This window comes from Eucalyptus grandis, chromosome 11, assembly GCF_016545825.1.
Source record: "Eucalyptus grandis isolate ANBG69807.140 chromosome 11, ASM1654582v1, whole genome shotgun sequence".
Taxonomy (NCBI): Eukaryota; Viridiplantae; Streptophyta; class Magnoliopsida; order Myrtales; family Myrtaceae; genus Eucalyptus; species Eucalyptus grandis.
The window spans coordinates 41,114,796-41,235,276 of NC_052622.1; the positions used below are offsets into that span (position 1 = coordinate 41,114,796).

Here is a 120,481-nt window from a genome sequence, read left to right on the forward strand (position 1 = left end):
TCAATGGTATATGAATAATAACTCATTAATTCCTTTACCAAAAAATAAAATAATAACTCATTAATTTTTATTTTTTTGGGCGGCGGCGCGGGGGGGAGAGGTGGGGGTTACCAGAAGTCGGTCAACTCAACACAGCAATTATAGAAACAAAAGTGGCAACTCTAACCTTTCTTTTTCTCCTCCTCCTGCTCACCACTATAAAATGCGGCTCACTTCATTGCACTACTCCTCACGAGTCCATCGACACCCTCTCCAACTCTCCCTCTCCCTCTCCCTCTCTTTCTCAATGACAATCCAGAACACACTCTAGAAGAGTTTAGAAGATCACGGACAAGAAATCGCCGGCCGGAAAGATCATAACACAGCGCCGAAAAGAGAGAGCGAGAGAGAGAGAATGACGGTGAACATAACCTCCATCCAGACCTCCTCGAACGGGGCGTGGCAAGGCGACAACCCCCTCGACTTCGCCTTCCCTCTCCTCATCATCCAAACGACGCTCATCCTCGCCGTCTCTCGCTTCCTCGCCTTCTTGCTCAAGCCCCTTCGCCAGCCCAAGGTCATCGCCGAGATAGTCGTAAGTAAATTTTTAAGTGATTCTGTTCTCTCTGCGCGTGTTGACTTTTAAGTGATTCTGTTCTCTCTGCGCGTGTTGACTTGGTTCGTGGTAAGAGAAGTTTATGATCATATGGGTTCTTCCTTTCGAATGAATCTTTGAAGGGCGGGATTCTGTTGGGCCCTTCGGCGTTGGGCCGGAACGCGGCCTACCTGCACCGGATTTTCCCATCCTGGAGCACGCCTATCCTGGAGTCCGTCGCCAGCATCGGCCTCCTCTTCTTCCTCTTCCTCGTCGGCCTGGAGCTTGACCTTGGCTCTGTCCGGCGGAGCGGGCGCCGCGCCCTTGGCATCGCCCTCGCCGGCATATCGCTCCCCTTCTTGTGTGGTATCGGGGTCGCCTTCGTCCTTCGCAAAACCGTGGATGGTGCCGACAAGGTCGGCTACGGCCAGTTCCTGGTCTTCATGGGGGTGGCGCTCTCTATCACCGCCTTCCCTGTCCTGGCCCGTATCCTGGCAGAGCTCAAGCTGCTGACCACCCAGGTCGGCCAGACGGCAATGGCGGCCGCCGCCTTCAACGACGTGGCTGCGTGGATCCTGCTCGCCCTGGCCGTCGCACTGGCTGGGAACGGGGCTGAGGGTGGGCCCCACAAGAGCCCGCTCATTTCGCTGTGGGTGCTCCTCTCGGGGTTCGCCTTCGTGGTCTTCATGATGGTCGCCGTCCGGCCGGCCATGAGGTGGGTGGCACGGCGGTGCTCGTCGGAGCACGATGTGGTGGACGAGGCCTACATCGTGCTGACGCTGGCAGGGGTGCTGGTGTCAGGGTTCATGACGGACCTGATCGGGATACACTCCATCTTCGGGGCGTTCGTGTTCGGGCTGACCATCCCGAAGGGCGGGGAGTTCGCCGAGAGGCTGATCGAGCGGATCGAGGACTTCGTGACGGGGCTGCTCCTCCCGCTCTACTTCGCGTCGAGCGGGCTCAAGACGGACGTGACCAAGATACAAGGGGCGAAGGCATGGGGGCTGCTGACGCTGGTGATCACGACTGCGTGCGCGGGGAAGATCTTTGGTACGTTCGTGGCGGCGTTGATGTTCGCGATACCGGCCCGGGAGGCCATCACGCTGGGCGTGCTGATGAACACCAAGGGGCTCGTGGAGCTCATCGTGCTCAACATCGGCAAAGAGAAGCAGGTAAAACCTAATACTATTTATTTACATATATATTTCGTGAATATCAATGACATTTTAAAAGACCAAACTTCAATAATTCGGGCATCCACGACCTACATTATTTATTTGTGACGATCAGTCAAGGCCCTCTAATCGTAAGTGGACCGACGCTTCCGCGAAATAGACTTCCCTCCTCTCCTGTCGCTGAAAAGTAATAGATGACTTACAGAAGATCGTGGGCGGCAAGACTTATAGAACACATCGTCGTCCTCGTCTCTGCTTTCTTTCGAAAGGCAAATCCGTTTTACTCACCAAAATAGAAATTAGGTAAATTGGTACCAGTTTTAGATTTATGCAAGTTATGTTTGCATTAGGGGAGGAAAAAAGGAAAATTAGGGTTCCAGTTTTCGCGATCGTGAATTTTACCTTTTTCTATGTTGGTCTTCTAGATTATTTTCTAAGTGCCGAGAAATTTACTCCACCGTACCAATAATTCGTACTTTTTTATATGTTGGTCTTCGAGATTATTTCTGAAGTAACAAGAAATATACTCCTCTCGCACTTTGGACTAATTATTAGCGCAGTGGCCTTTTGACTTTTCATCGTTGCATCTGGATACCAAGTATTATTTATTTAATGCTAAGTACTAAATCCGAAAGATGCCAGGATCGAGAATCTTGGGATTTTAGGTTTGACATCGTGGTCACGATTTCATAGGTTAAGGGAGAGAGTGAAAAAAGAGAGAAGAAAAGAACAATTTTGCTAGAAAGGTCTCTTAAAATATAGGTCACGGGTCAAGGGGGCTTTGGTTAAGGGGCAAATTCGTATAATAATAGGCGTTAGAAATTTCTACGGTTCTGGTCCTTCTAAAATTCAGACGCTAAGCTAGTCACGTATGTGGTTTGACTTACATAAGCACCCGCGTCATCGTCTGAACATTTTTATTTGCGGGTCGCCATCAAATCGGTCATTAGAGGCGTAATCACAAATCTCTCTCCAAAAGTCAAAAAGCTCCACGTTTCCCATTTAGTTCCGACCCTCGACGATGTTGGCAACTTGCCATTTGGGTAAAATTGGACCGTAAACGTTAGTGACGAGCCGACTTAGGTCCTATTTTGAATAGGAGTCAAATATAATTCGAAGACTTATGTTGATTTATGCCGTGGCATCTTTTGATTTTGAAGATGATAAACATTCACACTAGTAATTTCATGATTAAGAGATTGTTCTTTTCCCTTTTTGGTGAAGAATATAGAGTTGCGAAATACATTCTATGACAAGTGAACCATATTTCGTTTTGAATTTATGACCAAGATTGTTGTGTTGCGATCTACAGGTTCTTAATGATGAGATGTTTGCAATTCTAGTGCTGATGGCGCTCTTCACCACTTTCATCACCACACCCACTGTCATGGCCATCTACAAGCCAGCCCGCGCCAACGGTGCTCCGACGCACCGCAAGCTGCGCGATTTGTCGAACAACGACGACTCGTCCAAGAACGAGCTCCGGATCCTCGCGTGCCTGCACGGCCCTGGGAACGTGCCCTCCCTCATCAGCCTCATCGAGTCCATCCGAAGCACCAAGAACTCCATGCTCAAGCTCTTCGTCATGCACCTGGTCGAGCTCACCGAGCGGTCGTCTTCCATCGTCATGGTCCAGCGGGCCCGGAAGAACGGCTTCCCTTTCTTCAACCTGCCGCGCCGCGGGGAGGGGCACGACCGGGTCGCGGGGGCGTTCCAGGCGTACAGCCAACTGGGCCGGGTCACGGTCCGGCCCACCACGGCGATCTCGGCCCTGTCCTCGATGCACGAGGACATCTGCCACGTGGCCGAAGAGAAGAGGGTGGCGATGATCGCCCTGCCGTTCCACAGGTCCTGGAGGGGCGAGGGGGACGAGGCCGTGGAGGACAACGTGGGCCACGGGTGGAGAGGGGTCAACCAGAGGGTGCTGAAGCACGCCCCGTGCTCGGTGGCCGTGCTCGTGGACCGTGGGTTCTGGGGTGGGTCCGAGACCCCGGGGCCCGACATGTCGACCGTCCAACGGGTCTGCGTCCTGTTTTTCAGCGGGCCGGACGATCGAGAGGCGCTGGAGTTGGGCGGGCGCATGGCGGAGCACCCCGTGGTCAAGGTGACCGTGATGAGGTTCGTGGAGAGACCGGACGCCGGCGGGAACGAAATTACGCTGCGGCCGTCCTTAAGCAAATCCAGAGAGAAGAGCTATAGCTTCTCGATTGCGCAGATGAATCGAGAAAAGGAAAAGGTACCTTTAATCCAAACACACGAGCAGATAATTTCAGCGTACTTAATTTTCCTAGTATTGACTGCCGTTTCTTCGTGTTAATGATCCAGGAACTGGACGACCGTGTGGTCGAGGAATTCCAAGCGCGGTGGGATGGCACGGCGGGCTACACCGAGACGGTCGTGGGCAACGTGGTGGAGCAAGTCCTAGCGATCGGCCGGAGCAAGGATTTCGACCTGATGGTCGTGGGCAAGGGGCGGTTCCCCTCGCCCATGTTGGCGGACCTGGCGGACCGGCCGGCCGAGCACCCCGAGCTGGGGCCCGTCGGGGACGTGCTGGCGTCGTCGAGCCACGGGGTCGCGTGCTCGGTTCTCGTGATCCAGCAGCACGATTTGGGCCACGGGGAGGAGACGCCCGTGTCCAAGGTGGAGAGCAGCAGCGGGCCCAACAAGTCGAAAGAGATCGATGACATCGTATGAAACGAGGGACGAAAGTCGTCGTGGGGGTGCCGCCCGTGTATCTCGTCGAATAAGACATTTGTTCAGAGGAGAGATCGTTTGGCTTTTTTGTACAGCAATTTGGGTGTGTTGGAATGGTTGAAAGTGGGAGTAGTGGGAGTGAAATGATAACACCTCTGCCTCATATATGTGGTCTAAGGCTACGAAGTCACTTTACTAATTTTGAGGTACTAAGAATTTATGTTCCTCATAAAATTTTCGGTTCTAAACTTGTCAATCATTTTTGAGAAGCAATTATACAAGGACTTATAATTTATCTACATGAGCCCCCAAATGGTACCGCTATCCTCGTTTTATCCTTCAATTTAGCATTATATCCAATTTTGCCATGAGCTGTCCCATATAGTATTTAAACTTGGCAAGAGCCTGACTAATCCCACGAGGACTCTTAGCACACAAAGCTTTTTCCCAAAAATCGGTTGGATATATTATTAATATAATCCAAAATAATATGTTAACATACAAGCCCAATAGGTGAAAGTATGACTATTTGAGTCTATATAGACTGAAGCCCAATAACATGCTTATAAAAACTCTAAGGTTTCCCTACGCTAGAAGTAACACTGTTGAGCGTTCCAAACTTGATGTCTCTTGATGTATTACTTCAAGTAACCGCTTCTTCTCTCTCAAACCTATAACCTCTAACAATCTTGAAGTATTAAGTTCGTGCGTTGGATTTGAGCGAGTAAGGTGTCTTCTTGAAGATTTTGTCAAAACGAACTCACAGGTGTAATTTACTTTTGATTTCGACGGTGATATTGGTCGGGATCTAAGTTTGAAGATTCGGGTGACCAAAAATTTTTATTCAAAAATCCAAAAATTATAACCAATTTTAGAGGGTGAAACCACTTGGACTTTGTTCTACTCATCGATACAAACATTTTGAGTGGTCACTCGCGTCAATTGGAGGTCGGACGGAGAAGTTACGACATCCGGAAGTTTCCATATGAATTTCTAGCGAATTTCGAGAACAAAGTTTCAATGAATTTCAACGGCGGAAATTTCCAGCGAGTTTCAATGACAAGGCAGTCCATCTTAAGGTTTTTGGGTGCTCCAGATCTGTTTTTGGGGTTTGTTTTAGCAAATTCCATCTCTACAGAGTGGTTTGATCAAGGTTAGGGGAGTTATTTAACTTTGTTGCTATGAGAACTTCAAGATGCACTCTTTCTAACACTTTGCTTTGATTAAAATGGCAAAGCGTAGTTCCTATAATATTATAAAGTTGCAATCTTTTGATGTTACTATGTTCAATTTGGCATTAAAGAACATGACATATTCTATATTGTATTGAATGATTTTACATCTACCACTGAAGATGTGGATAAATATCAATAGAACAAAGATGATGATTTTTGTAGAGATTACTTGTTGAACTCTCTAAATCATAATCTGGCTATGATATAAGACAGCGAAAGAGATATGGGATCACTTGAATGCTCAGTTCTAAAAACAATATGGGCTATCTAAAACTTTCCTAGTGGAGAAATTCTTTAACTTTAAATTCACTATGAATTTAAGCATCACCTCTCAGTTAGTTGAATTTGAGAACATGAGAAACAAGCTGAAAGATGATAATTTTGATATGTCCGATAATCTCTTTGTCAGTCTTGTGTTAAGCAAACTACCAACTGAATAGAGTTCTTTCCAGATTGAAATGCACAGACTAAAGGTACAGATGGGACTAGATGTATTAAAGAGGTATATTCACATTGAGGATCAAAATATTACTAAGAAGAGTTTGGAACAAGTGGGACAACAAAAGTCAATTGTCACCTTAGTTTCACACTCCAATAAACCTCAAAAAAGTCCAAGTCACCAAAAGGCGAATCATCTTTACAATTAGAGGCCAAAAAGACTATCTTCAAAAAGAAGAAGAATGGCAAGCGCCACAACTGTGAAAAGTGGAGTCACTGGGCAGCAGAGTGTAAGTTACCAAGGAAGCCAAATAATGACACACCATATAATGAGGCCAATATGCTAATTATATGCTAATTAGAGAATTTGAGCCTCGAGCCTTCATTGGAATGATGAAGAATGGAAAGGCCAGCGTCTCTTCTGAATGGTGGTTGGACAGTGGCGCTACTTGTCATGCTATAAATGACAAGAACTTACTCACTGAGGTCACAGAAGTGAAAAATACTGTGGAAAATTGCAATGGTGGTGAGGCAAATGTGACTCATGCTGGAACTGCAAATTTGGTGCTTTCTTCAAGTAAATTACTAACTCTGAAACATGTTAAAGTAGTACCTTTACATAAGAAGAATTTGATATTTATGAGTTTACTTGACAAAGCTGGTATGTCCTTTTCAACTATAAATGGTAAAGTAACTTTATCTGTTAACTCATATTATTTTGGTTGTGCATTCATGGTTAATGGTGAGTTATCTCATTCCAAACTTGATGAATATGACTTTAACCTAATTCAAATGTTCTATCAGGGAAAATTGTGTCATTCCAAACTTGATGATACAATTCAACTAGGTTGGACTATCATTTTTGGTTAAATTATCTCATTCCAAACTTGATGCTAAATTATTTAACTTTAAGGAATCAGTAACTATGACATTCCAAATTGAAACATAGAAACAATTGTTTACATAAAAAGCTTGCTAGTCTTGTTCTTAATTGAAACTTGATATTACATGACTAGGTTATTATAGGTGACTTGACTATTGGTCATGTTCTTTGAAACTAGACAATAGTTATTCTCCTACAAATAAACTTAAGTTGATAGCTCTTTGTAAATCACATTGTTTAGGTCTTGTTCATAATTTATGAAACTAGCTTGATGCTTATGAATATGATATTATGATGCTTTATGACATCAATATATGTTCTTATTTGCCTGATGGAATGTTGCTAAGTTTTATTCAAATGATTGAGCTCGTGATAATATGAAATTCATATTTGACATTCTACAGGGGATGACAGAGATGGAGAAGAGCTTAATGAGTGGGATCTTGACTAGGATGACCTACTTGATGAATGAATATATATCATTTAAAGTGTGTAGGGACTTGACAATTTACCCGTTATTGCTTATTTTGATGAAGTCCATTTACTTGAGACTTACATTTTGCAATTTCTATTTTGTGAACATTATTATACTTGTTTCTTATATTTGTAAGGCCTTGGACTATTTTATCTGGCCTACTTATACTTGACTATTATGCATATATTGGTTGTGAACTGAGTCTAAGATTTATTTTGGGATTTGGATTTTGTTAATCTCAGAACAGATTCATGATAAGAATGATGAGAAATGATGATTTAGTTTTATACTTTATTGCTGAAATACTCTTTGACCGATCCGAGTTAATTGTCTTGGACTGAATGTGGATGATTCATGTTTGTCTGAACATTACACCAACCACCTTATTGGATTGTGATGTATGGTGAACGTAGGAAGAGATTGTTGGATATATTATTAATATAGTCCAAAATAATATATTCACATATAAGCCCAATAGGTGAAAACATGGTTATTTGGGTCTATATGGGCCGGAGCCCAATAACATGCATATAAAAACTCTAGGGTTTCCCTACGTTGGAGGTAACACGTTCCAAACTTTAACTTCTCTTGGTGTAATACTTCAAACAACCGCTTCTTCTCTCTCAAACCTATAACCTCCAACAAAATCAACATTTCTTTGGCCGAAACAATACTATTTTTAGCTCACTTATTCAAGAATTAAAACGTCATTACATAGCATCCAAGTAAAGCTCGGCCAATTCAATTGTTTTGAGCAGGATCTTAATGGGTCCACAAACTAGGATCTGTCACATCAACCACATGTAGAATAGTTTACGAAAAAATCTGATGAAATGCTGATGAAGGATAAATTTGAGATGATGGTACCATTTTGGGTTTCTGTGATTTGAAAAATAGTTTGAAATAAAATTGTCCAATTGATACATAACCTTTATTATAACTTTCACTAGACTTGGCAATAATTCTTCATTTTGACTATGAATATCTAACTCAAATAACTTCTATTTATTGGATTAAATCAATCTTTCTATATATTCGTATAAATCTTTGAAAAAAGTATAAATGTGGTGATGGTAATCCTCCACAAAGATCTTATTTATATTCCACTATTACTATTAGACTGATTCTAGCAATCTAATTTGTTAGAAAAAAAAATTGTATTCATTGTTTAAAAGTATGCAAGAGAATTATAAAACAAATCGAAGTAGAGTATATGCCAGAATACTATAAAATAAAGCCAAATTGATTAAAATAAGGAAGATCATTGTCAGTGATGAGCACCGGTTAGCAATTGGCACCAGTTGGCAATTGGTAGTGCGTGCCTAGATTTGCCTTTCTCTACACCATCATATATAGATACAACCAAAATAGATTAAATAAACACAAATTTTACTTTTGAAAGAGCAAATATTTGTAGTTCAGCAAGATGCTATAACTCTTGCGATTATCATTGAAATTAGAGGCGAAACACTTGTACACGGACATAGCATGGGGTTATTGAATCCCCAAAACATTACTAAACTCCTAGATCCTAATTGGGAGAGAAGAATTAGATCAGGGAGTTTAAACTTTCATATTTAGAATTAGACCAAGAGAAGAGAGCTCCTAAATCTAGATTGGGAAAGAAGGAAAAAACAAAGAGAAAAACAAGAAAACTCAAATAAAATCAAATCAGATGAAGGAAAGGGTGAAATTAGTTCAAACCTTCCCCATTAGTGAAGGTTGAAGAAGACGATGAAGAGAGGAGAGAGGGAGAGAAAAAGCTTGCGGGCCTGTTTTTGCCTTTTCTTTTCTGGCGATATCGATACTGACACCTTTCTTTTTCTTGTTAACTTTTCATTGGTCAAACAATACTCCTTGTGGAGATTATGCAGAGAAGGCTCATAGCCATATCATAGATTCGTTTAGTAATAACAAATTTCTAGTAGGTGCTTAAAAGCATTGACTTAGACAAACACTTATAGAGCATCGGATCACTTGATAGATAATTTCGCAGATGAATCTCTATATCTCTATTTAGAGTTGACCCAACTTTACCGAATATATGAAAATATGTTTCCGTTACTTTTCGCTTGAATCATCCTTATCACATTTTACAATTGATCAAAATTATACGATATCCATTCTTGTTAGCCAAGACTTGTGGAATATCTTAAAAGAATATATGATTTGTACAATCCCAAAGGAGGGTAGCTTTATTGGCCGAAAGCTAAAATTGAATGCCATTGTGCAAAAAGAATGTGTGATTTATATATGCTGTAAGAATATATGATTCATATAAGTTTGAAAGACTCGGACTGACTGGAGCTCCTTGGCAGACTTAAACATGGACTCTTGACTCCAATGTGGATGATGGTGTGTTGATTTTCATTTCAATTATGACCTAAGTCAGCAACCAAGTTATAATCACACGCAAATGTGGGTTTCCATGCAGTACGGGCCAGACTTCAATTGGGTCGGACTTTTGAGCAACAAGCTTAAGTTTGAGATGTAATTTCATAATAAGAACCTCGTGCCAACAAAAAAATCGATCTACGGTATATTATCACGTCAAGAAGGAGATGAAATCAAATAAAGCGCATTTTCAGCATATATATATACAAGAGTTACCTGGTTTTGGTAACCAAGCAGCTAAATATATTTCATGTTAACAAGCACATCGGCCTCAACCAAATACCAAAGTTCAAATCAAATTTGGTACAAGCAGCACGCTGGTCAAATAATGGGATTTACATACTTTTCTTCGCCTATTTGTTCAAACTTTTGACTCGGACCTCTTAACATTAATACAGAAAGGAAGACTGATCCTCGAGATTTGGTCCTTTGCGTGTCACTCTAAGGCTCGGTCTACACACGCAGAGCTGCGAACTCAGTTCCAAAAGTCAACGCTCAGTCAATCGGAAGGAGACAAGCCGGGTTGAATGCATGAGAGCCCACGGTGAATTATAATTGTACGATAATAGACGAGGGACAAAATATCTATTCAAAATAGAATGCAGCTTAGGGTGCGTTTGGCTGCACCCTATTTATGTTCCCAGGAACAGAAATTTCTGTTTTTGTTCTTTTGTTCCCGGAACAAAAAGAAACAAAACAAGAATTGTGTTTCTTGTTTAAGAACAAAATCTAGAAACACTTCTCTTTTTTATTTTTTTTTTTCTTCTTCTTTTTCTTTCTTTTTTTTTGGCCGGTCGCCGGCCTTGGCCATGGCCGGCGACCGCCGGCGACCGGCCGACGAGGGCCGGCGGCCTCGCCCAGCCACGGCGAGGCTCGCCGGCCCCGGCAAGGCCGAGCTGCCGTCGGCGGGCGAGGCTCGGCCTCGCCTTGGCGAGCGAGCTCGAGCTCGCCCGATCCGGCGAGGCCGAGCTCGCCCGGCGGCCGGCGAGGCTCGGCCTTGCCCGACCAACGCCAGGTCGGCGTCGCCGGCGGTGGCCGGCGAGGCCGAGCCTCGCCCGGCGGCCGGCGAGGCTAGGCCTTGCCCGGCCACCGCCCAGTCGGTGTAGCTGGGCGGTGGCCCGGCGAGGCCGAGCCTCACCGGCCGCCGGGCGAGCTCGGCCTTGCCGGATCTAGGCGAGCTCGAGCTCGCCCGGCCAAGGCGAGGCCAAGCCTCGCCCAGCCACGGCCAGGCTCGGCCTCGCCGGGGCCCCGCGAGGCTCGGCCTTGCCCGGCCACCGCCAGGTCGGCGTAGCTGGCCGGCCGGCCGGGCGAGCTCGGCCTTGCCGGATCTGGCGAGCTCGAGCTCGCCCAACCAAGGCGGGCGAGCCTCGCCCGGCCACGGCCGGCTCGGCCTCGTCGTGGCCGGGCGAGGCCGCCGGCCATGGCCGAGGCCGCCGACCGGCCAAAGAAGAAAAAAAAAAAAAAAAGGAAAATAAATAAGAAAAATAAGAAAGAAAATAGAAAAATAAAATACAAATATTAAAATATTAAAAGAAATAAAAAATTATACAAATTTACCAAACGTGTTTCTATTCTTTTTATATTTCTGGAACAGTTTTACCAAACGCATTTTTTTGTTCAAAAATTGTTCCTGGAACAAAAACACTTTTTTTTTTCTATTTCGTTCCCAAACAATTTTTAAACGAAACATTACCAAACGCACCCTTAGGTGACCGTTCTCCGTCCAAGGACCAACCATTTTGGATGGATCTTTTACCCTATTTTTATTTTTTTTATTTTTATGTTTTCTTAATACAAACTTAAATTAAGAGATAAAATCGTAACAGACCCCACACAATTAATTTTCATGAATATGATGAAAGAAAAAATAAATTAGATACCGAAATATAAATATTTACAAGTAAAAAAATATTATCACCTAATAAAAGGAATCGTTAATATTATTATATAGATCTATTAAATTTAAGAGATGAAAAAACATTTGAAATATCGGCTTTGTAACTAATAACAAAATCATTGCGCGATGACTTGGCTTTTCAATCTTTTTGCCAAAATTAAATTGCTCTAGAAGGACTCTCCGATCAGCTAAAATTAAGATGAGTGATATTAATTACGCATAAAACAAATGAAGTAAAGAAAAGAACACAATAAGAATAATGAATTAGTAAAGAAGAAAATTTACCCCATCGATCCAAATCTCGTAGATGAAGATGTATTGGGACCTAAAACATTATAAAATCAATCCTAGGATCACATAAGTCAAAACTAAGCCAAAAAATGATTTTTGATCGATTTTTATACAAATTTTACCTAATATAGCTTCATCATTTGGTTTATTGAGAAGATTCACGTGACCACGAAATATTTAACCCTATATCAATTTATATAGATAAAAAGTCAATTTATAGTAAGGTATATTATTTCAAAATAAAATAATAACACGTACCGATAACAATTCAAAACCCCTGATTCTTTCTTGATTGCATATCGAATTCGAGAGTAGTTACCGTGACTCATCTTATTCGAATTATCAATTGTGTGAAAATTAATGAAATTTCTTGTACCTTCATCCTGGCAAATTGTATATGCTAATTCAACTGGTTGATGTTATAGCATAAATTTTCAAATAATTCCACATAATTGTTTAAGAAGATGTTAAAAAAAATGAAAAATAGTGTAAAAGATGGAAACCGGTTTCCATTGAAAATGTGTGGTCCTCCGCTACCTATCACTCCGTCATTTGGCGGAGGACGGTCAGCTAAGGTTTTTCCTTCAAAATAAGCTAATTTCCAAGTCTTCAAATTCGAATTTCATGGGGTTGGGCTACTTTTAATGTAAGTAGCTTTATTTTTGCTAATATGTTTTTTTTTTATGACCGATGGATCGCCGAAGATCACCCTTCGAGGATCACACGACCCTCCGGTGCTCGATAGTATCGGTGGGGCCTCGCCGCAAGTTGCTATTTAGACGTAAACTTTCGGGGCTAGCCCAGTTTACCACAACCCCCACTTAAGTCGCGAGCATCCGGAGATTCGAACTCGTTCCCTCTTATTTTTGCTAATATTAAACCCTCTTATTTTGCAAAAATAAAAAAATGAAAAATAAAAAACTAAACTCACCTCCTTTGATAGTGAAATATGGGTATGTTTATTAAAAGTCCTAAAATTTATCATAAAAATGTAATCGAATCCAAAACTTTGTAAAAAAAGTGCAATTAAGACAATTGAGTTGATGAATTTTTTTTTTTTTGTTAGGTAAAGGTAAGAGATATAATAACTATTGCAAAACGCTATACAACTGTACAGTAAGGGGAGCCCCAGCACCAGCTTGCACTCAGAGAGAAAATTGTAATGAGTGGAGGGGTGGCAGGGGGGAAAGAAAAAAGAAGTTGTGACGAGGATACAGGTCACCACAAGCAATGGAAGGGCAACAAGGAGGCCAGCAAACAAGAAAAGAAAACGAGAAGAGCACACAAACAACTGTGGGCCGCACAAGGAAAGAACTACAAAAAGTGGGTCAACACAAAGGACCCAGGAGCCTCAGCTAAGCGGAGCGTCGGGAAGGAGGATGCCAAGGCACCCCTTTAGCCACAAGGGGAGGCACAAAGAAAGCCTTGAGAAGTCTAGCAGCAATAAAACAAAATCGACAAAGAAACCTTAATTAAATAAGGAAGGGTGAAGGCCCCAGCTCAATTGAAGTCTCCTATTACAGGGAATATCCGGGACCTTGGAGAAAGTAGAAGCCTTGTCTTTAATGGCTTTATGAAGGTGCTCTTTTAACGCCGGAAAAGATAACCTTTGATTGCGAAATAGAATGTTATTCCTCTCTTTCCAAATGAGATAACGTAAGGCACCAAAGGCAAAGCGAGCCAGGGAATGGTGGAAAGCAGCATCTCAAAGGTGATCAATAACCCATTGGAGATTTTCCTTTGAAGATTGATTACGCCAAAGTAAGTTACAATTGGCCGCCCAAAAAAAGGCAAGGATGCAAAATGTTGGTGTAGCTTTTTTTAATTTTCTCTCCTACGCAACGATGACGTGGATAAAACATGAAACATAGTATTAAGCGACGTAGTTTTTGTCAAAATTTGATTTTTAATACAATTTGTATTTCAATTAAATTAAGAAAATAAGCTAAAATTAAAAAAATAAGGAACTTAGAACCAGGTGGCAAGGGTTTAACCCTTGTATTATAGAGAAACAATAACAAAAGCCATGTTAGCATTTTCCGTCAACCAAGTTGGATGGAATTAAATTAGGGATTCAATTTCACTTTCATAATAAATTTTAAGACTTCTAGTAAATATCAAATGAGTTGAATTTAGATTTTTGTGGAAGAAGAAGGGTTAATATTAGCAAAAATAGACCTACTTACATGTAAACTTATATTTTGGAAAAGTACCCTAATCCCATGAAATCCGGATTTGAAGATTTTAAAATTAGTTTGTTTTGAATAGCGATTTTGGGCGCGTTTGGTTGTGTTTCTGTTTAAAAATTGTTCCAGGGAACAGAAATAGAAAAAAGTGTTTCTGTTCCGGGAAACAATTTTTGAACAAAACAACGCGTTTGGTAAACTTGTTCCGGAAATAAAAAATAAACAGAAACATGTTTGGTAAATTTGGATAATTTTTTTATTTCTTTTATTTTTTCTATTTTTTCTTTTTTTCCTTTTTTTTTTTTTTTTTTCTTTTTCATTTTTTTCTTCTTTTGGCCGGTCGCCGGCCAAGGCCTTGGCGGGGCCGGCGACGGCCGAGCGAGCGCGCGGCCTCGCCGGGCCACCGCCCGAGCGACGCCGACTCGCCCAGATCCGGCGAGGCCGAGGCTCGCCGGCCGCCGGGCGAGCTCGGCCTCGCCGGATCTAGGCGAGATCGAGCTCGCCCGGGCCGGCGCGAGGTCGGCCTCGCCTTGATCCCGGCGAGGCCCGAGCTCGCCCGGCGGCGACGGCGCGGCCTCGCCGGGCCACCGCCCGGGCGAGGCCGAGGCTCGCCGACCGCCGGGCGAGGTCGGCCTCGCCGGATCTGGGCGAGATCGAGGTCGCCCGGCCGGCGCGAGGTCGGCCTCGCCATGGCTGGGCGAGCTCGAGCTCGCCCGGATCCGGCGAGGCCGCCGTCCCTCGTCGGCCGGTCGCCGGCCATGGCCGAGGCCGGCGATCGGCCAAAAGAAAAAAGAACAAGAAAATAAGAGAAAAAGAAAAAAAAAAATAAGTGTTTCTCAAAAGTGTTTCAGAAACAAGAAACACAAAATTTGTGTTTCTTGTTTCTGTTTCTTTTTTGTTCCTGGGAACAAAAGAACAAAAAAGGAACAGAAACGCGTCCAAACGCGTTTCTGTTCCTTTTTTGTTCCCAGGAACAAAAAAACAGAAAAAGTGTTTAAAAACAAAAAAAAGAAACACAAACAAACGCGGCCTTTGTACCTCATTATTATCGTACAATTATAATTCACCACGGGCTCTTTATGCCTATGTGTAGTAGGTGAAGGAGCGGCCGTCAATGAGACAGGTGGCGGCGGGGCAGCAAGGATCACGGCCAGCGGAGGCTTGGCCGTGACTTGCTCTCCCTCCCTCTCTCTCTATTCTGTAATGCGTCTCTCTAGTGTGCTCTAATATTAATAATGCCGACTTCTTGATTTTGAAGACCTAGCATGTATTTATGGTGAAAACCCTAGGTCTAATTTAATTACACAGGCTTAATTTTGGCCTTATTAAGGGGTTAATGGGCTTTATTTCTTTAAACCTAAAGCCCTTCACTAATTCTAACTCTCATGGGCTTAATCCAACTCAATTAAAGCTCAAGCTCCATTTAGCTTGTGTAAGTTCTGGTCAGTGTCCATCCATGGGCTTGGCCGAATATTTCTCCCCTTGTAGCCTCAGTCTAGATAATTCCATTAAGTTCAAAGCCTTTTATTTAAGTCCATCCATGGCTGGTCTAAAATGTAGTTTTATGAGTTTTCCTATAGAATGCTACTAAACTATACGCAATTTAAATGATTCATTTTGTTATGGGGCTGGAGTGGATTCTTAATTTTTAAGCAAGGTGACGCCAAAATTTTGGTGTTGACAATCTATCGTAAAAAAGAAAAAGAAAAACCTAAACTTTACCCATAGCAGCACTCATAATCCTAGTTTTTTTGCATGTCATTGCAATCCCAAACTTGTACCAGTGTAATAAAAGTTTGGGGCATTAGTGTTACAATGGACAAAATTCAAAAGATATATTGGGCAGAGTCTCTTAAAGTAAAGTGTGTATTTATGAAAATTCTCTCATACTTCTCTAAACACCTCTTCTTCTCAAGTCTGGTAAGATCCTCTGAAAAGTGCAACTTAGCTAGTTAGAAAAGTTATCATCTTAACATTCTTGAGCGTTTATATGCTCCAAACTAAAATTCTGGATAGTTTGCAGCTAAAAGGCAGTTGTTGAAGGACTTGAACATGAAATTCGTCTACTGTGGGATAGTATATCTATTGCAACTAACCTAGTTTTTCTTGATACTAAGCATAAAAAAAAGTTTGGAGTTGAAGTCAAGGCGATCATAGTTTCAGGTTCTTGGTGAAAAAAAAGGTTGAGGATACTAGTGTTACCATAATTTAGAGTTTTTGGTAATAAGGAAAAAGGAAAGGATGAACCATCAAGTGTTAAGACTAGGTGGTGGTTGGGTTCTTATTTCGAAACCAGGAGGTTAGGGTTTGGACCCCTCACCTGCCAGATTTGAAAGGGGGTGGTGATTCTGCTTCAATCCTTAGGGGTGAGCATCGGTCCAGAGTTGACCCTGGACTAACCCTAGACCGGCCCAACCCTGTCGGTCATGGTCCGGTTCCTAGGGAGACTAGGTTGGTTCTTGGTCCTGGAATTCCTCGACCAGCACTATGCGGGTCGGTCCTCGATCCTGAGAGTTCCGAGTTGGTCCAACCCGGACCAACCCTGATTATATATATATATATATAATTTTTTTATATAAATAAAACCTTAAAATAAACGGCATCAATAACATTAAACGGCTCTTTAGTGAGGAGTTCAAATAATTTTACATTATTCTTTAATAACTTAGGTTTTTAATGTTTTTTACGACGTTAATAGTCATAATTTATGAAAGAGGAAAATATTTTTGTGAAAAGTTCTCATGGTGTTCAAAAATACACCTTATGACATCCTCATTTAGTATTCGTTCTCTTCTGTCTTATTTTTCCTCTTAATTTTCAATTTTCCAAAATCGAAAGAAACAATTTCTCCGCTCGCCACTCGACACTTGCCTCGCTCGCTTTGGGTCACTCGTGTCGTTTGTCGCTCGATGCTCGCTTGGCTTGTTGCTCCCCGCTCGACATTTGATGTTCATTCTGTTCGACGCTCACCCCATTTGACTTTCATTGCTTGCCTTTCTTAACTGACCTCGCTCATCATCAAACCTATTGGACCGGTACGATTCTCGATTGCCCTTTCAAAGAATACAAAAAATGAAATAAAAAATCATTGGTTGGTCCTGGGTTGACCTTGAAACCGGACTGAACCTATTGGGTCAGTCCGGTCCTCAATCGCTTTTTTAAAGAGTACAAAAAATGAAATAAAAAAATTATCAATTGGTCCCGGGTTGACCTTGGAATCGGATTAAACCCATTGGGTCGGTCCGGTCCTCAATCTCAAGCTCAATAAGATCAGTCATCGGTCCCAAAAATTGAGAAACAGCACTATGCGGGTTGGTTCTAGGATTATGAGTGGACGGGTCTAACCCAAACCATACTCACCCCTATCAATCCTTAGTTTCGGACGTCGAGTTCGAATCCTCTCAATCGCTTGCTCTGCTCGGACTTACTCTAATGGCGCAGATCTCCATTATGGTCATAGAAGAAAACAAGAGGGTCGCACTTTCACATGGCGGATTAAAATATACCACGTCGGTTGTTGCATGGAATCTTACGAACTCGCAATTTCTTAATCCCGTCAATGGAATTTCCAGGGACACGTGTCGGGGGCCATGGCCACTCGCTGGAATTGGTTCCCTGGCAAGTGATGAGGCCGATGCGATTCCAGCTTTTGAGCACATAATTCTCATTTGGAGATGATGTTTCTTCCAACTCTCTCTTTTCCTATGATGGTATCGCATCTCCGATTCGCCATGCCCAGCGATAAGGTTGGAATTTTATATATCGCCGAATCGTTTGTGCTCTGCCCACAATCATGTCCTCCAATCGGCAAGCTCGATCTTGCCAGCCACCAACCCCCCTAAAAGAAAGAAGAAAATAGTGTATGCCCAATGCAGTTTGTGTCCAGACAACATTGACCCGGTCGAGTTTCAGCTCTTTGTCCTTAGTAATATGTCGATTGGCAATCCCATCCTGATCAAAAAACTTTAACTAATAGATAGAAAAAATTGCACATTTAACGGGAACTTATAACAATGTTATCGAGTGACTTGAGAAATGCCCTCTCACATGCAAGCCGAACCAAAAACGGAAGAACGAAGCTAGCACCGAAGCCCACAATCTAGTGGTGCAGGGAGGGCGAGCGAAATTTTCGATTGTATTTGGCTTACAAGTTTGGCTTAGGTACTTGCATTAATGCGACATATAGGTGAGGATAGCACATAACAAATCAACATAGTTCAATAGAAAAGAAAGATCTAAAGTAGAATTGACCTTGAATTTTCTCGATTCACTTTTATATGCTAGGCATTAATAATATATTTTTCCAATACAGAACATGATGGAACGTGCCCGGGTACAGCCTTTTATACGTTAGGCATTAATAATATATTGTTCTAATACAAAACATGATGGAACGTAACCGGGTACAGCCTTCACCCTGTGCACGTTAACATCAAAGCATTTATAGTGGAACGCAAAGTTATCCACCAAAAACTATTTTACGTTATGGAGAATATGATATCATATTATATGAACCTTGGCGCACTTGGAGTAAGCTACCGTTTATTCACAATTGGAAGTTCCACGACATCGACCTTAAATAGCCCAAAGCATCCTCAGATTTTGTGAAAGCTCAATTATCGTAACCATCATCGAGCTCCATCTCAAAGAAGTTTGCTCATCAACCATGTCCACTTCGTCGCACAACGCGACGATGGCGAGGGTATCGTCGGACGGAGCGTGGCAAGGAGACAACCCGCTGAACCACGCCTTCCCTTTGCTCGTCGTCCAAACCATTTTGGTCCTCTTCCTCAGCCGATTCCTCGCCTTCCTCCTCAAACCACTTCGCCAACCCAAAGTCATTGCTGAGATTTTGGTACATGGTCGCCGATTGATTGGTCTTTTCGGTTGGGATATATAAGTAACTCAACTGAAACCATATTTATAGAAAGGCAATACATAAATTGAGAACAAATGTCATAAAGGTTACGCAACATGCATGACATGCTTTTGGTTCGATTTCTTGTTTCAGGGTGGAATTTTGCTCGGGCCATCGGCGTTAGGGCGCGTCGACAGTTTCCTGAACCTAATTTTCCCTTCATGGAGCATTCCGGTACTCGAGTCCGTGGCGAGCATCGGCCTACTCTTCTATTTGTTCCTAGTAGGCCTCGAGCTCGACTTGGGCTCAATCCGGAGGAGCGGCAAGAAGGCTTTTGGCATCGCGTTCGCCGGCATATCGCTCCCTTTCCTCTTCGGAATGGGGGCCACCTTCATCCTCCGCAAGCTCGTCCACGGGGAAGAGAAGGTCGGTTACAGCCAGTTCCTTATGTTCATGGGAGTCGCCCTATCCATCACCGCGTTCCCCGTCCTAGCCCGCATCCTTGCGGAGCTCAAGCTTCTCACCACCCGAGTGGGCGAGACCGCGATGGCCGCCGCCGCTTTCAATGACGTGGCTGCTTGGATCATGCTGGCCTTGGCAGTGGCGCTGGCCGGGGGTGGAAGCGGCGGTCCGAAAAGCCCGTTGATTTCCTTGTGGATCCTCTTTTCAGGTATGGCCTTTGTCGGCTTCATGTTTGTGGTCATCCGGCCCATGATGAACTGGATGGCACGACAATGCTCACCGGAGTACGATTTCGTGGACGAGGCTTATATCTGCGTAACCCTAGCCGGGGTAATGCTGTCCGGGTTCATGACTGATCTTATAGGGATCCATGCCATCTTCGGAGCCTTCGTGTTCGGCTTGACAATCCCGAAAGGAGGCGTGTTCGCGACTAGATTGATCAAGAGGATCGAGGACTTCGTGTCGGGTTTGCTCCTCCCGCTCTACTTCGCATCAAGCGGGTTGAAGACCGACATCGCTAAGATCCAGGGGGCAGAGGCGTGGGGGTTGTCGGTGCTGGTAATATCCATGGCATGCACCGGGAAAATTCTAGGGACATTTGTGGTGGCAATGGTGTTTATGATTCCCATTAGGGAATCACTTGCGCTTGGTGTGTTGATGAACACAAGGGGGTTGGTAGAGCTCATTGTTCTCAACATTGGCAAAGAAAAGAAGGTAAGTGTTTCCTTCGTCCTACATATTAAGACGAGATCAGAATGGATGTTTAAGTTTGGTTAATTCATCCATGAATGGCAAAGCTTACTTTTTAAGCTTTCTGATATATATACACCTAAATTTTTATTGCTCGAGTCCACCGTTTGTGCCTTTATCTAGCAAAGTTTGGTGTATAGAAGTTGGTTTACAAATCTATATGGTTCTCATAAATGCTTGACATGGTTTACTTGTTTTAACGTTCACTTACCCTATACCTCGTTATCTTGTAAATCGATTTTGATGGAATTTCCTAGTTTTAGTATAGCTCACAGTAGTCAAGCTATGATTACTCTCTCACCTTTTAAAGGGTTTTGATCCATCTTCCCCTTGACTTATCAAAAGACTTTCTACGGTGTACTTTACTCTTTGATTTTTAAACCTCCTTTTTCCACCCTTAGCAAGATCAAACTTAACGAAATATTAGCTCTAAAGGATAAAGCTAGAAGTATAAGACTTCATCAGAACACGTAGTGCATAAGAACTTCTCTTTCGATGGTAAGAAGGCCCAGCGAAAGTGAATTCCGGACCCATGAATATATGAAAACAAACCGTTCCACAAGTTAATGTATAGAAAGAGTCCTTTGTGATTGTAACTAGGGTTCCTAAGTTGCCGGTCAGTGACCCCTATTTAGACAGTCAGCATTACATCATATGTTGTTTTTCCCAACAAAAGAAGAAAGATGAGAAACTTCATGCTGAAGTTAGCGTATAAATTATGCAACTAAAATTCACATCTTGGGTATGCTCATGAGGTGAGATCGAATCATACGCATGTCAATTTTCTGCTAAATAAAGTATGTGATGATCCTCAAGTTCTGGTTGTCTTAGTCTTTTTGACAGTATATTCAGTCTGTAGGACAGTATACTTATCATTCAGATGGTGGTCCACAAGACTACCAAACTTCTTGCTAACTCTTCAGTAAACAAGAAGGTACTAGTCAATTAGCCGCCGCAAACCGTCCCACTGCCGTCACTTGACATACGGCGTGCAACGGCAGTGAAGATGTATCAATTCCATAGACATGGTTGTCAACCTTGGTAGTCTTTTCCAACTTTAATGAGCATAAAAACGATGGCCACTTCGACCTGTGAGCTTCACAGAAGTCATGATTATGTTGGCCATGGCGCCTAATGGGTAACACCCACTTAATAGATATTTTCTCAATGACAAGCACGTGACGCCTATCCATAAACGATGTCAATAGATGTCCTGATCGTGGGGAGGAATAGGAGGACTCTTCGAACAACATGCTTATTGTAAGTGCAGAGGATAAATTGAAATGTCATTAGGGTCTGGTTCAGCTTTTGTTGGAGTGGTCTAGATCAATTGATTTGCCAATGACGGTGTCAAAACCAAGCTTCAATATGCCCTTGAAAGAGAATAGACATGGGAGAGGTTGCATCATCGTGGTGGCTGCGTGCCTTTTTGACTTTCATCTCCACAAAACCAGCACTTGCTCAGTGAATCAGACTAAATTAGACAATTAGGGTCATGATTCCTTTTTTCTGATAGTGGGAGATCAACCATGGCATTATAAATTCGTTATGCGCTCTCTTTCATCTTTTCACCCTAGCCTAGATCCCTAGTTTCGAATATAACATCTATTTGTCTTCTTCGGTGTTGTTCTGAACTTGTGTGGACCCACGCAAGCAATATATGATGATATGTCAATTCAGTTTTTTTGCTTTTTATTATGCTTCTATATTGCGGTATGTTCGAGATGTTTTCCGCTTTTTGAGGGATTGGGGAGATTGAGTTTTGTTTATGATTGAAACAAATCCGTGGTGATCGCTTTTGGAATAAAAGGAGATTGCATGTATTCCACCCTTTTAAAGGAGCACTATATCAAAAGAAGGGTTCCTTTTGCGGGAGAAGAATGTTTACCAAATTCTCTCTTTCTTTCATTGTCATGGCAGATGGAAAACGAATTAGGAAAGATCGTTTGCAGAAACTTCAGAGATATTTCTAACAAATAAGAAAATATCCCTTCTTGAACAAGCCATTCAAAGAGGGGCATGAGATGACATCTAATTATATGTAATCTGCTTTCCTTAGGACTAGACTAGGCTAAACCTTGTCTTTTTCATTGACATTGAACTACTTACTTCGACAGTTGTGATTTCGCTTTCATGTCTTGGATTGAGCTTTCACTCCGGCCTTTCCCCATGGACTATTCTTTCTATACTGCTTGCTTTTCTCGGGATGTCAAAAATTGTAAACTGAAAATAAGCTTGGGTGTTTCATTGTCTTGTGTTAATTGCGAAACAAAGAGATTCGTAGTGTCAAAAGAATTGCTTTTTTGTGATATGATGGGATACGAACATAGTTTCAAATTTTTTTTTTTTCAGTTCTTCCACTTATCAAACTCACTATTAATTTTCACAAAAATTGAAATGCTTTTTGAAATCAAACGATCTATAAATGTGCGATAGTTGACCTTTCTCACCCTTTTTACTGACTGAAAAAATGATTCATAAAGGTTTGCACCCCTGAAATGAGCAAATTCATGGGGGTTAACAGGAATGCAAATCATTTAGAAGACAATGGAATAGGTATGCTCGAACAGAAATGGATGTTAAATGCGTAAGTAATGATGAGGATTAAGTTAATTTACGACTAAAATACCCTTTAGTGTTGAACTAAGTAATTTTCCCAAAAAGGAAAACCAATGTCAGTACACTAATTGCTTTATTGAGTCAAACTATTAATTAAATATTTTTAGGTGTATGAAGAGACTATTTTGTTTTCTTTCTTGTCAACAACAGGTCCTGAACGACGAGGTGTTCGCGATTTTAGTCGTCATGGCGATATTCACCACCTTCATGACGACTCCTACAGTCCTGGCCATCTACAAACCGAGGAATATCATCCCTCCTCTGGTCGTTCGCAGATTGAGAAGACAACCGCATCTTCCGGGAGACGAGCTCCGAGTGCTCGCTTGCATACATGGGCCGGGAAATATACCGTCACTCATGAAACTCATGGACTTCACAAGGACCAGCCTAAGCCCCCCTCTCCGGCTCCACGTGGTGCGACTCGTCGAGCTTACCAACCGCCCATCGTCCATCATCATGGTCAGGCGAGCTCGGAAGAACGGGCTTCCGCTCATCAGCCGCTTTTGTCACGGCGCCATGCATGACCAAGTGGCGGTGGCTCTCCGGGCATACAGCCAAGCGAACCACCTGACTATCCACCACTCGACGGCCATCTCGGTCTTGTCCACCATGCACGAGGACATCAACCACGTGGCGCAAGAGAAGAGGGCGGAAATGATCATCTTGCCATTTCACAAGCAATGGCGAGGAGAGAACGAGGAGGAAATGGAGAGCGTGAGCTACGAATGGAGGGAAGTCAACAGGAAAGTGCTTGAAAGCGCGCCGTGCACCGTGGCGGTACTCCTAGACCGCGGGCTTGTCGACGAGTTCAAGCAATGCGAAGAGCAGGAAGTCATTGTGGAAAGACGGATTTGTGTCGTTTTCTTCGGTGGAGCTGACGACCGCGAGGCTTTGTCGCTGGTGCGAAGGATGGCAAACAATTCAATGGTCAAGGTTAGCATTATAAGGTTCATTGATGAAGCCGCGAAGGATCTTATGAGCATCACTGGCTCTTCCTCCTAATTCTGTTCAAGGAGAGACGATGCATACCTGCGGGGCCAGGTGATGAAGAGAAAGAAAAGGTAAGCTCTCTTGAGGCTTTCTTAAGAACAATTTCAAAACTGCAAGTTGATGAAAGAAGAGTAAAAATCGTACGTGAGTTAATCTTGAACAGGAAATGGACGAGACGATGGTGGATGAATTTAGGACTTATCATGGCACGACAAACTACTCGGTGAAGGCCACAAACAACAACCTCGTGGAAACACTGATGGCAATAGGCCGAAGCAGGGAATATGACTTGGTTGTGGTAGGGAAGGGTAAGTTCCCAGCGTGGATGGAGGCGAAGCTGGCCAACAATGAGATCGAGCATGACGAACTGGGGCTCGTAGGAAGCATTATGGCTCAATCGGACCAAGGTCTCGTATCCTCAGTGCTTGTGGTGCAGCAGCAGGGTGTGGTCCACAGCAATGAGGTTCCCGGAAAAAGTTGCAAGATCAACAACGGCGAAAACGAAAACGAAAACGAAAACGAAGAATCATGTGCTTGAGCGTCCCGGCGAGGTGGGAGAAGAACCTATGTAGCCTTTTCTGTGTAGTCACTGTAGAGAGGTTGGTCACTGACTTGTAGTGCGACAATGTCTATGAAATAAGCACTGTGTGTGTAATGTAATGTTACATAGTAAATTGCATAAGAACCGAACCTTTGCACTCTAAAAATTGCCTTTCGCCCAGCTACTAGTAGTTCGGAGGAAGATAAAATCAAGATATCCAAGTGATATCAATCCAAAACGAAAAATCCCCGAATGCTGAAAAAAAAGAGCCAACGAAAAAGAAAAATAAGGGAACAGACTCTACCGTTCTCTTTCCCTTCAAAGTTTCAACTCATATAATAAGCATGCAACTCATGTTGGAAATCACATCTTTATAAAGACGACCTCTAAGACAAATGCTAGAACATCGACAGTCTATTTCCTAGGACAATGAAACTGTGTAAATGCGATGCATGTTCAACCACTTCGCATAATCGTCGAAATGGAGGATTTGACCAGATGAACTTCAGGTACGTTAAACCCTCCCCAAAGTATCTTCATCTTTGACAAAATTGGACTGGCATCAAATTAATAAATACAAATCAAAAAACAAATAACACGGAACGCATAATCACAAAAGGCAATATATAATATATCCGACTGAAGTCAACATGACCATTGAATTGCTTTAACAAAAATTCCAGTTACAAATAATGATGTTGTACTCACAAAAATCAGTCTTCTCTCAATATTTTGATGGCAGTTATTACATACATAAACTACTTTGGAACATGCCAAAGCTGTCCAACAAATCTCACAAGAAAACATTGACGCAAAACCTAAAACAAAGTTTAGAAACCATTATCGGCAGCTGTTTGATACCTTCTATTGAATAAATCTCCATCTTACTCGCCATTGGATGAGTAGCTACAATCTTGTCAAGAAGTCACAAATAAAATAGAGTCAGTAGAAAATATAATATGCTCTACCTTCCCACATAAGAATTATCTGATCGAAAGCTGTTCTTGTTAAATAATTCATGATTAGAACAAGTCAGACAGAGTAGAGAGGTCAATGTTGAGAACTCAACACTACTGACACCTCCATCAGTCAATGTGCAGTTCAAATTTGGCATACAACGAGTGGGGGAAAAAATTAAATAAGAAGCTTCTTCAAGATGTGAAAACCTGTTTCTCATTAAAAAAAAAAATACAAATAAAAAGAACAAGGCATTGAGTCCTTAGCATTAAGATGCACATCGGCTCTTTCACAATAATTCACACCACAGAAACCTACATTTGAAGGCATGTTAGAGAAGTTGCCATATACCTTAAAGGAAGCCTCCTTCTGTCCATGTGGCATCTGATTTCCCATTGTGACCAGCAGTTCCCTTATTTGGGGCACTCTGATACCAGTTATCATATCCATCCTCCTTTGCATCATCCCATCCAGCCCAACCATCATTGTTACCAGATGTGCCTCCCTTTGTTGTTTCTTCCTTCTTATTATCTTTGTGGTCCCAATCATCCCAAGAGGTCGAACTAAAGGTTTGGACATTTCCACTTGAAGAAGACTGCCCTCCAGACGAAGCATTCCATCCTTTATTCTCTTGCTTAAACTCCTGATAATATCCATTTCTCTCATTGTCGTTCCGTTGCCAATTTTCATTGTTCCAGCTCACGCCATCTTTAGTATACTCCTCAACCTTTTGGGAAGCTATCGCCATTACTCCTTTCATAATGCCCCATGTCCTCTGTCCAATCTCTGTTGTTTTATTAGTCACAACATTGACGGTTTCATTCACCTTGTGATCATAGCCTCCTTCCTTCACCTGGAAAATGATTTATCTCAATATGACCACCCAAAAGAAGGAGATTCATTTAACCCATCAAGGAAAAACCAAACAAAAATGCTCACATATCCTTATCATAAAAAATGCTGATCATAGTCGAGACCAGAGTATCAAACTAAAAGCATGCACTTTACGAGTCAATAGTAGTTGAATAAGAGGGCTTTAACTGAGTAACAGCATCAACTTCTAATTCTCAAAGACACCCGAGTTCAGCAGTAAAGAATCAACCTGATCCCAGCATTCAATGATGAGATCTGAAGGAGAATGAAATTGAACCAGAAAGCATTTCATATCAACAGAATCAAAAGGACCAATCAAATCTTCCAAAAAGTCATCCAGATAATTGCCCCAATTTAACAGCCACAAAGATCATAGATTTTACTCTAACAGAAGAACAGCCTGCAGACATGCGGCTTTCATATATGAAAGAATCTGAAAAAGATACTACCATCATCATCCACATTGTTAAAAGGCCAGCAGATGGTTGACAGTTCATGAATGATATTTTGGCAACAACACGCCATTATGCAAAAAGGTTAGTTAAATGTCTTATGTTGTCCTCAGAACATAAGAATTTAGTTATAGGGCAAAAAGAGAATACAGGGAACCTTTCAAGCAAAATCATAAGAAAAGCAAAATGCCTAAACTTTGTGAAATCTGTGACAAGTTCTTTAAAATCGCTGAGAGCTACAGGCTGGACCAAAACTAACAAAATGTGGAGAAAAAGGAGAAGCTAGCCATTACATATTTAAAGTACATAAGAGAAACCAATGCTTACAAAGACCACTTCCCCCATATTCGATGCAGTCACACAATTAAACAAGTTGACAATTGTCCAAATATTGATGCTTTTACCAAGCTTTGATTATGATGGACAGTTATATCAATTCACGACTCTATCAAGAGTGCTAACTGGGAGAGATTCTACCTATTAAAATTTGAGTACTGCTAAAAATTTATAAATTTTCATAATTTATTATAAGTAGGATATCATACTTCTCATACTAAGATTCCTATTTCGATTATGTTTCTTGTCTAGAGGTTTCCTACCTCAGTTTGGAGTGAGATTTGATTATCTATAAATACATGCTCTCCTATGGATAGAAACCATCAACTGAATGAAATTTATTGAGATCTCATAGTGATCTGTCTTCAAACTATCATTCTAATTGCAATTCTTTGCTTTCAGATTCTCGCAATTCTTTGCTTTCAGATTCGGTAACACAATTATTTTTTTTTAGTGTGGTGCTCAAGGACTCATGAAATGTGCTGGCTATGATGCCTGAAGGACTTCGTTTGTCTTGATTTATCATTCATAGTGATCTGTCTTCAAACTATCATTCTAATTGGGACACCAATTTGGGACTCATCATCCTTGTACAACTAAAAAGACACAGGTTTTCTCTATTATTTGTCCAAAGAGAAAAGATAACGTTAATGAATTTTGCAATTGACAAGCACATTTATTTGCTGCCTCAAATTATTTGTTTATATTTCCCTTCCAATTCCCTTCTTTCTTTCTTTTTTTGGGTAGTAGGGGAAAATTGTCCTTTACATTTAGGGCATTTTTGTTTGTATTCTTTTTTTGTTCCCCGGAACACAATTTCTGTTCTTTTGTTCCGGGGAACAAAAAGAGAATAGAAACACATTTGTTTACGCTTTTGTTCCCGGGAACAAAAAATTTATTTTTTCGTTCCCGGGAACAAATTTGGAACAAAAACAAGAAAAACTTATTTCTTGTTCCAGGGAACACTTTTTGAAGAAACAAAAAAACAAAAACACAAAACTTATTTCTTTTTTTCTCCTTTTTCTTCTTCTTTTTTCTTTTTCTTTTTTCTTTGGCCGGTCGCCGACCTTAACCATGGCCGTCGACCGGCTGTCGAGGGCCGGCAACCTCGCCGGAGCGTCACCGGCCCCCGGCGAGGCCGAGCTTGCCCAGCCACCAGCAAGGCCGAGCCTCGCCAGGCCACCACCAAGTCGGCGTCGCCCAGCCACCAGCGAGGCCAAGCCTCGCGCGGCCGTCGCCCAACCGGTCGCCGGCCACCACCAAAGAGAACAAGAAAAAAGGAAAAATAAAAAAATGAAAAAAATAAAAGAAACAAGAAAATTATACAAGTTCACTAAACGTGTTTCTGTCCTTTTTCTATTCCAGGAACAGAAATTTTGAGCAATTACCAAACATGTTCTTCTGTTCAAAAATTGTTCTTTAGAACAGAACTATTTCTATTCCAAGGAACAAGTTTTGAATAGAAACGTTACCAAACGCACCCTTACACACCCACATTTGCCCCCAAATCCTTATTATGTTTTTTGGCTGGGATTCAATTACTCCTTATGCATTGACTAACAAAGAAGGATTTCAAGAGTGAGTGACTACATTCACATGGAAATACAGCAACAGTAAGGATTTCAAGGCAAACTAGGACAGGTTGTGAAAGAATAGGGAATAAAGTGATACCAAATTAACTACAAAGAGCAAAGTGACACAGGAAAATAAAAAGGGCATTTTGCGAGCATCACTTGCTTCAAAAGTGACTACGTTCCCACTAAAAATACAATGACTTCAAGGATTTTAAAAGCTTATGGTGGAAATGAAACAGAATAGGACTTTGAGGCAAAGTCACACAGAAAAGACAAACTACAAATTAATTACTAAAAGAGGGTAGTAAAGCAATTCCTGGCCAATCTGAAGTCAGAATACTAATGAAAACATAAGTGCTCTACCCACTAATTAGTAACTATTTGACGAAGATTAAACCGAGTCCTAGAGGGTGGTATCATCTAACATATGGTCATCGATCTACAGAACTGGTGGAGACAACTCTCAAAACATTCAAATTACTTTTAACCTTTTTGCAAAGAAACCCCGCATATGCTCTATAACATTGCTTGACTGGAAAGAGCAAGAATACTTATCCAGCATTGGCCCCAAGTAAAGAATTATCTCTCCAGCAAAATAAAACAAGTGCCGTATCCACAAACACAAGTGCAAATGCAGTAATGTAGTAGTAGTCGTCGACATTGTCCCTCACTCCAAAGAAAAAGAAAAAAAAAAAAAACTTTAGTGGGTCTTCACCAGTAACCTTACCCGCCTAATGATGCCATTATCAACTGTCAGTTTTCTGCTGTAAGTTAGCTCCGAAATATCAAGAATTAAGTTGTCCAATTATGTTGCATTGTTCAGAATCATACCAACAAGAGTCACCAAAATTTCTGCCCAAAGGTCAACTCAAAATAATCTTCTGAAACACCTTTTCAAACAAATGCAAATTCAAGATATACCAGATGGGTACGAGACTATATATGACTAGTAATTTTCATGACCCACATGCTTTAACTTTGCTCACAACTTCTGTGCCGAGCAAGCTTACTTTGTAGCATTATCATCCAAAACCTCTAAAAGGTCAATATGCTACAATCACTATCCATACAAAAAATTGCCATCCCAATTACACCCTTTGATCCACGGATTTATCTAACCAGTGCCATTAGCATGCAAAAGAAAGATTCAAGCATACAGCAAGAAAAGTATTCCTCAGTTAGTCTTTTCTAAACAAAATCGACCATGACAATAGAGAATGTTAAGCATGAGAAAGCAATCAAGAACAAAAAATCTGCAGCCAATCTTCTCCATCCTAAATCAATACTGCTGAACTTGTTGCTGGCCTAGTTCGAGTGAATTACATTCTGACATACGTCAAAGAGGCAAATTCTTGTCCAAATGATTATAAGCCAAACCAATAGAATTCCAAATTCTGTATACCTTAGCAGTGATCTCCTTCGTTCCTGCTTGGACCACACTTGCAGCTGACTGAGCTGCTGATGCAGCGACAAAAGACAACCTACCCAATCCCTGCAAAATACGAAATCCTCGATTCACTAATTATACATTCTACACTGCATCAATCAATCGAATCGCCAACAATTTCCGTACAAAAACAAACCTGGGATACAGCAGAGAGCACGTCCCCTTGGGGATTATTGTTGTTACTCATCCTGGGAGGCGCAGGGCTCGATCCGAACCCAACATATTTTCCGCCTTGCGAGGGTGGGAGACCCTCGGGCCGCGAATCGTTCTCTGCAATCTTCTGAGCAAAGAAGGTCTCCTTATTAGCCGCGGATGCCTCCAACTGCGACCGAGTGTAGATGTCCTGTGTAGACTTAGATCTCACCGGAGCGCCGCTTCTCCCTCCGCCGCCAGCACCGCCTCTAAAATCGCTGGCCGATTGATTCCGCCTAATATCGCTCGAAGATCTAAAGCCGTCGTCATTGTCCCAGCTATCCCAACCACCGTCCGCCCGCCGCCGCCGCCGCCCCCGCCCGTCTTCTGAGCCAAGGGAGGCCTGCTCCTGCCGCCGCCGCCGCCGCCGCCGACGCTCTCCTTCACGACGGGGGGATCCCGCCAGGGGCGGCCCTCGGCGAGCGCCTGAATCCGGTCGCGGTACACGCCGGCGGCCTTGGTGTTGTACTTGGCGACGATGTCGGTCTCCTTGGGGATGCCGTACTGGGCGAGGAAGGCGTTGAGCCGCTCGTTGCCGCCGACCTCCATCTTCTTGATCTGGATCTCGGACCAGGAGTCCATGGTGACGGATCGGACGAAGGAGATGTGGACGCCGAGGCCGCGGTGCTTCCCGGAGCACTCGAGGCACATGAAGACGCCGTACGACACCGACGCCCACTGCGGGTTCTTCTGCGCGCAGTCGACGCACGTCTTGTTCGCCGGCTGCGACTGCAGGTCGCGGAGGCGCCTCGATGCCGCCATTCCCCTCCCCTCCCCTCCCGGTCGGTGCGGTGCGGTGCGGATCGGATCGGATTCGAGGAGGAGGGGAAGAGGGATAAAGATCGGAGCTTTTTTTTTCCGTTATCGTCGCGACTGGATTCGAGCCGATCGATTCCCTTCCCTCTTATTTTCTCGGAGGAGAGAAATCGCGGAGATCACCGACACCGTGAAATCGCGTCATGCGATGGAATTGGTGCGCGCGTGTCGGCTCGCTCGCTTGTCCGCGAGGAGGCAGGAGCAGGACGGGAGGAGGGGTAAAGGAAACAGCACCGATGTCGCGCTAATCATGAATGGTGAGAGCGAAGAATTGCCGAGTAGAATTATTATATTGGGTTGAAGAAGAGGATTTTTGCTGTTTTCTACGCCAATTTTCGCTTCATCTTTTTGTTTTCAACCTGAGGTCCTTACTTAGAGTTCCCTTCCCTTCCCTTCCCTAATTTGTCCGGTCAGATTCTCTGTGTCCGACGTGGCATTCGCTGAGGTGGCCGCGACATGCTTCCCCGTGGCACGCGTTGCTGATGTGGCGCCACGACTGGGAGAGGCTTCATAAGCTAATCCCGACCCGAGAAAACCCGAGAAAACCCTCGGGCAACTAAAAGATGTTCTCTAGACTTGAGATATCGGTGCCGATGTGTCCAGTTAGAAAGTTGGCCATAGGATACGAGGGCAACAAGTGCTATTTTAACCCCTTTACTCTTTATGGCTATTCAAGGTTCTCAATCCTTCACCTATCCTTGTGCTCCCCCAATCCTACTTTAACACCTGGCCGCTCCTTTTTCATATGTTATTTCGAGCCTTTGGTGGATAGCATTTCTTTCAAACTCGAAAGAAAACTAAAGTTAACGTAAAGATAAGACAGGATGTATCCAACTATTAAAAAGAAAGATTTCGCTTCAATGTCAAAACGCATAAACTTAACTCGGTCAGAGGACATAAAGATATTCGGAGGACTGAGTACGTACACTAAATTAAATCTTGACCATGAGATCTAATGAGAAGACTTATAAAGAACCCTCTATTTTCAATGGTTTGGATTCAATTTAGTACACATACTAAATTCATTTATTAGTCTCATTCTATTCTTCCACATCAACCCATGCACCACCGCCACCAGGTCACAACCAGTATGCCATTAAAGCAACAGTATGCTTATGAAGTAGCCATGTCGAGATCTGTGCTCTGTCGTGAAATGATCTGTCCGTTCAAATCCAGACAGTGTGACAGCTAAAATGACATGAATATGACCCCACGCGACTGCCTCGTAGAACTCCACTTGGAAAAGGACTGTGTTCTGTTTACGTACCATCTGAAACTCTACTTGTGTCCTCTTCCGTCCTTTAAGAGCATATATGTCTATAAGGAAATTCAAATGGTAATTTCTCATTCACAGACATGGTAAATACACTTCAAAGTCAGTTCACTTTCGCGAACTTTGCACTCGGACAGGTTCCAAGAGCCCAGAGAATACAACTTTCCCATATAATGCGAATATTGGAAGCGTGAAACATGAGGATTCAAAGCTTTCAAAATCTGAAACGGGAGAATGCTTTTTCTACATTAAGAGAGAGGTACATAAACCCAGAAAATGAGAGAGAGACTCCGGCGAGCATTATCCATAACATAGCCTGCAACGAGATGTAGGGGCTCAAGAAGAAGATTACTGCAATCGATGCACTCTGCCAGACTTTTAGCTGTGCAAATGCTCCTTCCTGTCCCCAGAAGCAGTCAACATGGACAAAAAATCATACTTGGATGACGATTCAAGTGAAATCAGGAGGAAACAACTCAGATACACCTAACCTACATATTACGTACATGTAATGCAAGCACTCTGATTCCTGAAAAGTTAGGCAAGCGACAACACGAAGTAATGCACATTCACAAAAAAGCTCTCGATAATAATATCAGATGGTAGATGAAATTTTGTAGATCACAATTCAGGAGTTCAATTTAAGTGCGTGACGAGCCTAGTTTGACTCTTTATGAGGAATCATTGAAGTTTTGAAATTCATTGGCAGAATCCTTCATCATACTTTATGCTTATGCATGCAATACCAGAAAGAGTCATGTCTTAACTTTTTTCTTACCGTATCACTCTTGAAGAGCAATCCAAGAAGAGCATTCAGTTGAGTATTAAGAACACCATCACCAATTCCCAAAATTGCAGCCAGTACAAGAGGGCATATAATCTGAAACACTCCGCTAAAGCTGCATTGCAACATCATAACGGTGGAAATAGATGCTTCAGATCACAGTGTTGATTAGAATTTGCTACATAACTCAATCTGAGTAAAGAGAGAACCTGCTTTTCACCAACATCCAGACAAATGCAGAAGCCTGAAGAAGAGCGCCACCAGAAACTATCCAAGTGATTGATGTAAGACCAGAGGTGAGACGACCAGCAGTCAGGGAGCACTGAGAAAGATACACATTAAATGAAATGGTTATAATATTGCAGTCTATCCAAGAACCTACAGTTCTGCAATGGATATATAAGCTAAAATACCCAGAAACCAAGTGGAAAAAGTTATTTACTCAGGCAGGCTAGTTGCCATTTTTCCAGTATTAGGTCCTAATGGTAGCTTGTTCGTAAAGATAGCTCTCCAAGTAGACCTCGAGTACAAGAATAACTCATGGACTAACAATTTGCAGGATTTAGGCAGCGATGCAAAAATAAGGAATATAACACTCAATAGTCCATGATGCTCAAGTCAAAACCAAAAAGGGTAAATGACAAATGATCCCTAAAGTTTGGCCCAATGTAAAATGTGGCCCTTGAACTTTAGCATATTGTACAATATTGTCTTTGAACTTTAATTTGTTCAATATCATCTCTCAACTTTTGGTATATGTTCAATTTAGTTTCTAGATTGTATGAAAATATTCAATATTATCCCTAAACTTGAATTAATTGAAAGATAACATTGAACATTTTCATATAGTTCAAGAACTAAATTGAACATACGCCAAAAGTTCAAGAACTATATTGAACAAATTAAAAGTTTAAGGACGAAAGTGCACACTGAGTTAAAATTCAAGAACTACATTGAATAATGGGCCAAACTTCAGAGACCATTTGTGTCATCATCCCAATCAAAAAGGAGCCAATAATACTTTTGCAAAATTAGTTTGTTCACAAAGTAGAAAAAGACATAAAAGTAATAAAATTATCAAGGGCTAAGAAGAACGTGAAGATCCAAATCCTGCAAGTATTTTAATACTTACTATAGCATCAAACACCCCATAGACGACCATAGAACCAGCTACACCAGACTCCCCAAGAGCTGGCTTGACAATGTCCTTCGTGAATTCAGCCCTAAGATATCAAGATGTTTTATTAACTGGCGCTTAGGAAAACCACAAAGTAACAAAAATAAAGGTTTGAAGGCAAGTAAGTCGTTCAATTTAAATTAAACATTAAAGACTTTGAATCACCGCATCAAGCAATCTTACACTCTGCATATAGTGACATGCAGATAAGCTGATTGTATTGTTACAGAACCTTCCCATTTTAAGATTGAGATCATATTGTGCACAACCATGGTTCAACTAATCACCAGCATATTGCACTAATCATCTAAAGCATCTTCAGATAATTTTTTCATAGAAACTGATCGGAAGACACAGAGAATAAAAAAAGCATTACTAAGACAGAATTAACAGGCATCTATTATTTGACTTTTGATTAAAAAGTTTATTCATTCAGTCATTCTTCTTTAAGTATATTCTGTTGTAATTTTAAGCATTGGCAATTTTTTTTCATGCTGCTTACCATGAACTCAAGTCAATGGCAACACTACTAAATGCGAATCAACTATTGTAGAAAACCAACAAAAAAGTTAACAAATTCACAGAAAGTACTCATTCTCCATTAGGGTGACAGTGCTTTATGGGATGGACTACTTGATGTTCAAGTACCAAGAAGTATGCATACAACTGTAGCCCCACGTAATAATTCTTAAATAAACTTCCTTTATGGCTTTAATTAAAGGATGAAAGACTTGTGAGTTTGAGGCTCCTTGGATCAAAGGATGACTTAATCAAGATTTCAAGCAATTACATGCATCAAAATAAAAAATTAATGACTGGCATATGCACGAGAACATAAAAAATAATAATTAAAAAAAAAAAAAACACACTACAGAGTAATGTAGTACGTACCAAACAAATGCTTGCTGCAACCCTGAATATGCAATCAGCGGGATTACCAGCAGCATCCGTACATCAAACAAAGGATTAATCACAGACTTTGATAGAGACACCAGAGAAGAACGGAAACTAGCAGGGTATTCTGGGGAAGCTCTTTCTTCTCTACTGTCTCTTTTTCTCAAGAAACACATAAGTATGGTGCCAAAGGTCGTACAGCAAAGAAACACAATGAACAGTAATGTCGTTCCGCTTGAAGTCCCATCCTACATTTAAGGGAAACAATATCCACAATGAAGGATAAGCGTCAAGGGAAGATAAGAACAAATGCAGAAACACTTGTTATAATCATCTTTCCATGCGTAAAAAAGGATCTCACCAAAAGGCAGTACTGGTTGCCTTTTATAAACAGATAAAATAAGAAAAATTCAGGTGGTATGATTATGTATGCTAATTAGCAAGCAAAAGAATTGAAAAATAAAGGAATGAGTAAGGGGATGCTCCATACAGATTCCTCTCTAGAAACAGCTAGTGACATTAGAAACTTAACAGAAGGATAGAAAAAAGAAAAAAATGAGTAAGGGGATGATGCCACATACCGTTTCCTCACTCAAAAGAGCTAGCGATACTAGATTCCCAACAACCTGCAAAGACATGGTCAAAAAGATCAGGACAACATGCTGGATGGTTAAGATAAAAAGTCCATCTTAAAAAACTCAATTAGCAAATTTGACCTGGTGACTGGCAAACGTTCCCCAAAATTCTCCATTAAAGGCACCGATAACTGTTCCTTCATGTAAGCTTAAATCTTTTGCATGAGTACGCGCAGTCGAGGTGAGATATGTACCCTAACAGAAAAAAAATTAGGTAAGGGAAAAAAACGATGACAAGATAAGAGCAGTGGACCTAAAATAAAGACAGACTGAGTTTACACACAAATCAAAAGGAAGCAAATATTCACCTGCCCAACCCATATTATTGACGCACCAAACCCAAGATATAAAGAAGCCGGAACCATTGTGAACCTGCATCAGGAACAGCTAAAAGATGAAGAGTGTGCAGTCCACCACAAAGTTTATGAGTAAATGAACAGAAACGTAAACAATCAATTTCTTTTTCAGCCCAAAACTGGACTGCCTAATTTGATATTCACTATCTCTATCTGGCACTAAAAGTGGCTTTATGATGGCCAAAAGACCGATAGCACTACTGACTACCCCTCTCATCTACAGATCCATGATATTTCGGCATTTGCAGTAAATTAGATGATGAGCTATGCCTAAGAGCTGACTAACTAGATTTCTGAATTTAGAACATAGCGATCTGCCTACAACAACATTTCATTTAAAACACTTAGAGGCTCTTATGCTTACTAGGAGCAACCTTATATACCCCATCATGGGGGAATAAAAGGCATGACCCATGAGTACAATAAATTCACGGAGTCTTTGAAACACCGGGACCGGAAAATTATAAGCAATCGGACTAAGTACTATAGACAACCTACAGAGGCAGAAGGGCATACCAGGATGGTTTCAAATTCGCTGCTATGAACAGCCAGTAACCAGAAGTCCCCAGAAGAATAGCATTTTTGGGACCCAGTGCCCGAACCACCAGAGAAGCAACCAAGGAGAAAAATGTGAAGGACACGTACAGTATGCCGAGCGAGATCGTGCCCAAATTATCCGTCTGCAACAAAATCAAGAAACTCATCAAACCAAAACGCAACGTCAAACGAAGTAAGAAACGAGAAAAAAAAAAAAAAAAAAGGAACAATTCCTAAAAGCAAGCTCAGACGCAGAAGTCCAGATTCTGCTACTAGGTTTTCACTTGTCGACCGTCGATTTCTCTCAATTCTTTCCCGGGGAAGTAAAAAATGCGAACTTGGAGCCCGCGATTCAACGGAAACGTCGCCGAAACCGGAACTCACAGTGTTCACGGTGCTCTCGAGATTCTGAGCAGCCCCGTAGGCCGAGAAGATGAGCAGAAACCCGCAGCTCAGTATATGGACGTCCCGGACATGGCTCCCCCGAGGCGACGGAGCCGCCGCCGCCGCCGCCGGCGAGGCCTCGGCGGAGGCGGCGACGACCAACGGAGCTTCCTCATCGCGGAGAGAATCTGCGGAATCCATCACTTCCCCTGGGGCCTCCAGCTTTCACAGTGGCGGGGCGACCCGCTATATAGCAGAGCAGGCGCCCGGTAGCGTCCGCGTCGCGGGTGGGGTCGAGACGGCACGAAGCGTGCCGGCGAGGATCATGATGAGCTACGTGACGACGTGGAGGGAATCATGGACGTCAGCGTGCGGATTCGGCGAGCGACAGAAGGAGCCGAGGGATCGAAGGAGGAAGGGCTCGAGATTGAATTAAGAATCCGGGGGGATCGGACAAGCAGAAGAGTCCGGAGAAGAAAAGGACGAGGGAGACGGCGAAATGAATGTTTTTGGCGCATCCGGACATGACTTCCCCGTTGCGTGGGACGCCCAACCGCCGGTCGCCGTCGGCGGCAGGCCCAGATATCATTTTCTTTCTTCTTTAATCATTTAATTATTTGTTCAAATTTATTTTTATTTTATTTTCAATTTGGTATTTTGTACTTTTTATTTGTTTAAGTCGGGATGATCTGGTCATTTTGATCTATATGAATATCGAGGTAAGTAGTGAAGCAGACGATTTTGGAAGCAACCGTCGGGAGCTTGTAAGCAAGCGAATTCGATGCGTCTGTCAAGCAGTGGAGCTTGAAAAGTTTGGCGCTCATGGATAATGATACCTGTGAAAAAGTGGAGGAATATAATAGTTATTTAGTAGTGGAGTGAAATTTAGATGCAGTTACAAGATCATAACCGTTGAAAAAAAGAAGGTAATGAAGCCGTAGCAAGGTCGATATCCTTGGGAATAATTGTTTGTAGATAAGTAATGCTATATCATGGATAATTTCCTCAATAACTGTTATTAATTATCGACAGCAGGTATAAATACTTAAATTGTAATTTATAGAAAGAATTGCCGATCAATAAAAAAAAAATCGATTATACAATTTATCTTTCTATTTTATAACTTTTATGTCGTTATTTACAGTTACTTCCGGTCTCGATAGCTTCGATTCTCTCATCATTTACGTTCTCTATCTAAGAATTAGCAAGAGAACCCTTCATATCCTTTGTTGATGAAGAATTAGCAAGAGAACCCTTCATATCCTTTGTTGATGTACTCCTCGATCCATATTTCAAAATGCATTTTATTGACACTCTTCAAAAAAAAAAAAAAAAAGAAAGAGATGGTGGGAAAAGCGAGGCAACGCCACTCCTTAATTATCATTAAGAGTGTTTATTATTGAAAATAATTCATAATGGAGAAAATTGCTTTTCTTAAAAAATGATTTTCCCTTTTCAGGTTATAAAACTTATTTTCTAACTTTAAAAATGCATATTTTTCCTAGATGACCGTCACCTTGCTATGCTCATCATCTGCCTAAAAGCCATGCATCCACGTCCACTTGCCAAGGCCCAACCCGTTCGCCGCCACTAATGCGTGCATCGCCGGCTGCCACGCCTTTTGCTGCCGCCTGCCGGCACTCCTCCCTCGTCTCTCAGTCTACTATCCTGAGCATCCTCTATTCCGACTCCAGTTAAGCTATAACAGTACCGTTACACTAAATTTGAAATGGTACTCACATTTTACATTATGCTGGTCCGACTCATTTGGGCAACCGGAGTACAAAATTTCCAAAATTAATTGAAAAAAAAAATGGCTCTAAACACCTATAGGGAACAAAGTTAATGTAAAATTATGCCTTTCATATTTATTTTAAGTTTCATATTTTTTTGCCAAATTTATTATTAAAATTCCACACATAATTCCCAAAAGGAAAATGGAAATTTTGATTAAATTCAAGATCTAAAAGTTATATGATTGTATTGCTAGCTATGTGATAGACTAAAGCGAGACAAAATATATGGCGATGGTTCACTTCACAATGGCAAATGAAAAATCATAATTAATCCAAGGAACGAGATAAAAAAAAATTTGTAGACTTTAATTTTAAGGTAAAATATGAGAAAATTCATAGGAACTTAGTAAAAGCTAATAATAATTCAAGTAAATTTGCATAATATGATGAGTTGGATTTGTCTTTGATTCCATGTCATGTCATTAATACAATATTTCTCATGTTTGAGTTGTTGCTTTTATAGACTAATTAGTCTCACCAAAACTTCAAATTAGTAATACATATTTTAAAACTGCACAGATGTGATCATGACTAGAGCAAATAATATTGTGCTAGCAATAGGTTTGAATGATGATATTTGAATAGTGTGCTATGGTAGTAATGTATACAATTATTGTGTCTTTTATACATTATAATGATTTAGTAACAATGAGATAAAACTTAGGAACTCTAAACTGAGAATTATTAAGCAAGATAACATTTCTTTTAACTTGTAGGAGGATTGCATTTTTTATATTATTTTAGAAATAAAAAGAAAAGAAAACCCTTTGCCACCTTAGGCTGAGCCATATTTGATGCCGACAACCGTCCGCCAAGGCCAGCCAACCTCGGGCCACCTCGGCGGCTTTCGGTGAGGGTCGAGCAACCTAAGTGGCGTGCGACCTAGGCGATTGCCACCGGCTCTTTGTTAGCCACTCACCAACCCTTCGCCGGCTAGATTTGGCCTTGCCCACCCCTCGCCAACCGTCGTTGGCCAAATCTGGCCTCATCGACTACCCTTGCGTGAAATAGTTACAAAGAGGGGCAAAATCTAAAAACTAAAGAATTGGTGAAGTTGGTTTTGGAAGGAAAAAAACATTTTAATCCTAATTTCAGCATTATGCAAATACTATTTTGGAAAGTCAGGTTAGAGTAGCATTGGACTTTTAGCATTCCAAAACCAGCATTTGGCCGAAAGCTCCTTCAAAATACTTGCCAAACACCCCGACATTTTCATAGGGGGGCTTGAAGGTTGAAATCCCTTTGAAAAGCTAAACCAAAGGCACCCAAAAACTAGAAAATGAGAGACAAGATTCCAATGAGCATTATTTACAGCATAGCCTCCAACGAGATGCAAGGACTTAAGAAGAAGATTACTGCAAACAATGCACTCTGCCAAACTTCTAGCTGCGCAAATGCTCCTTCCTGTCCCCAGAAGCAGTCACATTGGACAAACAATCATGCTTGGATGATGATCCATGAAAAATCAGGAAGAAACAACTCAGATAGACCTAAACTCCATATTAAATAAACGTAATGCAAGCACCCTGCTTCCTGATAAGCTAAACAAGCGACGATACTACATAATGCACGTTCATGGAAAAGCTCGAGATGATAATCCCAGACGGCAGATGAAATTTAGTAGATCACAACTCGGAAATTTAATTGATATGTATAACGAGCCTAATTCGACTCTTTACAAGGGTCGCTTTAAGTATTGAAATTCACTGGCAGAATCCTCCATTGTATTTTATGTTTATGCATGGAACACTTAAAAAAGTTGAGAAAAAAGTCATGCCTCAACTTTTTTCTTACCGTATCTCTCTTGAAGAGCAATCCAAGAAGAGCATTCAGTTGTGTATTAAAATGCTAGGAAAAAATCAACTGATCAATTAGTTTCAATAATGCAGAGCAAAATCAGAGAAAGATGTAAAATCATACCTGGAGTGAAATGTGGATTGGCAATCTAAAGTTCAGAGTAACCAAGTTCATGAAGCAAAAAATCATAGCCAGGCAAAGAAAAAGTTACTAAGATACATATGAGCACAGTAACTCAGATCTTCATCGAGTATGCAGCAGTTGTGTTTTCAAGGACCGGGTAGAAGGAGAGTTAGCAACTTAAAATTCAGCTCTTCTGGACTTAATCTTCTTGCCATGAAGCAAAACTACATGTACTCAGAGAGAACCATTTTCCAAGACTTCGCAAGAGACCATGGTCCTACTTGGTTATCGACCTTGCAAATTAATGACAATTTTCCAATCCGATGTACAAGAAGAAGATGTGAAATATCTAAGATGACCTACACAGAGGGTGCTTATCTAATGGCTCCCTTAACCCTCAAATTTAGCTCCAGCAGTAGGATTTTCTAAACTAATACGACAAAGCCAAAAGTCCTACAAGACGGCAAACTAGGTATCAATCTGGTCTTCGCTCTTGCTCCTTCAAAATTGAGGAAGAATGTTGAGGCTTCTATCAGCGAAAAGCTCCTACAAGTTCACCCTATAAAATCAAAGACTGCACTTGCTAATCTCTTCTCCGCAGAAGCAGGGATTAGCCTGATGTATTCTGCATTATCTCCAACCTTACACCTTACTTATCTTATGAATGTAATTACAATCACAGAGGTCCCTCATTGCTTGTCAATTGCATTTCAGCTTCCGCACCACAACACTGCAAGAGACACATTTGCAATAGCTACTTTTATTGAGCCTTGTTAACGGTTGCCACATATGCTAATCCGGTGTTACTCTCCTTCTAATGTCAATTAAGCAATTGTAGAAAGCCAATTCCTATCTTACAAATGAAGTCTCCTAATTTCTGCTCTTAGATTGTGCTTGCCAACGATCTCTTTGTGATCTCTCATGGTCCAATATATTTGCAATGGTGGCCAAGGCATCCTGAAATTTACGGATTTTGAGGAAGCCCCTAATCATGGAAACTTCACCTTCCGAGAACTTAGCTGCAGCCATGACCAACTCAACAAGCTTAATTAATGTGTCTTCCATGGACAAAGCACAAAGACCTTCAGCCAACTGATAAAATGACGAGAATTCTGGGATATACCCATTTTCTGTCATCTCAAACACAAAATCAACTGCTTCTCCAATTCGTCCTCCCCCGTTGCAAAGTCCCCGAAAAACAATCTTGTAGGTGATCGCATCTGGAGGATCACCCTTTTCCATCATTTCTCGGAAAAGCCTCATGGCTTCTGTAGTCCTCCTCCGTTTGAACAGAGCTTGGATAACAGGGTTGTACGACTGAGGAGTCAGTTTCATTCCCTTCATCTGGACAGTTCTAAGGAGCTTTCTTGCAACCTCAACTCTACCAGCTTTACACAGTCCCCCATGAGGGTTCCATACGTGACAATGTCTGGTTCACAGCCATTGGAAGTCATCGTCTGCACAATATCTGCTGCCTTCTTTATGTCACCTTGTTTGCAGAAATATGTGAGCAGAGAATTATATGTAAATTTATCTGGCTTCAAGCCTTCCATTATCATCTGGTCCATAAGCTCAGCAGCCTCTTCAACCCTTCTGTTCTTACATAGGCCATCAATGAGGGTATTGTATGTAACTGAGTTTCGAGAAATGCCTTGAAGCTCCATCTGGTCGAAAATCTCTTCTGCTTCCTTGATTTTCTTGTTCTTGCAGAACCCATCCATTAAGGTATTATATATCACCACATTTCGAGCACAACCATTCAATTCCATCTCCTTCATGAGACCCAATGCTTCCTCAAGTTTCCCTCTAGAACAGAAGCTGTCAATCAACATATTATAAGTAAATTCATCAGGTTGGCAACCTTTGCTCTTCATCTCCTCAAACAGTTCCATTGCAGTACGGTGGTTTCTGGTCATGCAGAGACCTTGTATCAGAGAATTGAATGTGCAGACATCAGGTAGAATCCCCTTGCTCGTAAGGACACGAGCCAGTCCCGTAGCTTCCTCAACCTGGTTCTCCTTACATAGTGTGCTTATCAGTGTATTGTAAGTGACAGTGTTAGGAGAGCAATCTCTGGACACCATCTGTTCAAGAAGTTCCACTGCTTCATCAACTTCACCTATTCTACATAGCCCAGAAATAAGGGAATTATAGGTGAAAACATCTGGGTCGAAACCCTCCTGAAGCATCAAATCCATGATCTCTAGAGCATGCTTCACATGTCCGCCCTTACACAGACCATTCACTAACGTATTGAATGTGAACTGATCTGGATAGAACCCCTCACTCGACATCTGCTGAATAAAATCAAGCGCCTCTACAATCCTTCCCTCTCTACACAACCCATTGATCAGTACATTTACAGTCACATCGGTCGCTGAGCATCCAGCCACCACCATATGTTCTTTGATACTCAGAGCAGCATCCAGATTCCCTTGCTCGATGTAACCTTGCATAAGGGTCGTGAACGTCTTCTCATCAGGCGACAGCCCATAATTCGGCATCTCCTCCATCAACAACATGGCAGGCCGAATTTGATGGGCTTTACACAGAGCCTTGATCAATATATTAAAAGTCGACACATCCGGCTCGATTCCGCGACTAACCATACCCGAGTGTGCGGTCTCGACTAATTTCAGCCTATTCCCATCCACAAGCACATTCAACAAGAAATTATAGAAATGGGTATCGGGCTTAGTCCCATACTCCGCCTCCATCATCTCAACAACACCAGGAATTTCGTCGAACATGTCGAAATTCGCATAACTCTCGACGAAAATCAAGAAACTACCGGTACCCACCTCGCCGCCGGCGAGCTTCATCTCATCGAGGACGCGCCTCATCGAATCGAAAGACCCTACCTTGGCGAGCTTGCGGAGGAGCTCCTGGTAGACGGAGGGGGTGGGGGCGAAGTTGGGCTGCTTAGAGGCCCAGTCGAAGATGCGGAACGCGGCCGTCTCGTCGCTCTGGCGGCGGAGGGCGTCGAGGAGCTGCTGCGGAGTGAAGTCGGGGGGGAGGTGGTGGTGGGAGAGGTGGCCGCGGTGCTGCGCGGCGGCGAAGTGACCGGAGGAGGAGGAGGGTTTCTGGGGGAGGAAGAGGGAGGCGGGTGGGGGCTGGCGGCGCGAGGGAGAGGCCAAGGGAAGCACTTGAGGCTGGTAGAGAAAGCCATTGGCGGGCCTTCTGAGAAAGAGATGGCATGCAAAAACGGCCACGCCAGTTCTTGTAGAAGCAAAGAAGATGATGAGAGAGAGAGAGAGAGGACAGGGATGGATGGTGTATTTCGCGGTCGGGCTTGGAAGAAGAAGCGAGGCAATTTTTTAGGACGACCTTGTCCGAATCATTTTTTTTTTTTTTGAGAAATAAATAAAATCTTAATTTATAATTATTAAAATTCCTAAACATGATAGGAATCAAATCTATTTTACATGAGTTCCATGTTAAATGTCAGCATAGATTAACCATAGACCATAGACGTCAATACTCTTATGTGAATTCATGATTGCATATAACGATGTCAATTTGGATGTTTAAGTGTGGCGGATCTCATATTCAAATCATCACAGCCTTCCATTTAGAATAATTTAGGGAAATCATTGTTAGAATAATTGATCAAGATGTCAGTTGGTTTTAAGTCAAAATTCCATCAATTGCTCGCCAAAAAAAAAAAAAAATCATGTGCTAAGAACCTGACAGACACCACGTTTGGTTAAGGTAATGGCCTATTACAAATCTATGCCCCCTCTTTAACGGCACAACCAGTAATACTTGACCTCAGTGGTTGTTCCCAAAATCACCCCAATGTCTTCTCTCCCCTTTTACCAATGTTAGACTACTAATTATAATTCAATCTTTTATGTAGATTACAACTAAATTGAATTATATGTTTTGTGTAATGATATCTAATTGTATATGGGGGACATTAAACTCATGAATTTTCATGATTGACTAGTAAATAAAAAATAAAATTAGAGGTATTTTAGAAATTTTGACGCTATTTTTATTCAGTATATATTGTTAACCCGAAACCAAACAATGCGCCAGGTATTGCATTATTTAAATCAAACGGTGTAACAGTTATTAAAGCTCTATTACATTGCAATCTATAACTATTATGCAGCAGCCATATTCGATTACTGCGATTAAACGAACTATACATTTTCAGAGACTTCTACCATCTTCGATTCTCAATTTTACGTACAACCGAAATTTCAAACGATTTGCCTTGGCATGTGTTGGCTGAAACAAATGACGAATTCAAATTGTTTCACACAAATAAACTAAAATAGAGTTAACGAAGAGAATCGGAAATAAACAAATGAAGAATTTTGCGTATATATGTTATGGACCTTAATGTTTCTTTTGAGTGAGGGATATTAAGCTTTTCCAAAGATTTTTAGTAAATTTCAACCACAAATCTTTTGACACATTGCCAATATAATCCATCTGATCAATTTATATCTAAAATCACTGACATAAATGCTTATTATTTTACATGGCACAATTTGCACTTATGTGGACAAATATTTTTAAAAAATTATTTTTTTTTCAAAAAATAATTTATCATTTTTTTAATTTTCTTTTATTTTATTTCATTTTTTTCTACAACTCTTAGTCAAGCAAGGTCACTAGCCGAGTATTGCCGGCCACAAGCCTTTGCCTAGTTCGGGAAGGTGTCGCGGCCCTCGGCAGCCACAAGCGAGGGCGTTGGGCCCTCAACTAGATCCATGCAAGGGTCGCCACAAGCAAGGGAGCGGCAAGGGCATCGTGGCCCTAATAAGACCAAGCAAGGGCGTTGCGACCCTTTCCTAGATTTGGGCGAGAACTTGATGCCCTTGCTTTTGGCCAGCAAGGGGCAGAGACCCTTGCCCAATCCTTCCCTATGGTAAATGAGGGTAGCCAATGACATCATCAAACCACAGTATAAAAAAATAAAAATAAAAAGTAATAAAAATCATAAAATTTTTAAAAAATTGTCAACGTCAACACAACTATACTATAAAGGATGGCCAATGTGCATATTAGCCACTAAAATTGACCATATGAATTATATTAGTAATTCGTCAAAATTATTATAACACAATGTGCTTGAAAGGTTTATGATTTTTCTTTTTTTTTTTAATATTTTATTTATTTCCATCGATATATAATAGAGAAATGCAACCCAACTGCAAATCTAAAAAATTGCAAAACAAAACAAACTCAAAATAAAGGAGATGAATCATCATAACAAAATTGGAGGACACACGCTCAAAAAACAAATCTGCAAATTCTTCAAATCAAAATAAGTGGTTAATCATTAAATTTGTCTTAAGTAATGAGTTCACACCAATATCTCCATTTATTACTATGGCTTTGCCTTTCAACGGCACTATTGCCATTTAACAAAGCTGGATGTGCACAGATCTAGCACATGTGAGAGCGAAACCTTCGCAAAGCTCCTCTAATCTCCTTCGAGCTAGTACACCAACAAATCCTAAGGATAGTGAAATCTCGAAACATACACACAAAAAATCCCAAATCTAGACTAGATCGAGATAAAAACCTACTCAAAATGGGGTAGAAAAACTTCTAGATATAAATTTAATCAAAACAGAAAAGCTCATCAAAAAGGGGAGAAAGTAAGAAAAAGAAAACAAGGAATCAAATCAGCTAAAGAAAAAGAAGGGAAAGGGGGAGAGTTATCTTAAACCCTTCTCTCCAACAAAGTTGAAGAAGAAAGCTATATAAATATGAGAGATAGAACCTTTAGGAAAAGAGAGAAAAAGCATAAGCTAATTTTTTATGATTGAATTGTTATAAATATAATAAATTTATAATTTTTTGGCACTTTTCTTGCTACCTGAAGAATTAGATGGATTAGAAGAACCGAAAGAACTGCAATAAGGCGAAAGTGCTATTTGAGAAATTATTCCCACCTTTGTCGGTTCATTGAGGACAATTTAGTAATTGTAGCGAAACTTCCTACTAATAAAATCATCACGTCTATTCTAATAATTTTGAATTTATAACTTTTTTTTTGGTTATACGGAAGAAAAATACAATCTTCATCGCATTTAATTTTGACTAAAAAATGAAGATACCTTTATTTTATGACGATATAAATCCTTGACAAGAAAGTTGTTAATTCATTTTGAATTACTTTTAGAATTTTAAAGTCCATATTTACATTTTTCAAGTCTTTTTATGATAGGTGCATTAAAAGTCCTAAAATTTGTTATCAAAGTGTAATTAAATCCTAAAATTTTCAAAATATACAATCAAGTTCTATAATTTATTGCGAAAGTACAATCAAGTCTTACAAATTTCAAAAAAATGCAATTAAGTTCTAAAATTTATTATGAAAGTATAATCAAGTTCTAAATTTTTTAAAAATATACAATCTACGGAAGGACTTGATTAGACCAATTTAATAATTTTTAATACTTGATTGTATTTTTTAAATTTTTAAGATTCAATTACACTTTCGTGACAAATTTTACAACTTGATCAATTTTTTTTAAAGTTTTAGGATTCAATTGGATATTTATGTCAGGTTTTAAAAATTTTATTGCAATTATTCCAGTCTTTTTTCATGCGACTGGAACCTTTTATCATAATTATCAACACATGTATGTGTGTGTAACATTTTCATATAAAAAACTTAAACGATATATAAATTGAAGCCAAAAATGCAAATAACCAACTTTGTGCTTCTTAAAATGTAAGGTTAATACTATAAGAAATCCCAAACTAATATATTTACACCACATTTACTCCAACCTAAATTTCGTGCAAAAAATCACACATTACAATATCTATCCTAAACTAAATTTCATATAAAAAAATCCCTACATGTTACAACCATGAGTCCAATATCCTTATTAAATTGTTGCTGTGGAAATACAAACAACTTGGACAGTTGATATTTAAAGTGGTTCCAACATGGAAATTCAACATAAATGGATCTTCCGAATGGTCTGTTTCAAGGAAGCAAAATCTCAAGAAAATGAAATAATATGGGAAAATTTGCTAATTTTATCCTAAGAACTCTCTCACAGTTTGAGAATCTGCTAAAATTCCTAATTTCGCCCTATGAGTTTGTTAGATTTATAAGGTTAATACTATAAGAAATTCTAAACTGATATATTCATATCACATTTACTCTAATCCAAGTTTCTTGCAAAAAATCTCATATTAGTATCCTCCCGTGTCATATTTATGCTAATGTAATAAAAATCCCTATATGTTGCAATCGCAAGCCCAATACCCTCCTTAAATTGCTGCCATGGAAATGCATGCACAAACAACTTGGACAATTGATATATGGCGTGGTTCCGACATGGAAATTCAACATAAATGGGTCTTGTAAAAGGGTGTCTTTTAAGGAAGCCAAATCTGAAGAAAATAAAATAATATTAGAAAATCTGTTAATTTGATCATAAAAACTCCCTCATGTTTCGAAAATCTGTAAAATTCCTTATTTCGCCTTAATAGTTTATTAGATTTGTTACCGGTTTATCAATTTGTAACTTTTGTTTGCATGGAATTCAATTTGAGGTAAATATAGCACGGACTCATCAATTCAATAGTTGTTTATGACATGAAATTAATTTGAAGCAATCATGGTACAGAGTACTTAGCCTAAGGTAAATGCTGCGTGGAGCATCTTGGGTGGACCACGGATTTGGAAGTGGGAATCTTTATTTTAATATGAAAAAAGAAGATGGAGAATTTAAATATTGTTGGTAAATAAAAAAAAAAAAAAACCGAAAATATAAAGTTGTTGAGAATCTACATCCTTGGATCATCTCTCAAGACAAGGGATTTCTCAAATTAGAATCTGGAAAATCTGGTTCGTTAAGTCCCATATAATCATCCAACAAGGTGGGCCAAAAGTAAAAAATAAACAAATAAATAAAGAGAGAAATTATATGTTCTGAAAATCGGTGTTTTTGCGAGGTTGAGTCTGTTGACCGAGATTACTTCATCGGAAATCCAGAAGCACAAATCCAAGGGAGAAGACAGCGAGGAACACGTTACTCCTTCTCGCGCTGTCCGAGGATTGCGTAGATCCCCGAAACAACGAAGACCCACCTCCGCCCGACTTCGCCGGCCACCGCTCCGCGACTCTCCGGCGCCGCCCCGCCCGCCGTCGACGGCCGCTGGAAGCCGCGAACCCGGCCGGTGCGAGTTCTCGGCCCGAAAGATCTCGTTTTTATGTTCTGAAGCTGAAATTTCGTGCCTTTGATGCTGGGTTGCCGAGCGATAGGTTTTGATTGGTGAGAATTTTGTTCTTTGCGGGTGTGTTTTCGTGGGTCTGAATTTTCCCATCATTTTCTGGAGAAATTCTTGATCAATTTTCGTTCTTTGAAATTTTTGATGATCCATCTATCTGTCTCTTCGGCCTATTGGGATTTTTGATTCATAGGCTACGTATTGTTATGAGTGTTCACCCGAGAAGATTGGAAGTTGGCTTGTCGTGGGTTAGGATTAATGAAGGGAATTGGGACTTTTGAGGTCTTTTGGCCAAAAAAAAAAGATTGGGCTTTTGAGGTTCTGAGGCACGGAGTGTTGAATTCGATGTAACATTGAGTGGTTGGAACCTGATGGGTGATCTCTAAATAATGAATTGATTGGTGGACCCTTTTTTAGTTAGACATGTTTTCTGCATGGTCGAATTCTGATCTAGATTATCTCTTGGTTCGTTTTTGAATGCTGTAAATGATGGCGACTGTGTTCTTGATAGAGTTCTTAAGGAATTTTGGATTGACAAATTCATGAAAATCAGAATTCTTTAGTGGCTATGCTGATTTTTAACGACACGTAGAGAATGATTGTATTGGTAGTTGAAAGAATTGAATGCCTTTTGGAGGGTCTTGTAATCTACTCCAAGTTCTAGTTGTTAGATAGATTATGTAAGTGTGAGGAGAATGAGTATATTTAAAAACTTTTGATGTGGTCATCTAGATGTCTGGTGATTTTGTAAATCTGCATGTAATTTTTAAAGAAGCAAAATCATTTATATAGGAAGCTGTTAAATATCCTGACACTGTTCCGGTATGTGATGGCTCATGCTTAACGATGAGTTAGCAAGTCCACTGAGAACTGTTGTTCAGATTGCTTTATTATGCATTTGGTGTTATCTCTTTCAATAATTTAAGAGAATCCAGAATGAGCAAGTGAGTTAGAGGGAGCAGTATGTGATATATAATCTGAAGGACACATATGGATTCTCAGGAAGCATATATTTAGGAATGAAGTCTACCATGAGGATGGTTATTTTGATGTTGTTTTGGCGGTATTGCAGTGAGTCTAAGTGTACTTTGAGATTGTTGGTACCATTCATCTGTATTTATCGTCAAGGCTAGTTTAAGATGCTTGAATACACTTTTTGAGTTGTGAGATAGCATTCAACAAGTGGAAGAGAAGTACTTGGTACGTAGGAAGTGTATGAAAGAATGTAGAGAGAGAATGTCAAACTGCTCAAGCAAATAGAAGAGTCTGGAAGAAAAAAAGTAAGATGTACAAAGTTGTTATATCCACCATTCTACAAAATAAAGTTAACATTTTTGTGAGTGGCTCTTCCTGGCCTTCAAATATCCTGTTCTTTCCATCTATGGTCTCCCTGACGTGCTTAAAACAAGAGCACTTCAAAAGTTAACTACAAACACTTCTTTTCCATGTCCAGGCTTCCAGCCATAAAGTAGGTTGTTTACACTTGTTGCATGGTTCTCCTACATGATTCAGCTTATACAAACTGGGAAATTATTTCTAGTTCTATTAGTACAATTGCTATCCTGCAATTTCAAGTGTGTTCTGTTATTTTTTCTAACTTTAGAATGGTAATTTCATTTGTGTTCACCTCGAATTAGTTTTCTGAAGGAGATGACTTGTGTTGCTTTCCTCTATAAGGTGGTGGCTATATGGTGTGTCTTACCTGGATCATGTAATCTTGCAAATTGTGAACAATTGGATTGTATTAGTGCTGACAATGCTTAATATTATTCTCTGAATTGCAGGTTACATTCGCAACTCAGCTCTTTTCTATGAGCTGATTGTGTTACTGGATAGTACTCCATGACTAGGTAATGAAAGGATTTTGTGAGAAAGCAGTTGCTTCAAAATGTTTGTCTGAAAGTCCCTCTGATACTTCAAATACGAGTCAACCATCGGTTTGCCCTGAGGCAGGATACGTGGATAGTAAGTCATCCAGGAATTCCTCATGGTCAACCTTCTTTGGTTCCGCTTTCTCAATCTTTGATGCACATTGCGAGTCCTCAGCTTGCCCAAGAAAGGCACTTCATAGCAGACCAAATGCTTGGACAACAGCTGTGAGAAAAGTTGTGACTGGTGGATCAATGAGGAGGATTCAAGAGCGTGTTCTAGGTACAGGGTAGAACTGGCATTTCTAACCCAACTAGTGATATATGGCTTCTAGGTGTGTGCTACAAGATATCTCAGGACGAGTCTTCTGGTGATGAAGTCCCTGGATTGCCGGCATTTGAGCAAGATTTTTCTTCAAGAATTATAATCACATATCGCAAAGGTTTGTTTCCGCAGTATTCTTGCTTTGAATTGGAACTTCTTTTATTGATTGTTAGTGTCTTTTTTGTAGATAGTTAGATAGTTTAAAACTATAGACATGATCCAATGGAAACGGATGACAACCCGAATGCGGGTAACACATTCGCAAACGTACACAGAGGCATACAAGCAGAAGCACAACAAGGAAAAACCTTGACTTTATCAATATTCAAAGAGCTAAGCTGGTTTTATGATGAAAACATAATGAACATATGGACTACAAATCCTAACAAACGAAGGAAATTAGAAATTCTAAGATATAATCTACCATTGCATTTGAAGATATTAAATAAAATGACAACCTTAGTGAATGTCTGGTACCACGTCATCATATATCTCCACTAGGGATAAGGCATGGGTGGTGTTGTAGTTGTTGCACTCGTATTGTAGAAATTCTAATCCATGATATTTTGCAGGGTTTGAAGCTATTGACTCAAACTATACAAGTGATGTAGGTTGGGGTTGCATGCTTAGGAGTAGTCAGATGCTTGTTGCTCAGGTGTGTTGCTATTACTTTGTTTCAGTGACCTTGCTTCCTTTACTGAATCCATTTAGATAACGTCAGGCTTAACAGATGAAAGTGGGTTTTACTGTTGCGATTGCATGTTTTTCTCGAGTTGAACTGGTCATTTCTTTGCAGGCATTGCTGTTTCATCATCTGGGTAGGTCATGGAGAAAAACCTCGTATAAGGTAAAATTGATGAGAGAATTTAGTTATTTTAACTGGCAATATACTTCATTCAGGTACACAGTGGGTAAGCTTGTTTTTGCCATTTTGATTTGGCAGCCATGTGAACCGAAGTATGCTGACATCTTGCATCTCTTTGGTGATTCAAATGCTTCTCCTTTCTCTATCCACAATCTTATTCGAGCGGGAAAAGCTTATGATCTTGCGGCTGGGTCATGGGTTGGTCCATATGCAACATGCCGTTCATGGGAGAGTCTGGTCCGCAGCAAGAGAGAGGCAGCTGACCTGGTGGAACGGGTTTTTCCCATTGCCCTTTATATTGTTTCTGGTGATGAAGATGGGGAACGTGGTGGAGCTCCTGTTTTGTGCATCGAGGATGCAAGAAAATGTTGTTTGGAATTTTCGAGGGGTCAGGATGAATGGACACCTATTCTTTTGTTGGTTCCCTTAGTTCTTGGTCTTGAAAAAGTTAATCCCAGGTTTGCAGTCTTAATCAAATTCATCAATGATTCTTTCTTTTTATGGGCTTTCTTCTGTTTTTAATAGTTCAGCTGTGGCTTGAGGCAGTTTTAGTAAAATCACAGAGAAGTGATTGAGTATAACTATGTATTTTGTCGATAAGAATAGTTCTACTTTGAGTGAAGACTGCTGCTTCAGTTTCTTGTCTGTGCCTGCAGGACAGCTGATTTTTTATACTTCTCTAAATTTGAATATGAGTATTTCCTGCATTTTCATTGCTTAAAGTTCACTCTCCATAGATCAATAATGTGTTCACTTGTTGGTTTAGATTCCTTTTACCTCTGTAAGCTGACATGTTATTCATTTTGCTTTCCTCAGGATAGCTATCTTCCTACTATTTTGTTGATTACTACACCTGTCAGGTTTTTTGTTGATTACGTCTGTCAGTTTGAAAAAAGAAAAATTACCAGATTGATAAGGTTGGAGCGAAAAGAAAAAATCACAAAAGGTTAAGACCAAGAGGCTTCCGTAATATTTTAACAGATTGAGTTATAATAAGATGCTGCCTAAAGATGTACTTTTTTGTCCAATTGATTCACAAGGTCAAGAGCAACTACTCAAAAATTGCAAAAGAAAATCTTTTTTAACATGTAGATATGGCTGAAAATCTGGTACTAAATGGTCCTTTAACGTGTTAATGGACCTCTCTAATTAACTTTCTTTATCAGTAGAAATTTTTGCTAGTTTGCATGGTCCACGGCCAGTGGCAAATATTCTGGAGCAATGGTGGATCTTTATGGCATGCTGTTAGGGCTCATGACAGGCTCGTTAATTTAGAACCTTTGGGTTTTGGCTGGAAGGAGTAATATGGCTCAGACCAAATATCTTGTTTCGGGGGCCAGTTAGCTGTGTTGATTACCGCACCCCACCCTTTTACCTATTGAAACTATAATATATCTCCAGCAGTTTCCTTAGAAAAGTGCTCTCTTATTTTTATTTTTATTTTAAAAAAAAAAATTGCTAGCAACAGAGTCCTAGAGCATCTGAAATTTGCCCCTTTGCTATTGCTTTGCTATACGTGAGGATAACAAAATGCTGGATGGCTTATAGTAGGGAATAGGACGTTTTAATGTGATTCATCATGCTTCATGTGACAAAGATTCAAAGAGCATGTAATTATTGTAGATTGTGTGTAAATCATGAATGTTTAACATTAAACAATAATAGAATAGAACTCTAGAAACTTGTCTGAGTTAATCATTTGGGTCTCTACATTCTTCTCAGGTACATTCCTTTGTTGCGCGCAACATTTTCTTTTCCTCAGAGTCTTGGCATCTTGGGTGGGAAACCTGGTGCATCTACCTATTTAATTGGTGTGCAAGATGACGAAGCTTTCTATCTTGATCCTCATGACGTTCAGCCAGTATGTCTTCCTTTACATTATTTGAGCTAATTTGCTGTGACTTACTCCCCTGTGCTGCTCCTTTGTCAATGATCTATGCTCACATGCTACATTTAAATGAGGGTGGTGCATGGGATTGCAAATCCCAAGTTTGTTTATGAAGACGACTTATGTGTGGAATCAAATATGCAGTATTTATCTATCATGGATCAGGGGTTTCACTGTGATCATAGGGGGATATTCCTTTTCTATGGATTCTTACGTATTGTGTCTGATGTTGAAAAAACCCAGATGTGTCACTACCCAATATGTGTACCCAAATTTTTACGCTTTTCTCTCTTTTAGGATAGTTTGTCATTCAACATGTTGAATAACAATAATGCCGTTTTCATGGACAATAGAAAACACATGTTCACCTATTTACCCAGCCAACTCTAGTTTAAAAGACCGAATCAGTTAGCTTAAATGCATTCATATGGTGCATGATAATTTTTAATATAGTCAAGTACAAAGCAAAGGCAATACGGAAGCTGCTGAAAATGGAAAATCTCCCCGGTCTTTTTATGTAAGTGAAGGTTGATTTTGCATACCTTTACTTTTTTTCTATTAAGATTTAAGAATATCGCAACTCTGATACTGATTCAAGATTTCAAAATGTAAATAAAACTAAGAGCTTTACATGTTACTTATCTACAAAGTGAAATGACAAAAGAAGAAATTGCATTGGTGCTTACCATTGGCTTGAAGTTGTGCAATCATGTGTGCATGTCTCTGATATGTACAAATTCTGTCTGTACAGGTATGCTCCATTAGTACAGATAACTTAGACAGCGATACCTCGTCATACCACTGCAAGTAAGCTTTCTTCTGGAACATGCCCATTTCTTACGTTTTGTATCCTGGTCTGCCTTGCTCTCAATTTGTTTATTCATTTGTTTTTTTGGACTTCTGTTCTAGTGTAATAAGACGCATACCACTGGACTCACTGGATCCATCGTTGGCAATTGGTTTCTATTGTCGCGACAAAGGTTTGACTGCTCTTAGCTGAGCTTTCTGGGCATATTGATTGTAACCCGTTAAGATGCCTTTCTGTTTGTCATTAGCCACAATGTTCTCCTCCTGGTTGCAGATGATTTCGATGACTTCTGTTCTCGCGCATCCAAGCTGGCAGATGATTCCAGCGGCGCTCCACTGTTTACGGTGGCTCAGACCCACAGCACACCGAAGCCGGTTGGCCACAGTGGAGATTCGACCGAGGGTGGCATTGTTGAAGGGAACAATCCCTTTTCCGTGATTCCCATGGGTGATGGTGATGGGTCTGCAGGTGAAGACGAGTGGCAACTTCTTTGAGACAATGGCGATCAGTTGGAAAAGCTGGGCAGGCACTTTGTTGAACCCAAATAGACGCGAAACGTTAGTATCGGTGCCACGTCAATGCCAACTTGTCGACATAATTATCTGCAAGTCATGTGCAATTACTTGGGTTTGTTTAGTCCGTAACACTAGTAGGCACGGAGTACTTTTCTTCTCTGTCCTTTTCATTATATACGGGTTTGTGTGGTCACCATCTGGTTGTTAAGGTGTCAGGGACCGGGGTTGGACAATAGGGGTGGAACAAGTCGAAATTCTTTCTTGATCTCTGTACAAAAACCTGTATTCATTTACATTGAATTATTTTTTAGATCAGTAGACTTTATCATGTGTACCGGGGTGAATGTTTTCGCTGGACTGGATTGAGTGCCGAATGGCCGGGTTGACGTTTTTCCTCCGTTGAGGTATCGTTACTTTTGTCGTGGCCGCTTAGTGTGGACTCGTACTTCCCTTTGCTATGAAGTTCGCGGCTCTTAGTGAAACTTTCCAGGTTCAGATACTTCCTTGCAGCCTTCTTTTATTGCCACTCTAGACAACCGATTAGCTTGGGATAGAAGCAGATTTAGAGATTCTCCATCTGAATTTGAACTCAGTGATGCGAAAAGCAGAGTTGTTGATATGCCGAGCAACGCATCGAATCTGAGATGGAGAACGATGCGGCATTTCCCCGCGCATTTCTTCCTTTCCTCGAGTGCATATCACATCTTATTTGGGTCGCCACGGCACGATGGTTATGTCAGTGACCGAGGGACCGAATGGCAAACAATCAAGATATCTCAATTCTCAAACCAATTAGGGAAAGCTACAATCAAGAATTCATCTGGCTAAGTTTATCATAACCATTCGATCGACGCGTCTCACACTAAACCTTCACGTTTCAATGGTTACGGTGAATCGGGTGGATATTTAGCCGGTACTTGTGAGATTAGCTCTTCCCCCTCTTCCTGTGTTGGTTTGCGCGGTTCTTTTGTGGCATTTAGTTGGCGATAAGTTTGCTCGCCAAAATCGGAAGCTTTGCCCCGTCGGAAATGTCTCATCTTGCCAGAGGGAGCATCGAAAGGACAATATCACACAAATTAAAGACATTAGACGACTCGGTTGGGCTAAAAAGAAAATTTAGGGACAGGATTGCACAAGTGGTGCTCTTCTTTTACTTTCACGAAACTTAGCATAAATGAACTTCTGATATAAGAGCATTTTGTGTTTGTCAATCCCGTCGATTAAAAAACAAGCTTTTAACATGATAAAACAGATTTTCACTCATCTCAATGCGGACTTCTACTCAATTGAGTAATCAATCATTCCTTTTTTTTTTTCATCTTTTCGTTTTTTTGGGGATCTTAATTAATCATTGTTTGACCTTTGACGGTGAAAGCAAGCTGACTTAATTAGCCATAATAGAGTAATTTAATCATTTTTGGACAATCGAAACTCGATGGCTCCAAAGAGGACAAACACGGCTGCTGTGACGAGACTGAATTCAAAGACGCATCTTCCCGCCGATTGCTCCTTTGCACATAAAAAATTTATTACCTGATTGGCATGCAGATATTCAACTTAATAGGTTCATTAATTACAGAGAGATGAACTGGTGTTAGGTAAGTCCTGTTTAGCGAGGGGCACGTTTGAAATCAGTGAACCCACGACAGATCGATTTCTCTAAACTTTCATTTATTTCAGACATTATTAAAACCGTGATCCAAATAGGTTTATTGCGTCATATACATATAGAACGAAAACGATCTGTATTTTAGAAACTAATGGACTCTCTAACGGATGATTGATTTTTTAGAACCGTTGATAACGGTTAATGGCCGTTATAGGTTGTAATAGCAAAATTAGTAGCCATCGGCTAACGATTCTAAAAATGTTCAGATAGATCATCCTTTAAAGAGATTGGATTCAACCATACAACCGGCCATTATAATATGATTGAGACGATCATCTTACATATTTTTGTAACGAACATTTACCTGATCGTTTTACCATGAGCATAATAATAAGATGATCCGTTATGACGCCGAAAATATGACTCTCAACAACGAAGGGGAAATAAACAAATCAAGCCCTCTTCAAGGAAAATCACTTCATTGAGATTCGAAAGTTCTCCCAGCTACAAACCTTCGATTTCCCAAGCCCTTTCTTTGACACTAAACAAAAGCTTTACTTATCAGATCATAACATATCAAGGGTAAAAACCCCTCTAATCCGCCAGATCCTTGGCCTTTGCACCATCTCTAGCAGCATCCTCCTTGGGGGCGGCTGGCTTGGGCACTGCAGCTGGAGCCGGAGCTGAAGCCAGGAGTGGAGGCTGGGCCGCCACGGGCAGAGCTGTGCGAGGCGTCACCGGCGGGGCGGGGGCTCCGGCATTGTTGTCACCAGCCGCAAGGTCCGGGAAGTTGCCAAAGTTGAAGAACACGCTCTGGGATGGCTTCCTCTGGTGGCGACCTGCACGGTGAGACATCTTTCCTCTTCTCTTCCCTCTCTCTTCGCTCACTCTCTCTTCTCTTGAAGAGATTTGATCACATGAACAGTCAGAAACAGGTTAGAATGCAAGTGCATTTGGCTCTGACTCCCTTTATATAGGGCAAGGGAGAGGGTGTTTTCGGGGTAGGAATCATTCATTAATTGCTGGGACGCTTATGTGCATTGTCTTTACATGTAAGAGCAATGAAGGAGGAGGACCAGAACTTGACATGTATGGCCTTCGGACGCCTTCGTTACGTCCTTCCTTTCAATTAATGCCTTGACCACTTTAGGGTTCGCTTTATTCACTCCATTTTTGGTAGAATATCCTCTTGGAACTTAGCTATTTATGCAGGTTTTTGGTCACGAGATGTAATGAGTCGAGATCCATCGACGACCATGGACCGGGGGCGAGCATGCGACGGTCGTAAGGTAGTGTGATGGCGGCATGAGCGCGCAATATGATCGATCGGGGATTATTAAGGACCGCAGACTTGAAAATGGCAGCATATAGTGATCATCAGTTGAGGATTATGAAGGACTGCCAACTTAAAAAAAGCTGTGCATAACGGTGGTGTAGTAATTTAGTGGAATGATGAGTTTACCATTTTTAAGTGCTTACCTTCCATAAAACAAGTTTGAGGAGTCATCTAATTTCAACGTTTCTCTTCCCCTTTGTTTGCCAAAATTGTCCACTCAGTCCTAAACCTATTGTACTAATGCCAATTTAGTCTTAAACTTTTTAATTTTAGTAATTTAATTTCTAAACCTTTGTGTAAAATTCTAATATAATCCTTTTGGTTGATTTTCACTAGAATCCGTTAACGGAGATTGTAAAAAATTTATGACTAAATTGGTAAAATTGAAAATTGCAGGACAAATTTGGCATCAATATAATATTCACAGGGCTAATGAGGTAATTTTCCTCCATCATGACCGATCTTATGTCAACAAAAAATATTGCTTTGCATTTAACAGTGTTAGAAATTTTAAAGAAGTGTCTAAATTGAGTAGATTTTATAAAGATTAAGGACCAAATTGAAAAAAAAAAAAAGTTGCTGGCCACCCATGTCATCATCCAAAAAAAAAAATAATAATTAACATCATGAGGTCTAAGAATGTTGCTATGAGATTGGGAAGCACATTAATTGTCTTGAGTGACAGTGTGAATACATGAATGACCCTTCATGGCTTCAACGCCACAATTCTATCTTATTTTTTGGGATTTGGTTCATTCATTGACTTGGGCTTGTTCTTGGGTTGGGAAACAGATTGCCATTAACAAATTCAACGGTAGTTCAAGTGACAAAGCAGCAAAACTTCTGCATCGTCCTCGATATTATATTCAGAAAAAAAAAAAACGAGGTTCTTGTTGGAGATAAGATTCAGGAAAGAAATGCAACATCTTAATGCAGGTCCCGATTTCCCGATTGTCAAAGTTCTTTGCACCCAAGATCCTAATACAACTCACCTATCCAAGACTCAGAAAAGCATATTCATGTTAAGAAGTGTGTATTAGCAAGTTTTGCTAGACCTTTTAATTATATATGTTATGGGAATTTTCTTAATAGATGTTTCGACAATATTTTACGGGTTATGTCTTTCTCTGTCATTATTGGTGGGCTATAAATATAGATATTACCCAATACCCAGACGACCGGGTAGAAGAAAACGCAAACCCAACCTTTTGTTTATAAGGATAAATTACATGCATAAATTGTTTCGAGTGCGATGGGGGCACATGGAGAAAGAAGTCCAAGTCAAGTACATACGCAAGAGAGCTTTGGAAATTTAAACACCGTGTCAATCAGAAAGCGTATCGCTCAAAAATGTGATTAGATATGTTAAAATATATAAATATTAAATTACACCCTCATTTAATCATTTAAGCTTTCGAGACAGTTGACAATAATCCTATAAATTTTCACATAATATCAAAACAAAGATTTTGAGTTCAAATCTTCCATATCCTGGATTATCTCTCCAATAAGTGATGAGTTTTAAGCTTCTAATTATCTTCCAAATTACATATCTTCACGTGTTCATCTAACAGTCATCCACATTACATATATAAAATACGGTCTCTTGATGTAGGCACCGAACAAAGTGCATCTTTCAAAGCAGATCCCAGATTTAAAGAAAAAGAGAAGGCATCGAGAGATGCTGCTACTATTGGCCACGTCGTTCCGCTGTCTCTAAACTAATAATTACTCTGACTCTGTGCTCGAAATTTTTAATGGCGCTCAGTGCAATGTATGTTGTCATCGTCTACGTATGGATCAGACAAGAACTCTCCGATCGTAAGGTGAATAACGCACGTGCGTGCAAGCTTTGACTTGGCGCCAAGCCACGAACGTTTGAGCTTAACTAGCTGCAATCTCTCTTAGTGATTCTTCGTGGCGAGTGTTTCAGGAAATGTTCAGGCCGTGTTGATAAATTTCTCTGCAGCTTCTTCTCGATTCCCTTCGTTCTTTCCCGATCCGTGCAAGTACAAGTTCCTTGACTTGATCCTCGCCTTCATGGGGATTTCTCTTTCTACGTCCTGAAGAAGTTGCAAAGCTGTTGTCATCCCGGTTCTCGAGCCACTTTGCAAAAAAAAATTCGATGGATTAGATACCACTGAGTGATTTATAAGTAAACACACATACTCAAGTAGTCATTGACTTTTCGACCCAAAAAAAAGTAGTCATTGACTTGAGTGATTACTGAGAATATTTATTTTAGAAGACTTGATTCATGTGAAACGAATCGGACCATTGCATGTACTCCTGATGGTTTGCTCTTCTCCACAGGGTGCCCGCAGCCTCAAGTCATTTTCTCGGGACGTGTTGCTTTTGCTCTGGTTCAAAAAGTCAACGTCAAAATCTAAATATAAATTAAAAAAATGGGAATTAATACATCCTTTAACTTTACTCCACATAGTAATAATCTCTTCATATTTCAAAACCTATGATTATAAAAAAATCACCGCCACTTGGGTTATCACGAGCGGTAAGCTTTTGTCGGCAACAATGAAGGCTGGTCAAAATAAAACTTATCAGTCAACAAGGCAATTGGCAAACTACAAACTTAGACAAAAAAACAAAAAACCACAAGCTTGGCTGACATTGAAGGAAATTGACCAACACAAGGTGAAAGAGTTTTTGACGAGAGTCTTCACCAATACTTGAGAGAAATTAATTGACAAAGTCATCAATAGCAAGCTATTTTAGAATTTGGTTAAGTGTCAACACAAAACTATTAATGAATTGAATATAGATTTGTCAGCACATCAGTCGAACATGAGACAATGAATCGACACAAGCACTAAATACTGAATGGTTAGCCAATATTCTCTTGATCAATAACTTCTTGTAGATTAGTATGCTCAATAATAGGAGATCATTTATTAGAGTTTATTGCTTCTAATTGATAACTGCATATAGGCTTAAAGCCTCGTTTGGTTTAGACTTTGAGCCCCCAAAGCCCATTAAAAAAAAAATTTGATGTTTGGTTTAACATTTGGAACTCCCCTTCCCTAAATGCTTCCCTTTGAAATGTTGAAAGCCTAAAATAGGTGGGGACCTATTTTGGGCATTTAGCATTTTCAACATGCTAATCCTCATCTACTGTTCATCTATTGACTTATCTTTTTTTTTTTTTTTACCAAGCATCTTCCCCATACCCCAACTGCCACCGGCCAAATCTGGCCACCGGCCTGGGGTTGCGGACCTAGGCGACGCTTGCCTAGGTCACACAAGCCTAAATCACGCAAGCCCGATCTAGGCCCAGGCCTGCCGCTTGAGGTCGCACGACCTCAAGTAGCCTCACCGGCAGCCATATCTTGGTTCATGTAACCTTAGCCAGCCTTGCCGGCGGCCAGATCTGATCGCCGATGGTTGACCCACCGTTGATTGGCGATGGAGTTTCATTGAATTTTGTTTTATTTTTTTAAAAATAATAATAAAAGCCCTTTGTAAATGTTGGGTTTACCAAACGGTATTTACACCAAAGTCACTTTCGAATGCCCTTTAAATTATAATTTGTCAAACGTTCAAGTATTCCCGAAAACCCTTTTACCCTAAAGGTATTTATATTTGGCCAAAGGCATTTGTCCAAAGTCAAACCAAACGGACCTAAGATGAATTCAAAATCCACAATGGTTTGTGAAAACTGTTGGTAATAGGATATTAAAGCCCAATTGTAATTCCTGTAACAATACGTCACACAATTAAAAACAAAATGGTTGTTATGCATTTCATTTCAATTTATTCTTAAATTTACATTTCCAACAACCCTTCAAACAACGTGTTAAGACAAATTTTCCAAAAAGCTGAAAAGTCTTTTTCCTCGCCTCTTTTTATTGTCTTCTTCAATGTTCAATCATGAGGAGGGTTTGAGCTAGTCTCACCCTCCCCTTCATCTGTTTTGATTTTCTTTGAGTTTTTTTAATATTTTCCTCTTTTTTCTCTCCCGATCTAGTGCTAGATTTAAGAGTTTGAACTCTTCGAATCTAATTCTAGACTTAAGAGTTTAATCATGTGTTCAAAGATTCGATACCCTCGTGCTATGTCCATGTAGTGGTCCTTTGCCTCCAGTTTCAATAATGATCGCAGAAGCTACAGCGACTTGTTAAACTATGAAGATTTGTTCTTCCAAAGGTTGGGTCTCTATTTATTCAACCTATTTTGATTGTCTTCGTATAACAATGGTTGTCTTCGTATAACGATGGTGTACAGGAAGTCAAACCTAGGTGCACATCACCAACTAGCAATACTATAGTTATTGAAGAAGGAATTTCCAACGTGTGCTCATCATTGATGATGATACAAGATTCAGAGATTGATCATTCATTATTTTGTTTGACAAATCCATTCTTCTTGAATGAGTGTATATTTAACCCTACTAATACTTTGTTGATCCTTCTTGCTTTTTGGATTAGGCTTTGTTTTGTAGTATTTTGGCTTTTGTTTTACTTCGATTTGCTTCACCATGAAAGTTTATGTACTTTTTATGTGTCCTTTTTAGACATAAATATAATTTTTTTCGATTGAAAAAAGAAAACAAACAAATAAACAAACAAGCAACAACAACAACAACCCTTCAATTTTGGCATACCATTTACATTTTTCAGCAACTTCTAATTTCCTGTGCTCTTCGCTCAACAAAATTAGGGGGGATTTTATCTTTCTTCCCTAGGGAAATCGGTTTTTGATCTGACATGATCACAGTGTTATGAATTCTCTTAAAATTTCTTAAGATATTATAACGAACAACTACAAACCTCCGAAACATTTTCAATTTACAGCTGTCAACCAATCTTGAGCTAGTATTCTCGGAGCTAGTTTGTTGTCGTATCATTATATCTTGACACATAATTTCAAAAGGTTCTTAATTTTGAATTGAAATTTATTATTATGTAGCCTAAAGTCTTCCACTCCCTTTAAGAAATCCGGATTCACGGACACCATCGTCGTAATTGACGTGCTTGACTCCGATCACACACGGACTCAAATCCAAGTAAGTTTTCGTCCTAGAAAACGATTTCTCAAGAGACTATACAATCAACCATCATCGTTTCTTACCATTTGACCATGAATTCCCCGAGCAAACCCTAAACTTGTCGGACAGCTAGCTGTTGACTGGGGGCTCTTGTTCGGTCAGAGCAGTGAACAGTTTGAACCCGGTCGGAGGGAAAACGAGGAACAGCTTTGCCCATCGGTGCGTCGCCATCGCTTGTCCTAAAACCTCTAAAGCCCTGGAAGAACCTCTGCGGTGCGCACGTAGGAAGAAAGATGTATCTCTCTCCTCCTTCCCATCACGCTTCTGTTAAGCTCCATGGCCTCACCGGCCCAAAGGTAACTCCTTTCTTTTTAGTTCGAAAAAAAATCCAATTTTTATTGCTGAAGAACACAACCCACGAACTGGGTCGCTCAAAATGAAGAGTATGGAAAAGGGGTTGGTTTTCTTTTTCTGTCGAATCGTAGGTTTCTTGGAGGAAATTTAGAGTACATTGCAGTTCGCCGAAACTGAAAGAGGCGTCGAGCTACGTCCCGCCAGCTCCAATTTTTCTCCCGGATGGACCATGGAAGCAGGTGAGGATGCGTCCATTCAATGTTGCTTTTTGAATTGAGGTTCATGGGCCTGTGTGTAGATTTATGTTCGAGGATCGACGTTCTTGAAATGGGAATGGCTGTGCCAGAATGGGGAGGACTTGTGTTTTTCAAATGGTTTGGTTCTATTCAAGTTTGTTTTTTCTTTGGGTGTTTCTTTATAATTAATGGTCCTGTCTTTTGGTGATAATCATGCAAACGAGCAAATGGGGTTTGTGATATCTTTGAGACAGAGTCAATCGAGCAATTTTAGATTTTTTCCTTTCATTGAGACGTTACATTAGTATTGTAGCTCGTGGTATTGAAAACAGAATCCAATAGTAGTTCTATGGAGCAAAGGCACATGTTGTAATGTCTGTACTCACATGCACATGTCGGGTTGCAGATGCCCATTATCAGATTTGTATTCTGTAATTCCTGAACTGCTCAAACGTTTTGTGTAAGAGTTCTCATAATCTCCTTCTGTACTTATTTTAATTATCTGTGGCAAAATTTCTTTGATTTAACCCAGTGCTGTGACTCTGCAGATCCCTGGAGGGGTTACTGCTGCAGAGGGATTCAGAGCTGCTGGCATATTTGGTGGTTTACGGGCCAAAGGAGAAAAACCAGATTTAGCTCTTGTTGTTTGTGATGTCGATGCTATGTCAGCAGGTTTGTCTTGAATTGAAATGTTTATAGATTCATGGGCTCTTAGGGGACTAAATTTATGAAAATTTTGCTTATTATTCAACCCCAATTTATGATAGGGTCATTCACTACAAACATAGTTGCAGCAGCACCTGTTGTGTACTGCAGAAATTCATTAGAAACGTCGAGAACTGTAAGTAGATCATTATGTTTTCTCAATGGTGTTCTATTTTTCTTGGCAATCAGATTTAGAAGCACATTGAATAGTAGTACTTTTTATCTGATGGCTGGATTATCATGTCACGTAGATTGGTTTGCCATTTCTTTTTTAGCAGCTGTTTGTGTAGATCTGGTTCTTTTTCTCCCTCACTTTTTTTCTTTTCTTGTTTTTTTTTTTTTTTGGGGGGTGGTGGTAGTGGTTTTGGATTTGCATGGATGCTAATGAAGCAGGTATATTTCATCGTATTTAAGTAATGTGTAACTTCATTTGATTGCACATGTTCTTGCACTCATACATGAATCCTTGAATTGGGAGAAAACAGGGTAATATGGAGGTGCGAGGGGCCAGGATGGCTATCTTTACATGGTGAAATAATTGTTCTAGTGACAGTGTTTACTAAAAGATGTCTCATGACATGCAATGAAATGTTTAGAATACGTATAAGAATCCAAAGGGACGTCAAAGAAGACTTACAAAAGATTTTTAATGTTCATCTTTACATGATAAAGCGCAACAGCATCAAATGATCCATGTAACCAATCCTATTTGGGGGGGGTAGGCCTTGGTGGTTGTTGTTTTCCCTATCTATACTTCCTCAGAGAAGTCCTAGCCAAAAATGGTATTCTTTTGTTGTTACATTTAATGTATTGCTGTTTCGATAAACATCTTTATTATAATCTATTGATTATACCTTGATTTGACGATTCAAAGACCCTCTAATTTACTAGATATGCAAATTTTTCAGGCACGTGCGGTGTTGATAAATGCTGGTCAAGCCAATGCAGCAACTGTAAGCTGACTCTTTGTGTAGTTCTCAACAACTGCATCTACCCATTGCCCTGCTCTGCATGGAATGTAAAGGAAAATGTTTCATTCAGTGAGGTTCATTCGCTGCAAAAAGAAACTCTAGTTCATAGAGTGGCATATGAAACAATTTGCCCTTGATTTAGGCTTAACACATCAACAATTGGCGCTTCGACTGGCTAAATAGTATTGCTTTTTTCCAGGGAGATGCTGGTTACCAGGACGTGATAGATTGTGTAAAATCTCTTGCTGAAGTATGTGACACCTTTACCTTTTTATTTTGAGAGGCAGTGCATTTGTTATAAGTTTGTCTAAGTTCAAAATGACAATTTCATAATTGCAGCGGCTTCAAGTAAGGCCTGAGGAGATTTTGGTTGAATCCACTGGTGTAATAGGTCAAAGAATTAAGAAGGTATGTGCAGTGTTGGTTCTTGTGATTGTTTATTCTTTCTTCCTTGCACAACGCAGCATGTTAATGTGACCTATAAATACTTAAAAGTTTTGTTGGACACTTTCGGTAGAAATTGCTTTGCGGCCCCTATGATTTAAATTGATGGTTTATTTTACTTCTGTCATATGCAGGATGCGCTTCTCAATTCACTTCCAGATTTAGTTAATTCACTATCACCAACTACTGAAGGGTATTTCTTAAGTCACTTTCTTGTTTTATGTACAACCTTCTAGCATGAACTTTACCTACAAGATCAATTAGGTTAACTTCATAGTATATGCTTTTTTCTTTATTTTATTTGTTTTGAGAATTGAGCCATTCTTTTGTAACCTGTTGTAAGAGTATTCATAAGTTTTAGTTTTGTACGGGGGCTTTGCAGTGCAGACTCAGCAGCAGTTTCAATAACAACAACTGACCTTGTGAGTAAGAGTGTTGCTGTTGAGGTTGAGGTGAGCTTAAAGCTTCTGTACTTATCATTTTCCTTTTTCAATTCTCTTTGACATGACACTGAGACAAGTTGTCACCATGTATTTTAACTGATATGTCTAACATCTGCAATATACATGCTTTGACTATGCAATAGCATCTGTCAGATTTTAACTTTTATGACCTGATGTCAAAGGATTTTAACAAGAGTTTTGTGATCACGACTACATTTTGTATTGAACTTTGTGTGCATATATCTCATGTGACTACTTGTTTGCACATTGACAGATACCAAGGGTATAGTTAGTAGCCATTACAAACTATGGGGTCAAAATTCCTTTTCTGTTGCAAGTTTCCTATTTAGAAAGTATTAAAGAAAAGATTGATTCCCATATACCCTGGGGGTTGAAATTCTCGAGGTGCTAAAATATATTTATTTGAATGTTGGCATCTGCGACCTTATTCCTTCTATGGAATTTACAGGTTGGTGGGACAAATGTTAGAGTTGGTGGAATGGCAAAAGGTTCTGGGATGATCCACCCAAATATGGCTACCATGCTTGGTGTAAGCATTTTTTATGCTTATTTCTTCACGTGTAGTTACTCATCAAATGATTGATAGCGGTATATTGTTAGGTTGTAACAACTGATGCTCTTGTCACAAGTGATGTTTGGAGATCGATGGTACGGATCGCTGTTGACCGGAGTTTCAACCAAATTACTGTATGTATAGATTTCTTTGCTCTAAAAGTGCCATTAAAATTGTAAGACATTATTGATGCTCCCAATAATCTATTTTAGTTTTCCTTTTCCTGCTTGGCTGCTCAGTTTGTAAGATAGATCTGAGTTAGCTGTTCTTCTTTTATTAGTATTTTTGTCCCAAAATTTAGTCTCGGTTTACAGATCATCTCCATTTAGGAGAGAGTTTGCATTCCATTTTACCATTGCTCATCTGCATTTCAGTCACTTGTGTATCGAGTGCAGCATTCTGTTGTTTAAAACCTTTCTGTGGTGAAACTGCAAGCTCTTCAGCAATAGCTAACCAACGCAAGATCATGGCCGGGAGAAACTTGTAGCGAAGAATACATCCTAAAGCCAAAGCCAAAGACAGAGTGTCACAGATAAACATGAGCCATATTAACCTTTGGCTGTTCTCATTGTACTAGTTTGAGAGACTACAAGTTTGGCCATGATGTAGGAGGCTATTAGTCATTGTAATAGCACAGGCTTGTCTTTGTGGCAACACATGCAAACCTTGATTCAATTAGACACCGTTGCTTTTTGAGAATTGATTAAGTTGATTCCGTTAAGGAGCACCTACCAAGTACAGAAAAAGGCACATAAAGGAGACTTCACCACAAACTGCCTGCACTATGGGGAAGATTTACAGTATTAGAATGAACAGCTATTTTTTGTGGGCGTGACATCTCAACTGAGGCTCTCTTTTGAATATTAAGGAGGTCTGAAAGATGAAATTAATGCTGAGTTTGTTATCATTGTGTTTTGGTTCTTTTAATCTCCGTGATCTGCTATTAGTGTCTTTGTAACTGACGTTGGTGATCTATTTTAATTTTCTCCCATTTCATCTATCCCATTGTCATCTACGCCTTCTCAATTTAAGCATGATTTTGGTAATATGCCATGCATGCTGTATCAAGATGTTATGACTACAGGATCTCTTTGGCCTTTTTTATGGTAAAACAACTATCTACATAGATATACCGATTTAATTCTAACATTTCATTTGTCATCACATTAACAGAAAATCTTTGCCGTTATATGGCATCCGCTCATTCAAGTTATCTATTGGTATCCATCATCGTAAGATGAAGTTGATTAGCCAATTAATAATTGAAAGCACCTTCTGTTGATTTCCTGCAGGTAGATGGAGATACCAGTACCAATGATACTGTCCTTGCTTTGGCTAGTGGCTTATCTGGATCAAACAGGATATCGTCCTTGGACAGTGACGAGGCAATGCAACTTCAAGCATGCCTTGATGGGGTAAGCTTGAGGCAACTTTTTCTGTGGCTTTTTTTAAGTACACGTCTTGAGGATTTTGACTATTACCAGCATGCCATGCAATATGCATCATCTCCTTTCATTCTCTCAGAGTCTCAAACTCCATAACTTATATAGGCGAATGCTTGTTTGATCTGCACTTCAGTTTGTAAAATTCTGTGAAGCATGGTGATAGTTTTGCAAATTGATTTAATACTAGATATGAATGTCGTAATCTTTATATACATTATTTAAAGAAAGTCACTACAAAGGACCTAAAAGCAAACACAGCAAGCATAATGAAGAGACGTTCTGTATGTTTCAATCTGCATTGTTTAGATGCTCACAATAGTCTATATCTGTTAATTTTGTTAATTGGGAATTTGTTACTGATGATTTGCACATTATTTTCAGGTGATGCAAGGTCTTGCTAAATCAATAGCATGGGATGGGGAAGGAGCGACGTGCTTAATTGAGGTTTGCATGTTATATCTCCCAAGTAGCACTCTGAAATTTATCTTTTGAAACGTCTTTTTAGTCTTGCAATTAAAAAAATCCATAACAATTGGAAGGCATCCTTTTGATCTGATTCTTTCGTCATCTTATTTGCTAGACTGAATCATAAGCACAATGTATTGACTGTGATATACTAGGCTACATTCTGCTGTGTAAATTCAGTGAGACACCAGGTAGATAACAAAGCCATAGTTTGGCCATGTCAAGTAACAGGGTCTTTTTATACACAGTCAAATGACATCTTGTTATATAGTTCTGGGGTTGCAGGGCCAAAATCAGGGCATTGTTGTCGTGTTTTGTGATTGGAGACAATCTTAAGCTACACTACAGTGTATAGTGGCTGAGATACTCTCACATAGTCCCTTACTGATTAAGGATTTATTCTATTTCCCAGAATAAAAGGGAGAAAGAAGAGGGGGGGAGGAGAAGCAAGGATTTAATGCGTTATTAATATGTCATGCCCAGTCCTTGATGATGCTTGAACATGTTAATTCTCAATAAATCAGCATGTGTTCTTTGTTTCTCGAAGTCATGATTTGACGGCTGATCTCCTTTTGTTTTTCCTTTAAAAAAAAAATTTATTGTTAAATTGCAACCTGATATTCAATCCTGTCTGATATTTTGGTGACCAGAAGAGAATTGATGCAGTTTAGCTATAAAGTATGAAGGAAATAGGTTGACAGATCGTTTTATCCTTTTGAAACTGATGCAGGTCAATGTGACTGGCGCTAACAGTGAGGCTGAAGCAGCAAAAATTGCACGGGCAGTGGCATCTTCATCTCTTGTTAAGGTATGGTAATAAAAATGAGCATTCAGCATTAGGTTGATTGCCAGGCTAACTGACTGTGAAATTTGTGAAATTAGGCTGCTGTATATGGGAGAGATCCAAACTGGGGACGCATTGCTTGTGCTGCTGGCTATGCTGGAATTCCATTTCAGCTAAATAAGCTCCGTATAGAACTTGGTGACATTCTTTTAATGAGTGGTGGACAGCCACAATCATTCAACAGGTAATAGGGAGAGAAAATATTCCATGGTTGGAAGGAGGGTTTATTTTAAGAGCTTGCCTGTGATGTCAATTGCATGCTGCGACAAGAATATATGGTGAACGCTGTAGTTAAATACAAGATAAGCAGCATGAGTGGTTCCTTCACAGAGCTGCAGATCTATGTTTCTTTATTTATTCTTTAAAGAAGGTAACCTATCGCCATCTTCTAAGATAGAAAGGATGTGTTTCTTGTCAAACTCCAATTAAATTGCTTTTTGCGCGACCATATTTTTTAATCCCGTCACCCTTCATCTTAGCAGAAATCAAGCTTTTGTATGTTAAAGTGTGTTTGCCAAGCATTGTTTTTGTTCTTTTTTGGCCCAAGGACTGAGCTTGCTTGAAGAAGTCATTTTCACCAATTTTAACAAGTGACATTTCTCTCTCCTCTCTCTTTGTTCTAATGAACTGGACTAATTACAGGAATTTGGCCAGTGACTATCTTAGGAAGGCTGGTGAGATCCATGGTTCAGTCGGAATTCAAATCTCTGTTGGTAAGATCCTGTACAAACCTTATCTTTTGCAAGTTGGCTGCTCTTATCATGTTGACTCTGGAACTAATTTCACACGTTGCATAAAGATAGCAAACATCCTTCAACGTCAAGCTCCCTCGAGTTTGAGGGGACAGCGCTGTAACATTTGGGGAAATTCTGGCAAGCATCTGTTTTTGGTCGTTTCATATCTGTGGTTATGAGTGTGGATGGCTGGAGGGTCACACCGCAAATTGCTCATATGTGATTTGTCAGATGAGCATAGATATTCCCTGATGATAAAGTTAAAAATACCCCCCTAAATCTTGTAGAAGGCTTAGAAAGCTCTTATCTTCCTGAAGGTACTTTATCATGTTATGTTAAAATGATGTGGCTTCTCTATGTTCCCCAGGTGGAATTCCACATGGTACTTTTAGATGAAAAATGGTCGACTCGTTCGCCTTTATGGTAAAATATTGTCAAGCGTGGTAAAGCATACTTAATAAAAATTCTCACGCACTTCGCATGTACGAACGATTTTGCATATTGTATCCCAAATAAACACCATCTTGGACACTGTAGAAATTTTCTCTAGGTGATGGAGTGTATTGGCGTGCGCCTGATCTGTTTCCAAGTTCACTTTTTAACAGTTCTAGTCTTTGCATAAGGTACCCACATCCTCATGTCCATGCCAAATTTGAAGATATGAACCTGATAGTGTCGCTTCTGTTTTACTTTCGGTTTCTCTTACCTTCTTCTCATAAATCCTCATTTTCTCGTCGATGATGTGTTCTCATTGTACACTTGGGTAACTGTCTCTTGGCTTCAATTCTTCTCCGACAGGTGATGGACCAGGAAGCGGGAAGGCATGGGGCTGCGATTTGAGCTACGACTACGTGAAAATAAACGCTGAATACACGACTTAGAGCAGACCTCCATTGGTCACCTTGTTGGTCTACTAGTACCATAACTATTTAGTGCTCCTCTATCTAGGTTTGACAAAGTCGATAATGGTGAATGAGATTTCACCATTGCGAGCTTACCATTCAGCTTCTTGCTTTCGATGCAAATTTACTCGAATCACTTTCAGAAAGAGGTCATAAACCCTGTCATGGGGATGGTAATTCATGCGCAAACTGGCTAGTAAATCACGCTTTGTTTGTTCTACGACCTTGGTTAGCCTGCTTTCTTTTCTTGAAGGCGATCGAGCCGGCACTATTTAAATTAGCTCAGCAAGAAGAACCTTTCCAGAGCTATTTGAAATAAGATCAACTTATTACAGGTTTTCGACATAAATGCCCCCCTTTTTATAGGACACTGGAAGATGACGATCCTCATAGATTAGTGGCTTCTTAGTACTAAGCAAATCCGATTGCCAGAAAGTTAGCTGAATCAAAGGGGTCGGGTTCTTTAGGCAGCCTGCTTTTATACAAAGCCTTAACAACACACTCGTCGAGATCCACATCATTTTTATTGGCAATTTCATCCTTAAATCCAAGCAACGATCACTAATCTTTTCACACATCCTCGTTACTCTTAAAATACCAACTGGGTCGCCCTTCAAATACTAACTGGGCTCAGCACGAGATTTATTTTTGGCCATATAAGAAAATTAGAACAGAAAACCTAACCACAATTCGAATGGAGACAACACGACATCAATTTCACACATTAACGTGCCTACCCACATGTTTGAAGCAATTTATGACCTAAGGAACTCGGCACGAAATTTAGTAGTCATGAATTTATTGTCCTTTTCTTTTCGGTTGGTTACAAATTCTCATTTATAAACAGCCATGTCCTTAACGAATAGTTGGAAAACACCTACTTCAGTTTCCGCAAAAGAACGAAAAACAGAGGCCCAAATGCAGGGCCCCATCAGATATATGGAAATATGCGACTCTCACTGAATAGTCCAATATAAACCATAGCTAATGCCATGATTTAACAAAACATTCACACTAGGTGTCCCAAAACATCAACAGTAGTGTTGTCCAGACAAGAGTAACTCAGTCTTAAAAAAGTCGCCACACAAAACCACTTGTTAGAATTATTTATATACATCACCTGCTGAAGAGTCCAAATCATCAACTGAAGAGATCATATCTCACGATGCCTCTGCAGCAGAGTAGTGCAACTGGGACAGGGAGTTCTTGAAAAAACTGCTCCCACAAGAGGAGTCTGGGACAGGATTTCCAATATCAAATTGGCGCACATCATCTGCAATGCCAAGGCGGCGATCATTATCATCCAGCTTGTTAAGACATCTATCCAAACTCCCAGATGGTCGGCGAGATTGCTTCTTTTTCTTGTCCTTCTTGTCCCTCTTGGAAGAGTCCTTGCCAGATGCCCCTCGTGAGAAGTCTTTTCCTTTCTGGCCCCTCTTTCCATTTCTCTTATCCTTCTTGGGCACCTTCTGTTGTTTTGTGCCCCTATTGAGAAAGTGAGAAACCGATGTCGGTGGTGGATCATAGACATCAGGAGCCCATCTCACAGTAAGCTTCCTAGGAGAAGCATCTTGTTTCTCACGAGTGCCTTTCAAAGCAGATACAAGCTTTGAAGAGGTCTGCAACAGATAAAACGTTAACAACAGATAAATGAACAGACAAATAGCAAATGGAAAACCGTGAAAAGGAAAGTCACAAGAAGCGCATTGTCATTCTCATTGACTACAGTGGTGGCTAGCTAAATATTGAAATGGCACTTCTAGTATAAACCATTAAAAAGGATAGAACCGAGTATATGAAAGCACTTCTCCCTTCTCTTTAGAACAAGCTGCCATCATGAACTGACACTGGATCATTCATAGACATAAATAACTTACAAAATGTTAAAGACATAAATGCACACACCCTGCTCCTTCCACCTTGTTGCAAGAAGCCTACCATTTTAGCTCACGAAGATAACACTACACACACTATATCCAGTGGCTACTCAATAGTACCTAAGACCACATAGAAAAGTGAGACGACCAAAGGAAACAAAACCAACATGTTGAAAAATGAACAATTTCTGACATGAAAACGTTAGTCCAGTAAGAACCAAAGAAACTAGCAAAAGAGAGGCTGGAGGACGAAAAGGAGGAACTTGATTTTAATTAGCAACCAAAAATAGAAGTCCTGTAAAGGAAGCAGGATCTTAGAAAATAGACAGTAGAGCAAAACCTACATCTACAGCTGGGAAAGAACTTACGGGAAAAGAAATTGAACGTGAGTAGACATTGTTAATGTGCTCCTCTGAGAAAAGTTCTCGCAAAGCCGATTCTGGCTCATCATACTCTTTATCAGAGAACAAAGGAGGAGATAACTTCTCTCCTGGCAATGGAAAAGTTACACATTTAACGAGACGCTTCTGATCTGACTTAGCATTAAGCCCAGAAACTCCCTGTGATTTCTCTACTTTCGAAGTGCCAACTGCAACTTCACCATCTTCAACGTGTAAAACATTACCCAGAGTATTACCAAGTTCACTTATCAAGTTCTCACAGACAACCGAGTTGGTCCCAGAAGTGCAAGAGCAATCACCCATCGATGTAAGTATCTAGGGAGAAGACATGCAAAAGGAAACAGAGTCAGCAACAGTTGATGATTCAAAGTTCAAGAATAACCACAAAACACAAAACAGCAACATACGATCTCCTCGGAACACTAAGAGACTGGACTGCACAGAGAATTAGGGAATTTGATGACAAGGAAAGACATTAAAACCAAAAGTTCGCCCATTCATTCATATGTATATACAAATGAAAACAAGTGGTATCCACCAACAATGTTTCTCCATAAAACCATTTGTAGGGAGTTCCACCTAAGGAAATGATGAGCTACAACAACATATTCAGGCATTAGGCACTGGAAAGGACCCCTGAATACAACACGACGATGAATTAATCGCCAATAAACCCGACTGTAGTTCGTGAACATAGGTGAGGTTAGTATACGAGCAAGCTCACAAGCCGAAGAATCATAGGAAAAATCCATCCTTTAGAACGTTAACCCCTGTAACTTTCAACCAATAGAGAAACTTACAAAAGGAGAGGACTAACGGCTTAATACATTCTATACATTTTTTCTTTTCGCTCCTCATGGAACTTCTATCAGTTAAGCACACGGAAATCATCGCAAATCACAAGCCACAAACGAGACTTTCAACAGAAAAGGTACCATACCTTACAAGGCGGCAAGGGCCGTCAAAAATGGCTTCCAAACAACCTCAGCAACTCGCACAGCTCGGCACAAGCCCGTCAATGGCCGGCCCCCCAAAAAAAACAAAAGCCTTTCACGTCGCACAACAAGCAGCAGAGAGCAAGGCAAACGAAAAACCCTAAAACGCGGCCGCGAAGAGGAGAAACGCCCGACGAAGACGAAGACGACGACGACGACGACGACGACGACGGTGACGGTGACAGTGGAGAGAAAAGCCTAATGTTAACTGAGGTTACCACGCCGATCACCTTTCTCGAGGTGTTTCATGCGGTGAGGGCAGAGGCCACCATGGAAGTAGGTCAGGGAAGGGATCAGGAGGAGATCGCAGGGCACCGAAGGCATGGTGAGATGCTCTTCGAAACCCCACCACGACCGAACGACGGAACGACGCCGCGGTCTCAGCGCGTCGCCGCCACGGTGACCGCCGGCGAACGGGACGAGGGAGGACGGAACAAGGCCACGGTTGAGCAGATCGAGGGTTCGATTCGGCGATCCGTTCAGGTGACGACGCTCATGCCTGGCCGATCCGACGAGGAGATGGAGGGATCGGAGCGAAGATGATGAGGAAGATGAGGACGATGCGGAGAGGGCGAGAGGATAGAGACGAAGCGCGTGAAGAAGAAGAAGATGAAGATGAGAGACTGGGGGTCAACGGATCGGCAGGCGAGATGGAAGGGCGGTCCGTGGAGAACAAATCTGGAGCGTACACGTGGTTACAGCGGGGGCGCGTGTGTACTTTTTCCACGCCTTGCCCTCTTTCGGGGAGATTCGGGGAGATATTTTATCTGTAGCTTTTGGTTGGGCCAAAATGTTGGGCCTCTGACAAGCCCACGAATGAGCCCTTGCCTGGACCCGGCCCGTGTAACAGAAATAATCACGGCCGTTGATCGTGTGAACAAAGGATTTCTCACTTGAAAATGCTTCATAATCAATGTGAGAGAAGCCCTATTCATGCGTAACGTGAGAAGTATTGCGCAAAATCTTTAAATAATGAATTTTATCTAGATTTTAAGTCTTTTCCAACTATACCCTTGGATTAGATTATTCTCACTTTTGTAGAGCCCTCTCCCTTTAATAAACGCATTCCATATCGTTAATGGTATATAGACTCCTCTTCATCGACTTTGTTAATCTGCACATGTGAGTTATACTAAAAAAATCTCATGTCAAATAATTATTGTGGCGTAAAACAGTTAATATATCTTTGTTGGTTTATAATTTATTGGTTTAAACCTTTCAAATGAATGTGGATGTTGATCGGCTCAAACTTAGACTCTCTTGGTAATCTCCCTAAGTAAAGGTATCAAATTTTTAGTGCACACTCTTAACAAATGGTTCCAAAGTCGATGGTTGATTCATGAGCCCTCAAATTTTTTCATTGTTTGGTGATATTTCAAGAAAGAAATTTGGTGACCAATATGGTTTTGTGCAATGAGCATTGGTGGCTTTTGTGCGATGAGCATTGTGGGTTGTGTGAGTTGTGTTAAATTAGTTCCATATCAGATAAGTGGCGTGTTGTGAAACAATTAATATATCTTAATTAGCTCATAACTCATTAGTTTAAATTTTTTAGTGAACATGAGGAAGATATTGTTGAGATAACTAAAACAATTCCACATTGAATATTGGGAATATTATGAAGTAGTTAATATATTATAATTAAACCATAACTCATTCATTTAAATATTTTGTGTATGTGGATTCAATTAAATATAGCAACAAGCTTAGACTTGGGTTCTTCTTGACAATCTCCTTAGGGAGGTTGGGGATGGGAATATTTAGTTTCAGGTGTTGGGTGCAAAAGTCTAAAAATAAGTTAGAGCTAGTATAGGACAGATTCAAAAAAAAAAAGAAAAAAAAGCACCACTTTTTATCATCATTCTATTATTATGTTTGGATAAGAAAATTAAAAAGATAGATTTGTTTGCTCACAAACAGAACTTATGTTAAGTTATAAAGTTCACTTAATTATAATTTTAAAGATAGCTAAGCACACACATAACGCTGTGCTTAAAGATGAAGTCGTCGTATTTGGTGAAGCTAGAAATCAACTCCCTTCCAAGTGCTTGAGTCTTGCAAGAAAGTTCTTTTGAATAAGACTCTGACACTTACGTCAGATTGTATAAAAAACGATGATGAAAACATTTTAGAGAAAGCAAAAGTCTAGAAAAAAAAATGGTTCTCCAATCTAAATGTGTCCTAAGTCAAATTAATGACGCACCTGAGTAGGTATCTAAATGTGTCCTAAAAGTCTAGAAAAATGGTTCTTCACGAGCTTTTGATTCCATTTGAGATTTACGGGTTTTGGACAAATCTAACACAAATGGATTAACAGTTGGGGAGCAACATCTTAAAACTACGGATTAAGCTTGACGATGTGGCATTACCCAAATTAGTTTCCTTAATCCGCCATTTTCCCAGTCAAGATATACGCTATTTAATTCGACACAAAATCAATTATTATGAAGCCGTACAATTTTTTATGTTTACAGAGCATATGCTGGATTTTAAGCTGGCAGCCTCACCTACGAAAATTCATAAAAAGTCGTAGCTTGATGATACCTCTACGAAGAGCAATTGAAAACATTCTTCAAAGGATATCATAAGCTCACGTTTTTATTTTTTTTACTTTACTTATCCTGTGACTCATGCTGTTTTGATTTTATTGTGCGAAACACCTACAACCCTTTCAAATTTGTAAATACCAACACTTAATTTTATGTATGCACATAGAAGTCGCATAAACTTTTTTCGTAATTTCTATGAATTTAGATAATTTTTTTTTTTCATTTTCAAAAGTTTGGAGGAAAACATGTAATTGAAAAATCCGCATCAAACAAGCTGCTCCCGAGGATCAGACAATGGCAACAGCAAATCATCTGTTCCCTATTTGAATGATTGTCAAAAATACTTTGGAGATACTAGAGATGATTAACGGACAGTTGGCTAGTTCGGCCCGGCCCGACCCGGCCCAGGCCGAAGAGGCCCAATAGGTAAATGGACGGACTTGGACGGAACTCTTGCAAGAAAAAGTTCAATCCACCCAATTTCATGTTGGGCTTGGTCTGAAATTTTTTTATGTTAATCTCGCGTTTATTTAGACGACACTCTATTCATCAAAATATGTTATAACCTTATTTCTCAACTTACATGAATATTAATTGGGTTAGTTATATTTGGTAAAAGAGATTAAACGCAACATGGGTGTTTTTTTTTTTTTTTTGCTCCGTCTTATTCTAACTCTCACTTTCAGACTTTTGTCATATCTCCTTATAAAGTATGAGAATCAAAACCTACACTTGAGATTAAATATTTCACATCACAATCCCCCTGATAAAGTGAGGATTTGAACCCTCCCTCTCCTTTGGCCACCAGTCGGTGTTAAATGAGTTATAAAAAGGTTTAAAAATTACTCAAAATTAACTCAACTATAGAACTCTATTTTCATTCTCTCTCGCCTTTACTCAATCTCACACTTACTAATGCCACACTTTTACCTTTTTTTTTGTTAGTTATACTCCAATTCCACTCTAACTGTAATTCTCAAACTTTTGTCCTACTTCCTTATAGATTGTAAGAGTCGAATCCTACACATAAAGCTAAACCGTTTCTACCCTAACCATTTCCAAGAATGTGAAGATTTAAACCCTCCACCTCCTCTTTCTCATGTGGAAAGGGTAGCTACCGGGACAAATTTCAGTGGTTACTTTTACCTTAGTTTGGTTATGAGCTTTTGTAAGTTGAGTTATATATAAAAGTATTTTAACAATACAAGTCGTGTATCAGTCAAGTCAGATATGGATTACTAGATATGCACTACATGAAAATGGGTCAAAGTAGGTTAAAAGAATTTATTTGAACCGAATCATTTTTTACTCGACCCATTCATTTGATGGGTCTAGACGACACATTAGTCCCCCTAACCTTTGGACTTGCCTACCGAATCATTACTCCTAGTCAAGATCTTATATTTCAACTTAAACTTGGTAGGGCCAATGGCAAGTAGAAAAAATTAATTACCATTGTGCTTTGCAAAATTAATTATCGTTTTCTTTTGGAGGAATCTGCCAAGGGATGTTGCTCATGTGTACTCGATGTCGTTAAATTTTATCGATGCAGAAAGACTTCTTCTTGCTAAAACGGAGCGACTCCCTCTTGCTCGCTTTTCTTCCTTCTCCCTCCATTTCAAGTATTGAAGAAGACCATAACCAAATGCAATGCTGCGGCTCTTCCTTGATTTGAAAAAAAAAAAAAATTTTGATATCACGAAAAATGCTAAGCTAATAAATATGTAATAAAATAATCACAAATTAATTTTTACCATTAAAAACTCCAAATTGGTATACTTATACTAATTTTTTTACAAACAAAAATTTAAAATTGATACACTCATGACAAATTTATCCAAAGCAAAAAACCTCAAATTTGTGCATTTGTGATAAATTTATCTCCTATTACTTTTGGTAATTAATACGATGAAAAATTAAAAATTGGTATAATTGTGATAAATGAAGGTTAAAACTTTAAACTGATGTACTTATCAATTGTCATGTGTTATCCGACTCAATAACTTGACAGTAAAATTTAATGGAATTAATAAAGGGTAAATTTGTCACATGTTTATCAATTTTGAATTTTAATCTTGGGTAAATTTGTTAGAAGCACGTCATTGTGAGATTTTTCTTGGTATTAATCTTAAAAAGGGAAGTTTCAGATATGGAACAAAATGAAAGGGCCATTGAAGCTCGTCACTTCTAAGCTTTAGCCAGCGACACCCTTCAAGGGATTGATTCATATCACCATCCTCTAAACCTGAGAATCTCATCGACATGGCACTTACTAGGCACCCCGTAAGAAATTAAAGCGAATCCATACATGACTCGTGGGCTTTTGTTGGTTAAAAGACAGATTAATCATAAAACCGTTTCAAAAACTCAAAGATATTTTTGAGAAGAAAATAGTAAATGAAAGACTTAGATTTTCGAGAAAAATTACAAGGATCATCGGTGGTTTTACTTCTAAATCCAACTTATTTAAGACCCACCTATCTTAAGTCTTTAATTGTTAAACCCACTTAACTAGTTTATTCAAAAAATAAGTAACATATTTTGGCACCTCTAGTTTTAACTCAAAAAATAAAGTTAAATAGGGTGCTGGCACACACATAAACCCAGCTAGAAGGAAATGCAAATGTTAGGAGGAAAATGGATAGAAATGGAGAAATAGTCCAATCAGTTTTAGAACTATTGTACGAATGTTAATTCGGGTCTAAATAGTTCGATTTTGAGAATCTAGTTTCTAAATTTTTTGCGTAAAATTTCGAAATAATTCTTCCAGTAAATTTTCGTTGGAAATTGTTAATGTAGTAGTATGCCACATATGATAGTTGGCGATAATTGAACCGTCACGTCCGTGAGAAAAATGGAAGAAAATGCAAATATTGCTATTTTCTTTCAAGATCGTCCTTTTATTAAGTATGACTAAAATGATTAATAAATAAATCTATTCAGGAAATTAATTTCCCTTCACATCGTTTCCACGCAACACGCATACAAACACGAGAGGAAGCTTCGTACCATTCATTTAGTACCATTTCAATGAGAACAATTGTCTGGATTAACTTCCAAAAGAATAATTTTGATGGTTCATGCAAGTGTGACTTCGAAGTTAAGGTATTAGTCCGCCAAAGTTGTGGCTATAATTTGCTTTTGAGACTCAATCTACCTAGATTCCGCAGATAAATCGCCCATGCTATTCGGTAACTTGAGAGGCGAGCATCGGGGTTGGTGCAATTCAGGACATGGATCAAATCAATTTGCACTGACCAGTCGGAGGCCCACTCGTAGGAGAGTTGTTTCGATCCCGACCCTGCAAACTTCTTTAGAATCGATTTAGTTCTCGATTTCAAGGCCAGAATCATTAATTCCCATGTTGAACCGATTTTAAATCGGTTTTGAAACCTCTTTTGTGGGAAAAATATTTTTCCATTCGGTGAGAATTCAATCTAACCATTAGTGTGAATAAATAACAACGTAGTTACTTGATCAATATAGGTTTATTTAGTGAGATATCGCTACTTTTTATTTCTAATAAGAATTCGATTTCTTACACACAAAAAAGGGCAGGTTACTAGGAACCAACTGTTTCGAAACCAACATTTTTTAATCCAATATTTTGTATATAAAAGTGATAAATCAGTCCACCCTGAAACTGATTATCCCTGTTCGGATTGAGATATCTACGGTTTGCTTCCTAAGTGGGAAAGTCTAGGCAAAGAGGGTTGATTGAATACAGGAGTTAAATGGAGCACTTTTTCCCCTTTTCATTAACTTAGTAGAGAAAATAATTACGTAGTGATTTACTAGAAAAAAATTTATTTCATAGGAATACAAATGTAGAAAGGTCTTTGTTCATACGTAGTGATTTACTAGAAGATAATTTATTTAATAGGAATACAAATGTAGAAAGGTCTTTGTTCACATTTAATTTGCAATGATCCAATTATTAATCCCGTCAAAGAGGGCTGTTGACACTCTTTTGTTGCGATAAACTTTAAAATGAAGTAGGAAAGTATCAATTTTGTCAAGACGTGAACGTGACATATGTTCAGTTTGCTCATTTTTTTACTTTAAATTTTAGCCCGACAGATTCATTAATACTTTTCATTTTATAATTTGCTATTTTTTCTGATGAAATTTCATTTAATCTATTGATATTTTATACTTTATTTCTCTAATTGCCTAAATTTTCCAATAAATGTCACATGGGTGGTGTCGGCTGTAACAGTAGGGTTATGCCGACGAAGGAGCGCCTAATCAATGCACTAAAAAGCGTGAATTTTTTGGAAGTAGTTAGGTTGAGTGTAGATTGGGTTATGTAATCGTCATTCATAGTTTATGCATACAAATTGTATGAATATTAATTATAAGGATCATTTGGGTCTGGACAATATTTTAATTAAACCAGGCCTAATCCATCCACTCGTCACCTATATGCTTATTAATTTTAGAAGAGGACAAATCTCCACGTGATGCTATATTTAACATTTTTTCTTAGTTTGAGTCTGTCTTGGAGTCTCTTTTAGTTTTTGCTTTTCCTCCTTAGATAAATGCACCACAACATAGTCAAAAGTATAGTCTCTAATTCTTCAATATCAAATGTCTCCACTATAATTTAGTATCGTTTAAAATTTACCGACCGTTAGATTAAATTTGTCTCTCTAGAATTAGTTGGTAATTTGCCAGAGAGAGAGGGAGAGAGGGCCTATAAAAAATGGTGATAGACTCTCTCACATATAATGCTTATAGTTTGTGATGAAATTACACCTAAATAACTTGTATTTTACACGGCAATTCCATTGTGAACATTTCAGACAAATATGCAAATATAAGTGAATGATTTTCATCAATGATACCTAATGTTTGATATGACTCGTAAATTAAATTTGAATTTTCATTTGACTTTTAGAATTGCAATCTATACGCTTCGCAAACATCGAATCTTTAATGAGGAACAAATGATAACATTTACTATCACAAATTTTTTTTCCGACACTTTAAAAAAATAAAATTAAGTTGTTTCTCGATTTGAAAACTCAAAATAACTAGATAATTTTTTTTTTTTTTTGGGTCGGAAAAGATAGATACATTTGAATTGCCAACACTGTTCCCATTTGACCCTTGAATTCTATGGCGCCATCTTTTCCGGTTGCTCATTTTTTGTTTCCAGATCCCGTTGGCCAGGTGCCTTTCCCTCTCTTAACCACCTCCTTTCTCTCTCTTCACGCGACTGGCCCTTTCTCCGCGACACGGATCGCCACCTCATCGATCCACGACCGTTCGCGAGCTCCCCATCCGACGGCCCGCGCGCGCCGATGGACGAATCCGGGTGCTCTCTCCCAGACTCCCCTGCGCTCCATTTAAAGACCGCCTCGCGACTCTGTCCACTCACCGTCCCACAGGGAAAGAAATATTCTCGCTCCCAATTCGAATACCGGCGAAGAACTTTTTCCCACCGTTTTCTCCGGAAAATCCTTTCGCATTTCCCCGGTTCGTCTTCCCCGGCCTTCGATCCGCTCGGCGATGGAGTCCCTAGGCAAGCCGAAGAAGGGCGCCGGAGGCAGGAAGGGAGGCGGCCCGAAGAAGAAGCCCGTCTCCCGCTCCGTCAAGGCCGGCCTCCAGTTCCCGGTCGGCCGTATCGGGAGGTACCTGAAGAAGGGCCGCTACTCCCAGCGCGTCGGCACCGGGGCCCCGGTCTACCTCGCCGCCGTCCTCGAGTACCTCGCCGCTGAGGTATCTCTCTCTCTGCTTTAGTCTTGCTGCATTTCTAGGTTTTCAACGAACTTTGACCTTGCTTTTGCGATCGATTGAGAATTTGGGAATATTCCTTGCGTCGCCTCGGTCGCTCGCGTTCGCATCTCTAGCGAAACGATACGGTCAAACTCGAATCTCCCCGGTGTTTTTTGGCCGAGGGAAAGCTGAGGCGAGCACTGTCTAAAGCATCTTCGATGTAGTTTCATTTTGCAATCTTTCCCTCATCTGCCTTCCTTCGTCGTGGTGCTGAAGCACCGTGGCTTGGGGATTTGAGTTTGTTTGGAGTACTTATGAGCTGCGGCGTGCGTGTGTAGGTTCTGGAGCTCGCGGGGAATGCGGCGAGGGACAACAAGAAGAACAGGATCATCCCGAGGCACGTGCTGTTGGCGGTGAGGAACGACGAGGAGCTCGGGAAGCTGCTCGCCGGAGTGACGATCGCGCACGGAGGCGTGCTCCCCAACATCAACCCGGTCCTCCTGCCGAAGAAGACGGAGAAGGCGACCAAGGAGCCCAAGTCTCCGTCCAAAGCCACCAAATCACCAAAGAAGGCTTAGGCTTTGATGTTAGGGTCTAGGGTCGAGAACTTCTGGTTCTTATAGTTTGAATGTCTGCCGATCTCTCTCTCTCTCTCTCTCTCTCTCTCTCTCTCTCACTCCATGTATGTACTGCTTTGTCTTGAAGCAAATCGAGTTGTTCATGTAGGTGCTGGTTTGTTAGATTCTTACCTGGTGATTTGTGCTTTGACTCTTGTGCTTCAATGAAATGAGATGGCGAAATTTGACATGTTTTGGCCGAAAAAGGGGCTCCTTTCCTTATTTGCCTTTTGTGAAGATTGAAAGCAAATTTTGGGCGCGAAATGCCGACATTTTGCCCCCTTTCGGTGGTTATTCAGAACATAGAGTTGGGTTTAGGTGAAGGAGCAACATTGAATGCAAGAAGGTTGATAGGACAAGATTCATGTCAATTTCAAACTGATCGAATATTGTGTCTCAACAGAAATATTCACCTCTGGCCGTTCTGTTGTCTTCGTCACATCAGCAGGAACATCTGAGTCGCGATGTTTCATCTGTTTCTGATGGTAATGGCGGTGTCGTTTGATAACAAGTTCATGAACGGACATGGCAGAAGAATGAAAAGATACATTAGGAAAGTGGTTGCTGAATACTTCGATGTTTCTAGGTGTATCCACCTCAAACTCAGTATAGGGTAAATCGAAAGATCACTCGGGTAGACAAGGAACCCTACAGCAGACATTTAAAAGACTGCCATTGCTGCAAAATTTACCAGCGACTGCAATAGTACAACGAATTTCTACGTTGAAGGAAGTGTTTGTACATTCTCTACAGTATAATCCAGCCATGAGAGTAACTCGAACAACACGAACTAAACTTTTCGTGACCACCACAAAAATCAATTCTACACTACCGTAAACACAAACGAAACTTTAAGAACCCTTGAGTATTCTTAATGTGTAGCCAGTATTGTAACTGAGGATTATCCATTGTTTCAGCGATTTGCTTAGATGAATCCACGTAAAAATAGAATTTACACTACCAATTCTTCTTTCAAACTCGACAATAATAACTAGAACTGGGAAGCAAATATTCCTGCATAAAAATGTCGTGGATGACATTGACTACCTAAATTACCTATCCAAGTCAATCTCCCGTAACCACTTTAACTAGCAACATGCCAACTACACAGTAGCTAATGCAAAATCTGTAAAGATTCAGCACACAAACACAATAAAATAGAGAGTAAAAACAAGCAAGAGAAATTAAAATATAAAGTTTATCCCGATTCACCCTTAAATCAAGGGGCTACATCCAACAGAGAATGTCACTATAATTAGTACTTCCCACCTCTTTGTTACAATCCTCAATTATAACAAAAAGGGAATATATATAGGCAGCACAAGCTATTCATACCTTCATGTCGATGTAGAGTATGAACCACGTCCCTGATAAAATCCTTATTATGAGTTGAATTTCAATGGTGTCCAACTTAAGTTCCCAAGAACTCACCAAACATGCCATCCTCGACTCTCAGATCGGTTTCAAATTCCCAATTAACAATGACGTCTTGACCAATAGAATTTATCGGATGCATAATAATTATAGCCATTCATAGGACCAAGTGAATGAAGAGCAAAGACGTAGGGAGGATTTACGTTCTCGTAGGTCATACACATCATAACCGACAGCCATCGTTGAAAAGATAAAGCAAAAGAATAAAAATTCGACCTCTGCAGTGTCAATGCATCGATTTACATTTTAAGGCTGGTAAATTTGAGAGTTTGTTCCAATAATATATATCCATCGAAACATGCCTTTAGCAGAAACTCAAGCCTTGAGATTTGCTTCAGTTTCTCCATGATGGACATCTTTTCATTCATAATGATATCAAGTTGTATGATTTTGGACATCTCATTGTAAAGTTTCCTACCTTATATCATCCAATGATGCAAGTGCAAGAAAATATGGATGAGTATTTCCATATCTAGAGTATGAGTACAGCATAGCCAATGGAACCAATGTCATCATCTAGCCTTGCAATTTGCTTTTTGGCTTTCAATAAAGGTGTGTACTTAAGCAAACAGCGGGCTCTAAAACAGCTCGAGAGGGGAAAAGGAACTGCAACAAAAGTACATCCAACAAAAAGTAGCCCCTTTATTCAGCCACACAGGCTTATATGAGTCTTCTGTATTGTCCGGCTTGCATATATTGACTCAGAAATGACACCGGCAGAATCACAAATCCTGAACCTTGACGAGCCCCAGAGACGATGGAGGCTTTACACAGGTCATTTCTAATGGACAACAGGAAAAAACACCATTCAGCAATATCTCCTTCCCAGTTCTATTTCATTTCTCCGCAATATCTGGGTGAGCTTTATTAAAACCTGTGAAATCGATCAGGTAGAAGGAAGAACAAAAGAAGATGCTCAGAAGATCTATACAATCTGCCTAGATGAAACAAATAAAAAAGAAAGATATAAGGGATACGAAGAAGCTAGCCTCACTTTTATAGTAATGCAGTCCTACATAAAAATGGTCAGTAATACTGGGAGAAGGAAGATATTCTACACACATGGAAATTCTACACCATTTTCAGGTGCCATAACCTTCGACCTGAACTGTCCAGATTATTCAAGCCAGAAACAATCGACAAACAATGCACATATGCAGTGGTCCTAGTGGACATGGTGATATGTTGAAGGAAGTAGCGGTAAGGATGGTGCTAAATTTTCCAAAATTTTGGTGGTCACGGAAACAGCAGTGAAGCTCATGGGAGTGGTACCATGTCACGACAGAGGTGGAGAAACATTGGTGAAACTTGAAAAGAAGTGCCATAGTTGCTGGCATTGTCAAAGTCAGTATTGGTGGTGGAACGGTGGTTGGCAAGAGGCAAGGAAAATTTTCCAAAATTTGGTTATTGTTGTCACCTATTTGTATCCTATACTAATCACTTCTATTTCACCCCATGTCTAGATGAACACGGGCACGTGTGCACATAAATGGTACATTCTAACCTATCCACCCGATATCTTAGTAAACCACACAGCTAGATATCCTCAGGTTTATGTGGTGAACTCATCAAGAAGCAAGCTCTTGCTCAGTTATCTTATTGAACATACATTGATCATCATCATCAAGGAAAGTGTTTATTTGCCAACAAGATCACAAAAACTCCACCCAATGCCAACACATCTCCTTTTAAAAAGTGAACTTAATAACTTCCCTGAATACGTCATACCCGTTTCATTACATCTTCAAATGCAATCATCTGAGAATCTAACAGACGCACACCTGAAGAAAAGACAATTTAAAGAATCCGTTCGTTCCTAACTTGAGTTGCCCATGGCATTGCCTCAATCTCTCTCAGAAAGTGGTCCAAAAGCTCGGTTCCTTTCTACTCTACGGCTATGTCTTCTCTTCTTCTGGTCGACAACTAGATATATTTCAAAATTCCACTCACTCAAAAAAGCAAAATCTTATCCCAAATATAGTCCAGCAAAGAGGACGAGCCTCATATCTACGGCAACGAACGATGCGGAAGCAGGACACAACCAAACTAAATGTACCAACATATAACAAACAAATGCGACCGTTTTACATGTAAAACTCACTCACACCGAATCTCCAAAACAGACAGACAGAAAACACCCTGCACAGAAAGACTCACGATGACACGCGATGGACGTATGAATAAAGATCAAAGACGAATTCACAGAAAACCTGGTAAAGCCCCGTTCAAGTGCCTGTGAAGAATCCGACCACCGCCGGAATCACTCCCGTCGATCAACTCCCTCAACCCCAAATTCCCCACCTTCTCCTCCTTCTTCTCCTCCACCTCTTCCTCCTCCTCCTCCTCCTCCTCCTCCTCCTCCTTGACTTCGCGCGCCTTACTCTTCAACCTCTCGAAGTAATTCCCGTATATGTACTCCGGTGAGTACCCGTTCTCGTCGTCGAACAGCATGATGTGCCCGTGCCACTCCCACACGCGGTAATCCGAGCCGGTCTCCTCGTGGAACCCGACGCAGATATGGTGCTCGCCGATCGTGACGGCCTGGCCCGAGTTGGGCTTGAGCGAGTCGGTCTTCCCGGAGAGGACGACCTTGACGATCTCCCTCTCGAGCCTGGCCTCCTCCCTCGCGAGCCGGGACCGGCCGGGATCGGACTCGTCGGCGCCGTAACCGTCGCCGTCCTCGTCGTCGTCCTCGTCGCCGTCGAGGTCGGAGAGGTTGTTGACGGCGTCGAAGAGGAGGTCCTCGAGGGAGAGGGGAGGGGGCGGGCGGCGGCGGCGGCGGCGGCGGCGGAGGAGGCGGAGGAGGGGGGCGGATTTGGAGGCGGCTGATTAGGGTTTGGAGGAGGAGGTTGTCGAAGCCGGCGGTGGAGTTGGGGAAGGAGCTCATGATTGGATTGTGCAGAGGTTCGAGGCTGTCGAGGTCGAGCGCTAGCAGAGAAATAAAAGAGGGTTTTGGAGAGGACGAAAGGGGTTTAAAGAGAGAGAAGAGGGAGTGGATTGGGAGGAGAGAGCGCCGAGGAGGGAGATGGTATGGCGAAATTCTTAGCTGCAACTCGATTTACGTGAGCTCTGTTCGTGCACCGTTGGATGATGTCAAATTCTCACGATCTAACGATAAATTAAGGTCACGTGGTTTAGGAGCGCCTGATGCTCTCTCGAGAATAAGGGAACTTGTTGTGCTTAATTTGATTTTCTAATTTGCATTTTCATTTTCGTCCGACGAAGATATTTTTCTATTCCTTTTATCATTAGCGATTGTACGTTTCCTTACGGAAAAAAATTCAAAAATTGGCTTGAAATGAGGGTCCCGTTATCAAAAGAGGATTCAAAATAAATCTTTATCTTAGATAAGGGTACAGAGTAAATAAATTATCTCGAATAAAAGTTTGAAGTGGCTAAATCGTTGAGCTTGCTAGCTAGTCAAAATTTTTCGCCGGCAAGTACTCTTTCAACCGCCAAATTGATGTTTCAGTCGAAACCAAGTTGTGCGGCCATATGCAGTAGTCAAACCGATTGCTGCGAAATTTCAACTAGACCTCAGCCAATCTCTACTCCATCTGGGGAAGTTACCCCGCAGGTGCAGCGTCTGCGGACGAGGAGCCGAAACCAGCAGCGGGGGAGCCTCCATGGGACAAGTAATCCCGCTCATCAATCACCAATTCTCTCATCTCTCATCCTCCTAGAGCGAACCTCGATTCGGGCCACGCCGCCCCGACACGGCAGCTCAAGGGACTCGAGAGCGGGACTGCCGGCAAAGACCAGCCTGACCTCTGTCATCCGCGAATCGCAAGTACGCCATAGATAAAGACCTGATAGAGGTTCGGCGACTGCACAATCGAAGCTCCACCAGCGAAGGGACGACATGCGGTGGTGAACCAAAACCAAGAGTCGATCTTGGACTCCACATCGGGAGGGAAGTAGCAAGGTGGAATTTTGCGACGTGGGTCGAGGAGAGGAGGCCGAGGACCGGGTCGACCAAGGAGCAGAATGAGTCCACCGACGAGGGCCGCGCGTCCTCTTTTTGGTGGTCGAACCATCATTTGCTTCAATAATGTACACATGCTGAATCCATGGAACAAGACACCCAGGCCGTAAAAGTAATACCTCTCGTTGTCTACCAGATTTGTGTATATATAAAATATCCACCTGACTACTAATTTAAGCTTTTTGATTATATGAAGCTAAATTTATATTCGTTAAATTTCACGTGTCATTCTTAATCCGACTTGCACATAAAAAAAAGATGTTAAATAAAGTACTATTTCACATTACTTGTCTACACAATTCATATACTTTTTATGTACACATGTGGTTTTCTACCACTTAATAACTTAAAGTTTTAAATTAGACGTTCTGAGAGGCGCGAGCGAAGAAAAGAAGGATCTATAAGCATTTCTTCTCTAAACAACAAAGGAAACCTCCTCCATCCTTGAGGTTCATGTAATAATAGATGCTGCTATAATACAAATTTGAACTCCTGAATTTCCTTCGATGTTGAACTGAACAAAACCCTTCTTGCTATGATCAAAATAGATGTTATGGCCACAGGGGAGCATCAATAGAAAAGAATAGGAAGGACAAAAATGATGGAAACACTCCCTAAATGTTTTTAATCTCCAGTCGAAATACAAAACATCATTCACGAACTGTAAATATAAACACGATACTATGATGCCATTCTTTTGCGCCAAACACAAGCAATTCGCTTACAAAGAGTATGCAAGATTTTTACTATCGTCGTCATCTACACGGAGGACAGAGGCCTGGAGACCTGCACCACCCATGTTAACTGTGGTCGACTACCGCCTCAAGCTCTCCACAATGTAGTCGGCATAGAGGTTCCTTCATGACAAAAGTTGGACGAATGATAAGTGATTTGCGCACAAGCAATATACATTGTTTCGACATGTTAAAAGGTAAAAGAACTGAAAGATAAAAAGTCCCCTTGGTACAACTTTGGATCAAAGTAAAACTAAAATGCTTTGGAGTTAGGTAGCTGAAACGGATTAATTTGAAATGAAGCACCGACTTACATTTGTAAACATGCTACTGACTGAAATGCTCTTAATTTATATGGTGATTAAAGGCCCAAAAATATCTTGGAAGCATTAGACAGGAAATAGACCCATAAAATAATTCCAACTTCTTCTGACAAAGATATTTACTATTCTATAATGGAGATAACTGAGATTTAGCTGCCAGATTCATCAGGAGAAAAAAAAAACATTTAAGTATATTAAGGATCATAAACCTTGCAGGCGCAAAGTGTAACTTAGAAAATCACTTACATGGAGTGCTGGACTGCTTCAAAGGCAGCTGAGGCAGGAAGAAAATCATTCACTGCAACCTCCTTATTCTCATTTTTCTTGTCTGTTAAAGCATATTAAGGATCATAAACCTTGCTTCATAAACAGAATAGTACGGATTCCTATATCAGAACACTTTCAACTAAAAGCAGTATCAAGGATACAATCTTCAAAGAAGCGACGGATTTCAGCCAAACGATGAGGAGGGAGATCCTTAATATCATTATAGTGTCGGTACTCAGGATCGTCGGCACAGACAGCAATTATCTTGTCATCTTTCTCACCCTGCAAATCACAATCAGTAATTCTTCTAGAAGAGGGGAAGACAATGATAAATACTTTTGACTGTTCAAATTGGGTACCTGATCAATCATAGGCATGAGGCCTATAGCTTTAGCCCGAAGAAAGCATCCAGGAAGAACAGGCTCCTGCGGTGTTTTCAGTCATTAACGACCAAATTAGCTTGCACAAATTGACCAGAACAGGCTTTTTTTTGTTAACTTATGAGAGGTTTTGCTACGATGATTCGGCCCCTGCTAGAATATAATCTAATCTAGATCCAATATCATCAGCATTGATTGTAATTTTTTCTCAGTATATAAATAAAAGATGCACAGCAAACGAGATACCTGCATGATGATTAGGACATCTAACGGGTCATTGTCCTCACAAAGAGTGCGGGGAATGAAACCATAGTTGTGGGGATACACAACTGACGAGTAAAGTATGCGGTCAACCTAAAAATACAAAAGTCACTGTTAAACAACTTCCGATCAACTATGCAGTCTTGATATGAAACTTGGCTGGAAGAACCAAAGATTACCTTGATCAGTCCAGTCTTCTTGTCAAGTTCATATTTCACCTTGCTTCCTTTACTAATTTCAATCACCTGCAAGAATTGGTCATCCAGTCAGCGAGTCACTCAGTTGAGTATTTTTGTATCCTCCTATTCAGGTTTATGCAGACTCAGTCCTTTTCCCTTTGTGGAAATTCAGTATTATTTTCCAAGAATCACAAATATTTACAGGGATGGCCATGGTGGAATCAAAATTATCACTGGCGAAACTTCTATAGCGTTCCCTCCAATGTACCTATGCCCTAATATACAGCCAGTGCGGTAATGACAGTTTGTACACTTACACAGTTGAAAACGGTTGGAGCTCCAGGACCTGACAAAAAGAGAATGACATTAGAACACGGACAAGAAGAAGGAAAAACTAAGAAAGAAGAGAAAAAAAGTTCAGAAATACAATACCTATCTCAAGATCATGCCAAGGGTGTGCAGCAACAGATCTCCGAGACATGGATGAAAGGATCCTTTCATTAAGAGGTGGATGCGGTGCATGATGAGCATTGGTACCCTTCTGCACATTCTCAGCTAATGCTGGGTGGTGCCATCTCTGCAGAATGGTTATGGGAAGTTTCAGAATTGCTCTTTTTCATACAGCTAAGAAGCGAGTGCACCACCAAGGAAACAAGAAAGAAGAGTCAACCATAACATGGTTACATCCACCGACAACAGGCCAAATCATGCTAATCCAATTTTTCCAGCAGCAGTGGATAAATATGAATTTATTTACCATAAACCCTTCCTTCAAATAGATGCTGAAGAAGGTGAAAGGAGAATGCAGCTTTTCAACTTCACAACTCGCACGACTACAACCTTAAGCCAACTAGACAAGCAGGCGACGCCATTTGATGGAATTTAAGCACGCATAAATCGGCTAGGGAAATCAAAGCAGAGAATAAGCAATTCTTAGGTCCAGCAACAACGGATCCAGACAACCGGGAAATATATTCTTACGTCGAACCCCCATGAACGGCAATAAAATGCACTCTTGCAGCAGTTCTAGTGCATGACACGCTTTCATCCTCGATGAAGAAGATCCCGAATGGATCAAACAAGTACGTTCAAAGCAGTACACACAGGACGTCTCACAGATCTTGCAGCTGGTCCCGACAAAAATCAACAAAAAACGGAAATGGAAAAGCCATCACTCCGCTACAGGAAGATGAATCTGGCAGCAAAAACCGCTTCGCCATCAACATTGAGGAAAGAAATCAATCAACCAAACGCGACACAATGCGTGTTTGACTTTGCAAAGAATGTTCGCCAGATCGACGCCGACCGAATAGACCATCGCCACACGCAAGCCCGACTCAGGAGATCGGAACTCACGCAAAGCTAATAACAGAGCGAACCAAACACAGATCCACCGCCAAAAAAGACGGGTGGCGCGTGAAAACGCTCAGGGAACCAGCATATCTTCGTAAAGAACACGGCATCGCCGCCGCAGACCACCGACACAAACGGACTCCCGGTAACCGGGCGCCAAAAAAAGAAAAGAGGGAAAAAACAAAACGCGCAGCTAGAGAAGCACAGCGAAGATGTTGATCATGCGAGCGAACGTCGAGGTTTTAGCCACGACGGCGCAAGACGAGCGAGTGAAAAGAAAAAAACAGAACCGGACCATGGCCAGCCAAAAAGAAGATCACAGAGGAGACAAGGACACGAGCGACAGTACGAGGAGGAAGCCAGAGAGAACGGGGACGAACCTGTAACGGTCTCGAGTTCCAGCGGGACCTGCACAGAGAGACAGAGGAAAACGCACGGATCTCAGCAAAAACGGAAACGCGAAATGAATGGGATGGTGGGGGAAAAGAGAGAGCGTTGGGGAAACCACGAAACCCTAAGAGCGACGGACACGGCGGCACGCACCTTCTTCTTCTTCTTCTTCTTCGCCTTCTTCTCGAAGGAGGAGCCGAGCACCTGTAACGACGCGTTCTTTCTCTCTCTCTCTCTCTCAGGAGGAAGCTTGTGCTTGTGCTTGTGCTTGTGCTTGTGGTGCCTTGTGCGTGTGCCCTGCTCTGTTTGTTATGTTCCCGCTCTGAGGCGACAGACGGGCACTTTTTAAAGACCGGATTGGGGGAAAAAACGGGAATCCGGATATTCGTTTTGGAGTTGGGGGGAGGGGTGCCGTCGTGGCTCCAGCTGGCCCCATCCCGTTTCCCTTCTTCTTACAGATTTTTGGACCGCGTGGGGCCCTCCCCCGCCCGAGACTACGACCGCGTTCCTAACGGTCGTCGTGTGCTGCATTCCCCTTCTTCCCCCTCTCCCTCCTCCTTTTCTTTTTAAGGAATTTTTTTCCCCTAATCATATGATAGGATTAGTATCACAAATCCAAATTGATATACTGATGCTATATTTAATCTAGACTAATTTTCACATCACAAGTTCCAAATCAATACACATGTATCACACTTATTTCGATATAATTTTCGTATCATTAATAAAAAAAATCTCAAATTGATATATCTGTAACACGTACTACATTAATTTGAAGAGGAATGTGATATAAATATACTAGTTTAGGACATTTTATGGTATGAAATTAGTTTGAATTAAATGTGGTGTTAATGTATTGATTGGTATTTTTTGATTGAAATAACCTAACGTAAAATATAATCACAAAAAATGGAAAAAAGATGTGGAAAGATTGTTTTCTGCTAATGGATAAATAATCGGGGCGCAGTCGAGCGCACTTTGTGGAGGAAGATCCGCTAATATCTTCCCGGGGTATTGTAAAGTGTTCATATTGTCCCATCTAAAAGGACGAACGTAATTTCTCCTTCTTTCCTTTTTGCTTTAAATAATGCTGGTGAATGTGGACGGTGGAGAGTCGTGGCTAGACGATTTCTTCTGGTGGACGTGGTCCGGAGCCGCGCTCCTCCCACATGGCAAGGCGGTTGGAGGGGGCAGCGCTTATCCGGGGCGGTCTTCAACTGACGGCCGTGGCCGGACGTTCCCTTCTCCTTGGCTTCGCCCGTCTTTTGTCTTTTCATCCACTCTGTTCATTCGATCCATTGACAGAAGAGCGTCGAGAATCGATCCGGCTCCCCCTTATTGCTTTTTAGCATGACGGCCTCATGCTCACCGCGAAATGCTTAGTCGTTTGAGCCACGGGCTATCTAGCCCACGCGCGACTCGAAGTTACAAGGTCGGCGAGCCCGTCGTCGGGAATCGTAGCATCCCTCCAAAGGGATGCTGGAAGTTCGATCACGACAACGCTCGAATTTTGTTGTCTCGTGAAAGGAAAATGACTTGTTTTTTTCCCTTTGATCTGTTGCCCGATTCAAGCTTTCACTTATTTATTTATCTAGTTATTTTTCGTCTATTATTTGTTCCCTTTTATGTATGTCGATTGCACATCGGGCGGGGGAGAAACCTTAATTCCTGGGATACGGCGAATTACGGGATGACGATTGACTTGGACTTTTCAAATCGTGTGCTCCATGGGCCGATGAGTCCGGCGTTGAGCCGGTCGCCTTAATTGTTCCGAAATCTAGAAGTGATGCGCGTAAGTCTTCGCTCGTGCTTTTCAGATTTGGTCGCGGCATTCCCCACGAGGACGGAAATTGGAACCAGTTACGGTACAATCTGACATATACCTATCCCTCGGTCTAGTCAATAAAATTCTGAAAATTCTCCAGATAAATTGCAAAAGGGAACTTGAATATCTCACCTACATCCCCGGCATCTTGAATATTTGAAGGGTATATCAAAATGTAAGATTATAAGATAAATTTAGGAGATTTTCGATTTTAATCATCTAAGATAGAACATACAAAAGACATCGATCATATGAGTCACGTTTTTCTTGGGAGGAAAAACATCCCACGATGCTTAATTCCTAAGCGATGCCCCAGCATTCCTCTTTTAGCATCAAAGTACGATTTCTAGAAGAGATTTTATTATCTCCTGACATTCTTCGATTTCTTTCTCTATTGTAAAGGCAAAGGCGGTGTGTTATTCACTAATCAAGATTGGCCACCGAAAAGCTTAGCGTCGACTTCGAGCACCGCACGTACAAGTGGGGCCGCATGTATTTTTGGAAAAAAAGAAGAAGAGACGGATGGACCCGCCCTCCCTCTTTGCAGCGATGAGTCAGAAGCGTAATCCGTATGCCGCTTTGTATACGCAAAGTGCTTTCGAACCTGAGCACATAAAATATGATAGCGTCGCTTGTGTGCGCAAAACGCATCTTCACGAGGCCACTTTAGTCATGCCAGCTTTAATTGGATCGACTTGCGAGATGCTGTCAAGTTTTATGGTTAAGGAAACAGCTTGCACGAGAAGTTGGTCATAGTTGCGTCTTATCCCTTTGGCATCCAAATGGAAGTGTCGCAGGCCATCAACTTTATTCAACAAATCATCGCGTCGACAAGGAAAATGGTACCTATGACTTATCGTCTTGAAGGAGTGGAGATAAAATAAACCGAAGAAAATGTCGCGTAGACATATTTACTCCCATAAAGTGTCTAGAGGAGAGATATCTAGGAACATATATATAAATTCCATTCAATGACGTAGGAAAGTTTTGACCCCCTCCCCCCCAAAAAAAAATTAGGTAGGAAAGCTAATAGAACAATACACATGATGACCTATTGCATCGAGTTTATGTAATTATGTGTAGCCAGTTGTTCCTTTAGATACGAATATATACATAGATATGCCACTCAAACATATGTGTACGTGAAGAGATCTACCTAATCGGCAACTATAATTAAGACGAAGTTGCGTGTTATTTTCTATCAATTGAAGCTTTGGGAATCGGTGATCTCAGAGTTTGATTTCTTCTACTATCATTTTGAATGTTTCATTTCTTTCTATACGTGCCAGGATTCGAGAATTTCCCGTTGACATTTGGGTCATCGCCACTTCATAACTTCACCATCACTAGCCTTCGGAAGGAAGCGTATGGGATATAAAACAACAATACAAGCATTGTCTAAGAGTAAGTTCTGAGAGAACAAATATTTAGAACAATTTGAGAATGGCCATTATACTAATGAGATTCGTCCATCCAACGTGAGATTTTTAGATGTAACGTTCGTGCCATCAACTAAATTAGGGAGTTTAACCCCCACGTGGGCCTCATCGATTAGGGTCTTCTTCTACGTTGCTCGAGTCACCAATTCCACCGATTCTTTATCTCTCTCTCTCTCTCTCTCTCTCTCTGTGAATGAAGAATATTACAGACAACTCATGAAGAGAGTCGACGGAGATGACGTTGGGGACATGGAGGCCACGGAATGAGGAACGAGGAATGAGGATCAGATTGACCGAGGAGGAAACGATTTGAGGTGGCGTGGAAAACACGACCGAAAGTCACGAGCGGATTCGAACCGATGTCGTCTTATCTTGGAGACGTGTGGACGGTGCGATGAGGAGGAGCTGCGGGGGCAAGCTCATCCAAGTGACTCAGTGCTGGCTCACATCGCTTTGACCCTATGCGCACCACCTAACGTTCCATCTCTTCGCCCTTTTCCCCCGACCTTTGATTGCCTCTTTTGACTTTGGAGGCTCGTTCTCTCTTCAATCGATGGCGAGTTCTGTTATCTTGATCGTTCCATTTCCTGGCCATTTGATTTATCATAGTCTGCCTCCTAAGTTCATCGTCTTGACTTCGACTCGGTCTTCTCTCTTTCTCTCGATCCAAAGCGCCACGTTAAATGTCAACTTTACCCGTTCCTTACTTCGTCGATGCCCTGGCGAGATTGATGGTAATCTGTTGGTTAATTTCGGGAAACAAATTGCTTTGATATGATTATTTGGGACTTCATGGCATATCCGATTCACTTAGAACGAGAATTGAAATCTCTATCCAATTATAGAGGTAATCCGTTAGCATTTTTGGATTTGTCAAGGTGGCTGCATCATCCGACTTCGAGGATTCGACGGATTCTATGCAGCCATCATCACTATATGAATTATGTTGTTGCTAATTACAACATACATAACGTCAGGACATCTTCTTTAGAAAATAATCGATTTCTATTCATTTCATTGCTTGGATCTCTCTGGTAAGTGGCATATTCTCTAGGAACAAAGGTTGATTTGATTACATTAATTAGCTGACCGAATGGAGTCTCCACAAATCAAGACAATCCAAATCCAATAGGGTCAAAAGAGTACAAGTTAGTTTCACAAATCTCATCCTAAATTTTTTTCTACAAGAAAAATGTTTGCCTCCTTATGCTGTGGTTGGTCTACAATCTACGTGAAGTGAATTTACTCCTACCCATAAAATTCATGGATTACAATTACAATTTTTTTGGGGGCTAGAAATTGGATTGCAATTACATGCAAGGGATAAGTACGGGAAACATATAAAAAAAGTCGAACATAGAGGACAGGAGCTGCCTAACGCCTGCCTGTCCAGTAGCCAAAAATTGTACTTTTGGCCGTCTCTCTCTTTCGAGTTATGCCTCGGTACTTCTTGGAGGATAACTTATTGGATATACCTTAAAGGTACCATGAAATTTACCAGAGTCCACTCAGCGGTTGTCGCATGTGCAGACCAAGACCAATTCCTATCATTTTTTTTTTATTATTTGAAATGGAGATGCTAAGGTAGATCCACCCCGCACAAAATTGCTTGGGCCGGACGAAAAAGCTGTTGCACAGTATACGATTAGGCTCCACAACCGATTTCGTCCGAAACCAAATATGCAAGTACATCCATGGATGAACATAGTGCAAATCCCTTCTAAGGAAATTTTAGTGTTAAGGGAGTGTTTGAAGGTCTACAAGAATCGTATTATGACAACTCTTGTATGCAATCGTGAGGGATTTCCTCGTAATTCATCGGACAAAAGATATATGGGAGGATTGAAAATAAGTGGGGTTGTCATGCTCATGTCAAATTTAAAGTTGCAAAATAACATCCATAAAGTGATTAATTTGTGGCACAACACAACCATGAATTTATTTCGGGAAAATTATCTAAAAAGTCATAAATTTATTGTATAGCTCAAACACATGAGGGAGATTTAAGCCAAAGATGATTACATTACAGCTCACATGGTAAGCCAAAACTGTCAGTATTGCACGTTGTTTCAGGGTATGCTTGTGAGATTTTATCAAAAGCTTTTGGACAACATGTCAAAACGAGATTTGAGTTATAGTACCACCAATGGGGCGGTTTGGGATATGTAACTTAGCATCCCAAAGGGTTAATAGATAACATGCTGTGAGATTCGATTCTACTGACTTTTCAGTATGTTGTGAACGTAAATAATTTGAATCAATTGGGTGGTTGTGGCATCATGCTCTTTTGGTATTGAATGGGGATATGGTGGTTGCCAAAATCCTCTCTTCTTATATTTTAAAGATGCAAAGGGAGGGACCGTGAGCAACAACTCTTCTCAAACCTCACAAGGTTCATCAAAGTTTAGTCGTTTCCCCACATTAATGCAAAAATATTCTGAAGGGAACACGAGAACCGCATTGCCCGATTTGGAGCTCACAGCGGTTGACATTTCAAAACATGATTGCTGTTGCGGATCTTGACGAGGCCACTCGCTCAGTTGGCGAAATGGCAATGTCAGACACTCTTCGGAAGAAAGCAAAGGGAGCGACTTGTGGTAGACTTAAGAGCTTGTTGCAGAAAAATAGAGAACCCACCTTCCTACGGAACAACATCAACACCAGTACTAAGTCAAGATTAGACATGTAACCTGTTATGTTTTATATAATCAGTTTAGCTCAATTAATTTATGTTGATCTTGTATCTTTTTGCACAAACTCAGTCTTCATCTTTTTGAGATTAAACTTAGTTTTATAAGAGCTATTGTACCATTATTGAGATTGTCTTAATCTTTTCAACGGGGCTCATCAAATTCTTATGAACATTCCCATGACAAGTATGGCCGATGAGACTATGGGACTTGATATTGAAGGCTCGCATGGCGATTCGTGATTGGTTTTATTCATCGTGTTTTCCAGACAATTTGCATTTTGTGGCAATTGTCATTAGCCAACTAGTCATCCGAAATATCATAGTTCAAAACCCGCGAAGGTGCATTTCCTCTTGGTTATTGGCTTCGATGGATGTCTGTCTAATTTACCGCTTTCTTTCTTTTCATTCATGGAAGAGGTCTATGCCTGCCTCTATTGAGTTAATAAGGACTCTATTGCATCCAAAACTACACTAGTGAGTCCTAGAAGATTTACAGAAGTAACTCTTTATGTAGCATTATCAAAAGATAATTACCAACATATTTTTAGGATGTGGAAACAAAAGATAAATTTGAAATTATCTTGTAGTTTTTAATGAAGATAGAATGCACTGATTCAACCAATTTTGTGTAGAGTGGATCTCACTTGACATTTACATCTCAAATAAAAAAACTGAATGAGTTGGCCTGGCTATGCACACACATCAATTGGTGAGTCCATTTGAGTACAACTTATGTTTTTTTTTTTTTTTAATAATGGAAATGATGGAATAATTTTGTTTTTTTTTTTTTGTTTTTTTTTATCAACTATGGAAGTAAAGCGAGAGCAAGCCTTTCTCGCAAATTGGCATATACGGATCTTTCGAGAATGGAACCAAAACGTCGAGATCACAAGCTTTGTTCAGGTTATGACCCGAAATAATCGTGGCGAATCTATAGGTGGTGGGATTAGCAGAAAGCAATGATTCTTGTCTTGGCTAACTTCGACTTTTCACTTTTGCTTTTTTGAAAATTTTATGATACTTACAATTTGATTTTTATTTAACACGAAACATTGTCAACTTCTCAAAAAATTCAAATCTTGACCTGTCGAATTGCATATAATTTTTTTTTTTTTTTTTTTTTTTTGCAATTTTCGGACTTCAAAATAATCCTGTCCATTTTCAGATTTTTAAGGGAAAATCAGAAGTAGAGGTTACAAGTAGATGGAAAAATCTGCCCCAGATGATTCTTTTTTTCTTTTGTTTGGGCCCAACTTTTGTATTAGGACAGTATATCAACTCGAGTTGGGCCGAAAACTGTCGGAGACAAACTGTCAATACTATTTCTCGGCCTGGTCCTCGTAGACCTGAATATGTTGGACAAGAAAGAAAAAGAAGAGGAGCAAAATGAGTGTTTATTGTAGGAGTGCAAATTGCCAGATTGGCATAATTTTTGGTCTAGCACTTGACTTGTTTGTTGACTGTGGAGATGGCAACACCGATCAAAATCCGATGTTTGATTCATATTAAGTATGCTACAGGAATTTGGGTAACACCATAGTACCTAAATTGAGAAGAAAAATAAACCTATTTAAAATGTAAGCTTAAGAGGGTTGCCAATTGACTCACTTTTGATCCAGAAAAATAACAATTAGGCACTTTTGACGGAGTTCTAGCCGCCTATATGACCTCGATGTTTGGAACAAGAACATGTGTACCTAGAGCCGGAACACAAGTCTCAAACTTAGAACCCTAGAGGGTTGAATCAAGGTCCCCATTTGGACAGACCAGGGTCCAAGGTACCCCATCCTAGCTCCTTGATGCTCGGATCTGTCGCCTCGGTAGCCTGACCCGGTTTTAGGGCTCCTAGTCGTGCGGCAGAGGACTTGAGTTTGGACCTCAATGTCTTAGGCCATGTGCTAGGGTCCTAGCATTGAGGAGCCATGGGCAACCGTAGAGATCTCGACTCGACTGTTATTGCACGAACCTTGTTACTAATAACTTGGGTTTAGTTGTAGTATTCTCAGTCTGGCCACATGGTCTAGAGCCTGACTGCGAGGGATTAAGGCTAGAGTGTGGCCGCTAGGGTCCTAGATCCAACCTATTCAAGACCCATGACTAATGCGTGTGGTCCTGGTTCGCTAATAGTTGGATAATTCTAGATTGTACCAAATTAAATATTCAAGTGAAGAGATCCGAACGGGTTTTTAAGAGTATGAGTTTTGGTATGTTGGGTTGGATTGGCCATATAAAAATAAACAATGTATACGAAGATTTAATGGTTCAATACAATTAGAAGGCAATCTAGACCGCTAATTTGCTCCCTCTTCAATTTGCCATGGAGGCAAAAGATAATCTAGTAAGCAAAATGTTGATACTTAATTGCTGGTACTGCATACTATATAATTTTTATTCATCTAATAGTATTGGAAGTCGTAATAAAAGAAATTTTTGGATCCATTTGATATGTGAACATTTCATGTTGGACTATGCCCATAGAATAATATATGGGGATGTTCCAGCTATAGCAAATGAATTGAAATATCTTGAAATAAAATGATTCTTCAAGTCTGTTGGTTTTGTGTAAAATCAATTTTTAGAAAATCTTTTCATTGTTTCACATCATTTCCATCCCTCGATAAAATGAGGGAACAGGATAAACATCTTCATGATCATGGAAAACTTATGATCAAATTCTGCAAAATTGACCTAGACTTCTTAAAAAATTCGAATTTCTTCACGGTCCATGCCCGAACCAGGATCTTGATGGTCAATTCAACGAGCAAAAGAAAGATCTCTTTAGCCTTTGCAATCGAAACTCCATGCGAGAGAAAATATTCTAAAATTTCATTCAAAGGTGTATCCTGCTTTCCTCAAAGAGTCTCTCATTATCTTGGCACATGCATCATGCTACAAAGAAGGATATCCTTTTCACTTCCTCACTCCCAATGGAAAGCTACAAAACACTTTGTTGCATGATTCGACGTCGGCTTTCTTCTTTTTTACCACTTACGGGACGAGCATGGCCATCCTGTCCATAATACACACCTTTCCCAAAAGTCCATGGCAATGAGCAAACAGGAAAGATAACCCGTTCTTTTCCTGCGTACGTCGTCATCTGTCACCACCCTCTCTTGTCTGCTCGATCCATTCATTGCCAAGGAAGAAAGAAGTGCTTGTCTGTTCATGGTTTCCCCCGGGATTGGCATGCAAATATTCGATTCCATGTAATCTTCAAGGCCACGTCGCGTGTAGATGTTCTCTCTTGTGACTTCCGACATTCTATAGCTGGCTCCTTCAAGGACTAATCTATTGTCGTAAAGCATCCTAATCCCGCATAAATATCTCAATATTTTCAAAAGAATGGCCGGGTTCCGATTATTTTGAGAAACGGTTTCTCAAGAGATTGCAAGAACTCCTATTCTACCTCTAATCGATAATAAGTATATAGTCGCTTGTAAGCACACACGAAGCAATACATGTTCTCAATCTTATCGTATTTTGAAAATAGACAACTGAGTGTGGGGAGGATATAACAAATTAATATTGTCGCAATCCAAGAGTCAAGAATTACTAAATAACTAGTATGCTTACTCGTGCTTCATGTGGGTTTTGTGTGTGTATATATATATTTACTAAAACTACCTCTTTACTTTTGCATTTTCAATTTTACGAGAATTTTTTGTAGAGGTATAGAAACAACAATAATCATAAAATTTTATAATCTGAAAGAAATATTACTTGGAAGCAATACATATCATCAGATAGATAATAAATACAGTATTAAATATCTCTTACATGATAAATTCTCGGACTATTGTACTTAATCCGGCTCTATTGTTTGATAATTTTTATAAGTAATTATTAACCTTCAAGTAAAATTAACTGTAATACTGTATTTTACTACATGTTGTATTGGATGGAAATGAAGTAATTTTATTCTCCATGGTGTATTAAAATGTGAGTGACAAAGCCCATTTTTCTCTTTATATTATTCTACAAATACATCGGTATGTTTTTCTGATACATACCACATAACATCTCCTGCACAATAGGGTCAAGTTTACGTAAACTTATAGACATAATTAATTTCTTATTCTTGTAGAATTAATTTACTTTTTATGACGTTAGATATTACTAAAATAGATGTAGTATCTATAGCCATGTTATTATTTTTCCCAAAAATTCTTATATATTTTAAAAAATATTTTCTCATTCTCATAGTAGTCCAATATGCTACATTTTATCAGGAGATTTTCCTCTGAACTTTTTTTTTTCTTGGCGAAACTTTTAAAACTTTATCTGAATAAGATAATACTCATTTTCATTAGAATCGACTGCAGTTAATGTGATCACTTTTAGTATAATATGGTAGATTAGATTATATTTGGAAATTAAATAAAAAAATGATAAAAAGAAGAAAAACAAGTAAATAATAACAAGGGCAAAACATTTGCTGAAAAAGGCCCGAGAACAGAAAAGTGCTTGGAAACGCACCTAAACGATAGATCTTGGGGCCCGAAAAGATTGCAGCTCGGGACCCTATTTGGCCAAAGCAGTGCATTTAAAACGAGATTTTTGTAACTAGGTATTGTAGGCCTCATAGCTCCTCCCTAATAGAAAAATTGTGGCTACTTTATTGCACATTGCATGAATTATTCTCTCTAAGCCCGTTTTCTGGGTTTATGCTCGTCTGAACGCTTGAAAGTTATTTTAGCAGCCGCGTCCACGTCAAGTACATTAAGTCTTTGTAACTTCATAGATTAAGAGGATCCGATTCCAGCTTCTTTTAGTGAGGAATCAGGCCACTGAGGCCTAAACCTAACGCCTCTCAATGAAAGTGTCGGTGCCTAGTTGATTGCCTTTTGAGTGAACTCAACTAAAGGTCGCTACCATGACTTAAGAGTCGGGAAAGAAAAACTGAAGAATATTTGGTAGCATCAGGAACACCAGAATTAAGTTGTTTTGAGCTATGTGGAGTGGAGAAGATAAAAAGCTCAGCTTGAGCGGGAGGGAAACGGTGACTATCGAAGGCTTCTTTTACTGTCTGCCGCCAATAAGACTACTCCATGGACCTTAAAATTAGAGGTGTACAACCGGACTGGGTATACCTGGTTCTTGGACTGGCTCACTCGGAAAATAGGGTCAGGAACTGGTTCTCAAAGTTCAGAACCGGTTTAAACCGGTTCGGGAACAGGTTCCAAGTGATTACCCAGCTAGAAACTGGTTCCCGGACCGGTTTTGTAAGTAGAGGTTCAAAACCTTTTTTTTTTCCCCCGATTTCTATTTTTACTCCCGCAAGTCACATGACGTTTTTCCTCTTGGCTCTTTCAAACACGCACATCATTCTTCCTTTGTCATTCTTTTTCCTCACTTGCTTCCCTCCCTCACCGGCTCCCTCTCGCACCATTAGATGGACGGACCGTGTTTGTTGCTGCCAAATTCTTGTGTATCACATGGATTGGCTCGTCTAATTTCTCTTTTGTAGGAGAAGTTATGCTTGCATAAATGAGTAGCTTCATGTAGTAGTTGTGGGGATAAGACTAATATTAGACCCATATTTGTTGCCAATTATTTGCTTTATGATTTTATTTATTATAATTAGCCTTGTGGATCTTTAATTTTTCATTTAGTCAAAAAGTTTATGTATTTATTTATTACAAGTGCTTAATATTTCAATTTAAAATAAGAGAATTACGTTATTTTCTCGCGTATTAATATAAAATTCGAAGTCATATAGAATATATATTGCAAAACAGGTTCTAGTGGAAATAATATTGACCCTGGAATCAGATCAGAAAAATAAGGTGGGTTGGGTACAGGATCCAATACAAACGGGGTCAGGTATAGGGTCCAGAAAAGAGGTCCCGGTTATAACATGATCGGGTACAGGGTCCAAATCTAGACTCTACCCACCCTGGACCTAATCACCCCTACTTAAACCTGCTTTGTCTGAATTCTAAGATGTAAAATTCGGGGGCATTCCCAAAGACGAGGGAAGAAAAACTCTCTCCAATTGAAAAGACAGAATGTGCAGATATCAGCACATTAAAATAAGGAACATATCTAGATTAGATGCCGAGTTACTGAATTACTACTGGAAGTCTTTATCGGAAGCTTGCTTTCTATTAATTAGACATGTGCTTCATATAATATCTAAAATCGGCACGTCTATCCAAGGCTTCTTTTACTGTCTGCCACCAATAAGACGCTCCTTTCATACAGTGTCTCTATTGACAAAAAAAAAAAAATATTTGAAGGGGTAAGTGCAAAGGCAGGATTTCAGATTTTGATTGTCCATCAATCGAGGATTCAAGACTAGTTCAATGTGGCTGCCGCGTGAAATATTTTGGTTGTTAACCACGTGTCATGTCCTAGGGCAAATTCTATTGATGGCAAGATCGAAACCCGATTTGAGCTCTTTTAAATCCTATATCACCGTTTGAGCAAAATAAGATCTTAACTTCTCAATCGATCAATGGCCAAAACCTTCGAATCATATTTTGGAACTTATCCCTACATGAGTGTACGGAATTGTGCGGCTTTAACTCCTAGTTATCCAAAAAGAAAAAGGCAAGATTCCGTCAATAGAAATAAGCAAAGCAACGTTGAGATATTATTTCATCACACCGGCTTTAGGCATGTAAAGTATGGGGCCATTATATGTTCCATAATCGAATAAAACGAGAGCCAAAAGTCATGTTAGGTGGGTCATCCATGAACCTATTTATATTTGATGGTGAAGGAAATCGAACTAATTGTGCTACGTTAACTTTAAGTCTCCATTTATTTCACCAAAAATAAATAATTTAAAAAATATTATCCTAATAATGATTACTGTATCACTTCACTTGAAATAATTAGTAGACAAAAAATGTTTGTCGTTATCAACAATAATTTATATCCAAAGATTTTAGTGGGTAATAGAAATATCATTCGTTCATTCATTTTTATAAGCGATGCAAATGATTATATTTAAGAAAATATTTTTCGAATCATTTACTTTTATTGAACAAATGGAATCTAAGAATCTTCTATCAATCAGGAGAGTATTAATTAAAGATGCTTAATCAGGAGAGTATTAATTAAAGATGCTTGCTATGTGGAATCCACGAGAAGGTGGAGATTCCTCTACTTAGATTCCTCCTTTTTTATTTATTCCACAACTATCGAACCTTTAACATGCGATGTGTGCTCGAAGCTTTCCAATGAGAATGACGAACTTCCCAAAAGGAAAAATGTTGACAATATTAAATAACCTACAATAGCAAATGATTCTCCTATCAGAACGAAGGAAAATAGAGCCCCTTATCTACGAATTCACACCTAAGTTTTCGCAAACTCTTTTTTCTGCTTTTATCGTTTGTTGAAAGGCTTTCGCAAATTCATATATTCATTAGATGAGTATTTTTTATCATGTAGAAACGTAGTTGATAACGATTTAAAGATAAAATCCAAGGCTACGCTAAGACACGATCATCATGAGGATTTAATTTCTACTACAATCTTCACTATGGTAGTTTGCCTCTCACGGTGCCACTGTGGCAGAGGTCATCACCTGCAGTAGCCAACGCCGACTTGTCCCCTCCGTCTATTGTTGTCCCTCACCTTATCATTCCTCCTTCCTCTCTTTATTATTTTTGAAAACTAAAATCTTATAAAAAAAAACTTTTAGGTCCCCTGTTGGGTGGCTTTGGGTCTCTTTCAACTCATAGCTCGAGAGGTGAGAGAGGCTCAGGACCACCTAATACTGTTATTAGAGCCCAAGTTGCCAATAAGTTTGGACTTAATAGTTACATGGGAGAGTTATGAGTTGTTGCATCTTTGACCTAGGCCCAATTTGTGAAGGGGAGATTGTTGAGGTAGGGACTGATAGTTGGTTTATAAGTGTGACTGAAAGCTTCACTTCTTGAGCACGTTTTTGGAGGTAAAAGAGGCTCAAAACCATCCAAAATTCCCTTTACCAAAAAAAAAAAAAAAAACATCCAATACTTAGGTAACTTAGGCCCAATGTGTGAGGGAGAGATTGTTAAGATTGTCCCATATCGGTTGTGGAAGAGGCTGGTGGTTGGTTTATAAACATGATGAAAAATCTCACTCTTTGAGCTAGCTTTTGGGTTTAGAGAGATTCAAGAATACCCAACAAGTTTAGACCCAATAATTAGATAGGGTCAGTTTATAAGTGTGAGAGAAAGTCTCACCTCTTGAGTTATAACTTTTGAGGTGATAGAGGTCAAAACCACCTAACACAAAAAAAAATGAAAATCATAATACCACGAAAGTATTCCTCCTCTCTTTTCCATTTCATTCCCTGTCTGTCCTTTAATAATTCTGTGTGCCTTTTTCTACCTCCGGTCAGAGAGACCCTCAACATCATAAAAGCATATACACTCAGCTAGCACTTCATCCTTGACTCGAAAGGATAAAAAATCACAATAATTAGTGTTGCCGCTTCATGATTGTTGGAAAAGTGATAAATTATGTGGTTAAGTAGGAGCAAGGCAAGAGAGACTGACCCATTAGTCATATTGCACATTGCATTCAACAAAAGATAAAGCACAAGGAAACAAAAGTCCCCACGAGTGAAACCGTGGGTGGTGGTGGGACTGTATTATATGCTATCATTGACCATGCATTTTTGCTTTCCAAACCCAGCACAAGTAGCTGACAATTTTTTTTTTTTTTTGGGTACGACCCCTTTTTTGTGGAAAGATCGGTGGGCACCCAAAAATAGAGGTGATCATCCACAATTAAACAAACAGATTGTGATCACCCAAGAATATTCATCAATTCTTGATTAGAAGATCCTGCTATTAATTAATGGTCTTGAACGAGAAAGCTGGCATGGAAGTTGGTACATTGGCAGAAGCTAGTGGCTAAAGGTTGGAATAAGAGAGAGAGAGAGAGAGAGAGAGAGAGAGAGAGAGAGAGCTTTGAAGTTGTCAAGAGAATAGGGAAGTGGAGAAGTGGGGGACAAAGAGAGAGACATGGTTGGTTGATGGTAGTCGGCAACAATATTTGAAATGAAATCCTTGGAAGCATGGGAATAAAAACACCAATGTGAAAGATGATCAGGTTTTGCATGAAAAATAACTAGAGGCATAAGTTTTGAATTAAGGATACCTAAAGGCAATGCTTGAAGAATGATCAGGTTTTACATCCGCGCGAGCTGAATAAAGGCAGTGGGTGATGATCAAACGAAAGTTATAACTGCGCCATAAACTTATTTAATAGACGAACAGAGAGAAGAACATAAGAATATCCATAGGCCCAAAAGTTTCGTTTTATTATTGACTCAATATTTGGAAGTTTGAGAATCCAAAGACAAAAGGACCTATATTTAAATGAAATTATCTTTTATGCCATGAAATTGTTGTTAAATTCTTTATTAATGCATACTTTCACATTGTATTTTGCGCACAACTCATTATGACGTAGGACACCAGCTCAACCAAGTAAATATGCGAAATAAGTTTCTTCAGAGACCGACTATAGACTTTCGTATATAAGAACCGCATATTTCAACTATATCAAATTTTTATTACATAAGATGTACCGTCTCCCAAGAGATTATGGAATTATGTAAAATGGAAACTTCAAATTTCATATGGACACATCAAATTAGAAAACCTTTGTCATGTCGGATATACTAAAATATGCCGATAAAATGTATTCCCCATGCTTAGCACAGGGAAGTCTAATGCCAACTAGTGAAAAAGAAACTTTATAAGTCAACTGAGAATATATATAAACCATAAGTTGTACTGTCTCTTCTTGTAGAATGTTCGCCCCCTCAAAGTTACGTAGGTCAAATTCTTAGGTGTTGAAAAGGGTTGCCTCTATGAATGATCCCCACATTTTTCCGGTTTTATCTTGTCCAACCAAGACTTGATTATTCAAATGCAAATCCCCGAATTGCAAAGCAAGACAAGAACTTACAAAAAGAAGGAGTTTTCCGGTTAAAGAAATTCACGAGTTAAAAATTCACGACCGATACTTGTTTAATCTAGTCATCAGTGGTTTGTTCCAAAGGCCAAGGGCGGGGCCAACAGAAAAACCTATGGAGACGTCACCTCAACTTTAATTTATTCATTTATTTATTCGAATAGAGCCCTCTCAATTCTCGATTACTTGACTCAATCTGTTGTCCTTCGTGGAAAGCATGCATATAAAAAAATTGGCTTACGTGTGACAAACCCCCTCAAGTGCGGCTTGCATGCAAGCTGGATTATGAGCCACACTCGAAATAAACTGAGGTGAAAGCTAATTTCAATATCATATTCGAATATTCAAACCAAAAAACTCTAGCTATCAAGTGAAAAAGAAATCATATTTATCATATAAAATTGTAAAAAATTAATGTGTGATGCTTTTAACGCACAAGTTTACCATTGCATGGACGTGGAAAGTTCAGCTGCAAGTTAACTCCAAAAACACTTTAAATTATATAACCAAGGATTTCTAGAAGAAATATCGGCCGTGAAAAAAAGAAGAAAACATCTCACAAGCGAGTTTGAAATCTTAAAGGACATGATTGCAGACAAAGTGCAGGACAAGGATTCGAATCAATGTATCGAAACCAGCCTGACGAGTGACACGATATCCATTACGTACGTGCCTGTAGACTAATTCCTCTCCCACTCACCCTTTCGTCCCCTCACAAAACCACATACAGTAAGCAAATCGCACAAAGGGGTCGCTCTCTTTCCTGAAGATGTTTTAAAGCTCGCCCTACAACACTGCTCTTGAGCGCACTCTACCTGGCTAGAGGCCATACTTTGATTGGCGAATTAAAGTAATAATTGATTGTCCTCGATTCCTAGTGGAGTCCCGAGGTTTATCAAAAGTGTGTGTGGACGCGTTATATAAAGGGCTCCAGTTTTCATTGCCAGATGCACCCTCCACGAACAAAACCCATCGTTGCCAGTTCAATACATTTCCTCCAGCAAGCACACAGAAGGAGAGGGAACGGATAAGATAGAGAGCAGAGCGATGGACGCGAAGAGGTTGTTTCACAAGCTGAAGCCCTTCCTCGCTGTGGTGTTCTTACAGTTCGGGTTTGCGGGGATGGACATCCTCTGCAAGGCTGCCCTAAACAAGGGCATGAGCAACTACGTGCTCGTCGTCTACCGCCACGCTGTCGCGACGATCGTCATCGTCCCTTTTGCAGTCATCATGGACAGGTATCTCTCTCACTCTCTCTCTCCACCATATAATCTAAACTAATATATGTGAGAACCGCTTCCCGAATTTGTTCCCCACTCGACGATATTCCTGTATCAATGACAAGCTTTGATAGCTTTATTCGGCGGAGTCTTGTTATACGTCCGTGTTGTTTTCTTCGATTGGTTTGGTTTTGGTTAAATACGAAGTCTTGACATTGGATCAATTAATCACGTGAACATTTCTTCTTCAGGAAAACAAGGCCCAGAATGACACTCCCCATCTTCATTAGGTTGATGGTGCTAAGCTTATTGGAGTAAGTACGAAATCAACTTATTATCGCCACAAATTACACAATCATAAGGTTTCACGAGAAATTGTTCGTGACCACCTTTGACGTGTTGTTTCATTCTTCTCTCTCTCTCAGGCCGGTCATCGACCAGAACTTGTATTATTTGGGGATGAAGCACACGACGGCAACATTCGCTGCTGCCATGTGCAACATTCTTCCGGCCATCACCTTCGTCATGGCTTGGATCATGCGGTAATGAACGTGTGCTGACTCTGCTCTCGACACAAGCAAATCACTCTATCGTGACCATTAGACTCTCATACGCGTCTTTTAGTAGTATCATCACTCTTTAACCAGAAAGGGATGTCAAAATATGCTAGAGTTTTTGCTAGAAGTGGACCATATATTGGTCCGACATACAAACCTGAGCCCAAAATAAAAATAAAAATATGTCTGCTTTTGAAGAACGATAAATACACTATATTTATCGCGAACATGATAAGATAGTTCTTTCACCATAAGGTCTCAAATTCTTTTGATTTGCAATTGACAATGACATATCAATCGCTATTGGCATAGGCTTGAGAAGGTGAAACTGAAGAGTATTCGGAGCCAAGCCAAGGTGTTTGGGACACTAGCGACGGTTGCCGGAGCGATGATCATGACTCTAATTAAAGGCCCTGTTCTCGAACTATTTTGGACAAGAGGAGGAGGGACGACCGCCAACAACATTCAAAACGGGAGTGCTGCTGGTGGGATCAGCCTCCAGAACTCCATCAAGGGTTCTCTCATGATCACTGCCGGATGCTTCAGCTGGGCTTGCTTCATGATTCTCCAAGTACTTAATCTAATATAATCGATCTTCTCATATTGGATTCGTAGATAAAGTTTTTCAAGCTTAGTGCCTTACACTCTCGAAAGAGATGCTTTTGAAGATCGGCGCGGAATGAGGGTAAATCATAACCAGCAATACACACTAACCGTGTGGTTTTTTTGGTCACTTCCAACAGGCGATTACGCTACAAACATATCCAGCTGAGCTGTCTCTCACTGCTTGGATATGCTTTTTGGGGACGGTCGAGGGTGCCGCTGTGGCTCTGTTCATGGAAAGAGGAAACGCCACCGTTTGGTTCATACAATGGGACACCAAATTACTCGCAGCTGTCTATAGTGTGAGCACTTGAACTTTGTGATTATTCAATTAATTTTCTTTTACAAAATGACCTGTGAAACTTAAGAGAGAGATTATAGTGCCTTCCACTATTATCACTTGTTGTCGTTGCAGATCTTTCATCGTGAAGTTCCATAGGGAATTAACTGAACCCTGACCATACTGTTTTTCTCATGTATAAGTTGGTTGATTTCAGTATTTTCGAGTAACCGAGGTGGATCCTCGACAGTTTCACCCACCGATTTGGGTAACTGCATATATTTTAGGGATAACAAAAAATACTAACATGGTTTTTATTTTATTTTTCTATCTCTCCTATGTGGCGCTATCGTGGCTAAAACATGAAGGTTAAAACGACGTCGTTTTAATCCAAATGTGGTTTTTTAATCTAAATATCATTTAAATTAAAAAAAAAAAGCTACATTAATAAAATAAAAAAAGGAATGAAGAAGGCAAAATGGCGAGCGCCTACAAGGCCCTCACCGCCACCACCCCACCATCGCCGGCCACTAGCTAGGGCCCAACAACCCACGTTGACCACTGGTTGGTCATCCCTAAACATCACTAGCCCTTTATGGTAATTTTACTTTTTACAAGTTTTAAAATTCGATTACATTTTCGTGATAAATTTTAGAATTTTTAATACATCTATCCCTATATTTTATTAGTAGATGAAAGCTTCTACTTAATGTTTTCACTAGAAATTATTTTTAGCTTTGAAACAAGAAAGTTACCTTCCCGTTTATGTTATTACAAAGTTAACATATGAGTCATGCCATGATTGGTAAATGCAGGGAATAGTGTGCTCGGGAGTGGCTTACTACATCCAAGGTGTGGTCATGAAAGACAGAGGACCGGTTTTCGTCACGGCCTTCAATCCTCTAAGCATGGTCATCGTGGCTATCTTGAGTACCTTCATTTTTGCCGAGCAGCTTTTCCTGGGGAGGTACTTCTCTTTGCCTCCTCAAATTTCTTCCCTAGTCCGTCCTAATTACCAATTTCAAAATCATATTACGCTAATTAATTTTGTTGCATCAGGCTCGTCGGCGCCGTTGTCATTGTGGCCGGTTTATATCTGGTCGTGTGGGGCAAAGGCAAGGACTACAAGTCTTCTCCCGCGCCTACGGACGAGCACAAGGCGTTGCCGACGAAGTTCGTCGACCCGGGGGGCAACGGGAAGGAGAACTATAGTCATGAGATGATCACGATCAGTACATGTAAAGCCAAGGAAACTCCGGAAGCCAATGAAAATTGATTGGCCATTTGTAACTTTGACTTCTGTGGTGACATGAAGCTCGTTAGTTAAGAAGATTCTAATTAATCGTTTTCGAGAGAGGTCTTTGCCATTACGAACATATGGTGGTGAGTTTTGATACATCAATGCTTCCCGGAAGCAAGATTCACGTAAATGATTTTGGAAATTAAGTTAGAGCGAGCCTTTCTCACAAATTGGTGTATAGGGGTTTTTCGGGAATAAAACCAAAACATCGGGATCACAAACTTTTTCAAGTTTGACACAAAGTAAGTGTGGCAAATCTATGCAGTGAGATTCTCAGAAAGCAACATGAGTCAATGATTTCAACTTTTCACATTTGATTTTTAATAAGATTAACGCACATTGTCTTTCATTTTTAATTAACACGAAACATTTTAAACTTTCAAAATACTCAAAATCTTGACAGATCCAATTCTATGTACTAGTTCGCGATTTTCGGAATTTAAGATTTTTTGGGGAAAATGGAAAAATAAATTTACGAGTAGATGAAAATCTGCCCCAGGCGATGCTCTGTTTGGGCCCAACTTTTGCATTATGACAATATATCGAGTCGCATTGGGCCGTACACCGCCAGGGACGAAGTTGAGTTGATTTATTGTATGAAAAAACCAATCTTTCTCGGCTTGGCCCCTTGTAGACCCGAATATGTTGAACAAGAAATAATAAATCCCATTTAAATATAAGCTTGAGAGAGTTAACCTATTGACCCACTTTTGATCTAAAATAATAACAACATTGACCGCGTCATAGCCGACCAGATGACTTCGATGTTTGGACCAAAAACGTGTGTAGCTAGACCAGAAACGTAGGGCCCAAACTCCAGACCCTAAAGCTTTGAATAAGGTCCCCAATGGCCGTATCCCAGACCAAGGTATCCCAACTTAGCTCCACAGAGAAATTACAAAAAAAGAGTCATAAACTTATATATAATTTTGTCAATTCAACTATAAACCTTTTTATTATGTCAATTGAGTACTAAAACTTTTGACGTTTTACCTATTGAGTCTATCTAACTAATTTTGATTGAAAATCTCCAATGTAAACATTGATAATTTTACGTGGCAAAACTGGAGCTATTTTGAGTACCTTCAGTTCTATAAGTATGGTAATTGTCGTTATTTTAAGTATTTTCATTTTAGCCGAAGAGCTTTTCTTGGGAAGGCACTTTTTTTTGCTCCTCAAATTTCTTCCATAATTCGTGTTAACCATCATTTTTTAGAGATTATATTATGCTGATTGATTTTGGTAAATCAGGATTATTGGCGCCATCATCATTGTGGCTGGTTATAAATCGTGGTATTGGGCGCAAGCGACAGGCGAAAATGGCTGACCCGGGGCAATGGAAAAGACTAATGTTTTCTGGAAGCAAGATTCATGTATCAATTAAGTGCAGACGTTACGTATGTGAAGGCAATAATTTGAAAGTCCTAAGTTGTGCCGTAGTGGGGTGGAAGAACTTTGTGCTCGTCCCCATATCGGGAGCCAATTTAGCCGCTATCTACTACCCCCGGTACCTTCCTTTGCCTTAGAAGATTTCGAATTTCTCCTCGCCTTCTCAAAGGGCGCACCTCTCCTGTTCTCCATCTCTGCCAAATCTCTTTTCAAGACTGTCATTTCGCTATCTTGCGTTGGAAAATGGTCTGCTGCTCCAGGTTCCAAGGGCTTTTATATACCCGTTCTAATCTGTCCATCAAGCTACTATTTCTCGGTGAAGGGGAATTCCAAATTTCTCCTCGCATCGAATTATTTCGAATTTGAATTCCTTTTTTCATTTTGGGAATTTGGCACAAAGAATAACATCGTTGGGCTATGGTCCAATCTTATCACGGAAAGAGCAAAAGCTTCTATCTTAGAATTGAAATCCTCCTGTCTAAATTTACAAGGACATCACCGATAATATCCCTTACAAAAGCATTTCCATTATGTCTATTTGACCATGCAAATGCGCATCCTTTGCACTCCTTATCAATTATCATGTGGTTATTAACAAATTCCTAGAATGACTGCAGTTTGGAGTTCTTAGACAGCCGAGTACCTTCCTTCTCCTAATAGTGGAATCCTTCATTGAAATTCCCAGTGCAAGCCCACGACAAAGTAATTGACAGGCTGATGCTCTGAATTAGATCCCACACAACCATTCTTTCTTGCAAAGCGGATGGGGCATGTATAGAAGTCAATCTATCGAGACGCGACTTCAATCCTGGAAACGTAGCCTCCTCCTTAGACATTTTAAATGAGGAGGCTGAGTTTTAGTTTCCATCAAGAACGATATGCAGGGCCATCCACATAGCTCTTGAATCGTCGGGGGTACCCAACGCTTGATTATTCCAGCTTATAATTAGCACTAGTTGCCTCAGCCCATCCAGTCAGAGTAGTGCTTATCTGAACAAGATTTTCGGATAATTAAGAGTCATCCAATAGAAAATTTCGTTGTGATTTAATTTCATCTGGCTCGAACCTCTTTTTCTTCCTTGGAGTCACATTTTAGGATCTCCCCCAGTTTTCTTGGCTTGCGACTGACTTGGGAATAGTTGGTGAGCTCTGTTATGATTTCCAGTTCAGGATATAATACCTGAGTTTCAACCCTTTCGTGAGAGAAGCTCCCAGGTTCTATTTGTACATATTCAATTCCCCTCTCAGAGGAGACACTCCAGTTCCTTTAGCAATGACTGGACCAGTGCAGGCCTTTGCTCTCTCTGCCAAAACAGCTCGAGCATTTTTCTGTTTGGGGACGAATCTGTACAGTGTACATTTTCCTTCGGTGCTTCTTTAGAAGGGAGAATATTGTGCTACGACCCCAGTTTCTCCACATAGTGGTTTGTCTTTTCCATAAAAAATATGCCAACAAGGGCTTAACTCCTTAACTTCAGCCCTAAGCCAAGGAACCTTTGTGCAATGTTCACATCTTTTCCTACAATACCTTGCATAATATTCTATTCTCCCACACGACAAACAAGAATGCGGTAGGCATTCATAATAGGTATCGAACCATAAAGGATCTCCATAGGTATCGAACCACAAAGGATCTCCATAAGTCGTTAAAAACTCCCGGTTTCAAAGGTGAAAAGACCAACAGATTTATTCTAGCTCCACCAAACATTTGTGATGTTATTCCTTGTGACTCCGTCCGCATCGACATCCAAGACCGGCCCTATCTCATCAGCTACTCATTGAACCAACTCCTCCAAGGAGCATTCATAGGAAAGGCCATGAAATTTTACCCAAAAAGCACAATGGTTAAAAAGTGACATTTTCAGGAGCTTATGAAGCTCCCAGATCTTTCATAGAACAAGTTATTTGCAAAGGACCAAACACAACATTGCTGTTGCTTTCAGATTTTAAAGTTATGGCGAAGAGTCCCTGATCAATTTGATATAAGGTCCTCGTTGTGCTCTGAAATGCTTGCACATTAATATTAAGATTCGGCAGAAACTTCCCAAATCAGGTGAGGCTACTTTCCCCCTGTCTGTCAGCTGTAACGACGCCATTGGCAATATCAACGACCTGAAATCCAGCTTGCTGCATAGAGCCGCGTCTCTGGTAAAAGCTAGGATTACAATATAAGAAAAGCTAGCCCCTAGCAAGAGATAGAGCTCTACCAAGACGAGAGAGAATTCTTTGAGTGAATGATTGCCATTTTTGATCTTTCTCAAACAGCCCTTTTCAAAGTTAGGTGGTTCGACCAGTCTTTCCAAACAGGGTGCAATCAAAACGTACTCAGTATTTATCGCAAGTGGAACGAGAAGCTTTTTTCTGCAATCAAAACGTGCTTAAAGTGTTTGCCTGGCAGTGAAGAATGCATTTCATTGAGAGTACTTTTCTGCAAAATGTTTTCGATGATTTCCGATGTCTTGCACACGGAAAATGAATAGAAACCCCCAATTGAGAAAAGAAATCGTGTTTCAAAATAGCTCTATTGCACCATGAGTGAAAACTACCGGTATTCTTTTAAAGCTGAAGATTTCGAATTCCCTCCGTTTTCAAAGAAAGCATTCCCTTCTATAACGAAGTTGTTTGCAAAACAAACAACAAAGCATCTAAGAGTGAAAAATACCGCTATTCTTCTAAAGCTGAAGATTTCGAATGTTTGAGCCCTCCCTCCCTCCCTCTCTCACTCTCTCGAGATCCTAAAGGAATTCGTTATCAAAACTTACAATCAAATACAAGAAACCTATCCCCTTTGCATTTAAAGTTACCAAACAAAGGGGAAAACGACCATTTTTTAAGAAACACGATTTTCGAAGAAAACATTCCCTTCTATAATGAAGTTGTTCGCAAAACAAACTACAAGGCATCTAAGCGTCTAGTTGTATACATCATACTTGTACTCCCATCAAGAGTGATGAACGAAGAGCAGAGATTAACCCTCCACAGTGACAAAACGACAACAGATCTCACATTGAAAGAAGACCAGATGAGTCTCTTACAAGGCAGAGCATTGGCTAAATTCGACTCACCTAATCGAGTCAATCCAACATAAATGACCGATTCACCCCTAATGCGCATCCTACAAAATTGTCAGTGTTACAAATGTAGTTAATTTTCTTGGGGGATTATCAGCAAGTGATCCTCATTCTTGAAATTCACTAACTACTTGTGCATGGTGAAGTATAACCACAACTTCCAGTGCAACCAATCAAAGTGCTGTATTAGAGGAGTGCTCCCGTAGATGCAGATGCAGAGTCAATGCAATCGAAATGGTTTTCATAACCAATGAGTCTCACCAGTTAACCTCAACAACTGAAGGGAAAGTAGAGAAGAATTCATTTGATCTCAGAATGTTTTCTACATTCCAATGCCATTCTGACTTTCCCACGCTGAACATCAACGATGAGAGCTGCATGAGCAAAACTTTCCTTTCCATTGCCTAGGGTCGGTCATAAGTTAACCCCAGAAATCTGAATAAAACCAAATCATGACAAGTGGTGGAACTTCTAGATGTGGCTGTCATGGTTGGATGAGTTTAGCAGACACTTATCCAGGTAAAACTGCCCTTGCAAACTGAAGGACTCAGTGCGAGCAAATCACCACTCTTGTTTAGTGGACAAAATGTTGTTACAAAAGGGGCTTCGAGAACCACACCCTGATCAGTATCGCCTCAGGCATACTTCCCCACAGAAGGAAAAGGGTTCCTCGATCCAGGAAAAACATCTCCATCAGATTAACCGACACAATTCCTAACAAGTAGAAGTAAATATAGAAAACACATCACGATGATACCTACATAATAAATTAGACAAGGCAGCTTATGACAATTGCTTCCATTAACCTCCCCATATATACGGTGAAGTTCTCGGGTTGCTGCTAAATATGACTCTGAAAAGAGCAAATTAAGCTTTCTGAGAAGAAAATGCAAGATGATAGTAAAATTGGATAATTCCTATGATTCTTCGAAGTTCATCATGCTAATGCAATGGAAAGAAGTCATATTACCTTTCCAGAGACCGAAGGATTTTTTATTGATTGGCGAACCAGTTGATAGTTTGCATGACTTCAGACAACATATTTTGGGGTGTGCTCCTGAGTTCCTGAACAATCCTATGGATGGTATTTCCATTGTTGTAGAATCCAAACTAGATCACCAGTCATTATACGTTTTAGGCTTGTGTTGCATCTCTCCAAATGAGAAATTAATAGGAAAAGTGTCTCCATCCACTTTTCTCCCCATATTCAGTTTTTCCGTGCCAATAGATGAATTGCATCTCTCATTACACTTGACAGCTCCAGTTGTTTCAGTATCAAGTACTTGTTCTGAGAAATGAGCAGGGGCGGAAACTGTGTTAAAACCAGAAGTAAAGCCCCATGGAGATGAGTTCATGCTGAACAGTCCTAAAAGGGAAGTGTTGCTTGGAACTTCTATGGCCTGTTTCTTGCTGGAAGCTCTGCGTCACGGCCATCCGTGAACCATTGTTGAGATCACTTGGCTTCGATTCTAGAAGTATTATCGGAAGCCATCTCACTGTTAGTTAAGCCATCAGCATCTTTTCCCGTCCAAAAGCCCTGATTCTGGAAAGATTACCCAAAGAAATGGCTTAGAATCTTGTATTTCAGTATAGACAGAAGACACACTTGTCATCCTTCACAAAATGTAAGCACAGTTTTACCACCATGACACCACCACTAATCATTACATTTTTTCCAAAGTGCACATAGCATTTCTTATATTAGCATCAAGCAAGACAGGACCATCAAAATCACACATATTTAATGCAAAATGTAAAGCTTCTATGGTGCTTCTTAATATTGTTTCTGAGTCTCTGCTTAATCGCAAGATGAAATTTAGAAATTGCTTCATCTTAATTATTCCCGTTGACAAATTGTTCAGTTCTGACTCTTTGAATCAATCAAACAATCCTTAAACCATCAAGAAGTTATTAGAAAGAGCCAACTACGTAGTATTAGTCGAAGAAAGAAAGAACAGAAGAATCCTTAGACGATGCAAAATGCATTAAGTAATCTGACAGCAGATCGCTTAAACTTGCTTCAAAATAGCATGTTCGTGGGGCAAATATTTTTCGTTCAGGCACTACAAACTTCTTAGTGGCGATATGGGGCAACTCCTTTCAGTGTCCACATGCAACTCACGTGCTTATTTTGATGGCAACATCGGGGACAATTTTGTCTAAAATTTTATGCTATGTTTCCAATTGAATTTAGAGATCAATCTGAAACAAAAAAGCCCCATATTGTTAACTCCTTACGAACGTAATAACAGCAAAAATTTCAAATAAATACAAGAAACTCTTCAAAGCTAGTAACCGAAAATTGAGAATCTGAAAAATCGTACCCATAATATAAGGAGAAACACAAATACCACAATTTGGGCCTTCATTGTTTCGTATGAGGAGGCCTTTTGGTTGAGCACAAACCGTAACTTCAATTAGGGTTTATTCAAATTGGGTCAAAGTAGAAAATTCTGGAGAAAATTGCTCATAATATTGCGCCAAATTAGCACGTAACAAGCATGTGCAAGTCGGCCAACAAGCTGGAGGGATTATTTGGAATTAAGTTGGCCACTTCAAGCACTTATTAAAGACTCAACTCCGTACCTTTATTTGGTATCTTTCCAATACTAATAAAACGACAGGAGTGTCCTTCTTAATTTTTGAAAGCAGTAGAACTAAGTTTTTATTCCTATTGAAATTCACTGTTTGTTTGCTTAGTCAGAAGCGCACTTGTAAACTAATTTATTTTCCATAATGGTGGCCTACTAGCGCAAACGGGTTCGTATTTTCTTCATTGGGAAGTTCTTCACGTTCTTCTTTGACGAGTTTATACATTTTGACGAGTTCCTCCTCACCCCCTCTCCTTTCTGTCTGTTGCGACCTCTCTCTCTCTCTCTCTCTCTCTCTGTGTCCCCAATGGCGGAACTTCTCTCTTCCCTCTGCCTCCACACGCACCTCTCTCCGAGAAGGAATCTTTCTGTTTTTCTCTTCTTCCCCTCACGCCGTCTAATGCATTCTAAAAGGTTTGGATCGCGGCTTGCGTCACAGCTGGTGCGCCTCGCGCTCGCTTACGGACGCTCGCTCGCTCGTTCCTTCCTACGCGTGTGGGCGTGTGTATACTTCTGCAAAATAAATGGATATTTAAAACATTGACAAAAATTCGGATGTCAACATTCATTTATTTATCTCTGTAATCGATACAAGCGATCAGTTTTATAAAAATACTTTTCAAATTATTTATTTTCCGCAAAACAAACGGAGTTTAAGAATGTTGTATCAATTTCAGGAGAGTATCGATTAAAGATGCTTGCTTTGTGGAAT

At 40.3% G+C, this 120,481-nt stretch overlaps 12 protein-coding genes across 12 annotated transcripts; 6 read left to right on the top strand and 6 right to left on the bottom strand.

Moving 5' to 3' along the window:
* Positions 1-211: 211 nt before the first annotated feature.
* LOC104426481 (cation/H(+) antiporter 20) lies at positions 212-4,742 on the top strand. Its single transcript, XM_010039547.3, has 4 exons — positions 212-574; positions 718-1,746; positions 3,062-3,985; positions 4,075-4,742. The coding sequence occupies exons 1-4, from the start codon at positions 395-397 to the stop codon at positions 4,441-4,443; spliced, it is 2,502 nt and encodes an 833-aa protein (XP_010037849.1). The 5' UTR covers positions 212-394; the 3' UTR covers positions 4,444-4,742.
* Positions 4,743-18,783: 14,041 nt separating this feature from the next.
* LOC104426482 (cation/H(+) antiporter 20) lies at positions 18,784-24,628 on the top strand. The gene is made up of 4 exons (XM_010039548.3): positions 18,784-19,097; positions 19,254-20,276; positions 23,082-23,992; positions 24,085-24,628. Exons 1-3 carry the CDS (start codon positions 18,909-18,911, stop codon positions 23,931-23,933), a joined length of 2,064 nt encoding a protein of 687 aa, XP_010037850.2. The 5' UTR covers positions 18,784-18,908; the 3' UTR covers positions 23,934-23,992; positions 24,085-24,628.
* Positions 24,629-25,072: 444 nt separating this feature from the next.
* LOC104426483 (probable ADP-ribosylation factor GTPase-activating protein AGD6) lies at positions 25,073-31,449 on the bottom strand. Its single transcript, XM_010039549.3, is given in 5 exon segments — positions 25,073-25,375; positions 25,771-26,272; positions 30,057-30,146; positions 30,238-30,588; positions 30,591-31,449. Coding segments are annotated over 4 exon segments (1,407 nt in total). The 5' UTR covers positions 31,056-31,449; the 3' UTR covers positions 25,073-25,375; position 25,771.
* Positions 31,450-32,425: 976 nt separating this feature from the next.
* On the bottom strand, positions 32,426-37,653 carry LOC104426484 (UNC93-like protein 3). The gene is made up of 10 exons (XM_010039551.3): positions 37,150-37,653; positions 36,745-36,908; positions 36,181-36,244; positions 35,954-36,067; positions 35,819-35,863; positions 35,235-35,485; positions 34,299-34,389; positions 33,376-33,488; positions 33,161-33,281; positions 32,426-32,782 (listed from the first exon to the last, which is right to left on the bottom strand). The coding sequence occupies exons 1-10, from the start codon at positions 37,348-37,350 to the stop codon at positions 32,597-32,599; spliced, it is 1,350 nt and encodes a 449-aa protein (XP_010037853.2). The 5' UTR covers positions 37,351-37,653; the 3' UTR covers positions 32,426-32,596.
* Positions 37,654-40,891: 3,238 nt separating this feature from the next.
* LOC104426485 (pentatricopeptide repeat-containing protein At3g53700, chloroplastic) lies at positions 40,892-44,097 on the bottom strand. The gene is given in 3 exon segments (XM_010039553.3): positions 40,892-42,268; positions 42,271-43,867; positions 43,870-44,097. Coding segments are annotated over 3 exon segments (2,295 nt in total). The 5' UTR covers positions 44,035-44,097; the 3' UTR covers positions 40,892-41,735.
* A 4,617-nt stretch (positions 44,098-48,714) lies between these two features.
* Positions 48,715-55,682, top strand: LOC104426486 (cysteine protease ATG4). Its single transcript, XM_010039555.3, is given in 10 exon segments — positions 48,715-49,028; positions 50,864-51,232; positions 51,234-51,390; positions 51,845-51,927; positions 52,069-52,119; positions 52,216-52,595; positions 53,860-53,998; positions 54,777-54,832; positions 54,935-55,005; positions 55,107-55,682. Coding segments are annotated over 9 exon segments (1,458 nt in total). The 5' UTR covers positions 48,715-49,028; positions 50,864-50,932; the 3' UTR covers positions 55,328-55,682.
* Positions 55,683-63,285: 7,603 nt separating this feature from the next.
* Positions 63,286-71,633, top strand: LOC104426487 (arginine biosynthesis bifunctional protein ArgJ, chloroplastic). The gene is made up of 17 exons (XM_010039558.3): positions 63,286-63,651; positions 63,781-63,888; positions 64,434-64,557; positions 64,653-64,726; positions 65,499-65,543; positions 65,761-65,811; positions 65,901-65,969; positions 66,140-66,198; positions 66,388-66,457; positions 66,918-66,998; positions 67,070-67,156; positions 68,315-68,437; positions 68,849-68,911; positions 69,663-69,740; positions 69,815-69,960; positions 70,419-70,489; positions 71,309-71,633. The coding sequence occupies exons 1-17, from the start codon at positions 63,589-63,591 to the stop codon at positions 71,389-71,391; spliced, it is 1,395 nt and encodes a 464-aa protein (XP_010037860.2). The 5' UTR covers positions 63,286-63,588; the 3' UTR covers positions 71,392-71,633.
* Positions 71,634-72,309: 676 nt separating this feature from the next.
* Positions 72,310-75,312, bottom strand: LOC104426489. Its single transcript, XM_010039560.3, has 3 exons — positions 74,631-75,312; positions 73,658-74,005; positions 72,310-73,031 (listed from the first exon to the last, which is right to left on the bottom strand). Exons 2-3 carry the CDS (start codon positions 73,991-73,993, stop codon positions 72,573-72,575), a joined length of 795 nt encoding a protein of 264 aa, XP_010037862.2. The 5' UTR covers positions 73,994-74,005; positions 74,631-75,312; the 3' UTR covers positions 72,310-72,572.
* A 7,284-nt stretch (positions 75,313-82,596) lies between these two features.
* On the top strand, positions 82,597-83,778 carry LOC104426492 (histone H2A). The gene is made up of 2 exons (XM_010039561.3): positions 82,597-82,958; positions 83,294-83,778. The coding sequence occupies exons 1-2, from the start codon at positions 82,749-82,751 to the stop codon at positions 83,531-83,533; spliced, it is 450 nt and encodes a 149-aa protein (XP_010037863.1). The 5' UTR covers positions 82,597-82,748; the 3' UTR covers positions 83,534-83,778.
* A 1,630-nt stretch (positions 83,779-85,408) lies between these two features.
* LOC104426493 (retrotransposon-like protein 1) lies at positions 85,409-87,995 on the bottom strand. Its single transcript, XM_039304772.1, has 3 exons — positions 87,803-87,995; positions 87,217-87,747; positions 85,409-85,880 (listed from the first exon to the last, which is right to left on the bottom strand). Exons 1-3 carry the CDS (start codon positions 87,891-87,893, stop codon positions 85,843-85,845), a joined length of 660 nt encoding a protein of 219 aa, XP_039160706.1. The 5' UTR covers positions 87,894-87,995; the 3' UTR covers positions 85,409-85,842.
* Positions 87,996-89,500: 1,505 nt separating this feature from the next.
* Positions 89,501-102,001, bottom strand: LOC104426494 (soluble inorganic pyrophosphatase 4). The gene is made up of 11 exons (XM_039305349.1): positions 101,862-102,001; positions 93,032-93,304; positions 92,869-92,896; positions 91,568-91,712; positions 91,453-91,481; positions 91,136-91,201; positions 90,942-91,049; positions 90,675-90,740; positions 90,477-90,597; positions 90,295-90,376; positions 89,501-89,848 (listed from the first exon to the last, which is right to left on the bottom strand). Exons 1-11 carry the CDS (start codon positions 101,999-102,001, stop codon positions 89,806-89,808), a joined length of 1,101 nt encoding a protein of 366 aa, XP_039161283.1. The 3' UTR covers positions 89,501-89,805.
* Positions 102,002-109,569: 7,568 nt separating this feature from the next.
* Positions 109,570-112,774, top strand: LOC104426497 (WAT1-related protein At2g37460). Its single transcript, XM_010039567.3, has 7 exons — positions 109,570-109,996; positions 110,230-110,292; positions 110,404-110,520; positions 110,848-111,106; positions 111,279-111,440; positions 112,234-112,385; positions 112,478-112,774. The coding sequence occupies exons 1-7, from the start codon at positions 109,806-109,808 to the stop codon at positions 112,692-112,694; spliced, it is 1,161 nt and encodes a 386-aa protein (XP_010037869.2). The 5' UTR covers positions 109,570-109,805; the 3' UTR covers positions 112,695-112,774.
* Positions 112,775-120,481: the final 7,707 nt, after the last annotated feature.

What these genes read in the sequence shown, in the direction of transcription:
- LOC104426493 (XM_039304772.1), bottom strand. Translation starts at nt 87,893, where the DNA reads ATGAGCTCCTTCCCCAACTCCACCGCCGGCTTCGACAACCTCCTCCTC. An exon ending in AATCCGCCCCCCTCCTCCGC is followed by an intron (nt 87,748 to 87,802) that starts CTCCTCCGCCGC and finishes TCTCCCTCGAGG; the next exon opens with ACCTCCTCTTCGACGCCGTC. An exon ending in CTTGAACGGGGCTTTACCAG is followed by an intron (nt 85,881 to 87,216) that starts GTTTTCTGTGAA and finishes TCGATTTCACAG; the next exon opens with GTTTTAATAAAGCTCACCCA.
- LOC104426489 (XM_010039560.3), bottom strand. Translation starts at nt 73,993, where the DNA reads ATGGGTGATTGCTCTTGCACTTCTGGGACCAACTCGGTTGTCTGTGAG. An exon ending in CACGTTCAATTTCTTTTCCC is followed by an intron (nt 73,032 to 73,657) that starts GTAAGTTCTTTC and finishes TATCTGTTGCAG; the next exon opens with ACCTCTTCAAAGCTTGTATC.
- LOC104426482 (XM_010039548.3), top strand. Translation starts at nt 18,909, where the DNA reads ATGTCCACTTCGTCGCACAACGCGACGATGGCGAGGGTATCGTCGGAC. An exon ending in AAGTCATTGCTGAGATTTTG is followed by an intron (nt 19,098 to 19,253) that starts GTACATGGTCGC and finishes TTCTTGTTTCAG; the next exon opens with GGTGGAATTTTGCTCGGGCC. An exon ending in ACATTGGCAAAGAAAAGAAG is followed by an intron (nt 20,277 to 23,081) that starts GTAAGTGTTTCC and finishes TGTCAACAACAG; the next exon opens with GTCCTGAACGACGAGGTGTT.
- LOC104426484 (XM_010039551.3), bottom strand. Translation starts at nt 37,350, where the DNA reads ATGGATTCCGCAGATTCTCTCCGCGATGAGGAAGCTCCGTTGGTCGTC. An exon ending in TCGAGAGCACCGTGAACACT is followed by an intron (nt 36,909 to 37,149) that starts GTGAGTTCCGGT and finishes ATTTTGTTGCAG; the next exon opens with ACGGATAATTTGGGCACGAT. An exon ending in TGCTCTTCAAGAGTGATACG is followed by an intron (nt 32,783 to 33,160) that starts GTAAGAAAAAAG and finishes TTCTGGGGACAG; the next exon opens with GAAGGAGCATTTGCACAGCT.
- LOC104426492 (XM_010039561.3), top strand. Translation starts at nt 82,749, where the DNA reads ATGGAGTCCCTAGGCAAGCCGAAGAAGGGCGCCGGAGGCAGGAAGGGA. An exon ending in TCGAGTACCTCGCCGCTGAG is followed by an intron (nt 82,959 to 83,293) that starts GTATCTCTCTCT and finishes GTGCGTGTGTAG; the next exon opens with GTTCTGGAGCTCGCGGGGAA.
- LOC104426497 (XM_010039567.3), top strand. Translation starts at nt 109,806, where the DNA reads ATGGACGCGAAGAGGTTGTTTCACAAGCTGAAGCCCTTCCTCGCTGTG. An exon ending in TTTGCAGTCATCATGGACAG is followed by an intron (nt 109,997 to 110,229) that starts GTATCTCTCTCA and finishes TTTCTTCTTCAG; the next exon opens with GAAAACAAGGCCCAGAATGA. An exon ending in CTTGCTTCATGATTCTCCAA is followed by an intron (nt 111,107 to 111,278) that starts GTACTTAATCTA and finishes CACTTCCAACAG; the next exon opens with GCGATTACGCTACAAACATA.
- LOC104426487 (XM_010039558.3), top strand. Translation starts at nt 63,589, where the DNA reads ATGTATCTCTCTCCTCCTTCCCATCACGCTTCTGTTAAGCTCCATGGC. An exon ending in TAGGTCAAAGAATTAAGAAG is followed by an intron (nt 65,970 to 66,139) that starts GTATGTGCAGTG and finishes TGTCATATGCAG; the next exon opens with GATGCGCTTCTCAATTCACT. An exon ending in TTCAAGCATGCCTTGATGGG is followed by an intron (nt 68,438 to 68,848) that starts GTAAGCTTGAGG and finishes CATTATTTTCAG; the next exon opens with GTGATGCAAGGTCTTGCTAA.
- LOC104426481 (XM_010039547.3), top strand. Translation starts at nt 395, where the DNA reads ATGACGGTGAACATAACCTCCATCCAGACCTCCTCGAACGGGGCGTGG. An exon ending in AGGTCATCGCCGAGATAGTC is followed by an intron (nt 575 to 717) that starts GTAAGTAAATTT and finishes GAATCTTTGAAG; the next exon opens with GGCGGGATTCTGTTGGGCCC. An exon ending in TGAATCGAGAAAAGGAAAAG is followed by an intron (nt 3,986 to 4,074) that starts GTACCTTTAATC and finishes TTAATGATCCAG; the next exon opens with GAACTGGACGACCGTGTGGT.
- LOC104426494 (XM_039305349.1), bottom strand. Translation starts at nt 102,001, where the DNA reads ATGAACAGACAAGCACTTCTTTCTTCCTTGGCAATGAATGGATCGAGC. An exon ending in ATGTCCTAATCATCATGCAG is followed by an intron (nt 90,741 to 90,941) that starts GTATCTCGTTTG and finishes AAAACACCGCAG; the next exon opens with GAGCCTGTTCTTCCTGGATG. An exon ending in CCGTCGCTTCTTTGAAGATT is followed by an intron (nt 90,377 to 90,476) that starts GTATCCTTGATA and finishes ATGCTTTAACAG; the next exon opens with ACAAGAAAAATGAGAATAAG.